The following is a 144,179-nucleotide window of genomic DNA, read 5'->3' as shown; positions in this document are numbered from 1 at the left end:
GTTTTCCGGCCGAGAGTGCCGGGTTCATCTCTACAGACACCCTGCTTGATGTGATTTTACATTTTACCCAGCTACTTCAGCATCTCTCGAATTGTCTCAATGACATTTTCACTATATAATCGCTAGGGCCCTCAAACTCAATTCTGGACCTCTAAGCCAGTTCCACTGGATTTTATTTATTATTGTTTCCCTCTAATCAGGGACTGATTCAGACCTGAGACACCAGGTGGGTGCAACTACTGATCAGGTAGAACAGAAGAGCAGCAGGCTCCGGGAGTTGAATACCCCTGGCCGAGGGGATAGGGGCCAAGAGTTGATTTTGGGATTCGGCGCATCTCTTTCTCTATCTTGTACCAGGCTTTCACTCTCAACCCCCTTGTCACCATCTCTCTCTGGGTATTTGGAAACAATGATTGTCCCAGGAGTGTCAGGTAGTCTTAGACAGCGTGATTGTGAGGTCTTGTTGGCTTCAGTGTTGTGTGCGCACACACACAGAGAGAGAGAGAGAAAGACACAAACAAAGACACACAGACAGTGCTATGGCATTCATGGCAGAACAATGGGCTCATGCATGGACTGTTACATCAGATGTGTTCATACCCATAATGCATCATTGTTATCTGAGTGATGGATGTTGGACTAGACAAGGGCTCTATTCTGTCTTTCACACACTCACACACAATGTGAATTCACATATGCACAAATGAACACCCACATACAGTACAAACCTTATACACAGGTGTCTACCCAACCAGAAATATTTTCAGAGCTCACACACACTCACTACGTGCCCACAACCGGCATCCGTGCAAAATGACAAGTTGTTTTTAATAATTCATTTACATATAAAAGGCAGTGTCTGTGTGGTTGGCAGAGACAGACCCTAGATCAGAGTACTCCTGCTGGCAGAGCCAGAGACAGAGCCATACCCTAGATCAGAGTACTCCTGCTGGCAGAGCCTGAGAGAGAGGCAGACCCTAGATCAGAGTACTCCTGCTGGCAGAGCCTGAGACAGAGACAGACCCTAGATCAGAGTACTCCTGCTGGCAGAGCCTGAGAGAGACAGAGCGAGAGACAGAGCCAGAGACAGACATTGAGAGAGAGGCGCGAGACAGAGAGAGGCACGAGACAGAGAGAGGCACGAGACAGAGAGAGGCACGAGACAGAGAGAGGCACGAGACAGAGAGGCACGAGACAGAGAGAGGCGCGAGACAGAGAGAGGCGCGAGACAGAGAGAGGCGCGAGACAGAGAGAGGCACGAGACAGAGAGAGGCGCGAGACAGAGAGGCACGAGACAGAGAGAGGCTCGAGACAGAGAGAGCGAGACAGAGAGAGGCGCGAGACAGAGAGAGGCGCGAGACAGAGAGAGGCGCGAGACAGAGAGAGGCGCGAGACAGAGAGGCGCGAGACAGAGAGAGGCGCGAGACAGAGAGAGGCACGAGACAGAGAGAGGCGCGAGACAGAGAGAGGCACGAGACAGAGAGAGGCGCGAGACAGAGGCGCGAGACAGAGAGAGGCACGAGACGAGAGAGAGGCGCGAGACAGAGAGAGGCGCGAGACAGAGAGGCGCGAGACAGAGAGAGGCGCGAGACAGAGAGAGGCACGAGACAGAGAGAGGCACGAGACAGAGAGGCACGAGACAGAGAGAGGCGCGAGACAGAGAGAGGCGCGAGACAGAGAGAGGCGCGAGACAGAGAGAGGCGCGAGACAGAGAGAGGCGCGAGACAGAGAGAGGCGCGAGACAGAGAGAGGCGCGAGACAGAGAGAGGCGCGAGACAGAGAGAGGCGCGAGACAGAGAGAGGCGCGAGACAGAGAGAGGCGCGAGACAGAGAGAGGCGTGAGACAGAGAGAGGCGCGAGACAGAGAGAGGCGCGAGACAGAGAGAGGAGCGAGACAGAGAGAGGCGCGAGACAGAGAGAGAGATGTGAGAGTATGAGTTTGCATACATCATGTGTGTCAGCAAGGCTATCAGGCTCATGCTAGGTAGCAAGTGTGAGTGGACAGGGGGAGAGGGTTAGGCCTCAGGTGGAAAATGGGCTTTAGACACTCAGTGATCTAAGAGATGTGTGGATATGCGCACACACACACACACACACACACACACACACACACACACACACACACACACACAGCTGGGCATGCATTTAACCCATACATACTTTTCTTCTGAGACCAGTATAAAAGTGTTTTCGTCAACTAATTGACAAAAATGTCAAACACCTATTTTTCAGTGGCAACTGACGAGACGATCTGAGTAAATAGACCCAGAAAAACTATAACTACATGAAACTGACTTTTTACGTTTGGGTTGATGAAAACGAGACTAAATGACCTCTGTGACTAACATCAGACGGGTAAGTGGACAGGACAAGAGTTTTTGGAGGGATTGAGACCTTTTCAGTGTTATCTGCAATCTGGCGGCAACAAATCATAGACGCAAATAAGGCACACGCCTTGTGGTTAAAGCTCCCGGTGGAAAAGAGGCCGATGTTTGGAGCAACTTTACTTATCGAGTAGATTCAAACAAGACCAAATGCAACGTTTCCACAGAGGACAGCTTTTGCACCCACAAATTGACAGGATGGGGGGAGAAATACTATTATATTTACTGTTAGATTAATACATGACTACTAGTGGTGGTATTATATTTACTGTTAGATTAATACATGACTACTAGTGGTGGTATTATATTTACTGTTAGATTAATACATGACTACTAGCGGTGGGTGGTATTATATTTACTGTTAGATTAATACATGACTACTAGTGGTGGTATTATATTTACTGTTAGATTAATACATGACTACTAGTGGTGGGTGGTATTATATTTACTGTTAGATTAATACATGACTACTAGTGGTGGGTATTATATTTACTGTTAGATTAATACATGACTACTAGTGGTGGTATTATATTTACTGTTAGATTAATACATGACTACTAGCGGTGGGTGGTATTATATTTACTGTTAGATTAATACATGACTACTAGTGGTGGGTAGTATTATATTTACTGTTAGATTAATACATGACTACTAGTGGTGGGTGGTATTATATTTACTGTTAGATTAATACATGACTACTAGTGGTGGTATTATATTTACTGTTAGATTAATACATGACTACTAGTGGTGGTATTATATTTACTGTTAGATTAATACATGACTACTAGTGGTGGGTGGTATTATATTTACTGTTAGATTAATACATGACTACTAGTGGTGGGTGGTATTATATTTACTGTTAGATTAATACATGACTACTAGTGGTGGTATTATATTTACTGTTAGATTAATACATGACTACTAGTGGTGGTATTATATTTACTGTTAGATTAATACATGACTACTAGTGGTGGGTGGTATTATATTTACTGTTAGATTAATACATGACAACTAGTGGTGGTATTATATTTACTGTTAGATTAATACATGACTACTAGTGGTGTGTGGTATTATATTTACTGTTAGATTAATACATGACAACTAGTGGTGGTATTATATTTACTGTTAGATTAATACATGACTACTAGTGGTGGTTATTATATTTACTGTTAGATTAATACATGACTACTAGTGGTGGGTGGTATTATATTTACTGTTAGATTAATACATGACTACTAGTGGTGGTTATTATATTTACTGTTAGATTAATACATGACTACTAGTGGTGGGTGGTATTATATTTACTGTTAGATTAATACATGACTACTAGTGGTGGGTGGTATTATATTTACTGTTAGATTAATACATGACTACTAGTGGTGGTTATTATATTTACTGTTAGATTAATACATGACTACTAGTGGTGGGTGGTATTATATTTACTGTTAGATTAATACATGACTACTAGTGGTGGGTATTATATTTACTGTTAGATTAATACATGACTACTAGTGGTGGTATTATATTTACTGTTAGATTAATACATGACTACTAGTGGTGGGTGGTATTATATTTACTGTTAGATTAATACATGACTACTAGTGGTGGGTATTATATTTACTGTTAGATTAATACATGACTACTAGTGGTGGTATTATATTTACTGTTAGATTAATACATGACTACTAGTGGTGGGTGGTATTATATTTACTGTTAGATTAATACATGACTACTAGTGGTGGGTGGTATTATATTTACTGTTAGATTTACATGACTACTAGTGGTGGGTGGTATTATATTTACTGTTAGATTAATACATGACTACTAGTGGTGGGTGGTATTATATTTACTGTTAGATTAATACATGACTACTAGTGGTGGGTGGTATTATATTTACTGTTAGATTAATACATGACTACTAGTGGTGGGTGGTATTATATTTACTGTTAGATTAATACATGACTACTAGTGGTGGTATTATATTTACTGTTAGATTAATAAATGACGACTAGTGGTGGTATTATATTTACTGTTAGATTAATACATGACTACTAGTGGTGGGTGGTATTATATTGACTGTTAGATTAATACATGACTACTAGTGGTGGTATTATATTTACTCTTAGATTAATACATGACTACTAGTGGTGGTATTATATTTACTGTTAGATTAATACATGACTACTAGTGGTGGGTGGTATTATATTTACTGTTAGATTAATACATGACTACTAGTGGTGGTATTATATTTACTGTTAGATTAATACATGACTACTAGCGGTGGGTGGTATTATATTTACTGTTAGATTAATACATGACTACTAGTGGTGGTATTATATTTACTGTTAGATTAATACATGACTACTAGTGGTGGATGGTATTATATTTACTGTTAGATTAATACATGACTACTAGTGGTGGTATTATATTTACTGTTAGATTAATACATGACTACTAGTGGTGGTATTATATTTACTGTTAGATTAATACATGACTACTAGCGGCGGGTGGTATTATATTTACTGTTAGATTAATACATGACTACTAGTGGTGGTATTATATTTACTGTTAGATTAATACATGACTACTAGTGGTGGTATTATATTTACTGTTAGATTAATACATGGCTACTAGTGGTGGTATTATATTTACTGTTAGATTAATACATGGCTACTAGTGGTGGTATTATATTTACTGTTAGATTAATACATGACTACTAGTGGTGGGTGGTATTATATTTACTGTTAGATTAATACATGACTACTAGTGGTGGTATTATATTTACTGTTAGATTAATACATGACTACTAGTGGTGGGTGGTATTATATTTACTGTTAGATTAATACATGACTACTAGTGGTGGGTGGTATTATTTTACTGTTAGATTAATACATGACTACTAGTGGTGGGTGGTATTATATTTACTGTTAGATTAATACATGACTACTAGTGGTGGGTGGTATTATATTTACTGTTAGATTAATACATGACTACTAGTGGTGGGTGGTATTATATTTACTGTTAGATTAATACATGACTACTAGCGGTGGTATTATATTTACTGTTAGATTAATACATGACTACTAGTGGTGGTATTATATTTACTGTTAGATTAATACATGACTACTAGTGGTGGTATTATATTTACTGTTAGATTAATACATGACTACTAGTGGTGGGTGGTATTATATTTACTGTTAGATTAATACATGACTACTAGGGATGGTATTATATTTACTGTTAGATTAATACATGACTACTAGTGGTGGTATTATATTTACTGTTAGATTAATACATGACTAATAGTGGTGGGTGGTATTATATTTACTGTTAGATTAATACATGACTACTAGTGGTGGGTGGTATTATATTTACTGTTAGATTAATACATGACAACTAGTGGTGGTATTATATTTACTGTTAGATTAATACATGACTACTAGTGGTGTGTGGTATTATATTTACTGTTAGATTAATACATGACTACTAGTGGTGGGTGGTATTATATTTACTGTTAGATTAATACATGACAACTAGTGGTGGTATTATATTTACTGTTAGATTAATACATGACTACTAGTGGTGGGTGGTATTATATTTACTGTTTAGATTAATACATGACTACTAGTGGTGGTATTATATTTACTGTTAGATTAATACATGACTACTAGTGGTGGGTGGTATTATATTTACTGTTAGATTAATACATGACTACTAGTGGTGGTATTATATTTACTGTTAGATTAATACATGACTACTAGTGGTGGGTGGTATTATATTTACTGTTAGATTAATACATGACTACTAGTGGTGGGTGGTATTATATTTACTGTTAGATTAATACATGACTACTAGTGGTGGGTGGTATTATATTTACTGTTAGATTAATACATGACTACTAGTGGTGGGTGGTATTATATTTACTGTTAGATTAATACATGACTACTAGTGGTGGGTGGTATTATATTTACTGTTAGATTAATACATGACTACTAGTGGTGGGTGGTATTATATTTACTGTTAGATTAATACATGACTACTACGGTGGTATTATATTTACTGTTAGATTAATACATGACTACTAGTGGTGGTATTATATTTACTGTTAGATTAATACATGACTACTAGTGGTGGTATTATATTTACTGTTAGATTAATACATGACTACTAGTGGTGGGTGGTATTATATTTACTGTTAGATTAATACATGACTACTAGGGATGGTATTATATTTACTGTTAGATTAATACATGACTACTAGTGGTGGTATTATATTTACTGTTAGATTAATACATGACTACTAGTGGTGGGTGGTATTATATTTACTGTTAGATTAATACATGACAACTAGTGGTGGTATTATATTTACTGTTAGATTAATACATGACTACTAGTGGTGTGTGGTATTATATTTACTGTTAGATTAATACATGACTACTAGTGGTGGGTGGTATTATATTTACTGTTAGATTAATACATGACAACTAGTGGTGGTATTATATTTACTGTTAGATTAATACATGACTACTAGTGGTGGGTGGTATTATATTTACTGTTTAGATTAATACATGACAACTAGTGGTGGTATTATATTTACTGTTAGATTAATACATGACTACTAGCGGTGGGTGGTATTATATTTACTGTTAGATTAATACATGACTACTAGTGGTGGTATTATATTGACTGTTAGATTAATACATGACTACTAGTGGTGGGTGGTATTATATTTACTGTTGGATTAATACATGACTACTAGTGGTGGGTGGTATTATATTTACTGTTAGATTAATACATGACTACTAGTGGTGGGTGGTATTATATTTACTGTTAGATTAATACATGACTACTAGTGGTGTGTGGTATTATATTTACTGTTAGATTAATACATGACTACTAGTGGTGGGTGGTATTATATTTACTGTTAGATTAATACATGACTACTAGTGGTGGTATTATATTTACTGTTAGATTAATACATGACTACTAGTGGTGGGTATTATATTTACTGTTAGATTAATACATGACTACTAGTGGTGGGTGGTATTATATTTACTGTTAGATTAATACATGACTACTAGTGGTGGGTGTTATTATAGTTACTGTTAGATTAATACATGACTACTAGTGGTGGGTGGTATTATATTTACTGTTAGATTAATACATGACTACTAGTGGTGGTATTATATTTACTGTTAGATTAATACATGACTACTAGTGGTGGTATTATATTTACTGTTAGATTAATACATGACTACTAGTGGTGGTATTATATTTACTGTTAGATTAATACATGACTACTAGTGGTGGTTATTATATTTACTGTTAGATTAATACATGACTACTAGCGGTGGGTGGTATTATATTTACTGTTAGATTAATACATGACTACTAGCGGTGGGTGGTATTATATTTACTGTTAGATTAATACATGACTACTAGTGGTGGGTGGTATTATATTTACTGTTAGATTAATACATGACTACTAGTGGTGGGTGGTATTATATTTACTCTTAGATTAATACATGACTACTAGTGGTGGGTGGTATTATATTTACTGTTAGATTAATACATGACTACTAGTGGTGGGTATTATATTTACTGTTAGATTAATACATGACTACTAGTGGTGGTATTATATTTACTGTTAGATTAATACATGACTACTAGTGGTGGGTATTATATTTACTGTTAGATTAATACATGACTACTAGTGGTGGGTGGTATTATATTTACTGTTAGATTAATACATGACTACTAGTGGTGGTATTATATTTACTGTTAGATTAATACATGACTACTAGTGGTGGGTATTATATTTACTGTTAGATTAATACATGACTACTAGTGGTGGGTGTGTATTATATTTACTGTTAGATTAATACATGACTACTAGTGGTGGGTGTATTATATTTACTGTTAGATTAATACATGACTACTAGTGGTGGGTGGTATTATATTTACTGTTAGATTAATACATGACTACTAGTGGTGGTATTATATTTACTGTTAGATTAATACATGACTACTAGTGGTGGTATTATATTTACTGTTAGATTAATACATGACTACTAGTGGTGGTATTATATTTACTGTTAGATTAATACATGACTACTAGTGGTGGTTATTATATTTACTGTTAGATTAATACATGACTACTAGTGGTGGGTGGTATTATATTTACTGTTAGATTAATACATGACTACTAGTGGTGGGTGGTATTATATTTACTGTTAGATTAATACATGACTACTAGTGGTGGGTGGTATTATATTTACTGTTAGATTAATACATGACTACTAGTGGTGGGTGGTATTATATTTACTGTTAGATTAATACATGACTACTAGTGGTGGGTGGTATTATATTTACTGTTAGATTAATACATGACTACTAGTGGTGGGTATTATATTTACTGTTAGATTAATACATGACTACTAGTGGTGGTATTATATTTACTGTTAGATTAATACATGACTACTAGTGGTGGGTATTATATTTACTGTTAGATTAATACATGACTACTAGTGGTGGGTGGTATTATATTTACTGTTAGATTAATACATGACTACTAGTGGTGGGTGGTATTATATTTACTGTTAGATTAATACATGACTACTAGTGGTGGTATTATATTTACTGTTAGATTAATACATGACTACTAGTGGTGGTATTATATTTACTGTTAGATTAATACATGACTACTAGTGGTGGTATTATATTTACTGTTAGATTAATACATGACTACTAGTGGTGGTTATTATATTTACTGTTAGATTAATACATGACTACTAGTGGTGGGTGGTATTATATTTACTGTTAGATTAATACATGACTACTAGTGGTGGGTGGTATTATATTTACTGTTAGATTAATACATGACTACTAGTGGTGGTATTATATTTACTGTTAGATTAATACATGACTACTAGTGGTGGTATTATATTTACTGTTAGATTAATACATGACTACTAGTGGTGGTTATTATATTTACTGTTAGATTAATACATGACTACTAGCAGTGGGTGGTATTATATTTACTGTTAGATTAATACATGACTACTAGCGGTGGGTGGTATTATATTTACTGTTAGATTAATACATGACTACTAGTGGTGGGTGGTATTATATTTACTGTTAGATTAATACATGACTACTAGTGGTGGGTGGTATTATATTTACTGTTAGATTAATACATGACTACTAGTGGTGGTTATTATATTTACTGTTAGATTAATACATGACTACTAGTGGTGGGTGGTATTATATTTACTGTTAGATTAATACATGACTACTAGTGGTGGGTATTATATTTACTGTTAGATTAATACATGACTACTAGTGGTGGTATTATATTTACTGTTAGATTAATACATGACTACTAGTGGTGGGTATTATATTTACTGTTAGATTAATACATGACTACTAGTGGTGGGTGGTATTATATTTACTGTTAGATTAATACATGACTACTAGTGGTGGTATTATATTTACTGTTAGATTAATACATGACTACTAGTGGTGGGTATTATATTTACTGTTAGATTAATACATGACTACTAGTGGTGGGTGGTATTATATTTACTGTTAGATTAATACATGACTACTAGTGGTGGGTGTTATTATAGTTACTGTTAGATTAATACATGACTACTAGTGGTGGGTGGTATTATATTTACTGTTAGATTAATACATGACTACTAGTGGTGGTATTATATTTACTGTTAGATTAATACATGACTACTAGTGGTGGTATTATATTTACTGTTAGATTAATACATGACTACTAGTGGTGGTATTATATTTACTGTTAGATTAATACATGACTACTAGTGGTGGTTATTATATTTACTGTTAGATTAATACATGACTACTAGCGGTGGGTGGTATTATATTTACTGTTAGATAAATACATGACTACTAGTGGTGGTATTATATTTACTGTTAGATTAATACATGACTACTAGTGGTGGGTATTATATTTACTGTTAGATTAATACATGACTACTAGTGGTGGGTGGTATTATATTTACTGTTAGATTAATACATGACTACTAGTGGTGGGTGGTATTATATTTACTGTTAGATTAATACATGACTACTAGTGGTGGTGGTATTATATTTACTGTTAGATTAATACATGACTACTAGTGGTGGTATTATATTTACTGTTAGATTAATACATGACTACTAGTGGTGGTATTATATTTACTGTTAGATTAATACATGACTACTAGTGGTGGTTATTATATTTACTGTTAGATTAATACATGACTACTAGTGGTGGGTGGTATTATATTTACTGTTAGATTAATACATGACTACTAGTGGTGGGTGGTATTATATTTACTGTTAGATTAATACATGACTACTAGTGGTGGGTGGTATTATATTTACTGTTAGATTAATACATGACTACTAGTGGTGGGTGGTATTATATTTACTGTTAGATTAATACATGACTACTAGTGGTGGTATTATATTTACTGTTAGATTAATACATGACTACTAGTGGTGGTATTATATTTACTGTTAGATTAATACATGACTACTAGTGGTGGTATTATATTTACTGTTAGATTAATACATGACTACTAGTGGTGGTGGTATTATATTTACTGTTAGATTAATACATGACTACTAGTGGTGGGTGTTATTATAGTTACTGTTAGATTAATACATGACTACTAGTGGTGGGTGGTATTATATTTACTGTTAGATTAATACATGACTACTAGTGGTGGTATTATATTTACTGTTAGATTAATACATGACTACTAGTGGTGGGTGGTATTATATTTACTGTTAGATTAATACATGACTACTAGTGGTGGGTGGTATTATATTTACTCTTAGATTAATACATGACTACTAGTGGTGGGTGGTATTATATTTACTGTTAGATTAATACATGACTACTAGTGGTGGGTATTATATTTACTGTTAGATTAATACATGACTACTAGTGGTGGTATTATATTTACTGTTAGATTAATACATGACTACTAGTGGTGGGTGGTATTATATTTACTGTTAGATTAATACATGACTACTAGTGGTGGTTATTATATTTACTGTTAGATTAATACATGGTGGTGGTATTATATTTACTGTTAGATTAATACATGACTACTAGTGGTGGTATTATATTTACTGTTAGATTAATACATGACTACTAGTGGTGGGTGGTATTATATTTACTGTTAGATTAATACATGACTACTAGTGGTGGGTGGTATTATATTTACTGTTAGATTAATACATGACTACTAGTGGTGGGTGGTATTATATTTACTGTTAGATTAATACATGACTACTAGTGGTGGGTGGTATTATATTTACTGTTAGATTAATACATGACTACTAGTGGTGGGTATTATATTTACTGTTAGATTAATACATGACTACTAGTGGTGGTATTATATTTACTGTTAGATTAATACATGACTACTAGTGGTGGGTATTATATTTACTGTTAGATTAATACATGACTACTAGTGGTGGGTGGTATTATATTTACTGTTAGATTAATACATGACTACTAGTGGTGGTATTATATTTACTGTTAGATTAATACATGACTACTAGTGGTGGGTATTATATTTACTGTTAGATTAATACATGACTACTAGTGGTGGGTGGTATTATATTTACTGTTAGATTAATACATGACTACTAGTGGTGGGTGTTATTATAGTTACTGTTAGATTAATACATGACTACTAGTGGTGGGTGGTATTATATTTACTGTTAGATTAATACATGACTACTAGTGGTGGTATTATATTTACTGTTAGATTAATACATGACTACTAGTGGTGGTATTATATTTACTGTTAGATTAATACATGACTACTAGTGGTGGTATTATATTTACTGTTAGATTAATACATGACTACTAGTGGTGGTTATTATATTTACTGTTAGATTAATACATGACTACTAGCGGTGGGTGGTATTATATTTACTGTTAGATAAATACATGACTACTAGCGGTGGGTGGTATTATATTTACTGTTAGATTAATACATGACTACTAGTGGTGGGTATTATATTTACTGTTAGATTAATACATGACTACTAGTGGTGGGTGGTATTATATTTACTGTTAGATTAATACATGACTACTAGTGGTGGGTGGTATTATATTTACTGTTAGATTAATACATGACTACTAGTGGTGGGTGGTATTATATTTACTGTTAGATTAATACATGACTACTAGTGGTGGTATTATATTTACTGTTAGATTAATACATGACTACTAGTGGTGGTATTATATTTACTGTTAGATTAATACATGACTACTAGTGGTGGTATTATATTTACTGTTAGATTAATACATGACTACTAGTGGTGGGTGGTATTATATTTACTGTTAGATTAATACATGACTACTAGTGGTGGGTGGTATTATATTTACTGTTAGATTAATACATGACTACTAGTGGTGGGTGTTATTATAGTTACTGTTAGATTAATACATGACTACTAGTGGTGGGTGGTATTATATTTACTGTTAGATTAATACATGACTACTAGTGGTGGTATTATATTTACTGTTAGATTAATACATGACTACTAGTGGTGGTATTATATTTACTGTTATATTAATACATGACTACTAGTGGTGGTATTATATTTACTGTTAGATTAATACATGACTACTAGTGGTGGGTGGTATTATATTTACTGTTAGATTAATACATGACTACTAGTGGTGGGTGTTATTATATTTACTGTTAGATTAATACATGACTACTAGTGGGTGGTATTATATTTACTGTTAGATTAATACATGACTACTAGTGGTGGTATTATATTTACTGTTAGATTAATACATGACTACTAGTGGTGGGTGGTATTATATTTACTGTTAGATTAATACATGACTACTAGTGGTGGGTGGTATTATATTTACTCTTAGATTAATACATGACTACTAGTGGTGGGTGGTATTATATTTACTGTTAGATTAATACATGACTACTAGTGGTGGGTATTATATTTACTGTTAGATTAATACATGACTACTAGTGGTGGTATTATATTTACTGTTAGATTAATACATGACTACTAGTGGTGGGTGGTATTATATTTACTGTTAGATTAATACATGACTACTAGTGGTGGGTGGTATTATATTTACTGTTAGATTAATACATGACTACTAGTGGTGGTATTATATTTACTGTTAGATTAATACATGACTACTAGTGGTGGTATTATATTTACTGTTAGATTAATACATGACTACTAGTGGTGGTATTATATTTACTCTTAGATTAATACATGACTACTAGTGGTGGTTATTATATTTACTGTTAGATTAATACATGACTACTAGTGGTGGGTGGTATTATATTTACTGTTAGATTAATACATGACTACTAGTGGTGGGTGGTATTATATTTACTGTTAGATTAATACATGACTACTAGTGGTGGTATTATATTTACTGTTAGATTAATACATGACTACTAGTGGTGGTATTATATTTACTGTTAGATTAATACATGACTACTAGTGGTGGTTATTATATTTACTGTTAGATTAATACATGACTACTAGCAGTGGGTGGTATTATATTTACTGTTAGATTAATACATGACTACTAGCGGTGGGTGGTATTATATTTACTGTTAGATTAATACATGACTACTAGTGGTGGGTGGTATTATATTTACTGTTAGATTAATACATGACTACTAGTGGTGGGTGGTATTATATTTACTGTTAGATTAATACATGACTACTAGTGGTGGTTATTATATTTACTGTTAGATTAATACATGACTACTAGTGGTGGGTGGTATTATATTTACTGTTAGATTAATACATGACTACTAGTGGTGGGTGGTATTATATTTACTGTTAGATTAATACATGACTACTAGTGGTGGGTGGTATTATATTTACTGTTAGATTAATACATGACTACTAGTGGTGGTATTATATTTACTGTTAGATTAATACATGACTACTAGTGGTGGTATTATATTTACTGTTAGATTAATACATGACTACTAGTGGTGGTTATTATATTTACTGTTAGATTAATACATGACTACTAGTGGTGGGTGGTATTATATTTACTGTTAGATTAATACATGACTACTAGTGGTGGGTGGTATTATATTTACTGTTAGATTAATACATGACTACTAGTGGTGGGTGTTATTATAGTTACTGTTAGATTAATACATGACTACTAGTGGTGGGTGGTATTATATTTACTGTTAGATTAATACATGACTACTAGTGGTGGTATTATATTTACTGTTAGATTAATACATGACTACTAGTGGTGGTATTATATTTACTGTTATATTAATACATGACTACTAGTGGTGGTATTATATTTACTGTTAGATTAATACATGACTACTAGTGGTGGGTGGTATTATATTTACTGTTAGATTAATACATGACTACTAGTGGTGGGTGTTATTATAGTTACTGTTAGATTAATACATGACTACTAGTGGTGGGTGGTATTATATTTACTGTTAGATTAATACATGACTACTAGTGGTGGTATTATATTTACTGTTAGATTAATACATGACTACTAGTGGTGGGTATTATATTTACTGTTAGATTAATACATGACTACTAGTGGTGGGTGGTATTATATTTACTGTTAGATTAATACATGACTACTAGTGGTGGGTGGTATTATATTTACTGTTAGATTAATACATGACTACTAGTGGTGGGTATTATATTTACTGTTAGATTAATACATGACTACTAGTGGTGGTATTATATTTACTGTTAGATTAATACATGACTACTAGTGGTGGGTGGTATTATATTTACTGTTAGATTAATACATGACTACTAGTGGTGGGTGGTATTATATTTACTGTTAGATTAATACATGACTACTAGTGGTGGTATTATATTTACTGTTAGATTAATACATGACTACTAGTGGTGGTATTATATTTACTGTTAGATTAATACATGACTACTAGTGGTGGTATTATATTTACTGTTAGATTAATACATGACTACTAGTGGTGGTTATTATATTTACTGTTAGATTAATACATGACTACTAGTGGTGGGTGGTATTATATTTACTGTTAGATTAATACATGACTACTAGTGGTGGGTGGTATTATATTTACTGTTAGATTAATACATGACTACTAGTGGTGGTATTATATTTACTGTTAGATTAATACATGACTACTAGTGGTGGTATTATATTTACTGTTAGATTAATACATGACTACTAGTGGTGGTTATTATATTTACTGTTAGATTAATACATGACTACTAGCGGTGGTATTATATTTACTGTTAGATTAATACATGACTACTAGCGGTGGGTGGTATTATATTTACTGTTAGATTAATACATGACTACTAGTGGTGGGTGGTATTATATTTACTGTTAGATTAATACATGACTACTAGTGGTGGTGGTATTATATTTACTGTTAGATTAATACATGACTACTAGTGGTGGTTATTATATTTACTGTTAGATTAATACATGACTACTAGTGGTGGGTGGTATTATATTTACTGTTAGATTAATACATGACTACTAGTGGTGGGTATTATATTTACTGTTAGATTAATACATGACTACTAGTGGTGGTATTATATTTACTGTTAGATTAATACATGACTACTAGTGGTGGTATTATATTTACTGTTAGATTAATACATGACTACTAGTGGTGGGTGGTATTATATTTACTGTTAGATTAATACATGACTACTAGTGGTGGTATTATATTTACTGTTAGATTAATACATGACTACTAGTGGTGGGTATTATATTTACTGTTAGATTAATACATGACTACTAGTGGTGGGTGGTATTATATTTACTGTTAGATTAATACATGACTACTAGTGGTGGGGTATTATATTTACTGTTAGATTAATACATGACTACTAGTGGTGGGTGGTATTATATTTACTGTTAGATTAATACATGACTACTAGTGGTGGTATTATATTTACTGTTAGATTAATACATGACTACTAGTGGTGGTATTATATTTACTGTTAGATTAATACATGACTACTAGTGGTGGTATTATATTTACTGTTAGATTAATACATGACTACTAGTGGTGGTATTATATTTACTGTTAGATTAATACATGACTACTAGCGGTGGGTGGTATTATATTTACTGTTAGATTAATACATGACTACTAGCGGTGGGTGGTATTATATTTACTGTTAGATTAATACATGACTACTAGTGGTGGGTGGTATTATATTTACTGTTAGATTAATACATGACTACTAGTGGTGGGTGGTATTATATTTACTGTTAGATTAATACATGACTACTAGTGGTGGGTGGGTATTATATTTACTGTTAGATTAATACATGACTACTAGTGGTGGTATTATATTTACTGTTAGATTAATACATGACTACTAGCAGTGGGTGGTATTATATTTACTGTTAGATTAATACATGACTACTAGTGGTGGTATTATATTTACTGTTAGATTAATACATGACTACTAGTGGTGGGTGGTATTATATTTACTGTTAGATTAATACATGACTACTAGTGGTGGGTGGTATTATATTTACTGTTAGATTAATACATGACTACTAGTGGTGGGTGGTATTATATTTACTGTTAGATTAATACATGACTACTAGTGGTGGTATTATATTTACTGTTAGATTAATACATGACTACTAGTGGTGGTATTATATTTACTGTTAGATTAATACATGACTACTAGTGGTGGTATTATATTTACTGTTAGATTAATACATGACTACTAGTGGTGGTATTATATTTACTGTTAGATTAATACATGACTACTAGTGGTGGTTATTATATTTACTGTTAGATTAATACATGACTACTAGTGGTGGGTGGTATTATATTTACTGTTAGATTAATACATGACTACTAGTGGTGGGTGGTATTATATTTACTGTTAGATTAATACATGACTACTAGTGGGTGGTATTATATTTACTGTTAGATTAATACATGACTACTAGTGGTGGGTGGTATTATATTTACTGTTAGATTAATACATGACTACTAGTGGTGGGTGGTATTATATTTACTGTTAGATTAATACATGACTACTAGTGGTGGTATTATATTTACTGTTAGATTAATACATGACTACTAGTGGTGGTATTATATTTACTGTTAGATTAATACATGACTACTAGTGGTGGGTATTATATTTACTGTTAGATTAATACATGACTACTAGTGGTGGGTGGTATTATATTTACTGTTAGATTAATACATGACTACTAGTGGTGGGTGGTATTATATTTACTGTTAGATTAATACATGACTACTAGTGGTGGTATTATATTTACTGTTAGATTAATACATGACTACTAGTGGTGGTATTATATTTACTGTTAGATTAATACATGACTACTAGTGGTGGTATTATATTTACTGTTAGATTAATACATGACTACTAGTGGTGGTTATTATATTTACTGTTAGATTAATACATGACTACTAGTGGTGGGTGGTATTATATTTACTGTTAGATTAATACATGACTACTAGTGGTGGGTGGTATTATATTTACTGTTAGATTAATACATGACTACTAGTGGTGGTATTATATTTACTGTTAGATTAATACATGACTACTAGTGGTGGTATTATATTTACTGTTAGATTAATACATGACTACTAGTGGTGGTTATTATATTTACTGTTAGATTAATACATGACTACTAGCGGTGGTATTATATTTACTGTTAGATTAATACATGACTACTAGTGGGTGGTATTATATTTACTGTTAGATTAATACATGACTACTAGTGGTGGGTGGTATTATATTTACTGTTAGATTAATACATGACTACTAGTGGTGGGTGGTATTATATTTACTGTTAGATTAATACATGACTACTAGTGGTGGTTATTATATTTACTGTTAGATTAATACATGACTACTAGTGGTGGGTGGTATTATATTTACTGTTAGATTAATACATGACTACTAGTGGTGGGTGGTATTATATTTACTGTTAGATTAATACATGACTACTAGTGGTGGGTGGTATTATATTTACTGTTAGATTAATACATGACTACTAGTGGTGGTATTATATTTACTGTTAGATTAATACATGACTACTAGTGGTGGGTATTATATTTACTGTTAGATTAATACATGACTACTAGTGGTGGGTGGTATTATATTTACTGTTAGATTAATACATGACTACTAGTGGTGGGTATTATATTTACTGTTAGATTAATACATGACTACTAGTGGTGGTATTATATTTACTGTTAGATTAATACATGACTACTAGTGGTGGTATTATATTTACTGTTAGATTAATACATGACTACTAGTGGTGGTATTATATTTACTGTTAGATTAATACATGACTACTAGTGGTGGTATTATATTTACTGTTAGATTAATACATGACTACTAGTGGTATTATATTTACTGTTAGATTAATACATGACTACTAGTGGTGGGTGGTATTATATTTACTGTTAGATTAATACATGACTACTAGTGGTGGTATTATATTTACTGTTAGATTAATAAATGACTACTAGTGGTGGTATTATATTTACTGTTAGATTAATACATGACTACTAGTGGTGGTATTATATTTACTGTTAGATTAATACATGACTACTAGTGGTGGTATTATATTTACTGTTAGATTAATACATGACTACTAGTGGTGGTATTATATTTACTGTTAGATTAATACATGACTACTAGTGGTGGTATTATATTTACTGTTAGATTAATACATGACTACTAGTGGTGGGTATTATATTTACTGTTAGATTAATACATGACTACTAGTGGTGGGTGGTATTATATTTACTGTTAGATTAATACATGACTACTAGTGGTGGGTGGTATTATATTTACTGTTAGATTAATACATGACTACTAGTGGTGGACTACTATTATATTTACTGTTAGATTAATACATGACTACTAGTGGTGGTATTATATTTACTGTTAGATTAATACATGACTACTAGTGGTGGTATTATATTTACTGTTAGATTAATACATGACTACTAGTGGTGGTTATTATATTTACTGTTAGATTAATACATGACTACTAGTGGTGGGTGGTATTATATTTACTGTTAGATTAATACATGACTACTAGTGGTGGGTGGTATTATATTTACTGTTAGATTAATACATGACTACTAGTGGTGGTATTATATTTACTGTTAGATTAATACATGACTACTAGTGGTGGTATTATATTTACTGTTAGATTAATACATGACTACTAGTGGTGGTATTATATTTACTGTTAGATTAATACATGACTACTAGTGGTGGGTTATTATATTTACTGTTAGATTAATACATGACTACTAGTGGTGGGTGGTATTATATTTACTGTTAGATTAATACATGACTACTAGTGGGTGGTATTATATTTACTGTTAGATTAATACATGACTACTAGTGGTGGTATTATATTTACTGTTAGATTAATACATGACTACTAGTGGTGGTATTATATTTACTGTTAGATTAATACATGACTACTAGTGGTGGTTATTATATTTACTGTTAGATTAATACATGACTACTAGCAGTGGGTGGTATTATATTTACTGTTAGATTAATACATGACTACTAGTGGTGGGTGGTATTATATTTACTGTTAGATTAATACATGACTACTAGTGGTGGGTGGTATTATATTTACTGTTAGATTAATACATGACTACTAGTGGTGGGTGGTATTATATTTACTGTTAGATTAATACATGACTACTAGTGGTGGTATTATATTTACTGTTAGATTAATACATGACTACTAGTGGTGGGTGGTATTATATTTACTGTTAGATTAATACATGACTACTAGTGGTGGTATTATATTTACTGTTAGATTAATACATGACTACTAGTGGTGGTATTATATTTACTGTTAGATTAATACATGACTACTAGTGGTGGGGTATTATATTTACTGTTAGATTAATACATGACTACTAGTGGTGGGTGGTATTATATTTACTGTTAGATTAATACATGACTACTAGTGGTGGTATTATATTTACTGTTAGATTAATACATGACTACTAGTGGTGGTATTATATTTACTGTTAGATTAATACATGACTACTAGTGGTGGGTGGTATTATATTTACTGTTAGATTAATACATGACTACTAGTGGTGGGGTTATTATATTTACTGTTAGATTAATACATGACTACTAGTGGTGGGTGGTATTATATTTACTGTTAGATTAATACATGACTACTAGTGGTGGTATTATATTTACTGTTAGATTAATACATGACTACTAGTGGTGGTATTATATTTACTGTTAGATTAATACATGACTACTAGTGGTGGTATTATATTTACTGTTAGATTAATACATGACTACTAGTGGTGGTTATTATATTTACTGTTAGATTAATACATGACTACTAGCGGTGGGTGGTATTATATTTACTGTTAGATTAATACATGACTACTAGCGGTGGGTGGTATTATATTTACTGTTAGATTAATACATGACTACTAGTGGTGGGTGGTATTATATTTACTGTTAGATTAATACATGACTACTAGTGGTGGGTGGTATTATATTTACTGTTAGATTAATACATGACTACTAGTGGTGGGTGGTATTATATTTACTGTTAGATTAATACATGACTACTAGTGGTGGGTATTATATTTACTGTTAGATTAATACATGACTACTAGTGGTGGTATTATATTTACTGTTAGATTAATACATGACTACTAGTGGTGGGTATTATATTTACTGTTAGATTAATACATGACTACTAGTGGTGGGTGGTATTATATTTACTGTTAGATTAATACATGACTACTAGTGGTGGGTGGTATTATATTTACTGTTAGATTAATACATGACTACTAGTGGTGGTATTATATTTACTGTTAGATTAATACATGACTACTAGTGGTGGTATTATATTTACTGTTAGATTAATACATGACTACTAGTGGTGGTATTATATTTACTGTTAGATTAATACATGACTACTAGTGGTGGTTATTATATTTACTGTTAGATTAATACATGACTACTAGTGGTGGGTGGTATTATATTTACTGTTAGATTAATACATGACTACTAGTGGTGGGTGGTATTATATTTACTGTTAGATTAATACATGACTACTAGTGGTGGTATTATATTTACTGTTAGATTAATACATGACTACTAGTGGTGGTATTATATTTACTGTTAGATTAATACATGACTACTAGTGGTGGTATTATATTTACTGTTAGATTAATACATGACTACTAGTGGGTGGTATTATATTTACTGTTAGATTAATACATGACTACTAGCGGTGGTGGTATTATATTTACTGTTAGATTAATACATGACTACTAGTGGTGGTGGTATTATATTTACTGTTAGATTAATACATGACTACTAGTGGTGGTGGTATTATATTTACTGTTAGATTAATACATGACTACTAGTGGTGGGTGTATTATATTTACTGTTAGATTAATACATGACTACTAGTGGTGGGTGGTATTATATTTACTGTTAGATTAATACATGACTACTAGTGGTGGTATTATATTTACTGTTAGATTAATACATGACTACTAGTGGTGGTATTATATTTACTGTTAGATTAATACATGACTACTAGTGGTGGTATTATATTTACTGTTAGATTAATACATGACTACTAGTGGTGGTTATTATATTTACTGTTAGATTAATACATGACTACTAGTGGTGGTGGTATTATATTTACTGTTAGATTAATACATGACTACTAGCGGTGGGTGGTATTATATTTACTGTTAGATTAATACATGACTACTAGTGGTGGGTGGTATTATATTTACTGTTAGATTAATACATGACTACTAGTGGTGGTGGTATTATATTTACTGTTAGATTAATACATGACTACTAGTGGTGGTGGTATTATATTTACTGTTAGATTAATACATGACTACTAGTGGGTGGTATTATATTTACTGTTAGATTAATACATGACTACTAGTGGTGGTATTATATTTACTGTTAGATTAATACATGACTACTAGTGGTGGTTATTATATTTACTGTTAGATTAATACATGACTACTAGTGGTGGGTGGTATTATATTTACTGTTAGATTAATACATGACTACTAGTGGTGGGTGGTATTATATTTACTGTTAGATTAATACATGACTACTAGTGGTGGTATTATATTTACTGTTAGATTAATACATGACTACTAGTGGGTGGTATTATATTTACTGTTAGATTAATACATGACTACTAGTGGTGGTGGTATTATATTTACTGTTAGATTAATACATGACTACTAGTGGTGGTATTATATTTACTGTTATTATATTTACTGTTAGATTAATACATGACTACTAGTGGTGGTATTATATTTACTGTTAGATTAATACATGACTACTAGTGGTGGTTATTATATTTACTGTTAGATTAATACATGACTACTAGTGGGTGGTATTATATTTACTGTTAGATTAATACATGACTACTAGTGGTGGGTGGTATTATATTTACTGTTAGATTAATACATGACTACTAGTGGTGGGTGGTATTATATTTACTGTTAGATTAATACATGACTACTAGTGGTGGTATTATATTTACTGTTAGATTAATACATGACTACTAGTGGTGGGTGGTATTATATTTACTGTTAGATTAATACATGACTACTAGTGGTGGTATTATATTTACTGTTAGATTAATACATGACTACTAGTGGTGGGTATTATATTTACTGTTAGATTAATACATGACTGTTGAATTAATACATGACGTACTAGTGGTGGTATTATATTTACTGTTAGATTAATACATGACTACTAGTGGGGTGGTATTATATTTACTGTTAGATTAATACATGACTACTAGTGGTGGTATTATATTTACTGTTAGATTAATACATGACTACTAGTGGTGGTATTATATTTACTGTTAGATTAATACATGACTACTGGTGGTATTATATTTACTGTTAGTATTTATTTACTGTTAGATTAATACATGACTACTAGTGGTGGTATTATATTTACTGTTAGATTAATACATGACTACTAGTGGTGGTATTATATTTACTGTTAGATTAATACATGACTACTAGTGGTGGTATTATATTTACTGTTAGATTAATACATGACTACTAGTGGTGGTATTATATTTACTGTTAGATTAATACATGACTACTAGTGGGTGGTATTATATTTACTGTTAGATTAATACATGACTACTAGTGGTGGGTGGTATTATATTTACTGTTAGATTAATACATGACTACTAGTGGTGGGTATTATATTTACTGTTAGATTAATACATGTATTATATTTACTGTTAGATTAATACATGACTACTAGTGGTGGTATTATATTTACTGTTAGATTAATACATGACTACTAGTGGTGGTTATTATATTTACTGTTAGATTAATACATGACTACTAGTGGTGGGTTATATTTACTATTATATTTACTGTTAGATTAATACATGACTACTAGTGGTGGGTGGTATTATATTTACTGTTAGATTAATACATGACTACTAGTGGTGGGTGGTATTATATTTACTGTTAGATTAATACATGACTACTAGTGGTGGGTGGTATTATATTTACTGTTAGATTAATACATGACTACTAGTGGTGGGTGTATTATATTTACTGTTAGATTAATACATGACTACTAGTGGTGGGTGGTATTATATTTACTGTTAGATTAATACATGACTACTAGTGGTGGTATTATATTTACTGTTAGATTAATACATGACTACTAGTGGTGGTATTATATTTACTGTTAGATTAATACATGACTACTAGTGGTGGTATTATATTTACTGTTAGATTAATACATGACTACTAGTGGTGGTTATTATATTTACTGTTAGATTAATACATGACTACTAGCGGTGGGTGGTATTATATTTACTGTTAGATTAATACATGACTACTAGCGGTGGGTGGTATTATATTTACTGTTAGATTAATACATGACTACTAGTGGTGGGTGGTATTATATTTACTGTTAGATTAATACATGACTACTAGTGGTGGGTGGTATTATATTTACTGTTAGATTAATACATGACTACTAGTGGTGGGTGGTATTATATTTACTGTTAGATTAATACATGACTACTAGTGGTGGTATTATATTTACTGTTAGATTAATACATGACTACTAGTGGTGGTATTATATTTACTGTTAGATTAATACATGACTACTAGTGGTGGTATTATATTTACTGTTAGATTAATACATGACTACTAGTGGTGGGTGGTATTATATTTACTGTTAGATTAATACATGACTACTAGTGGTGGTGGTATTATATTTACTGTTAGATTAATACATGACTACTAGTGGTGGTATTATATTTACTGTTAGATTAATACATGACTACTAGTGGTGGTATTATATTTACTGTTAGATTAATACATGACTACTAGTGGTGGTATTATATTTACTGTTAGATTAATACATGACTACTAGTGGTGGTATTATATTTACTGTTAGATTAATACATGACTACTAGTGGTGGTATTATATTTACTGTTAGATTAATACATGACTACTAGTGGTGGGTGGTATTATATTTACTGTTAGATTAATACATGACTACTAGTGGTGGTATTATATTTACTGTTAGATTAATACATGACTACTAGTGGTGGTATTATATTTACTGTTAGATTAATACATGACTACTAGTGGTGGTATTATATTTACTGTTAGATTAATACATGACTACTAGCAGTGGGTGGTATTATATTTACTGTTAGATTAATACATGACTACTAGTGGTGGGTGGTATTATATTTACTGTTAGATTAATACATGACTACTAGTGGTGGTGGTATTATATTTACTGTTAGATTAATACATGACTACTAGTGGTGGGTGGTATTATATTTACTGTTAGATTAATACATGACTACTAGTGGTGGTTATTATATTTACTGTTAGATTAATACATGACTACTAGTGGTGGGTGGTATTATATTTACTGTTAGATTAATACATGACTACTAGTGGTGGGTGGTATTATATTTACTGTTAGATTAATACATGACTACTGGTGGGTGGTATTATATTTACTGTTAGATTAATACATGACTACTAGTGGTGGTGGTATTATATTTACTGTTAGATTAATACATGACTACTAGTGGTGGTATTATATTTACTGTTAGATTAATACATGACTACTAGTGGTGGGTATTATATTTACTGTTAGATTAATACATGACTACTAGTGGTGGTATTATATTTACTGTTAGATTAATACATGACTACTAGTGGTGGGGTATTATATTTACTGTTAGATTAATACATGACTACTAGTGGTGGTATTATATTTACTGTTAGATTAATACATGACTACTAGTGGTGGTATTATATTTACTGTTAGATTAATACATGACTACTAGTGGTGGGTGGTATTATATTTACTGTTAGATTAATACATGACTACTAGTGGTGGTGGTATTATATTTACTGTTAGATTAATACATGACTACTAGTGGTGGGTAGTATTATATTTACTGTTAGATTAATACATGACTACTAGTGGTGGTATTATATTTACTGTTAGATTAATACATGACTACTAGTGGTGGTATTATATTTACTGTTAGATTAATACATGACTACCAGTGGTGGTATTATATTTACTGTTAGATTAATACATGACTACTAGTGGTGGTATTATATTTACTGTTAGATTAATACATGACTACTAGTGGTGGTATTATATTTACTGTTAGATTAATACATGACTACTAGTGGTGGTATTATATTTACTGTTAGATTAATACATGACTACTAGTGGTGGGTATTATATTTACTGTTAGATTAATACATGACTACTAGTGGTGGGTGGTATTATATTTACTGTTAGATTAATACATGACTACTAGTGGTGGGTGGTATTATATTTACTGTTAGATTAATACATGACTACTAGTGGTGGTATTATATTTACTGTTAGATTAATACATGACTACTAGTGGTGGTATTATATTTACTGTTAGATTAATACATGACTACTAGTGGTGGTATTATATTTACTGTTAGATTAATACATGACTACTAGTGGTGGTTATTATATTTACTGTTAGATTAATACATGACTACTAGTGGGTGGTATTATATTTACTGTTAGATTAATACATGACTACTAGTGGTGGGTGGTATTATATTTACTGTTAGATTAATACATGACTACTAGTGGTGGTATTATATTTACTGTTAGATTAATACATGACTACTAGTGGTGGGGTATTATATTTACTGTTAGATTAATACATGACTACTAGTGGTGGTATTATATTTACTCTTAGATTAATACATGACTACTAGTGGTGGTTATTATATTTACTGTTAGATTAATACATGACTACTAGTGGTGGGTGGTATTATATTTACTGTTAGATTAATACATGACTACTAGTGGTGGGTGGTATTATATTTACTGTTAGATTAATACATGACTACTAGTGGTGGTATTATATTTACTGTTAGATTAATACATGACTACTAGTGGTGGTATTATATTTACTGTTAGATTAATACATGACTACTAGTGGTGGTATTATATTTACTCTTAGATTAATACATGACTACTAGTGGTGGTTATTATATTTACTGTTAGATTAATACATGACTACTAGTGGTGGTTATTATATTTACTGTTAGATTAATACATGACTACTAGCGGTGGGTGGTATTATATTTACTGTTAGATTAATACATGACTACTAGCGGTGGGTGGTATTATATTTACTGTTAGATTAATACATGACTACTAGTGGTGGTATTATATTTACTGTTAGATTAATACATGACTACTAGTGGTGGTATTATATTTACTGTTAGATTAATACATGACTACTAGTGGTGGTATTATATTTACTGTTAGATTAATACATGACTACTAGTGGTGGTTATTATATTTACTGTTAGATTAATACATGACTACTAGTGGTGGGTGGTATTATATTTACTGTTAGATTAATACATGACTACTAGTGGTGGGTGGTATTATATTTACTGTTAGATTAATACATGACTACTAGTGGTGGGTATTATATTTACTGTTAGATTAATACATGACTACTAGTGGTGGGTATTATATTTACTGTTAGATTAATACATGACTACTAGTGGTGGTATTATATTTACTGTTAGATTAATACATGACTACTAGTGGTGGTATTATATTTACTGTTAGATTAATACATGACTACTAGTGGTGGTATTATATTGACTGTTAGATTAATACATGACTACTAGTGGTGGTATTATATTTACTGTTAGATTAATACATGACTACTAGTGGTGGGTGGTATTATATTTACTGTTAGATTAATACATGACTACTAGTGGTGTGTGGTATTATATTTACTGTTAGATTAATACATGACTACTAGTGGTGGGTAGTATTATATTTACTGTTAGATTAATACATGACTACTAGTGGTGGTATTATATTTACTGTTAGATTAATAAATGACGACTAGTGGTGGTATTATATTTACTGTTAGATTAATACATGACTACCAGTGGTGGTATTATATTTACTGTTAGATTAATACATGACTACTAGTGGTGGTATTATATTGACTGTTAGATTAATACATGACTACTAGTGGTGGTATTATATTTACTGTTAGATTAATACATGACTACTAGTGGTGGTATTATATTTACTGTTAGATTAATACATGACTACTAGTGGTGGGTATTATATTTACTGTTAGATTAATACATGACTACTAGTGGTGGGTGGTATTATATTTACTGTTAGATTAATACATGACTACTAGTGGTGGGTGGTATTATATTTACTGTTAGATTAATACATGACTACTAGTGGTGGTATTATATTTACTGTTAGATTAATACATGACTACTAGTGGTGGTATTATATTTACTGTTAGATTAATACATGACTACTAGTGGTGGTATTATATTTACTCTTAGATTAATACATGACTACTAGTGGTGGTTATTATATTTACTGTTAGATTAATACATGACTACTAGTGGTGGGTGGTATTATATTTACTGTTAGATTAATACATGACTACTAGTGGTGGGTGGTATTATATTTACTGTTAGATTAATACATGACTACTAGTGGTGGTATTATATTTACTGTTAGATTAATACATGACTACTAGTGGTGGTATTATATTTACTGTTAGATTAATACATGACTACTAGTGGTGGTATTATATTTACTGTTAGATTAATACATGACTACTAGTGGTGGTATTATATTTACTGTTAGATTAATACATGACTACTAGTGGTGGTTATTATATTTACTGTTAGATTAATACATGACTACTAGCGGTGGGTGGTATTATATTTACTGTTAGATTAATACATGACTACTAGCGGTGGGTGGTATTATATTTACTGTTAGATTAATACATGACTACTAGTGGTGGTGGTATTATATTTACTGTTAGATTAATACATGACTACTAGTGGTGGTATTATATTTACTGTTAGATTAATACATGACTACTAGTGGTGGTATTATATTTACTGTTAGATTAATACATGACTACTAGTGTGGTTATTATATTTACTGTTAGATTAATACATGACTACTAGTGGTGGGTGGTATTATATTTACTGTTAGATTAATACATGACTACTAGTGGTGGGGTATTATATTTACTGTTAGATTAATACATGACTACTAGTGGTGGTATTATATTTACTGTTAGATTAATAAATGACTACTAGTGGTGGTATTATATTTACTGTTAGATTAATACATGACTACAGTGGTGGTATTATATTTACTGTTAGATTAATACATGACTACTAGTGGTGGTATTATATTTACTGTTAGATTAATACATGACTACTAGTGGTGGTATTATATTTACTGTTAGATTAATACATGACTACTAGTGGTGGGTATTATATTTACTGTTAGATTAATACATGACTACTAGTGGTGGGTGGTATTATATTTACTGTTAGATTAATACATGACTACTAGTGGTGGTGGTATTATATTTACTGTTAGATTAATACATGACTACTAGTGGTGGGTGGTATTATATTTACTGTTAGATTAATACATGACTACTAGTGGTGGTATTATATTTACTGTTAGATTAATACATGACTACTAGTGGTGGTTATTATATTTACTGTTAGATTAATACATGACTACTAGTGGTGGGTGGTATTATATTTACTGTTAGATTAATACATGACTACTAGTGGTGGGTGGTATTATATTTACTGTTAGATTAATACATGACTACTAGTGGGTGGTATTATATTTACTGTTAGATTAATACATGACTACTAGTGGGTGGTATTATATTTACTGTTAGATTAATACATGACTACTAGTGGTGGGTGGTATTATATTTACTGTTAGATTAATACATGACTACTAGTGGTGGGTATTATATTTACTGTTAGATTAATACATGACTACTAGTGGTGGTTATTATATTTACTGTTAGATTAATACATGACTACTAGTGGTGGGTGGTATTATATTTACTGTTAGATTAATACATGACTACTAGTGGTGGGTGGTATTATATTTACTGTTAGATTAATACATGACTACTAGTGGTGGGTATTATATTTACTGTTAGATTAATACATGACTACTAGTGGTGGTATTATATTTACTGTTAGATTAATACATGACTACTAGTGGTGGTTATTATATTTACTGTTAGATTAATACATGACTACTAGTGGTGGGTGGTATTATATTTACTGTTAGATTAATACATGACTACTAGTGGTGGGTAGTATTATATTTACTGTTAGATTAATACATGACTACTAGTGGTGGTATTATATTTACTGTTAGATTAATAAATGACGACTAGTGGTGGTATTATATTTACTGTTAGATTAATACATGACTACCAGTGGTGGTATTATATTGACTGTTAGATTAATACATGACTACTAGTGGTGGTATTATATTTACTGTTAGATTAATACATGACTACTAGTGGTGGTATTATATTTACTGTTAGATTAATACATGACTACTAGTGGTGGGTATTATATTTACTGTTAGATTAATACATGACTACTAGTGGTGGGTGGTATTATATTTACTGTTAGATTAATACATGACTACTAGTGGTGGGTGGTATTATATTTACTGTTAGATTAATACATGACTACTAGTGGTGGTATTATATTTACTGTTAGATTAATACATGACTACTAGTGGTGGTATTATATTTACTGTTAGATTAATACATGACTACTAGTGGTGGTATTATATTGACTGTTAGATTAATACATGACTACTAGTGGTGGTATTATATTTACTGTTAGATTAATACATGACTACTAGTGGTGGGTGGTATTATATTTACTGTTAGATTAATACATGACTACTAGTGGTGGGTGGTATTATATTTACTGTTAGATTAATACATGACTACTAGTGGTGGTATTATATTTACTGTTAGATTAATAAATGACGACTAGTGGTGGTATTATATTTACTGTTAGATTAATACATGACTACCAGTGGTGGTATTATATTTACTGTTAGATTAATACATGACTACTAGCGGTTGGTGGTATTATATTTACTGTTAGATTAATACATGACTACTAGTGGTGGTATTATATTTACTGTTAGATTAATACATGACTACTAGCGGTGGGTGGTATTATATTTACTGTTAGATTAATAAATGACGACTAGTGGTGGGTGGTATTATATTTACTGTTAGATTAATACATGACTACTAGTGGTGGTATTATATTTACTGTTAGATTAATACATGACTACTAGTGGTGGTATTATATTTACTGTTAGATTAATACATGACTACTAGTGGTGGGTGGTATTATATTTACTATTAGATTAATACATGACTACTAGTGGTGGTATTATATTTACTGTTAGATTAATACATGACTACTAGTGGTGGTATTATATTTACTGTTAGATTAATACATGACTACTAGTGGTGGGTGGTATTATATTTACTGTTAGATTAATACATGACTACTAGTGGTGGGTGGTATTATATTTACTGTTAGATTAATACATGACTACTAGTGGTGGGTATTATATTTACTGTTAGATTAATACATGACTACTAGTGGACAAAAGACAAATCACTGGATTAGGTTGCACATCAAATTATCTTGAACCATGCATTCCTACATGGATTAGATGAAACAACTTATTTTTGTATTATTTTTTAAATAGCCTACAATCTCAATAGTCTATTACACACAGTCTAAAGCACTGCAGATGACAAATGTTTTCCATTGCGTGATGCCGCTTCGTTTTCTACTGGTGCGACAAAATCATGGGCTGGAGCCACGGAAACCGTTGGAGCCCTGTCAAGAGGTCAGATTTATGTCTTCTTCTGCCAATTTGGCTGTTGGGGAGAAAATCATGCGATAGGAAGTCATGCAGAAAAAGATGTTGGTAGGACAAGGCTGTGTATGTTTGTGCAAAGACTATAGATTCATGGGGCAATACAAATGTGACGTGACTAATATGTTACTAGTTGACTAAAATGGCCCGTTTGTCATTTTGACAATAACTACACTAAATCAAAACAACAAAAATGTGACTTAATTCTATTTTAGACAAAATGACAAAGGTATGTTTTTAAAGGGTGCCAAAATGAACACTGCTGTATATTCAGCCAGCCACACAAACATGCCTCTCACAAAGAACTCCCATTCACATACAAACCCCACACAAATAATGTTATGTACACAGACACACACCAATTATTTGTGCCAATTGCTGTGTAACAGATCAGTGTGTGTGTGTGTGTGTGTGTGTGTGTGTGTGTGTGTGTGTGTACACACTTACTGAAGCTGTTTTGAGGCCATTCTGGTCGTAGTATTTCTTCCTTTCGTACTTATCCCGGATGAAGAACTCTACTGCTCTGAGGTCAGGGGTTAAGGAATGACACTGTAGTACACACACACACACACAATCCCAGTCACACACTGCTATGTCTTACTATACAGTGGCTTCAGAAAGTATTCACACCCCTTGACCTTTTCTACATTTTGTTGTGTTACAGACTGATTAAATTGAGATTGTGTGTCACTGGCCTCCACACATTACCCCATAATATCGAAGTGGAACTATGTCTAAAGACAGTCAATAAGTATTCCTGTGTTACAGCACGCCTAAATAAGTTCAGGAGTAAAAATGTGCTGAACAAGTCACACAATAAGTTGCATGGACTCACTCTGTGTGCAATAGTGTTTAACGTGAGTTTTGAATGACTACCTCATCTGTGTACCCCACCACATACAATTATCCGTAAGTTCCCTCAGTCAAGCAGTGAATTTCAAACACAGATTGAACCACAAAGTCCGGAGACGTTTCCAGTGCCTAGCAAAGAAGGACGTTATTGGTAGATGGGTAAAGAAAAAGACAAAGAATATCCCTTTGAGCATGGTGAAGTTATTAATGACACTTTGGATGGTGTATCAATACACCCAGTTACTATGAAAGTTACAGGCGTAGTCAGTTGCCGGAGAGGACGATAACCGCTCAGGGATTTCATCACGAGGGCAATTGTGATCAACAGTAGTTCGTCCACAATACTAACCAAAAAGAAAGGAAACCTGTACCGAATTTTTCTTTTTTTTCCAAAACATGCATCCTTTTTGCAATAAAGTGACAAAGAAATTTACTGTGTGTCCTGAATAAAGTGTTATGTTTGGTACAAATCCAACACATCACTCTTCATATTTTCAAGCATGGTGGTGGCTGCATCATGTTATGGGTATGCTTGTAATCAGCAAGGACTAGGAAGTTTTCCAGGATTAACAGAACTGGAATACAGCTAAGCACAGGCAAAATCCTAGACAAAAACCTGGTTCAGTCTGCTTTCCAACAGACACTGGGAGACAAATTCACTTTTCAGCAGGATAAGAACCTAAAACAAGGCCAAATATACACTGGAGTTGCTTACCAAGATGGCATTGAATGTTTCTGAATGGCCTAATTACAGAGGCAGGGGAGGAAAGAAAGGGAAAGACTGAAATTCAATGCAGAAAAACAAGTGAAGGAAGGGAGGTCGCTGTCGAAGCCCAAATACCCTCAAGAAAAAGTGGTGTGTGAATATATTCGGATGCTGCTCCTGTAGGCACATCTTTATTCATGCTGGAATTTACATGGAGACGAGTCACAGGTCAGAGCTGAAGGGGGAGGGGGAAAGAAAGACAGACAGAATGCAATGTCAGTAATATTTGCCAATATGTTTTGGCTTTCATACCATGCCATGAGGCCTTTCAGTCATATTGAAAGTTCCCTACTACTAATGATTTAGTTTATTATTATTATTCACATTGTTGTTGCTGTTAGTGGTAATACTATTTCCACAACTACGATTATTACTGATGTCTTATTGCTGTTAGTGGTAATACTATTTCCACAACTACAATTATTACTGATGTCTTATTGCTGTTAGTGGTAATACTATTTCCACAACTATGATTATTACTGATGTCTTATTGCTGTTAGTGGTAATACTATTTCCACAACTACGATTATTACTGATGCCTTATTGCTGTTAGTGGTAATACTATTTCCACAACTACGATGATTACTGATGTCTTGTTGCTGTTAGTGGTAATACTATTTCCACAACTACGATTATTACTGATGTCTTATTGCTGTTAGTGGTAATACTATTTCCACAACTACGATTATTACTGATATCTTATTGATGTTAGTGGTAATACTATTTCCACAACTATGATTATTACTGATGTCTTATTGCTGTTAGTGGTAATACTATTTCCACAACTACGATTATTACTGATGTCTTATTGCTGTTAGTGGTAATACTATTTCCACAACTACGATTATTACTGATGTCTTATTGCTGTTAGTGGTAATACTATTTCCACAACTACGATTATTACTGATGCCTTATTGCTGTTAGTGGTAATACTATTTCCACAACTACGATTATTACTGATGCCTTATTGCTGTTAGTGGTAATACTATTTCCACAACTACGATTATTACTGATGCCTTATTGCTGTTAGTGGTAATACTATTTCCACAACTACGATTATTACTGATGTCTTATTGCTGTTAGTAGTAATACTATTTCCACAACTATGATTATTACTGATGTCTTATTGCTGTTAGTGTCACGCCTTGGTCTTAGTATTTTGTGTTTTCTTTAATTATTTGTTCAGGCCAGGGTGTGACATGGGCCAGGGTGTGACATGGGTTTATTGTATTGTCGTATTGGGGTTTTTGTAGGCATTGGGGATTGTGGCTGAGTAGGGGTGTATGGCATAGGCTTGGCTGCCTGAGGCGGTTCTCAATCAGAGTCAGGTGATTCTCGTTGTCTCTGATTGGGAACCATATTTAGGTAGCCTGGGTTTCACTGTGTGTTTGTGGGTGATTGTTCCTGTCTTTGTGTTAGTTAGCACCAGACAGGCTGTATAGGTTTTTGCGTTTCGTTTGTTGTTTTGTAATTTAGTTATTTCATGTATCGTACATATTTTCATTAAAGATCATGAGTAACCACCACGCTGCATTTTGGTCCGACTCTCTTTCAACAGACGAACGCCGTTACAGTTAGTGGTAATACTATTTCCACAACTACGATTATTACTGATGCCTTATTGCTGTTAGTGGTAATACTATTTCCACAACTACGATTATTACTGATGTCTTATTGCTGTTAGTGGTAATACTATTTCCACAACTACGATTATTACTGATGCCTTATTGCTGTTAGTGGTAATACTATTTCCACAACTACGATTATTACTGATGCCTTATTGCTGTTAGTGGTAATACTATTTCCACAACTACGATTATTACTGATGCCTTATTGCTGTTAGTGGTAATACTATTTCCACAACTACGATTATTACTGATGCCTTATTGCTGTTAGTGGTAATACTATTTCCACAACTACGATTATTACTGATGTCTTATTGCTGTTAGTGGTAATACTATTTCCACAACTATTGCGATTTCCACAACTACGATTATTACTGATGCCTTATTGCTGTTAGTGGTAATACTATTTCCACAACTACGATTATTACTGATGCCTTATTGCTGTTAGTGGTAATACTATTTCCACAACTACGATTATTACTGATGTCTTATTGCTGTTAGTGGTAATACTATTTCCACAACTACGATTATTACTGATGTCTTATTGCCGTTTGTCCCACCATTGTTGTGTGTGTACTTTGACAACGTACAGTACCAGTCAAAAGTTGACAACTACTCATTCAATGGTTTTTCTTTATTTTTACTATTTTGTAGAATAGTGAAGACATCAAATCTATGAACACATATGGAAACAGTAAAAAAGAAAAAAAAGAAATAGTATTAAAACAAATCTAAATACATTTTAGACTTTAGATTATTCAAAGTAGCCACCCGTTGCCTTGATGACAGCGTTGCTCACTCTTGGCATTCTCTCAACCAGCTTCATGAGGAATGCTTTTCCAACAGTCTTGAAGGAGTTCCTACATATTCAGAGCACTTGTTGGCTGCTTTTCCTTCACTCTGCAGTCCAAATCATTCAAACCATCTCAAATGGGTTGAGGTCAGGTGATTGTGGAGGCCAGGTCATCTGATGCAGCACTCCATCACTCTCCTTCTTGGTCAAATAACCCTTACACAGCCTGGAGGTGTGTTGGGTATTTGTCCTGTTGAAAAACAAATGATAGTCCCACTATGCGCAAACCAGATGGGATGGCGTATTACTGCAGAATGCTGTGGTAGTCATGCTGGTTAAGTGTGCCTTGAACTCGAAATAAATGACTGACAGTGTCCCCAGCAAAGCAGCCCCACACCTCCTCCTACATGATTCACGGTGGGAACCACACATGCGGAGATCATCCGTTCACCTACTCTGCGTCTCACAAAGACACGGCGGTTGGAACCAAAAATCTCAAATTTAGACACCAAAGACCAAAGGACGCACTTCCACCGGTCTAATGTCCATTACTTGTGTTTCTTGGCCGAAGCAAGTCTCTTCTTATTGGTGTCCTTTAGTAGTGTTTTCTTTGCAGCAATTCCACCATGAAGGTCTGATTCACGCAGTCTCCTCTGTACAGTTGATGTTGAGATGTGTCTGTTACTTGAACTCTGTGAAGCATTTATTTGGGCTTCAATTTCTGAGGCTGGTAACTCGAATGAACTTATCCTCTGCAGCAGAGGTAACTCTGGGTCTTCAATTCCTGTTGCGGTCCTCATGAGAGCCAGTTTCATCATAGCGCTTGATGGTTTTTGCGACTGCACTTGAAGAAACTTTTAAAAAGGTCTTGAAATTTTCCAGATTACTTTAAGACATGAAGGTCAGTCAATGATAGACTGTCATTTCTCTTTGCTTATTTGAACTGTTCATGCCATAATGTGGACTTGGTCTTTTACCAAATAGGGCTATCTTCTGTATACCATCCCTACCTTGTCACAACACAACTGATTGGCTCAGACGCATTAAGGAAAGAAAGAATTTCGACAAATGAACTTAAGGCACACCTGTTAATTGAAAGGCATTCCAGGTGACTACCTCATGAAGCTGGTTGAGAGACTGCCAAGAGTGTGCAAAGCTGTCATCAAGGCAAAGGGTGGCTTCTTTGAAGAATCTCAAATATATTTTGATTGGTTTACTATATGATTACATGTGTTATTTCATATTTTCGATGTCACTATTATTCTACAATGTAGAAATTAAAGAAAAACCATAGAATGAGTAGGTTTTTGACTAGTACTGTAAGTCATTTAACTTGCCATGTCAATAAAGTCGACTGAATTGAATTTTAAAAGAGAGACAGAGAGACGAGCAAACCTGACAACGGAGAAGAAACAGAAAAGGAGATGGGCAAGATGGGAAGAAAAGAGACAGACAAAGGAACCATGAAAAAGGAAAGGCACTTTAACAAAAAAGGTGAGGGGGAGAAGGACAACATGAAAGCAAAGAAGCACACCGGCTTTGAACTACTGTCAGTACTAGCAGGAGCCATCAAAAAGGCAAAACTGATGCCCATCCCCCGAAAAGGCTAGATACCAGATGATTTATTAAGACTTGAACCAGGCAGACCGTGTGAATTCAGTCCGGGTTTGAACAGGAACAGCTGTTATTAAGAACACACAGCTGTCCTGTCAGAACAGCAGGCAGCCTAGCTCCCATGCTGCCTTGCTCTCTCCAATACAACCCAGGCACGCAACGGTGCCGTGTACAAATGTGTGTCTCATCACAACTGGGTCCAAAGTGACATGGGAAGAGGAACTGTGTTGTGATGGGTGCTGGTCAAATGCAGATGCACACACACACACACACACACACACACAAGGAGAAGAGAGGATACTGGTCGGTCTGTGGACGTCTGAAGGTGTCTGGGAGGTGGGCTTCATACAGCTGTTTGGCCTTGTTGTTCCCCATGTCTACCATACTCTACACACACACACACAAGGAGAAGAGAGGATACTGGTCGGTCTGTGGACGTCTGAAGGTGTCTGGGAGGTGGGCTTCGTACAGCTGTTTGGCCTTGTTGTTCCCCATGTCTACCATACTCTACACACACAGGGGAGAGAGATAGCAGCCTTCAATATATCATTAGACATCTCTAGCTTCATAATGCATCACATATTCAAGCAGAGGGCAAGGTCTTCAAAACAAATGGAATTTAAAGGAAGTGAGAAAGTGTCACCACAACTGCTTTGAAATGTTATATTTACATTCTAGTCAGTTTGTATTTGGTAATGACACACATACACAAACAGGCAGGCAGGCAGCCCCCCCCACTGAAGGTAAATGCCACAGGAAGATGAGAAAGATGGATTTGATAGGAGGAATGAATGATCTAAAGTTGGAATAATTACCCATTGGGAATTAATTAGCCATTAAAACAGCAATTAACATTCAGAGAGAGACGCAAGCTCCATCTACCCTGACAGACAACCCCTCAACAAACCACAGACAGGCCTACACTTTGGGTTTAATTTAACCCCCCCCTCCCCCAATCACACCATTTTTTCTTCATCTGTCTAATTCTCTCACACACACACACTCAGCCGCAACCAAAACACAACACCCCAAAAACAACCCACAGACCTCATTGCCCGTCACACACCCCCATGGTACCTGGATTTGTTCTTGGGTCCATTGGTCCAGGTTGACAGATTTGACTCTGGAGATGTGGACGCCCAGGTTCCTGTGGATGCCAGCACAGCGGATACACATGAAGACCCCCAGGTTCCACGACGCCCATCTCGGTCCTACACAGAGGCAGACACACACACCGTTATTATTCTGCTACTGTACCAACTCCAGGAGTGTACTAGTTGTTACAGCCCAGCACTAAAACACTGATTCATTCAATTAGGCTAAGCGTGGTCCAGACTAAAGAGCATTGATTAGCTGATTAGTCAGAACCCCCTGCCAAAGATCAGCCACTGACTGACTATAGACCTGCTCTGCCAACCTAAAACACCCCCCACACACACACACCCCCTGGAGCCTCGGTGAGTGACAGTGTAGCTTTCAAACTAGTGGAGACAAGCAGCCAAGCTTGAAATTAAGGCCACTGCCGTCAAACTGAGGACAGGGCTTGGTGTGTGTGTGTGTGTGTGTGTGTGTGTGTGTGTGTGTGTGTGTGTGTGTGTGTGTAGAACAGGGAAGCTGGTGGCTGTAGAAGACAGTTCTCCAGAAGACACTGACAGGTCATCTCAGCAACTTCCTACTCCTGGACTTGTCTGTGTCACCATTGTTCAAAGCTGTTGAAAATTGAATCCACCCAATCAATGACAAAAGTGCTTGAGGAACAAGTTGCACTCAACCACTGATTTTTTAAAATTGTACCTTTATTTAACTAGGCAAGTCAGTTAACCTCTTACTCCTACCCTCTACTTTTTTGAACATTTTGTTAAAAATCGCGCAACATTTCAGCGCCCTGCTACTCATGCCAGGAATATAGTACGTTCATATGGTTAGAATGTGTGTATAGGAAACCCTCGGACGTTTTTAAAACTGGTTAAATCACGACTGTGGCTATTACATAACGTGCGTTACATCGGAAAGCGCAGGAAAACCTGATCACAGAAAATGGAAATAAATATCCTTGCGCCACTTCCAGCAATTGTTAACAGTGAGCCGAATTAGATAAGACCGAGCATTCAACTCCCACAGCATCCCCATGTAGTCGAGTATCTTGTGAATTTAATCCTCTTTGATTCTTGGTTGAACCGAAAGAGGGGCACGACGTACCTCCGGTCTCCGCCCAGATCATTCCGGAAGAGCTCTCTCCTGAAATGTTTTCCAAAACGACAGCTAATGATATGTACATCGCCTACGGATGAATTTTATCGCTTATTAACGTTTACTAATACCTAAAGTAGCATTACAAACGTATTTCGAAGTGTTTTGTGAAAGTTTATCGTCTACTTTCTGAATTTTAAAAAATGACGTTACGTTGTGAAATCGCTGTTTTTTTCGTTTATCACACAGTCTACATATAACGATATCTTGGCTTTATATGGCCCGATTTAATCGAAATAAAGACCCAATAGTGTTTATGGGACATCTAGGAGTGCCAACAAAGAAGATGGTGAAAGGTAATGACTGTTTTCTATTTTATTGTGCGGTTTGTGTAACGCCGAAATGCTAATTATTTTGTTTACGTCCCCTGCTGTGCTTTTCTGTTGTAGTGTATTGGTGCATGCTATCAGATAATAGCTTCTCATGCTGTCGCCGAAAAGCATTTTAAAAATCTGACTTGTTGCCTGGATTCACAACGAGTGTAGCTTTAATTTGATACCCTGCATGTGTATTTTAATGAACTTTTGAGTTTTAACTAATACTATTAGCATTTAGCGTAGCACATTTGCATTTCCAGAGCTCTAGTTGGGACGCAAGCGTCCCAGGTAGAGGTAAGAGGTTAAGAACAAATTCCTATTTTCAATGGCGGCCTAGGAACAGTGGGTTAACTGCCTGTTCAGGGGCAGAACGACAGATTTGTACCTTGTCAGCTCGGGGATTTGAACTTGCAACCTTCCGGTTACTAGTCCAACGCTCTAACCACTAGGCTACCCTGCCGCCCCAACAGGGTTAGGCTAGATATTTGTCACCCCCCTGACCTGATCTAAGATCAGATAGGCCTGCTAATACTAACCTTTAGGCCCTATCTGATCTTAGATTTGTGGGTAGGGGGACAACTTCTACCTCTAGCACTGGAGAACAGCGCTCTGCTGCTCCCTGGTGGTGGCTGGATGCAGTGCAGTCCAGGTTGGATTGCAAGGCTGTGGCACTAGTCCCCAGAGAAGGCCAGCCGTGTTCAGAGAAGGACTGCAACTACTCACACAGCATACACATATTCTACAAGCATGAATGGAACATGGGTAAACACTAGGGGTGAGCATCCTCCATTTCAAGGGTTATTCCATACGCATCTAGATAGATGGTCTCTGATATGATACAGGAACGATACGTTTTAGTTCGAAAGGGGAATGAAAAAAATGCATTTCGGTTCGACATGATGCGGTTCGATGGATCAACATTTGTTGCATAAAGACATTCACTTAATCCATTGCTGACAGGCCTCAGAGCTGGATCTGTCGGAGCCGACTGAGCTGTGTGTGTCAATGAGGTCTATGTTGAACGCAGGCACCTGGTCCTGTATCCACAAAGCATCTCAGAGTACCAGAGCTGATCTAGGATCTGTCTATATTAGTCTTATTCATTATGATCTAAAAGGCAAGACTCATCCTAGATCATCACTGCTACTCAGATGCTTTGTAGATACTGGCTCTGAGCCATAGGGCCGACTGGGCATCTACCACCTCGTTATCAGATAACATTCAAATTACTAGGTTACTTCTGTCCTCTGAAGAAAATGAAGAAGTAACACAAAGTATTGGGTTGAGAGATCATAAAATGAGGCTTTACTCTCCCATCGATTCCCTGACATTCACCCACTGAGTTATTGGGATTCTGGCACCACCTATTGGTGATAAGAGGAACAGTCGACAGGCCTCATGAGGACTTTTATTTATTTATTTTATTTTTATTTAACCAGGCAAGTCAGTTAAGAACAAATTCTTATTTTCAATGACGGACTAGGAACAGTGGGGCAGAACGACAGATTTGTACCTTGTCAGCTCGGGGGGTTTGAACTCGCAACCTTCCGGTTACTAGTCCAACGCTCTAGCCACTAGGCTACGCTGCCGCCCCACAGCGAAGATGGGAGAAGTTTATATATTTATGGAGCACTTTCTCACAAATATTGAGAGATGTTGCTAATCCCTTTTGCAGAAACACTGGATTTCCTGAATAGTGGCTCACAAAAAGGTGCTTCACAAAAACATGCAGGATATCAAATCAAATGTATTTATATAGCGCTTCTTACGTCAGCTGATATCTCAAAGGGTTGTACAGAAACCCAGCCTAAAACCCCAAACAGCAAGCAATGCAGGTGTAGAAGCAGACTAGGCGTCATCGTGTGAGGCTAACATACAATATATGGGCTTTGGCTCCCACAGGCATGCAGAGAGGCAGAGAGGGGTATCCGGGGGGGGCAGAACAACCCTCTGTGCCCATCTGGCCTTCTTGCCAAGCTTGCCGTGCCAACACAGAGAACATCATGCCAGCGCAGAGAGTGCCTCTGCCATGCCAGATGATAGCCTACCAATAAACACATGCTACGGTCCCAGCACAAGTAGGCAAGTCTAATGATCGAAAAGGAAAGCACTCTGTTCTAGCCGTGGTTTATGTGCCTTGAGACACAGCAACGGTAGAGGTATACACTAACATTTGTTCACACACACCCTGAGAATTTAGGGCAGTGTGCACACAGTGTTTACAGGCACAGGCGGGCAGGGTGGAATTACAGCTGAGCAGCTCAGGTGAGTCACTCGTCACACGGCAGTAGTCAAAGCTACGGGCCAACACCCCACCTATTCACCATTATTGCAGGTCTGTCACACATAGTCCTGGCTGTCTAGGAACACACACAACCTAGCCCCCCTCTCCCCGTTTCACTGCAGAGGTGGAAATGAAACAAGAGGTATTCTTCCTGTGTGGTCTGGGTTTAGTAGGCTAGGCACAACAAAGCCAACTGATAGTGTGTGATCAGATGGAGCTTGATGATGTAACCTATGAGCCACACCCACCCGGCCTGGGCCAGCCTATCAGAGGGCTGCTCTACCAGTCATGGGTTAACATGCCTCTGGGGTGTGTGTTGAGAGATGCCATCTCACTCTTGCTAATACTAACTTCAGCACTAGCACAAAGGGCAGATACGTGGTATTGAGAGACATATTGACAGAAAGAGAGACAGCGCAACACGCCTGTGCCAGCTTGCGTATTTGACTAAATAGTGAGTGAAGCGAGAGTGCCTCAGGCCCTTGTTACTCAGTGACGTCTGAAGTCAAATGACTATCAACCCTTACTGCAGCATGACAACACGGAGGAAGAAAGCAGCTGGAAATATCTTCCTCTGATTGCAGAGAAGAGTTGACCCCTAAGCCTGATGAAGGTCTTACCACTAATTCCCAAGTGTATAGTCCAGACTCCAAACAACCCCAGCTCTGATCTCAAAGGCATGGATATTGGTAAAGCAACATGGTGGAGACTGTCCTGAAACCTGAGTTGTAGGTGGGAAGCCATTAAAACAGAAACACACTTCTTTGCCCCATCTTGTAGGCCATGGAAGGAGAAGCAGTGAAGGGTGCTGGGTAATTTTCCTTTCCCATTGTGTGGACACTGGAGAGATAGAAACCAGAGCTTAGGCAATGAGAAGGTAGAGAGAGAGACAGAGGCAGTATGGGGAGAGGAGATAAGCAACACCCGAGTATGGAACGAGCCCTCTCTCCCTCTCCCGCTTTCCTTCCATTTTCTCTAACACAGTGCTAACAAATATGAGCTGACAGCAACCTCTCACAATCATAACCCATAGGCTATGCACACGCACAATTTACAGGAACAAATGCCTCATGACACACACGCACACACACACTCAAAGTGGGCGGACGTAGAGATGGATGCAGCGTGACCATTCACATATAAAGCACCCAAGGATGCAGCTTGAGTGGAGCTTTCACTTAATAAACAAACACTGACACTTCCTTTTACCTGACTGAGCTATAATGCAGTGTTACATAAAGCAGGATTACATAGGCTAAGAATAGAAAACAAATAGAACCATTCCACAGATTAGAACCTGTCCAGGATATTTAGCAATGGGTGGGTGTATAGTGCACAAATTGGACAACACACTCCTGGGATAATACCCATGTAGGCTATACAATATATTGTATTCAGATGGAGGTGAATCTGGAATTTGAAAGAGCAATGTGTAGTGTGTGCCAGGTCAACGTTTGTGTCTGACAAAGGACAGTGCAAAGTTGTTGTCACCTGTCCTCTTCCTGGATGTATCCCTCATTTTACAGCATCATCCATAAACTCTGCTGTTCATTGGCCCTATCTGTCAATCAAACAACCAGCATCCCCCAACCACGTGAGAACCAGTCTGGACTCTCTCGGAGCTATGGCAACTACAGTCACATCTCAAAAGCCTAACTGAGACCAACCAGAGAAACTCTAGAGGGCAAAGCAGATAAGGACCCAGTGGTATGAAATATGGACACGTCATGCTGTTGACTGATCAATGCTCGCATGGTCATGGTCAACACACTTGTAGCTGATAGTGAAATGGAAATAGGGACTGTCCATAAACGAAAGGTAAATGTTAGCAAAACACGTCATCATGACGCAAGAGGCATTCATTAATCACAGATGGGTGGTTCGCTGAACTGAATCAAAACCTGCTTGACTGCTACATCAGGATTGTATGATCCGCCCTTATTGACTTGTGTGCTGGCAATACTGGAGGCTGATTACCCTCCGTTATCGTAGACTGGTCTCCGACATTGTTTTTCCGCTCATAAATAAATTGGAGAGAAGGACATCGGAGCCAATACCTGCTTTTTGTGTTGCTTCCATCGTGCTAGGCTAGCAAGCTATCAACCCTGTCAAATGGAATGACCGGTGTACCTTGGCTAGCTAGCCAATGTCTGTTAGCTTGCTCATTCACACTCAGGCAGAAGTCAAATTCCATGTGTGGCTGGGTGGGATGGCGTATATGAAACCACAACCACTTGGTGGGTTAACCTAGCTTCACTGTCTGTATTTCAGCAGCTGAGATTACCTTTAGCCTCGCAGTCAGCGCAGTGCTTGTTGTCGTCCTCTCGGAGCATTTTGGACAGAATGGCCTGATGCTGCTCATTCAGTTTCTGGGCTTTCTCTCTCTCCGACCGCGTCGACATCTCTCAACAAGTTATGGTGCACTGTTCCTAAATAAAAACACCTACTGTACCCTTACCATCTGTGTCTAATTTACATGCATTAAAGGAAGACCATCCCTGGGTATGTGCAGCTTACTACAACCGTACTGCTCACAGCCAAGCTCAATATGGGGGCTTGTGTTCCGCTAGCAATACCACTGAGTCGTCACTAGTTACCCCAGCCATAAATGTATAAACCACGCCCATTTCTACCATTTATATTCTTAAACACTGATTTGAAACAAACATAACATTAACCCTAGCCTTCAACACATTGCTAACATTGTACCGAACCTTAAATGAAGACCGAAAGGCAAATGGTTTGTATTCATGAATGTTTACGATACAGACAATTTGACTTTGTGGCTGTGTTAACTGATGGCAACCGTACAGACATGGGAACATCCGGCTTTTGAATCAACTCCGTTGACTTTTATTTGCAATAAAGTGTAACTGCAGACATTGGCTGTGTTCGAGAGCATTAAAACCGTGATATATCATGGGTACATTGTGATTGACTGACTCATCTACAAATAATATTGAATAGTTATTTATGATGCAAGGTGATTTGTAGCTCAGTCAGTCTCACCTTTCGAACGCGCCCATCATCTCTCAGGCTCCTCACTATACTGCCACCTACTGGTGGGATAAGTTTAGACCTCATCTCTCAGGCCCCTATCTACACTGCAAGCTACTGGTGGGTAAGTTTTAGACCATCTCTCAGGCCTATTTCTCAGGCCTCTCCAACGCCAAGACGAGGGGTCTTGATATTATATGACTATACTGCCACCTATTGGAGGAATTAGTTTTCGGTTTTGAATAAAATGGTCTGAATGAAACTTATTATAGGGTAAATCCATTTGAATTAGATCCCTTTTTGAAGAAACCCTTTTGATTTAAACAAAACGTTCCATACATGTCTGCCCATGAAAGAAGTGGTCAGAAAGTGACTTTTTGAACCTGAATGACAAAACATTCAGGAGATAAAGGGGCTCAGTTGACCCATTTTGAATACTCCACCATACCCATAAGTCATCCATTTCTTCATCACCTGAAAAGATAAACGGTTGAGTTTGATATCATTTAAAAGCTTACAAACAGTGTTGTCTCGTGATTGATAGGGTTAATTGTGCAATGTTTTATCTTAAAATTGATGTGTAATCTGTTGACGTTGGAGCTGTGGGAAAACAGTGCTCTGCAATAAAACAGTGGCGGGGGCGAAGGACACTGTGTACCGATGTCCTAGCCGAGCTAGCTAGCTCCTTCCCTCGTTGTAACATTAACAGACCTGATGGAAAACAGTGCTCAGCAGGCGGGGGCGAAGGACACTGTGTACCGATGTCCTAGCCGAGCTAGCTAACTCCTTCCCTCGTTGTAACATTAACAGACCTGACGGAAAACAGTGCTCAGCAGGTGGGGGCGAAGGACACTGTGTACCGATGTCCTAGCCGAGCTAGCTATCTCCTTCCCTCGTTGTAACATTAACAGACCTGACGGAAAACAGTGCTCGGCAGGCGGGGGCGAAGGACACTGTGTACCGATGTCCTAGCCAAGCTAGCTAGCTCCTTCCCTCGTTGTAACATTAACAGACCTGACGGAAAACAGTGCTCAGCAGGCGGGGGCGAAGGACACTGTTCACCGGTCATGGGTTCATTGTGTATTAGTTTAGATCTTGTGTGTTGTCAGTCGTTTGGACACAATCCTCTCTGAGGTAAACAGAAAAAAAGTATCCGCTTCATGTGTCTAGCCCAGAAGTGACGATCCTGGCTTTGGAGAGGGGCCTCAGAGATGATGGGCCATAGAGTGGTCTGCATACATAGAAATATTCAGACCACTTGACTTTTTCCAGATTTTGTTACGTCACAGCCTTACTCCTTACTCTGAATTGTTTCCCCCCCTCGTAAATCTACACAGAATACCCTATAATGACAAAGCAAAAACAGGTTTTTAGACATTTTTGCAAATTTATATTTAAAAAAAAACTGAAATATCACATTTACATAAGTATTCAGACCCTTTTCTCAGTACTTTGTTGAAGCACCTTTGGCAGCGATTAAAGCATGGATTCTTCTTGGGTGTGACGCTACAAGCTTGGCACACCTGTATTTGGGGAGTTTCTCCCATTCTTCTCTGCAGATCCTCTCAAGCTCTGTCAGGTCGGATGGGGAGCGTTGCTGCACAGCTAATTTCCAGGTTTCTCCAGAGATGTTCGATCGGGTCCAGGCTCTGTCAAGGACATTGAGACTTTTCCCAAAGCCACTCCTGCATTCTCTTGGCCAAATGCTTAGGGGCGTTGTCCTGTTGGAAGGTGAACCTTTGCCCCAGTCTGAGGTCCTGAGCACTCTGGAGCAGGATTCCATCAAGGATCTCTCTGTACTTTGCTCCGTTAATCTTTGCCTCGATCCTGACTAGTCTCCCAGTTCCTGCCGCTGAACAACATCTCAACAGCATGATGTTGCCACCACCATGCTTCACCGTAGGGATAGTGCAAGGTTTCCTCCAGGCGTGATGCTTGGCATTCAGGCCAAAGAGTTTAATCTTGGTTTCATCAGACCAGGAAATCTGGTTTCTCATGGTCTGAGAGTCTTTAGGTGCCTTTTGGCAAACTCCAAGCTGGCTGTCATGTACCTTTTACTGAGGAGTGGTTTCCATCTGGCCACTCTACCATAAAGGCCTGATTGGTGGAGTTCTGCAGAGAGGGTTGTCCTTCTGGAAGGTTCTCCCATCTCCACAGAGGAACTCTAGAGCTCAGTCAGAGTGACCATTGGGTTCTTGGTCACCTCCCTGAGCAAGGCCATTCTCCCCCGATTGCTCAGTTTGGGCGGGCGACCAGGTCTAGGAAGAGTTTTGGTGGTTCCAAACATCTTCCATTTAAGAATGATGGAGGGCACTGTGCTCTTGGCGACCTACAATATTGCAGAAATGTTTTGGTACCCTTCCTCAGATCTGTGCCTCGACACAATCCTGTCTCGGAGCTCTACGGACAATTCCTTCTTCCTTGTGGCTTGTTTTTTTCTCTGACATGCACTTTCAACTGTGGGACCTTATATAGACAGTTATGTGCCTTTCCAAATCATGTCCAATCAATTGAAATTACCACAGGTGGACTCCAATCAAGTTGTAGAAACATCTCAAGGATGATCAATGGAAACAGGATGCACCTAAGCTGAATTTCGAGTCTCATTGCAAAGGGGCTGAATACTTATATAAATAAGGTATTTCTGTTTTTAATTTGTAATACATTTGCAAAAATTCTAAAAAACAGTTTTTGCTTTGTCATTATGGGGTGTTGTGTGTAGATTGCTGAGGATTTTCATTTATTTAATCCATTTTAGAATAAGGCTGCAATGTAACAACATTTGGAAAAAGTCAAGGGGTCTGAATACTTTCCGAAGGCACCGTATGCAGCTGGACCCCTCTTTTTCTTGAGGTAGCCAGTGCTCCCAAATGCTGCTTGCAAAACACAGCAGCAAAGGACTGTTTCCAACTATAGGACCCAATCACAGTAATGGTTCCGAGACAGCTGACAAGAGCCCTGTTCAATAACATAAAAATCTTTCCTCTCCAGGAATTCAGATAATTGATAAGATGACAGCAAAGGAACCATCCTCCAGGTTTCTCCAATTCAAACTTTGAGATATTCATATTTATTCTTTTGAATAAATGAATGTGCCATTTTATTTCAGAATCTAGACATAGTCCATATTTAAAGCACACTATAAAGAGTATAATGACACCAAGATATTGTCTGTGTCACAGATCATATCAGAATAAAATGTTTATTTTATTCTATTGAGCCATTTACTTCATCTTCGTATTCTCATCTTTTATTATTTCCTGTTGTTGTTTTCATTGTCGAGAAAACTTTAAACGTAACTATAAGTCTACAAAGGGCCTAAAATGAGCAAGATCTACTCAGGGTTTTCTAAAGCTAGGCAGCTTCAGTTCGCATTCCAGCTCAGGCTTCATCCGTACGACGACGGTGGACATGACTCGCTTTAGCAGGCTTGTAACTGCGCATGAATGTCGCACATGGCTCGTCGAATGCGGAACTTTTTATTGAGACAGTGATGAAACGTGAATCCGTGGGCAAGTCAGTGACACATTTGTGCCTAAATTAAAGTTATCTTGAAAATGTAGCAGGCTATCGTGTGAAGTAGACTTTTAGAAGTGCCATCTTCATTTTATTACTTTGGTGTGCTTTAACGTGGTATCAATGCACAAGCACCCTTTTTCCCACTCCTATGTATCCATAAAATTGTACAGAAGTTTTACTGTGCGTGAAGTTTCAAATGCATTTGTAATCACTAAATGATTCATGTGATAGATATTTGATCATGACTACTATTTAACACACAAAACACATTTGATTAATACAATATTTAATCATTTGTCTTACTCAAATGAAGTAGAGGATGACAATCTGATTTCAGGCATGGAATCTGATTTCATTGGTCCTCAACTGGTGGCACAGACACTTCATAGAGCCCCACGGTGGCGGTGTCATAATGTTCATGAAACCTAGTGGTCAAACAGGGACATTTTTCCAATTGTTTTTCCACCTTTCATTTTTCCCATAGGGGATTCTGGAAACACCTAAAATAAGGGCTCTGTTTCATATAGGCTTACCCTGGCGTGGTATGTAAATCTCTCTCGGACAATGTGACTTTTATCATATATTCGGCTCTATTTACTTGAAAACAAATCCCTGCAAGCTCCTGCATGTCATCTCTAGCTGACACCTTTGCTAACAGGTACCGTGTCAATATAAAACTTCCACAAGACCATGGAGGTCTGGATTTGGAGTCACACTCAAAATTAAAGTGGAAAACCACACTACAGGCTGATCCAACTTTGATGATAATGTCCTTAAAACAAGTCAAAATGAGGCTCAGTATTAGTGCATAAATGTAGTAATGCTGCCTCAAAACACGTGCCTGTATGATCTCAGGCCCCTAGACAACGCCTGGGCATGCTCATCTGATGAGGTGGCGGAAGGTCTGTAGGGTATAAATATTACCAGGGCAAGCCTGTGCCACATACACACAGGGTAATCCGTTTCAAAAAAATAAAACCAAAATAAACATCCTAGATCCTGAGGATAGAAAACCACACTACAGGCTGATCCAACTTTGATGTAAGTCCTTAAAACACGCCTGGGCATCAAAATGAGGCTCTCCTCCCAGACCTGGACTAAAGCATCCGTCAACTCTGGACAGTCTGTGGTGCAACGTACAGGCTGTTGGTGGATGGAGCGAGACATGATGTCCCAGATGTGCTCAATTGGATTCAGGTCTGGGGAACGGGCGGGCCAGTCCATAGCATCAATGCCTTCCTCTTGCAGGAACTGCTGACACACTCTAGCCACAAGAGGTCTAGCATTGTCTTGCATTAGGAGGAACCCAGGGCCAACCGCACCAGCATATGGTCTCACAAGGGGTCTGAGGTTCTCATCTCGGTACCTAATGGCAGTCAGGTTACCTCTGGCGAGCACATGGAGGGCTGTGCGGCCCCCCACCGCCAAACTGGTCATGCTGGAGGATGTTGCAGGCATTACATTTACATTTACGTCATTTAGCAGACGCTCTTATCCAGAGCGACTTACAAATTGGTGCTTTCACAGGCAGCAGAACATTCTCCACGGCGTCTCCAGACTCTGTCACGTCTGTCACGTGCTCAGTGTGAACCTGCTTTCATCTGTGAAGAGCACAGGGCGCCAGTGGCGAAATTGCCAATCTTGGTGTTCTCTGGCAAATGCCAAACGTCCTGCACGGTGTTGGGCTGTAAGCACAACCCCAACCTGTGGACATCGGGCCCTCATACCACCCTCAGTCTGTTTCTGACCGTTTGAGCAGACATTTGTGGCCTGCTGGAGGTCATTTTGCAGGGCTCTGGCAGTGCACCTCCTTGCACAAAGGCGGAGGTAGCGGTCCTGCTGCTGGGTTGTTGCCCTCCTACGGCCTCCTCCACATCTCCTGATGTACTGGCCTGTCTCCTGGTAGCGCCTCCATGCTCTGGACACTACGCTGACAGACACAGCAAACCTTCTTGCCACAGCTCGCATTGATGTGCCATCCTGGATGAGCTGCACTACCTGAGCCACTTGTGTGGGTTGTAGACTCCGTCTCATGCTACCACTAGAGTGAAAGCACCGCCAGCATTCAAAAGTGACCAAAACATCAGCCAGGAAGCATAGGAACTGAGAAGTGGTCTGTGGTCCCCACCTGCAGAACCACTCCTTTATTGGGGGTGTCTTGCTAATTGCCTATAATTTCCACCTGTTGTCTATTCCATTTGCACAACAGCATGTGAAATGTATTGTCAATCAGTGTTGCTTCCTAAGTGGACAGTTTGATATCACAGAAGTGTGATTGACTTGGAGTTACATTGTGTTGTTTAAGTGTTCCCTTTGTATATACCCTCTCTGTTCGATAGGCAGTGGCAAGGCAGTGGTGAGGTACAATAAAGAAAATAATAATGACCAAACTGGTTCCTCTTTATTTCATGACAATGAATGCAATTTTTTTCTTAACATTACAGCTGAAAGTGTCAGGTAAACTCTTGTCAAGTCGGGATCAACTTCAGCACATTATTAACACTAAATGGGACCACAAACTCTTCCCTGTCAATCAATTCTTGACAATTAAAACAGCTGAGGAATGGGGCTGGAGAAACATTACCACTTTCAAATTCATCGGCATAGCTATGGATGCAAGGACTGACCAGCCATAGGATGAAAAGCCTATACAGAGTTCGTAAACAAACATTGGTATAAAAAAAAGGTTTCTGATGGGTCACGACAGTTGAACTAAGCTCATTAGGCATTTATAAGTTATATTTAAGCAATAAGGCACAAGATGGTGTGGTATATGGCCAATCCGTTCTCGTTGTCTGTGCCGTTCTCCAGGGGTAATCCTAAAACTCAGGTCCTAAACCAAACCGGTTTAGTAGACAGTGGGGGTAAGCAGACAGTCCAGGTCACAACAGGAAATCACACAGATATTTCTCTCACTCGTCACGACTCACTCTCTGCCCCTTTGTGCAGGCCGCTTCCTCTTTTATCCCCAAGTACTCCCTGGCTTAAAGACCCACAGGCTCGCCTCGTTGGGGGTAGGAAGTCCATATAAGGCTCGGGGGTGGAGCCAGCGGGCTGAAAGACATCTCCCTTCAATAACCACTCACCTCTCCCTGCCATCTGCCACAATATATTTAATATTTTAGATTCTTCAAAGTAGCCACCCTTTGCCTTGATGACAGATTTGCACAGATTTGTTGAGGTCGGGTGATTGTGGAGGCCAGGTGATCTGATTCAGCACTCCATCACTCTCCTTCTTGGTCAAATAGCCCTTACACAGCCTGGAGGTTTGTTAGGTCATTGTCCTGTTGACAAACAAATTATAGTCCCACTAAGTGCAAACCAGATGGGATGGCGCATCGCTGCAGAATGCTGTGGTAGCCATGCTGGTTAAGTTCTCCTTGAATTCTAAATAAATCATTGACAGTGTCCCCAACAAAGCACCATCACACCTCCTCCTCCATGCTTTACGGTGGGAACCACACATGCGGAGATCATCCGTTCACCTACTCTGTGTCTCACAAAGACACGGCGGTTGGAACCAAATTCTCATATTTGGACTCATTAGACCAAAGTACAGACTTACACTGGTCTAATGTCCATTGCTTGTGTTTCTTGGCCCAATCAAGTCTTCTTATTGCTGTCAAATAGTAGTGGTTTCTTTGCAGCAATTCGACCATGAAGACCTGATGCAACCGGTCTCAACTGAACAGTTGATGTTGAGATGAGTCTGTTACTTGAACTCTGAAAATAATTTGTTTTAGCTGCAATTTCTGAGGCTGGTAACTCTAATGAACTTATCCTCTGCAGCAGAGGTAACTCTGGGTCTTCCTTTCCTGTGGAGGTCCTCATGAGAGCCAGTTTCAGATGTTTTTTGCGATTGCACTTGAAGAAATTTTCAAAGTTCTTGAAATTTTCCGAATTGACTGACCTTCATGTCTTAAAGTAACAATGGAATGTTGTTTCTCTTTGCTTCCTTGAGCTGTTCTTGTCATAATATGGACTTGGCCTTATACCAAATAGGGCTATCTTCTGAAGACAACTCCTGCCTTGTCCACAACACAACTGATTAGCTCAAATGCATTAAGAAGGAAAGAAATTCCACAAATGAATTTTTAACAAGGCACACCTGTTAATTGAAATGCATTACAGGTGACTACCTCATGAAGCTGCCAAGAATGTGCAAAGCTGTCATCAAGGCTAAAATCGAATCAAATGTAATTTGCCACATGCGCCGAATACAACCTTACAGTGAAATGCTTACTTACAAGCCCTTAACCAAAAATGCGGTTTTAAGAAAATACAAAAATATATGTATTTAAAAAAAATAAGAGATAAGAATAACAAAGAATTAAAGAGCAGCAGTAAATTACAATAGCAGAGCTATATACAGGGGGTACCAGTAACAAGTCAATGTGTGGGGGTACCGGTGTCGAGGTAATTGAGGTAATATGTACATGTAGGTAGAGTTATTAAAGTGACTATGCATAGATAATAACAGAGAGTAGCAGCAGCGTAGAAGGGGGGCAATGCAATTAGTCTGGGTAGCCATTTGATTAGCTGTTCAGGAGTTTTATGGCTTTGGGGTAGAAGCTGTTTAGAAGCCTCTTGGACCTAGACTTGGCGCTCCGGTACCGCTTGCCATTCGGTAGCAGTGAGAACAGTCTATGACTCGGGTTGCTGGAGTCTTTGACAATTTTTAGGGCCTTCCTCTGACATAGCCTGGTATAGTGGTCCTGGATGGCAGGTAGCTTGGCCCCGGTGATGTACTGGGGCATACGCACTACCCTCTGTAGTGCCTTGTGATAGGAGGCAGAGCAGTCGCCATACCAGACAGTGATGCAACCCGTCAGGATGCTCTCGATGCTGCAGCTGTAAAACATGTTCAGGATCTGAGGACCCATGCCAAATATTTTCAGTCTCCTGAGGGGGAATAGGTTTTGCCGTGCCCTCTTCACGACTGTCTTGGTGTGCTTGGACCATGTTAGTTCGTTGGTGATGTGGACACCAAGTAACTTGAAGCTCTCAACCTGCTCCAATACAGCCCGGTCGATGAGAATGGGGGCATGCTCGGTCCCCCTTTTCCTGTAGTCCACAATCATCTCCAATGTCTTGATCACGTTGAGGGAGAGGTTGTTGTCCTTGCACCACACGGTCAGGTCTCTGACCTCCTCCCTATAGACTGTCTCATCGTTGTCGGTGATCAGGCCTACCACTGTTGTGTCATCAGCAAACTAAATGATGGTGTTGGAGCCGTGCCTGGCCATGCATTAATGAGTGAACAGAGTACAGGAGGGGACTGAGCACGCACCACTGAGTGGCCCCCGTGTTGAGGATCGGCGTGGCAGATGTGTTGTTACCTACCCTTACCACCTGGGGGCGGCCCGTCAGGAAGTCCAGAATCCAGTTGCAGAGGGAGGTGTTTAGTCCCAGGGTCCTTAGCTTAGTGATGAGCTTTGAGGGCACTATAGTGTTGAACGCTGAGCTGTAGTCAATGAATAGCATTCTCACGTAGGTGTTCATTTTGTCCAGGTGTGAAAGGGCAGTGTGGAGTGCAATAGAGACTGCATCATCTGTGGATCTGTTTGGGCGGTATGCAAATTGGAGTGGGTCTAGGGTTTCTGGGATAATGGTGTTGATATGAGCCATGACCAGCCTTTCAAAGAATATCATTGCTACAGACGTGAGTGCTACGGGTTGGGCAGGTTACCTTAGTGTTCTTGGGCACAGGGACTATGATTGTCTGCTTGAAACATGTTGGTATTATAGACTCAGACAGCGAGAGGTTGAAAATGTCAGTGAAGACACTTGCCAGTTGGTCAGCGCATGCATGGAACTGCTGATGCTCTCATGCATGTTTCAGTGTTTCTTGCCTTGAAGCGAGCATAGAAGTAATTTAGCTTGTCTGGTACGCTCGTGTCACTGAGCAGCTCTCGGCTGTGCTTCACTTAGTAGTCTGTAATAATTTGTGAGACCTGCCACATCCGATGAGCATCAGAGCTGGTGTAGTACGATTCGATCTTGGACCTGTATTGATCGTTCGTTGGAGGGCATAGCGGGATTTCTTATAAGCTTCCGAGTTAGAGCCTTGAAAGCGGCAGCTCTACCCTTTAGCTCAGTGCGAATGTTGCCTGTAATCCATGGCTTTTGGTTGGGGTATGCACGTACAGTCACTTTTGGGGGGACGTCCTCGATGCACTTATTGATAAAGCCAGTGACTGATGTGGTGTACTCCTCAATGCCATCAGAAGAATCCCAGAACATATTCCAGTCTGTGATAGTAAAACAGTCCTGTAGTGTAGCATCAGCTTCATCTGACCACTTTTTTATAGACTGAGTTACTGGTGCTTCCTGCTTTAATTTGTGCTTGTAAGCACGAATCAGGAGGATAGGATTATAGTCAGATTTGCCAAATGGAGGGCGAGGGAGAGCTTTGTATGTGTCTCTGTGTGTGGTGTGAAGCTGGTCTAGAATGATTTTCTCTCTGGTTGCACATTTAACATGCTTATAGAAATTAGGTAAAACTGATTTAAGTTTCCCTGCACTAAAGTCCCCGGACACTAGGAACGCCGCCACTTTGAACAATCTCAAATATAAAATATATTTGGATTTGTTTAACACTTTTTTGGTTACTACATGATTCCATATGTGTTATTTCATTATTCTACAATGTAATTTTTTTGTAAAAATAAAGAAAAAACATTGAATAAGTAGGTGTGTCCAAACTTTTGACCAGTACTGTAATTAATATTTTGTCATTCCTGTGGTATACGGTCTGATATACCACGGCTCTCAGCCAATCAGCATTCAGGGATCGAACCACCCAGTTTATAATCTTTAAGAAACAATGGGTATATATCATTAATTTAATAATATATACTGCTATCTCTGGCTGTAAATGATAGACAACAGTTTGAGGTCTGAAAAAGCTCTATGTTGAAAATTGGTCAAAGATGAGGTTAGAGATACCTCTCTGATAATCATGCCATGCTTATGCTATGCAGGATGTTTAACTTGTGTGGATATATCCAACTCTCCATAGATGGGTTGACAACATCACAGACACGATGTACTTACTTCCATGGGGCAGAAGTCAGTGTGTTGTTGTGATTCTGGATGGCCAGATTGCTAGCAATGACTAGAATGACAAGAAACTGCCATGTGGGCATCGTAAATGGCTAGTTTTATCTTGTTATTGATAGCATGTCTTGTTTTGAGGTGTTTTGACTGATTTCCCGTCAATGCTAATATGGCTAAGTTTCGCTAGCTTACCAACAACTTTTAATGATGTATTTTCAAAGTTTAATTCATGTATGTTTTCAATAAACATACAAGACGGAATACAGCTTTCATGTTGTCAACAATCTAAGCCAACCCCATCTGTTTTGCCCCGTGTTAGCATGCTACTCGTTTTGGTTGCTAAACAACCAACCCGTCTAATATACAAGTCATTTTCTTCTCACCACTAGGCGTCTCTCTTTATGATGACACTAGCTATTCCTATTCCGCTCCTTTCAACCGTTTCTATCTGATGTGTCAATGTAAAAAATATGTTTCCATTCATTTATACTGCAAATTCAAACAAATGCAGTAGCATCCTTTTGTAATTAGGCATACTCCATTAAAAACATTCCATTGCACAATCTGAAATATTTCTTGACATTCACTGTCCATCAGTGATACATGTATAATGGATTATTGAAGAATTATTATCATTAATTTATTTTTTACCTTCATTTAACCAGGCAAGTCAGTTAAGAACACATTCTTATTTTCAATGACAGCCTGGGAACAGTGGGTTAACTGCCTGTTCAGCTCGGGGGTCTGAACTCACAACCTTCCAGTTACTAGTCCAACGCTCTAACCACTAGGCTACCCTGACCATAGTACAACAATATAGAGCGTGCCAACTTGAAGTCTTAAAAGCCGGAAATGACCTCTGTTTCGTTCAGCCATTTCTATGGGGAAAATTAATGGGAAAATAATAGGGTTTTGAGATAAACACTGAAAATAAGGTATGAGGTTAATACAAGCTTAGGAGATCTTATACGTTTTGTTCTATGAGATAATATCAGTCAGTTAACATGACCTTATGTTATAAAGCCTTTATGTGCTTTTTAAAATTACATAAATGCTTCAAAATGTTTACAAAAAGTGATGTTAGCTGATGAAGATGATCTCATAGAACAAAACGTATAAGATTTCATAAGCCTGTGTTTACCACAGACCTTGTTTTCGGTGATTATCCCAAAATCCTCCAAAACCCCCATTAATTCCTACATAGGCTTTGTCCAACGAACCATGGCGGAGTTAGCGACTGGAACGAGCTGCAACAAACACTCAAACTCGACAGTTTTATCTCAATTTCTCAATCATGGACACTCTTACTGACAGTTGTGGCTGCTTTGCGTGACGTATTGTTGCCTCTACCTTCTTGCCCTTCGTTCTGTTGTCTGTGCCCAATAATGTTTGTACAATGTTTTGTGCTGCTTCCATGTTGTACTGCTGCCATGTTATGTTGCTACCATGTTGTTGTCATGTTGTGTTGCTATCATGCTGTGTTGTCATGTGTTGCTGTCATGCTATGTTGTCTTAGGTCTCGCTTTATGTAGTGTTGTGTTGTCTCTCTTGTTGTTATGTGCGTTTTGTCCTATATTTATTTATTTATTTTTTATTTTTTAAATTGCAGGCCCTGTCCCCACAGGAGGCTTTTTGCCTTTTAGTAGGCCGTCATTGTAAATACGGATTTGTTCTTAACTGACTTGCCTGGTTAAATAAAATAACATTAAAAAAAGTTAGTGCCTACAAAAAGATGCCATTATTTAATTTAACTAGGCAAGTCAGAACAAATTTTTATTTACAATGACGGCCTAGGAACAACGGGTTAACTGCCTTGTTCAGGGGCAGAATGACAGATTTTTACCTTACTGGCCCAACACTCTAACCACTAGGCTACCTGCCCCCCCAGGTAGCACGTACTATTTGTCTATTACCACAACACAATCCAAAATAACATTTTAGAAATATTTACATAGGCCTATTTTGAAGCTACTGATTTGTTTTAATGACAAAAACATACATTATGAGGTTGTATAGTTTATGTTTTTGTCGTTTAAAAACATCAGTAGCTTCAAAATAGGCCTACGCAATATCATTTAAATCTCTCTCTGGCTGTCTGTGAAACAGGTGGACAAAGGAAGGTTCTGTTCGGCAGGAATGATCAAGCGGGGAGGTCAAGGTGGTCCAACCATAGAGGTCCAACTCAGCTGACTCCTGGGCTGAGAAGATGTCATGTAATGTTGACTGGCCATGGAAAGGTGAGATTCATTACACTCTCAACCCAGTAGGTGGGGATAGATTCACAGTCCGAAACCAGGCGGAGCTTACATTCCAATGGGATGAGTTACATCCCCCTACGTCACTCCTGGGAAAACTGCGATCACTCAATCGAACTACGCTGTTAGCGGTGTTTCAGGGCTGATAGGCATCTACAGCTTCAGGAAACTATCGCAAAAAAAAAAAAAAATCAAATACATCGTACATTATCGTGTTATTTGATCGGTTTGGGTAATGGCAATAATTTAATAGAGTTTTGAACGCAACGCGTTTCCGAATGCGACTACCAACTTCCAAGCGATGCAATCGCTACTGAAAACTTTCATTTCAAGGAGGCCTTGTATTTTTTTACAACAGGTCCACGGCATATGCGGAGGGAGACTGATTAGGCTATACAGCCTACGAAATATATGTAGTTAGCTTTGGTTTATTTTACAGCCAAAGTTACTTAAGTTACTTTCAATAACAAGAAGAGACAACTCATCGACTGGTTTATCGGACAGGCTACCGGACAGGATCAGGATTAAAAAGCAATCGAACGCCTTCAGTTTTCCTCGAAACTACGAGCCAAGGACTTCCAAATCTGGTTAAATGCGGTACGAGGCTAAAATGATGCCGGTGAGACTTTCTACTTTTAATTGCTTGAAGAAAAAAAGAGTCACTGTATTACAGGGCTATTTGCTTGTCATACGTTGAGTTTCTACAGCAACATAGGCTAGTTGATAGACTACGCAACATTGTAGCGCACTCCAGTTGCAGGCATTACATTGATGTACTTGCTGGTTACTTTTTTGCGATATCCATTTTCAATAAATGTGTTTTCAGCCATAAAGGAATACTCAAGTTACACTACACATTACAATATACACTTGGGGTTTGGCTACCAAAGACTCACGAAGGAAATTATAGAATTTCAACAGATTATCAAATATCGTTTCATCTCTAAGAAACTGAGAATTTTTTTGTTGTTGTATAGCCTCTTATAAACTAAAATATTTTATGCAGGAAACCTTTTTAAATGTTGTATTCACTAGGTAGTAGTTGTTGTTGTTCGCATTGAATAACCCATCCTACACAGCTCTGAGGATTTGCATAGTAGTCTAATTTGATGCCCAATCACCCCAGTGTCTACATGTATATGTCCATGTGCAAAATCTTTATTATATCCTAAAATCAGATAGTTTTGACACAGAATTTGAATATTGTGGTTACTGTTTTTCCTTAAACAAGGCACCCAGCAGCTTTGAACCTGGACCCCTGCCAACATAATGAGAGGTCTAGACCTTTTGCTGCAGTGCTGAGCTCCATCTCTCAGTACTTCTTTTAAATCTAGAGAAAAAAAGAGGAGCAGAGCTAGGGGCAGGAGGCATTATAAAAAACATCTTGACATTATGTCGGGGACTGTTGTATATTTAAATGCCAGGCTAAGTTCCGAACTGACACTGACTGTATAGGTACCGAGGTTCTGGTGCCAAGTCCACGCGTGTCTGTGACCACTCTGGATGGCACCAGCAGGTACAAATTCAGGATGAAAGGAAAGTTCTTCAGGTTGTGCTTGATTGTCCTCCAGGAGTTGTCAGGACCTGTAGTCTTAGGAATGCTTCTTTTCTGATGGGTTTTCCCTGAAATCCACTGCAAAACTACGTACGTGGATGTCAATGCCAGAAGTAAAATGTTACTGTAATGAAGATGTTTCACCGAATCACTTTGTCATCATTTGTGTGTAATCATGTGAGTGTGGATCTGTGTGTGTGTGTACCTAACACACGTACAAACACTACTGTGTTTATCTTAGTATGACTGTACACATTGGGATCCTACAGTGTGTGCTTCTCTCCCCCTCATTTTCCAGTAACTTATCTGCATGACTGGATGAGTCATGTTCTCAGGCGGCAGTGACCGAGTGCTCTCAGAATGACTCCTGTCTGCGAGATATGACCTAGCTCCACTATTCACACCCAGCCATTTGTTATCGCCAACATCCATTCACATGGACATCAATATAAATCCTTATCCTTACCATGCCATGTTTCCATGGCGGAGACCTTTGCCCTGTTGCTGTGTGTGCGCAAGCGTGTGGTGTGTTATCTAGTCCTTTAACGTGTCTACTCTGTGCTATTACCTCTTCCACCTGCACATCGACTCGGCACCGGTACCCTGTGTACAGTCACAGTCAAAAGTTTGGACACACCTACTCTTTCAAGTTTTTTTTTTTTTTTGTTGTGTATTTTCTACATTGTAGAATAATAACATAGACGTAACAACTGTGAAGTTACACATGGGATCATGTAGTAACCAAAAAGTGTTTTAGAATCTTGAAAGTAGCCACCCTTTGCCTTTGATAGATTTGCACAATCTTAGCATTCCCTGGAATGAGCGGGTGTGTCCAAACTTTTGACTGGTACTGTATATAGCCAAGTAATCGTTACACATTGTGTGTTTATTCCTCGTGTTATTATCATGTTTCTATTCTTTTTTTATATTTTTCTCTCTGCATTGTTGAGAAGGGCCTGTAAGTAAGCATTTCACAGTTAGTCGAGCATTTGTCAAATAACATCTGATTTTATCAGTACGCTTAGCACAATCCCCATCACAATAGAACCACATTGGAACATGAAGTATTGTCTGTGCTTGCACAATGAATGTCCCCTGGACCTGTATGTACTGTTCAGTGCTCTGTTGTAGATATAATGTAGCGGCGTCATGGGTGGCTGGGGATGGGGGAGGGCGGTAAAGAATGCTCCCTGTTTTCGGAGGACAATGGGCCCAGGGACTCTTTATGACACCGTGTAGAAGAGGACATTGTGTCCTGTCTCTCTATGATAAGAGATGCTCTCCGTTTCTTTTCTTGTACCATTGTGGATGCAGGCTAGTTGTAGACGACGGTTTTACTATGATGTTTCCTTATCTCCTGTCCAGCCAAGCTCTGTGTACAGCTAGCAGTGATTTACACATTTGGTCTTGAGCCGATGTTTACAAAGTGTTGTGATCAAAGCTAATGTTTTTTTGTTGTTGTTGTAGGGTTTCTGTTAGGGAGGTTGGTGTGATGTGAATTGATTACAACCAACCTATGACAGTTTTGGAGGCCATTGAGGTGAAACTCTGGTTAGGCTATAGGCCTATCCTTTAATGGCCAAATGTCTTATTTTCTTTAAAAGGGACAAGTATTTTGTCACAATGACTTAATGTGTTCAATGTTGGCCTAAACATATTGTCTTAATCAATAGCAACCACACAAGACTAATAGGGTGACATTGTGGGCAGCCCTGCTTGACTTTGCTGTGTGTCAACAGAGACCTGAAGAGATTTTCTCTCTGTGTGACCACTGACTGGCTTTGTGTTGACTCTCTGGGAGGGCCCCTTCTTACGCAACACCTGACATTCACACCAGTCAGGTAGAGGTTGGCTCAGTTATATGAGGGAGATCCAAGGACAAGCAGTATGTCCATGTGTACACAAGGACCTCGCTTGGAATGATCGCTGGACCGTAACGAATCAACTCCTTAAGGCTAGTGGTAAATGCCTTTTAAATTAAAAAAATGGGCCTAGTGCTGGATGGATGTGGTTTGTAGAGGAGTGAGTTTATTAGGCCTTATATGCGGATATTAAAATCTAAAGTCTCCAGCTGTACAGTACATGACACACTGAGATATGGCGTCAGTGATACATGTTCTGAGCGGGTGTCCTCTTTGTAGTGGCTTATTGAGAGTGGATATGGGTGTAACTTCTGAAGCAGACCCGTCAGAGGAAGAGCGAAGGCACACGCACCATAGAATCACCTGACCTGGCGTCCTCTTACCTGCGCTAGAATCCAGAGTTGGTTGACTTGATGTCCTTGGTGGATCCAGGTGAAAAGGGGTAAGGATGTTTAGAGTGGCTGTACTGTAGAGCGATTGAGAGACAGTGAGGATATTGTGTAATTTAAAAAATTTATTTCACCTTTATTTAACCAGGTAAGCAAGTTGAGAACAAGTTCTCATTTACAATTGCGACCTGGCCAAGATAAAGCAAAGCAGTTCGACACATACAACGACACAGAGTTACACATGGAGTAAAACAAACATACAGTCAATAATACAGTAAAAAAAACAAGTCTATATACAATGTGAGCAAATTAGGTGAGAAGGGAGGTAAAGGCAAAAAAGGCCATGGTGGCAAAGTAAATACAATATAGCAAGTAAAACACTGGAATGGTAGTTTTGCAATGGAAGAATGTGCAAAGTAGAAATAAAAATAATGGGGTGCAAAGGAGCAAAATAAATAAATAAATAAAATACAGTTGGGAAAGAGGTAGTTGTTTGGGCTATGTACAGGTGCAGTAATCTGTAAGATGCTCTGACAGTTGGTGCTTAAAGCTAGTGAGGGAGATAAGTGTTTCCAATTTAAGAGATTTTTGTAGTTCGTTCCAGTCATTGGCAGCAGAGAACTGGAAGGAGAGGCGGCCAAAGAAAGAATTGGTTTTGGGGGTGACTAGAGAGATATACCTGCTGGAGCGTGTGCTACAGGTGGGAGATGCTATGGTGACCAGCGAGCTGAGATAAGGGGGGACTTTACCTAGCAGGGTCTTGTAGATGACATGGAGCCAGTGGGTTTGGCGACGAGTATGAAGCGAGGGCCAGCCAACGAGAGCGTACAGGTCGCAATGGTGGGTAGTATATGGGGCTTTGGTGACAAAACGGATTGCACTGTGATAGACTGCATCCAATTTGTTGAGTAGGGTATTGGAGGCTATTTTGTAAATGACATCGCCAAAGTCGAGGATTGGTAGGATGGTCAATTTTACAAGGGTATGTTTGGCAGCATGAGTGAAGGATGCTTTGTTGCGAAATAGGAAGCCAATTCTAGATTTAACTTTGGATTGGAGATGTTTGATATGGGTCTGGAAGGAGAGTTTACAGTCTAACCAGACACCTAAGTATTTGTAGTTGTCCACGTATTCTAAGTCAGAGCCGTCCAGAGTAGTGATGTTGGACAGGCGGGTAGGTGCAGGTAGCGATCGGTTGAAGAGCATGCATTTAGTTTTACTTGTATTTAAGAGCAATTGGAGGCCACGGAAGGAGAGTTGTATGGCATTGAAGCTTGCCTGGAGGGTTGTTAACACAGTGTCCAAAGAAGGGCCGGAAGTATACAGAATGGTGTCGTCTGCGTAGAGGTGGATCAGAGACTCACCAGCAGCAAGAGCGACCTCATTGATGTATACAGAGAAGAGAGTCGGTCCAAGAATTGAACCCTGTGGCACCCCCATAGAGACTGCCAGAGGTCCGGACAGCAGACCCTCCGATTTGACACACTGAACTCTATCAGAGAAGTAGTTGGTGAACCAGGCGAGGCAATCATTTGAGAAACCAAGGGCCAGTAATCCTAGGCCACCCATAGGGATGAGAGAGGTCAGAGTAGAGCACTGTAGCAGCCAGGGGTGGTCGGAGGATTTACCTGAAACTAGGCCTACGCTTCTGGGAAACGCATTGTGTCCCTCGCTCACTCACCTACGCCAGTGATCTCTTTAAACTTGCCCCTGCTCATTCCAAATTGGCCCTAATAAATACATTATAACGTGTCCCTTCTAAAACATGGGATTGTGTTTGTTGCTCAGCTTAATACCAGTTTGTCAAGGATAGGAAAGGGAAGATTATGGATAGAAGTTGGCTCATTCTGCTTAATGTGGCCCCCATTTCTCTCATCTCTCACAGGAAGCTCATAGTTGGATCTCTCATCACAATACGATATGCAGGATGGAGAGACCAGGAAAGGATGAGTTTAGAGGGAAACATGGTGCAGTGCAGACCTGGATGGGAGGTTATGCTGAATTTAAGTAGGGAGTGATGTAGCCTACTGCAGACTACAGCGCAAGCTGTTGCAGCGGAGTTGTGTACCACAGGCGACCGCTCTCACCAATTACATTTTCTTCTCCGCCTTCCTCTGTAGTGGAGGTAGATTAAAAGGAATAATGTATACAGGATTCTGCCTTGTGTTTTTGAAGTACTGCCCGGCTGGAGCGGAGTCAAGTCTTCAGGCCCAGAGTTCTGCAGAGAGGACGGAAGGTAAGACGGACAGACAGACAAAGGCACGGAGATGCAGCCTGTCTTGATGCAGTCTCTTGACTTCCTTAGAGGGGGCTCACTCAACAAGACCTAGTTGGCTCACTTGCTTACCCCAGCAATATCTGTAATGGACAGAGAAGGGTGTGTGTGTGTGTGTCTGTGCGCTTGCATGTGTGTGAGGCCTGGCAGCACTCCGTAGGTATCTCTGACTACACTACATGACCAAAAGTATGTGGACGCCTGCTCGTCTAACATCTCAATCCAGAATCTTGGGGAGTAATATGGAGTTTGTCCTCCCTTTGCTGTTATAACAGCCCCCACTCTTCTGGGAAGACTTTCCGCTAGATGTCGAACATTGCTGCGGGGACTTGCTTCCATTCAGCCATGAGCCATGAGTGAGGTCGAGCACTGTTGTTGGGCAATTAGGCCTGTCTTGCAGTTGATGTTTCAATTCATCCCAAAGGTGTAAGATGAAGTTGAGGTCAGGGCTCTGTGCAGGCCAGTCAAGTTCTTCCACACCGGTCTCAACAAATACTTTCTGTATGGACCTCGCTTTGTACATGGGGGTATTGTCATGTTGGAACAGGAAAGGTCCTTCCCCAAACTGTTGCCACAAAGTTGGAAGCACAGAATTCGTCTAGAATGTCATTGTATGCTGTAGAGTTTAGATTTCCCTTCACTGGAACTAAGGGGTCTAGCCCGAACCATGAAAAACAGCCCCAGACCATTTTTCCTCCTCGACCAAACTTTACAGTTGACACTCTGCATTTGGGCAGGTAGTGTTCTCCTGGCATCCGCCAAACCCAGATTAGTCCGCCGGACTGACAGATGGTGAAGCGTGATTCATCACTCCAGAGAACGCATTTCCACTACTACAGAGTCCAATGGCGGTGCGCTTGGCATTGCGCATTTTGATCTTAGGCTTGTGTGCGGCTGCTCGGCCATGGAAACCCATTTCATGGAGCTCCTGATTGAACATTTCTTGTGCTGACGTTGCTTCCAGATGCAGTTTGGAACTTGGTAGTGAGTTATGCGATATTTGTAACACTAGGGCACTCGGCGGTCCCGTTCTGTGAGCTTGTGTGGCCTTCCCCTTGGCGGGTGAGCCATTGTTGCTCGTAGATGTTTCCACTTCACAATAACAGCACTTAACAGTTGACCGAGGCAGCTCAAGCAGGGCAGAAATTTGACAAACAGACTTGTTGGAAAGGTGGCATCCTTTGACGGTGCCAGGTTGAAAGTCACTGAGGTCTTCAGTAAGGCCTTTCTACTGCCAATGTTTGTCTATGGAGATTACATGGCTGTGTGCTCGATTCTTAACACCTGTCAGCAACGGTGTGAAAGTATTCAGATCCCTTGACTTTTTCCACATTTTGTTACGTTACAGCCTTAATCAATTTTAGAATATATAAAGTTTTTCCCCTCATCAATCTTGCAAATGTATTAAAAATAATCTGAAATATCACGTTTACATAAGTATTCAGACCCTTCACTCAGTACTTTGTTGAAGCACTTTTGCAGTGATTACAGCCTCGAGTATTATTGGGTATGATGCCACAAGCTTGGTACCCCTGTATTTGGGGGGTTCTTCCATTATTTTCTTCAGATCCTCTCAAGCTCTGTCAGGTTGGATGGGGAGTGTCGCTGCACTGCTATTTTCAGGGCTCTCCAGAGATGTTTGATCGGGTTCTGGCTGGTCCACTCAAGGACATTCAGAGACTTGTCCCAAAGCCACTCCTGCGTTGTCTTGGCTGAATGATTAGGGTCGTTGTCATGTTGGAAGGTGAACTGTCGTCCCAGTCTGAGGACCTGAGCACTCTGGAGCAGGTTTTCATCATAGACCTCTCTGTACTTTGCTCCGTTCATTTTTTCCCCTTGATCCTGACTAGTCTCCCAGTCCCTGCTGCTGAAAAACATCCCCACATCATGATGATGATGCAGCCACCACTATGCTTCACCGTAGGGATGGTGCCAGGTTTCCTCCAGGCGTGATGCTTGGCATTCAGGCCAAAGAGTTCAGTCTTGGTTTCATCAGACTAGAGAAACTTGTTTCTCAATCTTGTTTCTCATGCCTTTTGGCCAACTCGAAGTGGGCTGTCATGTGCATTTTTCCTGAGGAGTGGCTTCCGTCTGGCCACTCTACCACAAAGGCCTGTTTGGTGGAGTGCTGCAGAGATGGTTGTCCTTCCGGAAGGTTCTCACATCTCCACAGATGAACTGTAGAGCTCTGTCAGAGTGACCATCGGGTTGTTGGTCACCTCCCTGACCAAGGCCCTTCTCCCCCATTTGGCTGGGTGGCCAGCTCTAGGAAGAGTCTTTGTGGTTCCAAACTTCTTACATTTTAGAATGATGGAGGCCACTGTTTTCATGGGGGCCTTCAATCATGTACAATTGTTTTGGTACCCTTCCCCAGATCTGTGCCTCAACACAATCCTGTCTCGGAGCTCTACGGACAATTCTTTCGACCTCATGGCTTCGTTTTTTTTTCTCTGACATGCACTGTCAACTATGGGATCTCCTATAGGCAGGTGTGTGCCTTTCCAAATCATGTCCAATCATTTGAATTTAGCACAAGTGAACTCCAATCAAGTTGTAGAAACAAACATCTCAAGGATGATCAATGGAAACAGGATGCACCTGAGATCAATTTCAAGTTTCATTGCAAAGGGTCTGAATACTTATGTAAATCAGATATTTATTTTTTTGTTTGTTTTTTTGCAAAGATCTCTGAAACCCTGTTTTTGCTTTGTCATGGGGTGTTGTGTGTAGATTGAGGGAACAAAAATTGTTAATCCATTTTAGAATAAGGCTGTAACGTAACAATGTGGGATAGGGGAAGAGGTTTGAATGCTTTCCGAATGCACTGTATAGTGTATTTATGCACACACAGTGGTATTGACGTTTGATCTTTATGCAAGCCTTTCATTTTGCTAGTTACTTTGACATTGAAGTCTAACTCTATTACTGTGCCTCATGTTTAGCCCTGAGGATCTTATAATGAAAACTGCCAAGGGGACAGTTTTGATACCCCCATCTCGCCCTCTCTCTCTCATGCTAACTCAATAAAAGAGACATTTAATTTCGTACTAGAGGAGAATGACATGCACTGGTATTGGCCCCTACAGGTAGATGGTAGTGTGTGTGAGGAAAGGTTAAAAATGGACTGTTATAATGATATCACATTTTCTTGTGAATGCGGTTAGGCTACCCTCACCTTTTTACAAATCATGTTGTAGATTACAAATTGAGTTTGTTTCTATGTGTGTCTCTCTCTCTCTCCCTGTCTGTCTGTCTCCCACGCTTCTATGTAGTAGAGCACGTGTGCGTTATCTGTTTGAGTGGCATGCACACACACTAACCTCCTACTTCCTGTAATTGTCTGTGTTGTGTGTATGTTTAAACAGCATGCCTAAACAACTGGAGAGGCCTGATAAGCCCGTTCCCACCCAGGAACCTGCCCAAAACCACTGGTGCAGGGTCAACTCATTTCCCATCCCTTAATGGTTAATGTTAGGTTTGGGGGTGAGTCAATCTGATGTTAGAGCAGGGCACTCCGTACCTCAAGCCCCTTGGTCTAGGCAACATGACAAGCTCAATGTAGTTGAAAGTTTGCACCCCCCCCCCAGGGTCATGTTTGAAGGGTTACATTAGTGTCATCAGCTGTGGTTGCTCTCAGAAGTGCTGAATCCCAGACGGACAGGGTTTGATGTTGTTTTGCTACCATTGGCTTTCATCAGGCAGACCAATGCCTGTCTAATCACAACAGGATGTTGGGTGCACCTGCTATCTATTTGACTGGCAGCTGGCACTCTTAGAAACGACCCTTTTTCCTCAAGCGGGGAATGCAGCACAGCATGTGGTCTGGGTAATGCTGACGCTGCTACGCTCTCTATCTTGGGTGAAGGTGTCAAGGTTTAGACTAGTATATAGCAAGGATTTTGTGGCGTGCTTTTATTTGGCTTGGGTTAATTGTTTTCTTACTGAATAGGCATATCAGTTGACTTTGGCCGACTTGTCTTAGATCTTTTTCCTGTGCTTTGTTATACAGCTGGAGTTATTGTTGCTTAATAGTCTAATCAGGTTTTTATTGACCTGTGTTTGTTTCTCTGGCTGTGGTGTTTATGACTTACAATTTTGAGTCCATACATTTTCATACTGGTCCCCCTTGGCAATCAAACCCACAACCGCCATGCTCTACCAACTGAGCTACACAGGACAATGAATATTTAATACACTCTAGGGTAGTCTCAACACCACTCTCCGTACTTTAGTTTAACATTCTCCTCTAGCGTTTGTATGAACTTGAAGATGATTATAGGCAATGTTGTATAAAAGAGAAATGAGCATAATAGAAAATAGTTTTATGATATTAAGGTACATAAATTGAATATGTGCTAGCTGTTGGTAACGGCTTTCCCATTACAACAAATGGGCAATTTACTAGACATTTTATGCCAGTACAGTCTATTTCTATGACCCACCCCTCCTCTCTATAATCTCTCACACCTCTCCTTTACGGCTGTGGCGGACATGACGTTTTCTCAGCTGGTTATTGTCATGGAAAAGACTGCTGGTCTCACGGTAGTATCTCCAGGCTTACACACACAAAAGCTGCATACAAGCCTCTGATGCGCGCATTTGGGACTTCTACATTTAAAAGGTATAATTTAATATACACCGTCACAATAAATCCGTTATTGATTTTAGTCCGGTCTAAAGAAACATTATGATAGGAAGAAAATGTATCTCAAAAGAACAGAGTATGAGTTGGCCTACTGCAGGGGTCGGCAACCTAACGCAAAAAAACATCTATAGAGTAGCAGTCAAAAGTTTGGACACCTACTCATTCCAGGGTATTTCTTTATTTGTACTATTTGCTACATTGTAGAATAATAGTGAAGACTTCAAAACTATGAAATAACACATGAAATCATTTAGTAACCAAAAAAGCAAGAACAGCTCAAATAAGCAAAAAGAAACGACAGTCCATCATTACTTTAAGACATGAAGGTCAATCAATCCGGAAAAGGTCAAGAACTATGAACGTTTCTTCAAGTGCAGTCGCAAAAACCAAGTGCAATGATGAAACTGGCTCCCTTGAGGACCGCCATAGGAAAGGAAGACCCAGAGTTACCTCTGCTTTAGAGGATAAGTTCATTAGAGTTACTAGCCTCAGAAATTGCCGCCCAAATAAATGCTTCACAGAGTTCAAGTAACACACATTTCAATATCAACTGTTCAGAGGAGACTGTAAAACAGGCCTCCATGGTCGAATTGCAGCAAAGAAACCACTACTAAAGGACACCGATAAGAAGAGACTTGCTTTGGTCAAGAAACACGAGCAATGGACATTAGACCGGTGTAAATCTGTCCTTTGGTTTAATGAGTCCAAATTTGAGATTTTTGGTTCCAACCGCCATGTCTTTGTGAGACGCAGAGTAGGTGAACGGATGATCTCCGCATGCGTGGTCTCACCATAAATCATGGATTAGGAGGTGGGATGGTGTTGAGATGCTTTGCTGGTGACAATGTCTGTGATTTAAAAAAACTTGTTTTTTTTTAATTCAAGGCACACTTAACCAGCATGGCTTCCACAGCATACTGCAGCAATATGCCATCCCATCTGGTTTGCGCTTAGTCCCATTATCATTTGTTTTTCAACAGTACAATGTCCCAACACATCTCCAGGCTGTGTGAGGGTTATTTGACCAAGAAGGAGAGTAATGGAGTGCTGCATCAGATGACCTGGCCTCCACAATCACCCGACCTCAACCCAAATGAGAGGGTTTGGGATGAGTTGGACTGCAGAGTGAAGGAAAATTAGCCAACAAGTGCTCAGCTCATGTGGGAACTCCAAGACTGATGGAAATACATTACTCATGAAGCTGGTTGAGAGAATGCCAAGAGTGTGCAAATCTGTCAAGGCAAAGGGTGGCTACTTTGAAGAATCTAAAATATGAAATATATTTTGATTTGTTTAATACTTTTTTGCTTACTACATGATTCCATATGTGTCATTTCATAGATTTGATGTCTTCACTATTATTCTAAAATGTAGAAAATAGTCCAAATAAAGGAAAACCCTTGAATGTGTAGGCTTGTCCAAACTTTTGACTGGTACTGTATGTTCCTAACCAGTTTATATTTGCAATACGACACCTCGGGGGTTTGTGGTATATGGCCAATATACTATAGTTAAGGGCTGTATCCAGGCACTCCGCGTTGGCCATATACCACACCCCCTCGGGCCTTATTGCTCAAATAAACCATGAGACTGTTGGGAAAAAATTCCAGGTGAAGCTGGTTGAGAGAATGCCAAGCGTGCGCAAAGCTGTCATCAAAGCAAAGGGTGGCTACTTTGAAGAATCTTAAATATAAATAATTGTTTAAACACTTGTTTTACTACCTGATTCCATATGTGTTATTTCATAGTTTTGATGTCCTTACTATTATTCTACAGTTTGATTTTATAAACTGGAGAAAATAATTGAAATTGCATGAATTAGTTTCGAAATTGCATTGGTATTCACTGTAATGTTGTAGTTCCCAACGTATGTCAACCCTGATTAGCCAATAGGCTTTCATGATTTTGCAGGAGTTTCATATTATTAATTCAAAACCAAGGCAGCACCGAAGATGAGAGATTTGTTTTCAGGTAGCTAGCAAGCCTTTTTTTGTTAATTAAAAAAGTTCAGGGTGCAAAATGTCATCAGCAAGGAAATAAGGTAAGACACTCATTTATTGCCACTTAGACAAAGGACTATGGATTAGTTTTACCGAAGGACCGGTCTGTTTGCTCTCTCTGTTATAAAACTGTTGATTTGTTGGATATGAAGTGTACGGCATTATTTTGAAACGAGACATGAGGGAAAAGTTAAAGGATGAGGCTGACAAGGTTGAAGGAATCAAGAGGGCCGTGTCCAGGTATGAAAAGCAAAGCTTTGTGTTCACAAATCTATATGCAGTCAAAAAGCAAGCTACAGAGAGATCTACAAAGTGCATTGCATTGAATGAATCATCACCTTAGAAAGCGCTGTTCATTTTGTCACATTTAGGCTTTGAAACAACATCCACAACTACCATGTTTTACTCTGTTTCAACCTGCTGTTGAACTTATTGTTTTAAAATTGATCATCACAATGAGGTGAGTTAAAAGCATGATACTGTTTTGGTGATAAGTGTTTGATATGATTTTCATTTGCATTGTAGAGGGACAATAGAGCCCCATTTTAGGACCTGATGGTCGACTTCAATGCTGAGCCCCAGAGGGTTTTACCATATGTCACAACCTCTATCTTGATCATCTCTCTCGCTCTCTTTCTCATTCTCTCATCTCCTCTCGTTCTTTCTCTATTGTCTCCTTTCTCTCTCTCCTAAAATTAACAGGGTCCCCTGGATGTCCTACTTTCCTTTAAAGAGCGTGATGTCAGCTGCTGCGCCTATTTCTGAGTGACTTTTCTTGTCCTGCTGGGATTTAAAGCATATTTGCCCTCCTGGAAAAAAAGAGGCGAATCTAATGCATTAAAGCTCCATATTGAAGCGTCTGAGAACTATATGCTTGTCTTACATGATTTGTTGCCCCACTACAACCAAGCAGCCGCCGTCCATAAAAAGCTTAAGTATCTGGGTCACTGTTATTTGAAACCTTGCTGACCAGATCTGACCAACCTCTCCTGCAAAGATAAAGCTTATACTCTGCTAGATCAGTTGAATGAGCCACACACACTGTAGGCCAGTGGTATATAAAGGAGGGGAGTTCTGGCTCGGGGGTTGAACTTTCTCTATTAGGCACAGTTCTGGGTTTAGCTTTAGGCACAGATCTGGGACCAGGACAAATAAAAACAACAACAAAAATATCACTGCCAGCAGCAATGGCAGGTTTCAAGCTTTGGCCCCATAGCGCAACCAATAAACATCTTCTCCAGAACCGCTCGACCAATCAGCACCAACTTTGGCATGTTGCATCTATAGATGCACGTCTTTGAACGCAATACACTCATTTTGTATGACAGTTTTATTCATGTCCAACAGCACCGCTATGCAGCCAAACTGACGAACTCTACATGTTAACTAGAGCATGTGTGCATCTGTCAAATTCATTCACTCTGAGTCAAACAGATCAACAGATATTAACATGTATCCATTGTAGTGCCACTGTGTGGTCAATCTGAATGTGCTTGGAAATGTTGTTTTATTTTACAATGTGAATATTTAATTTAACCAGGAAGGGCTCATTTGAGATTTGAAATCATTTTCATTACACAGTCATTACACAATTACAGACAGACAACATGAAAAGCTATAATTAATCTACTAAAAACCATAGAATTCACAAGAGTATAACAAAATCATAAAACGGCAAATTAAAAACATTAACAGGTCAGGGAATCAGCCTCAAAATCCTTCATCAATGATTTAAAAACACCAATCAGGACAAGTTCTTCCAGTTTAAAAGTATTTTGTAAGGCGTTCCAAGACGATGGCGCAGAGTACATAAAAGCCCTTTTACCAAATTCAGTTGGGACATTTGGAACAGTTAGTAGGATAAAGTCCTGTGAACGAAGAGAATACCCACCACATTTCTGAACAACACATATGTCCTAATAAAATGGAAGTAAACCCAAAATGACTTTGTAAGTAAAAGTATACTAGTGACTGAGCCTGTGAGTGACTAGAAAAGGCCAGCCAACCCTGGTTTACAGTGTGCAGTGGTGCGTAAGGGTTTTGCAGTTTAAAATAAATCTCAATGCGCCATGGTAAAGGGTGTCAATTGATCTCAAACACTGAGCAGAAGCATTCATATATCCAATATCCCCATAGTCTAGTAAAGGCGTAAATGTAGCTGATACTAGCCGACTCCTGGCTTCAAAATAAAAACTGGCCTTATTCCTAAAATAAAATCCCAACTTCAGCTTCAATTTTTTGTAATTTGTTGAATATGCAATTTAAAAGAGGTCGTCATTCACTAAAATGCCAAGATATTTGAGGTTACAGTCAATCTCATTGCCCTGACAGGTAGTAATAGGTGAAACATTCAGAGGTCTATTTCTTGCTTTAGAAACACCATTAGTTTAGTCAGTATTGAGGATACGCTTCAATTGACACAAGGTATGTTGAACAGTATAAAAAGAAGTTTGCAAGTTCTGGTAAGCTTTTGTAAGAGACAATGCACAACAATAAACAGTATCATCAGCATAAAAGTGAAGTTGTGCATTTTGGACATTTTGTCTAAATTATTTATATAAATAGTGAATAAGAGGGGACAAGTACAGAGCCCTGGGGCACACCATTACAGACAGATAATTTTAACAGACATGAGCCCATCAAATTGAGTGCACTATCAGACAGAGTTAGCAAACCATGCAACTGCATGCTCCAAAAGACCTCCACTTGACAATCTCTGCCTCAGTGTAGCATGATCAACTGTATGAAACACCTTAGAGAGATCTGTAAAAAGTGAGACACAGTGCTGTTTTGTCAAAGGCTTCAGTGATATCATTTAAAACCTTCATGGCTGCTGTAATTGCGCTATGCTTCTTCCTGAAGCCCGATTGGTACATTGATAAAATAGATTTTGTTTTTATATACTATTTTAGCTGTTCACTCACAAGGGTTTAGAGTATTTTCACCAGGGGTGACAGCTTTGAGATTGGCCTATAATTATTTGAAAGAGTTGGATCTCCCCCTTTTAAAAGTGGTAGGACAAATGCTGATTTCCAGATCTTTGGAATTTCATTACATTCCAGGGTTAGATGGAACAGAGGGGTTCTGCTATGAAATCAGCTACCAGATTTAAAATGCAGGGATCAAGAGGACCTGCAGGCTTTCTTTGATCTAAGGATTTCAGGGCTACCAGATGATACAAAGTGCTCATTTCAGTTTTGTCAGATACAGCAACAAAGTCCTTCAGTACACATGACGGTAATTCCTTAACATTACTGTTTCCAGACGTAGACTTAACAGCCTTTCTGTTTATGCAACACCACATCCACATGAATGTTTATTGGTCAGTAGCATACATGTTTGAGACGCTACCCTGGAAAATAGTGTCCATAGATGCTAAATATCAAGTTTTGTGCAGCGTTGTCTATCTGTGCCAGAGGAGTAGCGGTGTGTTTTTTTCCCACAAAATCCTAAATGGCGGAAAATTCTACATGACGGTCGTTATGGAAATTGAGACATTTGTTCCTTGTGAGGAGAGGGACATACAGTCGGGAGAACAAGTATTTGATACACTGCTGATTTTGCAGGTTTTCCTACTTACAAATCATGTAGAGGTCTATAATTTTTATCATAGGTACACTTCGACTGTGAGAGACAGAATCTAAAGAATCCAAAAATCCAGAAAATCACATTGTATGATTTTAAAGTAATTAATTTGCATTTTATTGCATGACATAAGTATCTGAAAAGCAGAACTTAATATTTGGCACAGAAACCTTTGTTTGCAATTACAGAGATCATATCTTTCCTGTAGTTCTTGACCAGGTTTGCACACACTGCAGCAGGGATTTTGGCCCACTCCTCCATACAGACCTCTAGATCCTTCAGGTTTCGGGGTGGTCGCTGGGCAATACGGACTTTCAGCTCCCTCCAATATTTTCTATTGGGTTCAGGTCTGGAGACTGGCTAGGCCACTCCAGGACCTTGAGATGCTTCTTACGGAGCCACTCTTTAGTTGCCCTGGCTGTGTGTTTCGGGTCGTTGTCATGCTGGAAGACCCAGCCACGACCCATGTTCAATGCTCTTAATGAGGGAAGGAGGTTGTTGGCCAAGATCTCGCGATACGTGGCCCCATCCATCCTCCACTCAATTCGGTGCAGTCATCCTGTCCCCTTTGCAGAAAAGCATCCCCAAAGAATGATGTTTCCACCTCCATGCTTCACGGTTGGGATGGTGTTCTTGGGGTTGTACTCATCCTTCTTCTTCCTCCAAACACGGCGAGTGGAGTTTAGACCAAAATGCTCTATTTTTGTCTCATCAGACCACATGACCTTCTCCCATTCCTCCTCTGGATCATCCAGATGGTCATTGACAAACTTCAGACGGGCCAGGACATGCGCTGGCCTGAGCAAGGGGACCTTGCGACCTTGTCCTGTAGCCCATCCCAGCCTTGTGCAGGTCTACAATTTTATCCCTGATGTCCTTACACAGCTCTCTGGTCTTGACCATTGTGGAGAGGTTGGAGTCTGTTTGATTGAGTGTGTGGATAGGTGTCTTTTATACAGGTAACGAGTTCAAACAGGTGCAGTTAATACAGGTAATGAGTGGAGAACAGGAGGACTTCTTAAAGAAAAACTAACATCTGTGAGAGACGGAATTCTTACTGGTTGGTAGGTGATCAAATACTTATGCCATGCAATAAAATGCAAATTAATTACTTAAAAATCATACAATGTGATTTTCTGGATTTTTGTTTTAGATTCCGTCTCTCACAGTTACAGACCTCTACATGCTTTGTAAGTAGGAAACACTGCCGATTTTGCAGGTTATCAAATACTTGTTCTCCCCACTGTATGTACCAAATTTCATGACTAGGTCAAATGGGGTGAGTTTTCATTTTCAATTGCTTGTTTTCAAATGCTTGTTATAACGCCACAATGTGCCCAATTGACATGGCATTGCATGAGAGGATGTGGCCCATGGGCTTTTACCATCACGTCAAGTTGCACCCTCCTGGGTCTTAACATCTCACAGGAATTTGCCATTTATTAAACCAAATCTGCGGATAACTGGAATAATAACGGCAACAAATATGAATTACACCCAGATTTTCTGTTTGAACCCATAACAATTCTGTATTTAGGACCTTCATTAGGTGGGATGTCCCTTTCTGAGGTGGAAGTTTGTGAATGATGGATCTGTCGTTCTTAAAACCCCTTCCCTTCATCTGGGGTGGTCCTTTTAGAGGGTGTGGCGTGAACCGCTGTGACCCTTTCATATACAACCCCCCCCATCATCATAGGACTCCCGAGTGGCGCAGCGGTCTAAGGCACTGCATCTCAGTGCTAGAGGCATCACTACAACCATGGTTCGATCCCGGGCTGTATCACAACCAGCCGTGATTGGGAGTCCCAGAGGGTGGTGCACAATTTGGCCCAGCGTCGTCCGGGTTAGGGGAGGGTTTGGCCGTGGTAGGCCTTCATTGTAAAATAATAATTTGTTCTTAACTGTCTTGCCTAGTTTAAGGTTAAATAAATCAAATCACAGGGCGAATCATGCTTGGCTTACTTACCAAGCATGATGTATGGCTAATTACTTAATCATTCAATAAAGTGGCCATTTGCGTCCGTATTTAACCAAACTACTGGTTAGGTCTGGACCACCTAGATTGCATTATCGGCGGTGATATTAACTGTGTGTATTGTGAGATCGCTTTTGATTTCTTAGACCTGAGCATTTAAAAAAAGGCCAGAAGAGAACAGTTTTATGGTTAGAACGGACTCTTAGAAGGATGGCTACTAGGGCTGTGACAATTGTTTTTTTCCATGGCAAACAAATTGTCCTTTAAAAACCTGCGGTATGTAAAATATTGTATAGTATAGCTTGGAAAATAAATACATGAGACTCTGGATGGCAACATAATTTGGTTCCCAACATTAGGGCTGTTTAACTGAAGAAGTTAAATCAGCTTTGTGTTTTGTTTCCTTGTCACAAAACTAACAAGTATAACTCAATTGAACCTTTATTTAACAATACGGGTATCATCCAGACCCTACTGGCTACCTAGTTAGGACAATGTCAGTGTTCTGAAAATACAGGTTAAGTGAATGCAGTGTAGTTGATGCCATTTTGGAATCAGCTCTAACCTTTCTGGTGCTCTCACATCCAAGCGACAAGGAGGGGAATCCACTTTAGACCATTGAGATGCAGTGATGTGGAGTCCACTGTGCTGAACATATACTATAGCCTGTCTTTGTTTTCACTGAGAGGGCTTTAGCTGCACTGCCCTCAGCCTTTGTGCCTGGGTGACCTGAATGACCCAATGTCCCTAATGTAGCCCTCCTAGGCATGGCTGGGCTGCGTATTCTTTACTGTGGTAAAGGGAATAGTATACTGCTTCTACATCACTCTTATAGTCTAACCAAGGGGCACGAGCTGGAGAACAAACTGGATCTATAAAGGATGTTATTCTATTTAAGTTAGCTGACATAACAGTACTAAAGTCGACGGGAATGATAGAATTATGTTCCTTGGGCCGGGTTGGGTCAACGAGGGGTGACGTACACACACACACTGAGTGTATTTAGTTCACCTTGTACCATAGGTTTATCCACAGGAGACCTCAGAATGCGTTGTTTATTTGATAACAGTTTCATTTCAATCTGTCACGCCAATATCTGTGCAGATTACTGCAGAGCGCATATTCCACGAGTGGCCCAAAGCTTCTGAAACGCGCATCTGTTTATGACAACAGGGGGTTTTCAGCGTGGAGGGTCAGCATCTGTAAAGGGCTTATTGAACCAAGTTCACTGAAACATTACAATGGGATTGAGGCTCGGTTCTATTCATTCAGTGGCGTGTGTTTTTAGATTAATCCAATGGGTTTTTAGTGGCATGCTTTCTAGTAAACTATCAAAAACTTGAGTCCCATCTCGCAGTCGTTCTCAGTGTTAGATCTCACCGTCTTGAGGCCAATGCAGGGGCAGCCTCGGCAACAACTTCAAATTTTCAAATTCAGTGAAATTTGGCAGATAAATAATTTTGGCTGAATAGACAGCCCTTCAGCCAGAGCTACAGTATTTCTACCCTTCAAAGTGCTCTGCTTGTTAGCAGTAGGGCTGTCATCGTGCCGACAGCCTTGGTTAACATAAGCAGGCCATCAGCAGGGAAAAATGCGAGATACTCTACTCAGGTTTCCATGTGGATACAGAGGAACGAGGGCACAGACAATATCTGTTTTATTTTTTGTCTGATTCCATATTGTCTTTTCCCCCAAAAATGTACAGTTTTGTTTTTCCAGGTTTCTGTTTTTTCTAGTTTTAAGTTTTCAATCTCAAAATCACAATTTATTATTTATAGAAAAACAACAAAAATGGATGTTCTAAGTCCACAACGATGCTTAAACCACATCAGGAGACCACTTTTGAGGTTTGTGAAAAATCAAAGAAATGTAGAGTCTTGGGTGTAGTTGCTCTTTAATTAAACTGTGCTCCAGCCAGAGACCATTATTTGGTTAGCTACGTTTCTGTAGCGCTCATGTGATTGCAGAGTTTGCAAACCAAATGGCTACTGGATTAATGCAAATAATCACGATACAATTCTGCCAGGTCGGCACGGGCTACCTTGTAGTTAACATTTAATTGAGAAGGTTTTTTGGCAAAGCCTTTCCATCTACCAGAAGACGTTATCATTACATTAGCATCGCTGACGACTACCCAAAGTGGTAGACAAAAACAGACGCACAGACATGCAGGCTTGTGCTGATGCCTCCAGAAAGTGAAGGGAAATGCAAATCATTGATGCAGTTTATTCATGTCATATGATCATCTTGGACAAATGAAAGCATTTTCTAATAATTTCAAAACATTTGAGTTCATTTCCTACTTAAGATCAATACATTTCAGTTCATTTCCTACTTAAGATCAATACATTTAGTTCATTTCCTACTTAAGATCAATACATTTAGTTCATTTCCTACTTAAGATCAATACATTTAGTTCATTTCCTACTTAAGATCAATACATTTAGTTCATTTCCTACTTAAGATCAATACATTTAGTTCATTTCCTCCTAAGTTCAATACATTTGAGAATATTGTTGAATTCCGTGTTAATGTATGGATTCCGTGATTCCGTCCGTGTTCTCCGCAGCATGTTGCTATCAGTGTCGTGCAGGCAGGTGCGTGGCTTTTAGATATCCATCACTGAGAGTTGCATATGCAGGTTTGATAGCCTTGAAGTTGTCACTCTCTTACAATATTGATTGTGTTTTTAGGATAACTATGTTTGCCATGTGTCTTATGCCTCAGTGGGCATCTCTAGCCTTCATCAACTCTGATCATAACATTTGTGAAGTTGTTTATGTGAACAGTAGACATTAGAATAGGGTGCGATTTTCAAACGTTGAAGGATGTCCTCATTCTAATACCCTTAATAATGTCTCTTCTCTGTCCCTTAGATGTTCCTGACAGTGTACCTCAGTAACAATGACCAGCATTTTACAGAGGTGCCCGTTACCCCAGAGACGCTGTGCCGGGACGTGGTGGAGCTATGTAAGGAGCCCGGAGAGACTGAATGCCACCTGGCTGAGATGTGGCGTGGATCTGGTGAGCCTTCTCCCCCTTCACGCGCGTATATGCCTGACAATTACCACCCCTATGCCTGTTATTTAGGCACCTGGACTAGTACCAATGTCTATGATCTACTGGTTACTTGGGAAAAACACATCTTGTCTTCTAAACAAACCCCAAGATTATATAGAACATAGGGAGAGTTTTGAGAGAACATACTATTTTGGAAGGGACACAGAATAAAGGCTGGCTGTGTGCCAACTGGCCAGATCTTTGTCTGTGTTATCTCTGACGCTGACAAACTGGGTGTATTATCTTTGTAGCCCACCACACAGATAACACATCTCTCACAAGTCTCTCTCAAGTGGAGAAATACGACTTCAGCCTTGCACAATCCCCACAGCTGCTCTCCAAGAATTCTTAGAACTCAAGTACCTGTGGTTAGAAGTGGACCGTTTCCATGGTTGTGTGTGGTTGCCATGAGAGACGAGACTGGGTGCCTGTGTTCAGGCTGGAGTACCTCTGTGTCCTTGAGGGGAAGATTTTATAAGTGCTCAAGTGAAATCAGATTAATTTTGCACCTCTTTTTACAAAGCTGTTTTATTCTTTAGGTTTAGATAAATCCAACAAGAAAAACCAGGCCGTGCGTTAATACTGTCCTGATTATTTCACAAACTTTTTTGTTATAAGAGAATCAAATCAAATGTATTTATATAGCCCTTCTTATATCAGCTGATATCTCAAAGTGCTGTACAGAAACCCCAAACAATCTAAAACCCCAAACAGCAAGCAATGCAGGTGTAGAAGCACGGTGGCTAGGAAAAACTCCCTAGAATGGCCAAAACCTAGGAAGAAACCTAGAGAGGAACCAGGCTATGTGGGGTGGCCAGTCCTCTTCTGGCTGTGCCGGGTGGAGATTATAACAGAACATGGACAAGATGTTCAAATTTTCATAAATGACCAGCATGGTCGAATAATAATAAGGCAGAACAGTTGAAACTGGAGCAGCAGCACGGCCAGGTGAACTGGGGACAGCAAGGAGTCATCATGTCAGGTAGTCCTGGGGCATGGTCCTAGGGCTCAGGTCCTCCGAGAGAGAGAAAGAAAGAGAGAAGGAGAGAATTAGAGAACGCAGACTTAGATTCACACGGACACCGAATAGGACAGGAGAAGTACTCCAGATATAACAAACTGACCCTAGCCCCCGACACATAAACTACTGCAGCATAAATACTGGAGGCTGAGACAGGAGGGGTCAGGAGACACTGTGGCCCCATCCGAGGACACCCCCGGACAGGGCCAAACAGGAAGGATATAACCCCACCCACTGTGCCAAAGCACAGCCCCCACACCACTAGAGGGATATCTTCAACCACCAAGGCATGAGCAACGTGGTTGGAACGTTTTAAATACATTGGTGCACTAATCAACCATGTGTTTTAGTACTTCTGTGTAATGAAGAGAAGACGCAAGATGTGTAGCGGTTGGAGTGGTTGTGTAACGGGTCAGCTGAAAACATCAACAACAGGTCATTGTCCTTCCCTGGGGCAGCACCTCTCAGAGAGATGAAGTGAAAACGGAAATCTTGATTTAAATGCCTCTCCTTAGACTGTAGCCTAGTCCAGTCAGTCAGTGTGGTCTGACCAGATTAACAAACCACACAACACGTCATACGACACACATCTTGAGTTTTCCTTCATTTTCGCTGCGCTTGTCACTTTAGTCCTTGTATGTAAAACGCATGAATACTGATAGGTGGGTCAAAACACATTTTACAGGGGGTGTCCATGTCAATATTTCTGAAGCCTGGGGGGTGCACTGCTTCTGTTCTATAACATCCTAAACCTGTGTGTTCTCTATTCTAACCCCCCCCCCCACCACCACATCAGAGCGACCTGTAGGAGTCGGGGAGAGGATGCTGGACGTGCTCCAGCATTGGGGGCAGCACAGGGCAGAGGTGCGCTTCTACCTGCGCCATGACCGAGCGCCCAGCAGAGAATCTGGTGAGTTCCCAATGACCTGACATTGGCAAAGTGCGTACAGAAGAACACAAGCACAACCACACAGATACATTTGGAATTTATTTCAATTGACTGATTTTCTCAAATAAACTGTACATACATCAGACAGTGTAAGGACAATCTCAGACACGTAACAAGTTGTTAGAAAGGAGGAACTCATCCCCATGAGGTTGTTACTACTTTGTTTTTCTTCAGGGACATAAAAACTAGAGTTTTTGTCCACGAGGCGGTGTGGATCCTCTGTCCCTCTTTGCATAATTCCTAAACCCTCTACCATTCACAGTTTGTGTCTGGGATTAGATGGTCGTTTTCCTTTCTGGCCATTTTAGCCTGCACTTGTTTTCCCGTACAGTTAGCTTGTTTGTTCTGAGGCCATGTCTTTGTAGTTAGTTGCCTTGTGAAGGACTAAAATTGATTAGCTTAGCATTGTGTTCTTTCCCACAGAGTTAGTTAGCCTTGTGGTACAATTAGCTAGCTAAGCAGTGTTTTCTCTCCCAATGATGGCTTAGCTTTTTTTCTGTCCTGTCTATCTCATTTCTTCTTTCTCATAAAGCTTGCTTTGCTAGCTAACTATATAGACTATATTAAGTTATGGTGATAGGAATTGCCAGGGACCTCACGATACGATATTATCACAAAACTTAGGTGCCGATACGATATTTACTGTGATTCTCACAATGCTATATGTATTGCGATTCGATATTGCAATTTGATGTTCCAAACATATTGCTCACTATGTGTCTGCTGCAAAAACACGCACGCACGCACGCACGCACGCACGCACACACACACACTCATTAATTCATACATACATACATACATACATACATACATACACACACACACACAATGGGTGTACAAAACATTAGAAATACCTTCCTAATTTTGAGCTGCACCCCCTTTTGCCCTCAGAACAGCCTCAATTCATCAGGGCATGGACACTACAAAGGGTCAAAAACGTTCCACAGGGATGCTGGCCCATGTTGACCCCAATGCTTCCCACAGTTGTGTCAAGTTGGCTGGATGTCCTTTGGTGGTGGACCATTTATTGATGCACACAGGAAACTGTTGAGCGTGGAAAACCCAGCAGTTTTGCAGTTCTTGACACACTCAACCAGTGCACCTGGCACCTACTACCATACCCCGTTCAAAGGCACTTAAATATTTTGTCTTGCCCGTTCACCCTCTGAATGGTACACAATTGTCTCAGGACTTAAAAATCCGTCTGTAACCTGTCTCCTCCTCTATATATATAGAGAGAAACTGTGTGATGTGCGCATTGACCTCACGGAAGAAAAACATACAAAACGGAATTCAAATAATTGTGTGTGTGTGTGTGTGTGTGTATATGTGTGTGTGTGTGTGTGTATATATATATATATACACACACACCTACTCATTCAAGGGTTTAGTTATGTGGTGTTTTTACAAATCAATGTATTAATATAATATTGTCCAAAAATATTGCGATATGTAACTATCAAAACAGTTCTCCCCATCACTATTAAGTTAGCTAAGTAGGCTTTTCAGTTCATTTGTCATAGCATTACCTTATAGGCTAATTATTCATTCAGAGTTAGCTTAGCATGTTATTGTGCCCCTGAGTAGTCCCCCAGGCCTAGCCAATATTTGTAGCAGATTCTGTCCAAAACTATTATGTAAGTTGCTTGGTCACGGGCCGGTGCTCGAGGGATGAAATCAGTTCCACTGGCTCCCTATGACACCCTCAACACACAGACACAAATACACACACAGTCAATGATCAGCCCCTCATAGACCCAGGGTACTGTAGTAAATCCTGGGATTATGACCGGTCTCTGGGCGACACTGATGTCTTTGTGCTGGCTGAGTGGCTTAGCTCGTCGCTAACGCTAGCCCGTCTGTGTTTGTGTAACCTGCTTGTGACTCCTCCCCTCCAGCCGAAGGAGCCTATTGCAGAATGTGTGTGTCTACTGTATGTGGTGTGTCAGTGTGTGGTGTATATAAAGGGCGAGAGCGAGAGACGTTTGCTTCACTCATATCAGCTTTAGTTCCAATGAACACTTTGCGTGAGTTTCTCATAGTTTCCTAACAGGCTTGGTGGCTTTTAATGTTAGTCAGGACAACTTTTTATGCTTTAACCTTCTCTCTGACTGTTTTTGCTGAGGTTTTGGATGTATGTTTCAGGTGGCTCACGAGGATCAGACTCCAAGAGGAACGGAGTGAAGAGCACCTGGGATAGACGGATGGAGAACGGGGTGAGTTCAGAAACCAGTGACTTTAGACAAACGTCCTCTTGTTCGCCTTTTGAAACCCAGTTTTTCATTCAGTCACTGTGTAGTATAGTTTCTACACTGCTGATTGCTGAACCCCCTCTACTTTTCCTGGCCTATGAGTCATTGGATTAGTCAATTAATCAAACATTAACTTTCCCTCTGAATTGTTGTGACTCATTGATCTAGCTCTTTTATAAAAACTTGTTTTACCATTTCCTCTGCTGCTCTTTGTATTAGTAAACTTTTAAACCCATCTAAAACTTCCGAAGAGAAGGAGAGGGAGAGAGGGGAAAAACGAGTTCAGTTACTCCTGTGTCACCAATGACGCAAAAAACGTCCCCATATTTGAACACGAGTGTGTGCTATTTACCCACATGCAGAGACTGTGCTTGTCCTACATAGCTTCAGGCCTGTCTTGACACCGACGCAAAACACACAACATTTGCCTTGGAGTGAGAGATGATGTGTTTGTATATGTACAATATGAATGTGTGTCTTACTTTGCCAACTCTTTTTCTGTGTGTGGCTGACCGTCTCTCCTTGTTGTACCCTGCTCAGGTGTCGGCCCCACGGATGGACATGACTCTGGCTGAGCTGCAGGAGATGGCTGCCAGACAGCAGCAGCAGATAGACGCACAGCAACATCTCCTCGCCTCCAAGGTAACAAGGGAGGGGGGGTAGAAAGATGGAGGTGGGGGCAGTGGAAAGGAGGAGATGAGACATGGAGGAAGAAAGAAAGTGAGGGAAAGAGGGGGTGAGGGGGTGGGATGAAAGCGAGAGGGAGTTGCTAAGAGTGAGAGGAAGATGAAAGAGTGCAGGTAAAGTGATGGAAATAAATGGAGAGGATGGAAAACAGAGACGAGGGGGGATGAGAGAGGGGAAGATTAAAGGCGAGGGCAAAGCGATGGCGAAAAGGGGAGGCAAGGAGCACAGAAGGTGAGTTATCGGGGAGAAAAAAATATTTTATGGAATAGAAAGAGAACCCTGTTGTTGTAGTGGTCTTGAGCGGGTGACTTAAGGGTGAAGGTAATACACAGGAGAGGAAACACACAGGTAGTGCTGAGCAATGAACCGAAATGTCGGTTATTTTTTGTTTTTTAAACAACTAATTGACTGGCGTTGGTTCAATTATTTGAATTCCGTTTTGTATGTTTTTCTTCCATGAGGTCAATGCGAACATCACACAGTTTCTCTAGAAATAAATCAGATCCAGCCTGAACTGTGCGATGTAGTAGGGAGTTGTAGTTTCCAACGGGCCAATATTCTATATAGTTTAGTGATTAACTATACTGAACAAAAATTTCTAAGATTTGACTGAGTTACAGTTTATATAAGGAAATCAGTTGATTTAAATAAATGTATTAGGCCCTAATCTGTGGATTTCACATGACTGGGAATACAGATGCATCTGTTAGTCACAGACACCGCAACACCGGTAGTGGCGTGGATCAGAAAACCATTCAGTATCTGGTGTGTGACCACCATTTGCCTCATGAAATGCGACACATCTCCTTTGCATGTTGTTGATTGTGGCCTGTGGAATGTTGTCCCACTCCTTTTCAATGGCTGTGCGAAGTTGCTGGATATTGGCGGGAACTGGACCACGCTGTCGTACACGCTGATACAGAGCATCCCAAACATGCTCAATGGGTGACATATCTGGTGATTTTGCAGGCCATGGAAGAAGTGGGACATTTTCAGCTTCCAGGAATTGTGCACATATCCTTGCGACATGGGGCCTTGCATTATCATGCTAAAACATGAGGTGATGGCGGAGGATGACTGGCACGACAATGGGCCTCACGATCTCGTTACAATATCTCTGTGGGCTCAAATTGCTATTGATAAAATGCAATTGTGTTCGTTGTCCTTAACTTATGCCTGCCCATACCATAACCCCACCGCCACAATAGGGCACTCTGTTCACATCGTTGACATCTGTAAACCAACGCCATACACGTGATCGATCTGGGGTTGTGAGGCCTGTTGGACGTTCTGCCAAATTCTCTAAAATGACGTTGAAGGCGGCTTATAGTAAAGAAATTAGCATTCAATTCTCTGGCAGCAGCTATGGTGGACATTCCTGAAGCCAGCATGCCAATTGCACGTTCCCTGAACTTGAGACATCTGGCACTGTGTTGTGTAACAAAACTGCACATTTTAGAGTGGCCTTTTATTGTCCCCCAGTACAAGGTGCACCTGTGTAATGATCATGTTTAATCAGCTTCTTGATATGCCACACCTGTCAGGTGGATGGATGATCTTGGCAAAACAGAAATGCTCACTAACAGGGATGTTAACAAATTTGTCCACAAGTTTAGAGAAATGCTCTTTTTGTGCAAATTGAACATTTTTGAGATCTTTTGTTTCAGCACATAAAACGGGGGACAAATACTTTACATTTTATGTTTATATTTTTGTTCAGTGTGCAATGACCAATGTGTATCTACTTGCCCGGTCTGTGTTTCTATTACAACTGCTACAGACGAGAGAAGAATGCATGATCGTGAGGTGATATACAGAGCTCGCTGTTGCTTCGCGAGGTATCGCAACCTGAAAATTGTGATTGTTAGTTAATATTCAGCAGTCATGAAAGTATGCCGTATTTACTTTGAAGAACTACACAAATAGTGACTTTGTCAGACAGCATAGGCAGCAGCTCTATAGAGATGACTTGGAATTAAATAATAGTCCTCAAATAAAGCAAATGTAATATGTGACCGACCGGCTCGATTCGGACTTATGTAGCAACATTTGAAATGGTGTTTTTTACATTAGATAACAGTAGAGGAACAATGGAGAAGTAATTCTGCTTTGAAAGTTGATTAACTTGTAACCTCACTTTTGAGAAAATGGCCCTTGAATGTTTTGGTATCTACAGGGGAGAGTTCTTTGTCTACACCCATTCAGCATTGTTGTAACCTTTTTATTTAACTAGGCAAGTCAGTTAAAAACAAATTCTTATTTGGAATGACGGCCTACTGATGAACAGTGGGTTTACTGCCTTGTTCAAAGGCAGAACGACAGATTTTTACCTTGTCAGTTCGGGGATTCGATCCAGCAACCTTTCGGTTACTGGCCCAACACTCACACTATCTTAAGCTTTAGCCCCACCCATTTCTTTTAAGGATATACTTGTAGCGCTATGTACGAAACAACCAAAGATTTCAAGACTAAAGGCTGGCTTATACTACGGGTGTGTTGGTAAATGTAACCTGGAGTGCCAGAGTGTGCTCTGGGCATTGGTAAACTCAGCGCATTGTCAGATTGTTTGTTCATAAATCGCTCTCGGAGCAATCAGAGTACATGCTGGATGCTCTGGCCGAGGAGTGGGGTTAATCCGAGTGTTCTGACCTAACAGCTGCAGTCAAGCACCCAGTCTAACTGACTGACTAATGTAGGGTAGCTTGCTAGCTACTTCCAGACACAAATGAGAGAACAGCTCACTCTAACCATTTTACTCGCCCTAGCAGAGCTATTGAATTACGCTTTTTTGCCAACGTTTACTGACACCAGACATATTTAACGGGTGTTGAGGGTTCGTAAATTATTGTGGAGTCTGGCACAGTCGAGTGCTCTGAAATCGGAGTAGATAGCCAGAGCGAATTTACCAGCTACGTCAATCGACAGTTGTCGCAGTGACATTCTATTGAAATAGTTACTTGCATAGTGGAGTCTTTTTTTGTTACTACCCTGCATGAATCTGCAGGTAACTAACCAACCAGTTTCAATGTTATCTTCTTTGGGGTAGGGGGCAATATTTTCACGTCCCGATGAAAAGCGTGCCCAGAGTAAACTGCCTGCTACTCAGGCCCAGATGCTAGGATATGCATAATATTAGTAGATTTGGACATAAAACACTCAGTTTCTAAAACGTTGAATGATGACTGTGCGTATAACATAACTCATATGGCAGGCAAAAACCTGAGAAAAAATCCAACCAGGAAGTGGGAAATCTGAGGTTTGTAGGTTTTCAAGTCTTAGCTTATCCATGAGAGCTGATTGAGTCATGGGTCTGCCAGAAGGCCATGTGCTCAGTCAGGTGTGCGCCCGTGAGAGTTAGCTCCGTTCCCTTTCATTTCTAAAGACAAAGGAATTCTCCGGTTGAAACATTATCGAAGATTTATGATAAAAACATCCTAAAGATTGATTATATACATCGTTTGACATGTTTCTACGAACTGTAATATAACTTTTTCGACTTTGTCTGGACCTAGTGCCTGCGCATTTGGATTACTGTACTAAATGCGCGAACAAAAAGGAGGTATTTGGACATATGATGGACTTTATCGAACCAAACTAACATTTATTGTGGAATCGGGATTCCTGGGAGTGCATTCTGATGAAGATCATCAAAGGTAAGTGAATATTTATAATGCTTTTTCCGACTTTTGTTGACTCCATAACATGGTGGGTATCTGTATTGCTTGTTTTGGTCTCTGAGCGCTGTACTCAGATTATTCCATGGTGTGCTTTTTCCATAAAGCTTTTTTGAAATCAGCGGTTGCATTAAGGAGAAGTACATCTTTAATTCCATGCATAGCAGTTGTATTTTCATCAACATTTATGATGAGTATTTCTGTAAATTGACGTAGCTCTATGCACTTTCACCGGATGTTTTGGAGGCAAAACATAACAACGCGCCAATGTAAACAGAGATTTTTGGATATAAATATGAACTTTATTGAACAAAACATACATGTATTGTATTGTGTAACATGAAGTCCTATGAGTGCCATCTGATGAAGATCATCAAAGGTTAGTGATACATTTTATTTATATTTCTGCTTTTTGTGACTCCTCTCTTTGGCTGGAAAAATTGCTGTGTTTTTTGTGTCTAAGTGCAGACCTAACATAATCGCATGGTATGCTTTTGTTGTAAAGCCTTTTTGAAATCGGACACTGTGGTGGGATTAAAAAGTTTGTCTTTAAAATGGTGTATATACATGTATGTTTGAGGAATTTTAATTATGATATTTCTGTTTGAATTTGGCGCCCTGCACTTTTACTGGATGTTGGTCAGGTGGGACGTTAAAGTCCCACGTACCCTAGAGAGGTTAACTAGCTATAACTAGCAATGCAAATGGCTCTGAGATACGAATAATATTACTACAGAGATTATACACGTAACGTTAGCTAGCTAACAGTACACTTTAAATGAAAATGACTTTCTGACAGAATTAGAAACGTGTGATATCTGAATATGTAGATAGCTAGACTCTCTTACCAGTATACATGGATGGACGCTTCTCCCTCGCTGTCACGGGTGCCATGGTTGCGCTTAGTTTGAAGATGTTATCCGGAGAGGTGTTTTATACAACAGCCTTCTGTGTGTTCTCTTTTCAACTCCGTCTGCATATTTGCAATAAAACACCAGAATTTTCTCCAAAACCAAAATTGAAAACCGTGATTATTTTTTAATAATCAAACCGAAAATGAACAGGCCTCAAAGAGCACTAATCGCTCGGCACTACACACATGAGGTGGAAAATAAGAGAGAGTTGTGTAGATGAATTGTGGCACATGTAAGAACTGTCGTGTCTTTGGCATCATTAAAAGTGAAGGCTGTTATTTTATCAAATCAATTATCTGTAATTATTATTACGTGATTAAACTATTCATGTAAATGTAATTAACTAGGAAGTCGGGGCACCAAGGAAAATCTTCAGATGACAAAGTTACAATTTTCCTAATATAACTCTTCAGATATTTTAATATCTTATCAATTAGTCTTCTTATTAATGAATTATTATTTACGTCATTCTCATTCCAAACGTCGTAAATTGTTGGTTATCTGCACAAACCCAGCCTTTACTATAAATCATCCATACACCAATTGGCTTAAACATTTATTTAGTAACTAACTAAATAATCACAGAAATGCATAAACAAACAAACAGATCTGTTACTAACAAATGATATGGAAGATTGCCTAGTGGGCTAAGCCGATATGACGGCTTGGTGGACAAAGGGAAATGGGTGTGGAATGAGCAAGAACGGGAAAGACCAGAGGGATCACTACACACTATACTACTATAATTATATTCATTTAAATGCTAATCCTTTGCACATGAACGCTCACTCATTCGGGAATAATTGCAAACAATATATATATATTTATGCCCATGTGTCGTGATGTTTTCTGTTGGAATCCGTCTGCTAGAGAGTACGTCTGTCTGTCCCTAATGATCAGTCTGAAGTCTTTCGTGGTTAGAATGGATACTTCAGAGTACCATCAGAAATGTTCTGATAGAATAGATGTTTCGGCGGTTGTCGGTCTTCGCATCCCAGGTTTCCAGAATTTCTAGCTGCAGACTAGTAATTCATATCTAAGATTTGCTCTTATTCTGTTGGGATCGATAGTCTTGAGTTGAACCATTTCCAGGCGTGTAGCCAATGTTCCACGTGGTATGGTTAGGAAGTCTAAACCATTCGCAATCACAGAACACGCTGTGGGTTTGCTCAGTCTTGGTACTCAAACCTGTGCCACCGCAGTTTACACCGAGGTATGCGTGGTCTGAAGAGGATTCGTAACAATAGAAAAGGCGGGTCTCTGATGCCAGATCATGTCTGTGCTCACGGGGGCGGGCTAATGACTTAGTTAAACTTTAAAGGAAATACAATTCTTTCACATTAAAGGTTTAACATCATATTACATAATTTCACAAATAGTTTAATCTTTACTCATTCATTTTATACAATAATTAGATGCAAACCTCATAACGGAGGCACCTATATAAACATAGTTAGGGTAATGTGACTGTGTTGTCTTTCATGAGGTCACAAACATGAAACAAAACGGACCGGGTCGTAGCTGGCTTCTCCACCGACCATTTACACTTTCTCCAAAATATGGATATTATTGCAGTCTCAAATTCTGTAATATAGTAGAATTTGGCGGGAGTTCCTTTGTTCTACTGTTGAACTCTCTCTCTCCATACAACATGAAAAGGGGGAGATAGTCTCTGCCAGGAATTTACGACATGAGATAACAGAACCTGGGTGTTGGAGAGAGTGAGAAGCCATGATCTTTACCCAGAAAGGGCCATGTCATCACAGGACATTATTGTAGGATGTAGTGCAGTAAGCCTTTGAGTTGTGTTTTCCCCCATCTCATTAACATGAGATTCTGGTCATCAATCACTATAACCATGGTTCAAACAAAGGACTTTTTTCAGATACAGAAGCTGTAATGGCTGGATGAGGGCAATAAGCTGACACATTACAGTTTGGTTGATTTGATGGGTTTCTTTTCCTCAAGGGGTCTGTAGCTGCTGAGGCATCATGAACCATAGTCTGTTTCCGCTGGTATATTTTTTCGCTTACACTTATTTATCAAGGCTCAAGTTTCATGGAGATCAATGCTCTTGTTTCAAGAGAGACCTGTCTGCTCTCTCTCTCTCTTCCTTACAGTCTCTGGCTGAGAAGTTTTTTTTTTACTGTCCTGCCTTTGCTTGGATCAACACAGTCGGTTCCGCGCTGCGTGCCCACCTGTGCTGCCTGCCCACCTGTGCTGCCTGCCTGTCTCTACTCATCGTAACTGTGTGTTTGTCAGGGGAAGCCAGAGGATAGCACAACAGGCTTCGGAGTGTAGCCCTGAGAGAGTAGCCTTATAAGCATGCCGTCCCATCACCACAGTTCACCTGTAAGGGAGCTTAATAAGGGCACTATTTTAGGAGATTCCTGTCATGTTTATGGCGCAACGAGTAGTTCGACTTTCTTACCACAGTGATATTCGGTTTGTCACATGTTCAGTTCTAACTAATGATATGGACTGAATGCTTCACAGGATAGCATGCCAAAAGCACATTCAAGTAGAAAAGCTTCATAGACATTGCAGACAAATCACAATTGACGTACAGTAGTTGTACCCTATTGGCCTATTAAACTGAGCAGTTAAAATGATCCATTATGCAGTCTATGCAATTATAGTTATTCACTCTGTGCAGTGGTGGTTTCTGAAGCAAGCAGGGCTCCGTAACCATCCCATCTTCTTTCTCCCCTACCCCTCTCCTCTCTCCATCGTTAGGAGCAGCGCCTGCACTACCTGAAGCAGCAGGAGGAGAGGCAGCAGCAGCAGGAGGAGAGGCAGCAGCAGCAGCAGGCATCGGACCATGAGAAGCTGCGGCGTCTCAGGGAGAACGTGGAGAACCAGGAGACCAGGCTCAAGAAGGTCCGGGCCCTCAAGGGCCACGTGGAGCAGAAACGCCTCAGCAACGGCAAGCTGGGTGAGCGCAGTGTTGCAATGAAAGGGAAAGGAATTGGTTGTTCGGTCGATTGATTGAGTGGTGAATTGATTGGTGGATTTGTGTTGGACGACTGACTAATTGATTGGTGGATTTGTGTTGGACGACTGACTAATTGATTGGTGGATTTGTGTTGGACGACTGACTAATTGATTGGTGGATTTGTGTTGGATGACTGACTAATTGATTGGTTCTAACCTGTGTATCCTCTCTCTCTCTCTCTCTCTGTCTCTGTCTCTGTCTCTCTCTCTGTCTCTCTCTGTCTCTGTCTCTGTAGTGGAGGAGATAGAGCAGATGAATGGTCTATTCCAACAGAAGCAGAGGGAGCTGGTGGTGGCTGTGTCCAAGGTTGAAGAGCTCAACAGACAGCTGGAGATGCTCAAGAATGGCAAGATGGACGGCTTCAAAGACAACCAGAGCTCTGTGGCTGAGCTGGACCACCTCTACAAGGAGCTGCAGGTGTGTTTTCTTCGAGTTTGCACTTTTGGGACTATTGACAATTCCATTGTACCTGGAAAACTCAATTGTTTGAAAGTATTTTACATATGCGTACAATTTGACCCATGTCTGTATTTTCAAATCACATACGTTTAGCATGTGGCTCGTGTGGGACTCAAACCCTTAAATATTCCTACCACCGTGACCTAACTAATCAACTGAGCCGTCAGAACAACTAGTTCAAAGCCTCATATGTCCTCTACCCTGTCCTCCATCCTAGCTCAGCTGTCTGGCATGTCATCTCTTGTCCCCTCTAGCTGCGTAACAAGCTGAACCAGGAGCAGAACGCCAAACTGCAGCATCAGAGAGACAGTCTGAACAAGCGCAACCTGGAGGTGGCCTCTATGGACAAACGCGTCAGTGAGCTCCGAGACCGCCTCTGGAAGAAGAAGGCCGCTCTGCAGCAGAAAGAGAACCTGCCGGTGAGTGTACACACACACACACACACACACACACACACACACACACACACACACACACACAGAACACTTACTTTGACATCTCAAGACTTGGTCAAAGAAATGTAAATATTTACATAGTGACGCATACCCAATCAAAAGTGATAACATGAGCGCCCCCTATGGGCTGGAGAGTATAAACACACTGTATCTCTGTTTACCTCTGAAAGCCACAGATGCCCTGGCCCTCAGAGCCGGCCCCTATCAAAAAAGTAAGACTCCTCAACCCTGTCTCTCACTGCCTTTCTGCACTGACAAACAAATCACTGTCTCACAGGACTGAAATACCCTCTGATCTCTCCTTCCACAGTTCACTTGCTCTGTCTATTTAGCGTTCTTCAATCCTGGTCCCTGGGACGTGGGGAGAGTGGGGAGATTTCCCCCCCAGCCCACTACTATAACACTTGATTCAGTTATTTTAGTACCTGTCTGGAGCAACAGCCTGCACACCTGGTGGCTCCCAAAGATCAGGGTTGAAGGAGTTGATGTCACAGAGTTGATTTGCTATCTCAGTTTACACTCAACACTCCCTCTCTTCAGCCCAGCTTGGCAAAACAACTCCAGGAGAGGAGTGGAGACTAGAGCACAGGCAGGCAAACAGGAATTCCAGAGGAGATGGTTTCAGGCCTGAGCTCTGACATCACTGCCTGATATCCCTCTACCCCTCTTCCTCTGAGTTGTTTTTGACTTCTGTGGTTTCCATGGCACTATGTAAAAAAATACTCGGGTTCTGTCTTTGAAAGATTTTGTGAGGAAATTGTCAGGACATGTGAGATGTGCTGTAGCTATAAGTGGACAAGAACCACATTTATGGGTGAGGAGTGTTTAAATTGGAAACTCGAGTGGGTGAGGTTGTGGAGGATTTGCTCTGGCACTGAAACTGTTACTGAATGATTTATGATTTATTATCATTTCACGTGGTCGGCAAAATATTTTCTCGGTCAGAGGTATTTTAATAGATAAACCAAACCTCTGTCAAACGAATAGACAATCCCTGGTGATTTGGTGGTCTTATTGATTCTGACACCCGTTTCTTTCATTTTGAAACTAACTTAATGTGGGGAGTTGAGATGCATCTCTCCATTTGTGCTTACTAATCCAAGTTGTATCATTTTAATGGGACATATCCAACATTCTTCTACTTCATATTCATCTCCAGCACCACCCCAACATCAACATATTATGTGAAAATGGCAGGTTTCTATTTTTTTTTTTATCAAAAAGATGCTCACCAGATGATGTTTTAAAAAAAAAAAAAATGTATAATTGTTTCCGGATGATGTCATCACAAAACACTTTTGACATCTGGAGTGTAATCATGTGATTTTTAACTAACTACTTAAAAAGTAACCTTTTATTTAACTAGGCAAGTCAGTTAAGAACAAATTCTCATTTACGATGACGGCCTAGGAACAGTGGGTTAACTGCCTTATTCAGGGGCAGAACAACAGGTTTTTACCTCGTCGGCTCAGGGATTTGATCCAGCAACCTTTCGGTTACCGGCCCAACGCTCTAACCACTAGACTACCTGCTACTAAGCTTTGACTACTCATAGTTGGTTAAAGTCACATGATGCCCACCAGATTGTCGTAAGTGTCGCCGTATGGTGTCATCTGAAACACTTATCTACCTGTTTCCTTTTGACTTCAAACATAGACACCAGCCACTTTCACTTATGTTGATGTTGGGGGTGTTGCTGGAGATGATTAATAGGAATTTGAAAATGTTGTACATTTCCTTTTAATGTGTGTATGCCACTGTGATCACAATGTTCCCTGGTTAATATATTTGCAGAGAGAATGCCATAACGTGCAATGCTGTGTATTAGCTGTTTATGAGCAAATGAAAGTGTCTACTAAGCAAAAGGCATTCTATACCACGAGATCCCGCTACGATCTGCAGCACTAAAACTCACTGAATTAATAATAAAGTTGTGGAATGAATCCTTCCTTTAATATCCAACTTAATCCTTTTATATAAATGAAAACCACACGTCACAAATGGAATAAGGATTTCGTCCAATATTGAAGAAGTCTACCTCTCTCGTTTGACGAAGGGAAGAGCTAAGATGAAGAAAGGAGATGGCTGAAGAGGTGAAGGTGTAACATGTGGAAGCAGAGGAGCTGAAGGCTGAGTAGAGCAGGACTCGCTGAGGAGGTGGTTTAGTGACAGTCTCCCTGGAATCACGATGATGTCACCCGGCAGGCATGTTTCAACCACACTGGTCTGGAAAGGCTAGCCTGAGAGATACCAGCCTAGAATCACCTCGTCTTGCTCTGTCTAAACATATGGGAGGAACTGATCAATAGTGACTTATGTACTTGTATGGGGATTGGCTACCAGTGTGTTCAAACTGCTGTTGCCTTTTGTGTTTTTGTTTCTCAAGAATGGCATCCCTGGTAAGGAGAGGGCTACTAAAGACACTCATCCGCAGGTACAGTAACTGATGACAGAGCCGAACCTGACATAGACACACACTGATCTCTTCTGCATGACTTGGCAGAGCAGCAACAGGCATAGGATTTACTGCACCCCCCCCACACACATTTTGTTTCCAGTAACGGAGTTGATTTGATCTGTTTTTAAAGGGCACGGCTTGACTTATTTAATCTGCTCTGTTGCGTAAAGACCTTGTTTCACACAGCTGCTAAAGTTATTTTTTCCGAAACAGAAGAACTTTCAGATAAAGGCTCTGGCCGTGTTAGAAAGTAAATCGAGCTCGTTTGGTCCAAATGTTTTAGCGTTAGACTTGATCAGGCTTTATGTGGGGTAGTTGTGGAGTATTTTTCAACATTGTTTAACTCCCTTAAAGATTTCCTCCAGCGATTTAAAAAAAAATATATATTTTTTTTAATCGCTGGGTTAAATCCCCATACAAGTACATATAAATATATATATATATATATATATATATATATATATTTATTTATTTAAAAATAAAGTTTTACTGTTGAAAAGCGATATCCCAAGTATAAATTCAGTAAAGTACACATATTAAATTAAGAGATCTTTGGTTAAGTAAATCGGGTGAAGAATAAAGTGAAAAGGAGTGAGTGAACTTTAAATGAGCTTTTATCATATTTTCATCCATAACGTCAACCACTGTATTTTGGACTAGTGGCAAATGGAAGTTATAGTAACTGTCTAATCTACTACTAAGCTGAGGGAGATGCATAAGAAATATATTATTTTGGTCTTTGCGCTGTACTTTTCACTGTTAATGTAAATCTGTGAGTGACCCTGTTATTATTTTCCTCTGATGCTCCCCCACTCATAACCAGCTTGATCTGTGTGTTTGTCTCACTCTGTACTGTCTGTCTAACTCTCTCCCATTCATCCTCTCCCTCCGCCTCTCTTGCCTCCTCTAGCTGCCCTCTGATGGTCCGGTGGGTCAGCAGCAGGGTCCGTCTCGTGTGGCGGCTGTCGGCCCTTACATCCAGTCGTCCACCATGCCTCGTGGCCCAGTGAGACACGAGCTGCTGGTCAAACCTGCTGCCTACCCCGATGGCACCGCCACCCTGCCTACACACCCAGAACCCCAGGACAAAGCTAACACAGGTGAGATGGTGACCTCGACCTTTCACCTTTCCCATCTCTCTTCTTCCCTCTTAGCCCGGGCAAAGTGAGCCCGCCAACTACTCTGCTGAAGTCTCCACTTCACCTCTTTTGCTCAGTCTCTTTTAACTATGGTGGGTACTCTATACCTCAGTTGAGTGATTAACAAAGTCACGATGACGAGCTTGTGAGAGGTTTGACATGTGACTGAGTTCCCCACCCTCGGCAGGAGCCAAGGTTTCTGGGATACCCCTGTTAGTACAGACGGGCTCTGGTTGTGACGTGACTCTAAGCTCAGAAGGTAGCCTACTGCCTGTGTCCTCTGGTGGGACTGTTTCTTCTACCAATGCCCCTAACCAGAGATCTAGGATCAGTTTACCCTACTGCTAATTTTAACCTAAAACATTAAAGGAGTTGAAAAAATACCTGACCTTGAATAAGTGGTTAAAGGCTAATGAGGTCTCTTGACAGCCGTGACACATATATTGTGCTGCGATTGAATCAGCCATGAGGCTGTTGCTGTGTTTTTCCTCCACTCAATGGAGACTTAACTTTGCCAGGGTGGAATTCCAGCCCTCATGTTGCTGTGTCATTGTGCAGTCAGAGGTTGAACCAGGGAAAGCTCAGTGGTATCCTCTTCAGTTTGGTAACATAGCTACTATCAATTTACCTAATCTACTGTACATTAGTGTTCATTTCATTCTGTAATAACATATTTTTTCCACCAGAGGGGGTATCATGCAGTTTGCCTTGAGGTAGAATGATAATTTTGCCCTTTATCACATGCTTCGTAAACAACAGGTGTAGACTAACAGTGAAATGCGTACTTACGCATATTTCCCAGAGATTGATTTTTTAAAAATATGAGAAAAATAAAAACACAAGGAATAAATACACAATGAGAAACGATAACTTGGCTTTAAACAGTACCAGTCAAAAGTTTGCACACACCTACTCATTCCAGGGTTTTTCTTTATTTTGCAATTTTCTACATTGTAGAATAATAATGAAGACATCAAAACTATGAAATAACACATATTGAATCATGTAGTAAGCAAAAAAGTGTTAAATAAATCTAAATATACTCTATTTGAGATTCTTCGAAGTAGCCACCCTTTGCCTTGATGACAACTTTTCAGTTCTTGGCCTTCTCTCAACTAGCTTCAACTGGAATGCTTTCCCAACAGTCTTGAAGGAGTTCCCACATATGCTGAGCACTTGTTGGCTGCTTTTCCTTCACTCTGAGCACTTGCTGGGCACTTGTTGGCTGCTTTTCCTTCACTCTGCGGTGCAACTCATCCCAAACCATCTCAATTGGGTTGAGGTCAGGTGATTGTGGAGGCCAGGTCATCTGATGCAGCACTCCAACACTTTCCCTATTTGTCAAATAGCCCTCACACAGCCTGGAGATGTGTTGGGACATTGTCCTGTTGAAAAACAAATGATAGTCCCAATAAGTGCAAACCAGATGGGATGCGTATTGCTGCAGAATGCTGTGGTAGCCATGCTGGTTAAGTGTATCTTGAATTCGAAGTAAATCATGTGTCGCCAGCAAAGCACCATCACACCTCCTCCTCCATGCTTCACGGTGGGAACCACACACGCGAGATCATTCCTTCACCTGCTCTGCGTCTCACAAAAAGACAGAGATTGGAACACAAAATCTCACATTTGGACTCATCAGACCAAAGGACAGATTTCCACCAGTCTAATGTCTGTTGCTCGTGTTTCTTGGCCCAAGCAAGTCTCTTCTTATTATTGGTGTCCTTTAGTAGTGGTTTCTTTTGCAGCAATTTGACCATGAAGGCCTGATTCACACAGTCTCCTCTGAACAGTGTATGTTGAGATGTCTGTTACTTGAACTCTGTGAAGCATTTATTTGGGCAGAAATTTACGAGGCTGGTAACTAAAAGCTTTTCCTCTGAGGCAGCGGTAACTCTTGGTCTTCCTTTCCTATGACAGTCCTCATGAGAGCCAGTTTCATCATAGCGCTTTATGGTTTTTGCAACTCTACTTGAATAAAAGTTCTTAATTTTCTGTATTGACTGACCTTCATGTCTTAAAGTAATGATGGACTGTCGTTTATCTTTGCTTATTTGAGCTGTTCTTGACATAATATTGACCTGGTATTTTACCAAATAGGGCTATCTTCTGTTTACCAACCCTACCTTGTCACAACACAACTGACTGATCAAACGCATTAAGATGGAAAGAAATTCCACAAATGAGCTTTTAACAAGGCACACCTGTTAATTGAAATGCATTCCAGGTGAATACCTCATGAAGCTGGTTGAGAGAATGCCAAGAGTGTATAAAGCTGTCATCAAGGCAAAGGGTGGCTACTTTGAAGAATGTCAAATATAAAATGTATTTTGACTTGTTTAACACTTTTCTTTGGGGGGGTGATTCCGAGGGGGAAATCTACATGATTCCAGGTGTTATTTCATAGTTTTGATGTCGTCACTATTATACTACAATGTAGAAAATAGTCCAAATAAATAAAAACCCTTGAATGAGTAGGTGTACATTTTTGACTAGTACTGTATATACTGTACGTATAGGAACTCAGCTGGGGTCTCAATTTAATGTTGAGCGTTAGATTAAATAATACACAAGGTGCAATATTAAAATTTGGTTGTTCATATGCAGTCACTCAATTAGCCCATGCCAGCTATTTATTTATTGGTAAGTTAGTCTAGCTGGCCAGCTATCTAAACTTATAGTTACCGGTGTGGGGCCCATTGATCATCAGTTATCATATAAAAAATGGCAGAAATGTGTCTCTCCGCCTCAAGGCAACATGAGTAGAATTGCAGGAAATGAACTTTAAAACTAAATGTTCTCTTCACTGTCACGAGGGAACGCCGCTAAAACGCTTATACTACGGGCTTTGATTCAGTCAGATTGCATAAATACAACACACACACACACACACACACACACAACCAGTGAAAGGCCATGCACAGACGCTGGCCTGTTATTATTCTCTACTCACGCACTTGTTCACTCACTCGTTCAGTCTGCCTAAAATAACTCCCCCAGTAGGAGTGTGTGAAAGAGGGAGAGGGGGTGACATTAAAAATCAATGATATGACACCAAAGCTGGTGATTTCAACTGCTAAACACAGCACCACAAGGGACCTCCTTCCCTTTTGATCTATCCTCCTTTTTTCCTCTTCGGTCCATCTTTTCCTTTACACGTAGTCTCCATTGGAAGCCAGGGAAACGTAGGAGTTAAAGTACCAGATTTTCCCTAGTCTGCTGTGATGTTGCCTGCGATCACTTCTGCGTGATGAGCCAATATGCAGTGGGAAAGAAGAGGGGGACCGATTGGAAAGGGAAGAGGGGAATCTGCAGCCTGTCCAAACCCCTCCAGAGCTCTTCTCCATCGAGTTGTAGACTGACGGGGAGGGTCCCTGCCTGGTCCCAGATCCAGCCAGGCCATCTGCACCCCTCACCATGCCCACACTGGGCCCCCTGCTTGGGCCTGTAACGGACCGGACCTCTGGATATCTAAGGCTCCTACCTTTTCTGTCTTGTTTGCGTTTTTGTTTATTTTAGAAGCCATGTTCCTGCTTAAGCCTCTGAAAGACTTGCGGGCTAAGAGAAAAGGTACACACTCCCTCTGGTGTTGTGCTGTGCTCTGTGTGTATGTGCTCTCTCTGTGTGTGTGTGTGTGTGTGTGTGTGTGTCAGCTTGATGTGTGTTACCCTTTCAGTGGATGCAATATGGGCTTAGTTGTGTGTGCATGTTAGAGAGAGGGAGAGAGTGTGTGTGTGCGCATGGGTATGTTTGTTGTGGGAGAACACAAAAATACATTCTTATTTAATGTTTTCATTGTCATCTCTTTTTCTGCCAGATCTCTGTTTGTGTTGCTGTGAGGCGATACTGCCTGTTTGTTGAATTAAACTGTGCCCGTTCCCATTTTCTTTCCACGCTGGATTCCTCTGCGTCTCTAACTGGGTCAGTTGGAACAAACACATTACCTCCAGCAGAACTGACGGTCTGACAGCCATGTGGTTTCAGACTGGCCCAGTCAGCTCTAAATCAGTTATTGAGGAGATGTGGAAGATAGGAAGAACTAGATCTACCACATTTTGCACTCCTGTACTGCAGTGCACGTTTTGCCCTCCTGTACTGCAGTGCACGTTTTGCCCTCCTGTACTGCAGTGCACGTTTTGGTTTTTGCCCTCCTGCACTGCAGTGCACGTTTTGGTTTTTGCCCTCCTGTACTGCAGTGCACGTTTTGGTTTTTGCCCTCCTGTACTGCAGTGCACGTTTTGCCCTCCTGTACTGCAGTGCACGTTTTGGTTTTTGCCCTCCTGTACTGCAGTGCACGTTTTGTTTTTTTCCCCGGCACGACACGGTGGATTCAAATAATGAAAGCTTGCCGACGACTTTGCTATTTGAATCAGCTGTGTAATGCAACGGCAACAAACCAAAACGTGCACCCAAGGGGAGACACAGGATCGAGTTTAGGAAACCCTACTGTACGGTCTTCATTTTCCGGAGGAAAGGGAAGTCCCAGTCACAGGGGTTTTCCTGTATATTATAGCCCAGCTTCGGCCAGAACTTGTCTAAACATATTTGACTTACCATTGGTTTGAATTGAAAGTATTGTTAGAAAACACCCCTTAAACCACAACTCCCTTACCACACCCACCCCCACCCCCTCTCTCAGGTAAGCTGGCAGAGTGGGGCACTTCTGGACCAGAGTCCAACAGTAGTAGTCATGGGTCATCCTCCATACTGCCCAGAATGACCTCTGACTCCAGCGCTAACACAGAGCAAGGTAACCACCACCTCAGCCCAACCACACATAAATGTTACTCCAAGACTCGACCACACAATGACTAGGTATGTAGTGGCCAAATCATATCCGCCTGTCCACACAAACATGGCTATCTTTGAATTAGATACACAGTCCAGATAGGGTTGTGCCATTGTTTTCCCTGTTTGTGTCTAGTTGTTATGTTATGGTAACACCTGCGGTGGTGTTGTGTGTAGGTGAGACGGAGAGCATGAAGAGGGACCGGCGGGTGCGTCCGTTCTCCATGTTTGAGCCCACTGAGGTGCCCGCCTCCTCCCTCCGCAAGAACCAGAGCAGTGACGACCTGGTCAGAGACGCCCAGGTAAGAACAGTGCAACTGAACCAAAATGGTCGCTTTGCTGCTTTTACTGCGGACCCAAAATAACTGGTGTCCAGGAAGTTGAAAACGTGAACTTCAATTGAACTGAATCCAATACCTGCCGACCTTCCTACCAGCAGCTTAGAGTAGTTTCTCCAATGCACACGCATACAGTGCATTTGGAAAGTATTCAGACCCCTTGTCTTGTTTCATATTTTGTTACGTTACAGCCTTATTCTAAAATGGATTAAATAGAAATAAAATAATCCTCAGCAATCTACACACAACACCCCTTAATGACAAAGCGATAATTTTTTGCAAATGTAAAATGTATTAACATTAAAAAACAGACCTTATTTACATTAGTATTCAGACCCTTTGCTATGAGACTCGAAATTGAGCTCAAGTGCATCCTGTTTCCATTGATCATCCTTGAGATGTTTCTACAACTTGATTGGAGTCCACCTGTGGTAAATTCAATTGATTGGACATGTTTTGGAAAGGCCCACACCTGTCTATATAAGGTCCCACAGTCGACAGTGCATGTTGGAGCAAAAGCCAAGCCATGATGTTGAAGGAATTGTCCTTGGAGCGCTGAGACAGGATTGTGCCGAGGCAGAGATCTGGGGAATGGTACCAAACAATGTCTGCAGCATTGAAGATCCCCAAGAACACAGTGGCCTCCATCATTCTTAAATGGAAGAAGTTTGGAACCACCAAGTCTCTTCCTAGTGCTGGCTGCCTGGCCAAACTGAGCAATCGGGGAGAAAGGCCTTGGTCAGGGGGGTGACCAAGAACCCCATGTTCACTCTGACATAGCTCTAGAGTTCCTCTGCGGAGATGGGAGAACCTTTCAGAAGGCCAACCATTTCTGCAGCACTCCACCAATCAGGCCTTCACGGTATAGTGGCCAGACGGAAGTCAACCCTCAGTAAAAAGGCACATGACCGCCCGCTTGGAGTTTGCCAAAAGGCATGAGAAACAAGATTGAGAAACAAGATTCTCTAGTCTGATGAAACCAAGATTGAACTCTTTGGCCTGAATCTCAAGCATCTCGCCTGGAGGAAACCTGGCACCATCCCTACGGTGAAGCATAGTGGTGGCTGCATCATCATCATGATGTGGGGATGTTTTTCAGCGGCAGGGACTGGGAGACTAAGATGAACAGTGCAAAGTACAGAGATCCTTGATGAAAACCTGCTCCAGAGTGCTCAGGTCCTCAGACTCGGGCGACGGTTCACCTTCCAACAGGACAACGACCCTATGCACACAGCCAAGACAACGCAGGAGTGACTTTGGGACAAGTCTCTGAATGTCCTTGAATAAGAGCCCGGACTTGATCCTGATCGAACATCTCTGTAGAGACCTGAAAATAGCTGTGCAGCAACGCTTCCCATCCAACCCGACAGAGCTTGAGAGGATCTGCAGAGAAGAATGGGAGAAACTCGCCAAATACAGGTGTGGCAAGCATGTAGCGTCATACCCAAGAAGACTCCATGCTGTAATAACTTCCAAAGGTGCTTCAACAAAGTACTGAGTAAAGGGTCGGAAAACGTATGTAAATGTGATATTTATTTTCTATATATATATATATATATAAATTAGCAAACATTTCAAACTGTTTTTGCCTTGGCATTATCTGGTATTATGTGTAGATTGAGGGGGGAAAACAATTCAATCAATTTTAGAATCAGGCTAACGTAACAATGTGGAAAAATTAAAGGGGTCTGAATACTTTACGAAGGCACTGTATGTACCTACCATACAAACACATGTACACAGTACACCTTCAACAGGACATTTGATCCCCAATGGGGTCTTCCATGCAGAACTTTGAGTGGAAGCCTGTGAGTAATGGGGTTAAATGATACGTTCTATTGTAATGGGTTAACTGTAATGTAATTATCATGAACATTAGCTCTTGACATCGTGTGTGTGTGTGTGTGTGTGTGTGTGTGTGTGTGTGTGTGTGTGTGTGTGTGTGTACCTATCTGTCATCTAACCAGCTCCTCTGTCTACTCCTTTCTCCAGTCTGCTCCTAAAGCTGCAGTCAAGGTGCCCCCACCCGTCGCCAGCAAACCGAAAGCCCCCAGTTGCGCCCCCTATGGCAAGCCAGGCCTCAACACCGGTACCTTCCCCAAGGCCAAGCCCCCCAGCCAGCAACAGCACCCACAGGAGGCGGCCAAGGCCCGCGTCCCACTGCCCCCATCCCAGAGCCAGACCCTGCCCCTGCCCTCCAAGCAGGACCCCCCTCTGGCAGCCACCATAAGACCCTTCACACCAGAGCTGCCTAAGGACCTGAGCAAGCCCCAGACCCTGGCAGCCAGCTCCATCTACTCCATGTACACTCAGCAGCCCACCCCAGGCAAGCCCTACCCACCGGCCATACAGGGGTCTCTCAACAGGAGCCAGAGCCGAGGCAACGGATTTGTCAGTGGTAAGACTACCTTCTGGTTCCTCTTCATTTCCTGTTGACTGTATCTGGACTACCGTCTGTCTGGAGACATTTGTCTATTTCTCTAAAGAATGAATGAAGAGGATTGATTTCGCAATGTGACTTTGCCAATCAAGGCCGGTATGTGAACCATGGCTCCAAAGCATTTCACTGAACACCAGTGTACTAGAAACAGTGTTGTCTGCTCTTGTTATTTTCTTTGTTCTACACTGACTGGTAGATTAACTCCTAACAGAGACTTTAAAGCAGGCTGACGTCAGTCCTATGCTATGTACCTAGGAGAGTACAGTGATTCATTTAGCCAGCGGAGAGGGTCCTGACTCAGAACAAGCTGCAGTTAGTGAATCTAATTAAAGATAATAATCCCTGAGGCATGGCAACCGATAAATGAATCATTAAAGCAATCCTCCTCGTCACCCTGTTAGTGTTAACGGGTTGCACATACGCAGATATGTCTGACTAAAGTGAAGCAGAGGACATGAACTCTCTGGAGTCTCCAGTGGCCAGGAAAAATGTGTGGTCCTAGTTCTGATAAGATGATATACGTATAGGATATAACAAGAACCTAGAGTATTTCCTGGTCAGGTCACATGATCAGAAGAAGCTCTTGGGTCTTTCTGACAGTGGCTGTGTCCTAATTTGTAAAAGTGAGGTATTTAGTGTACTTGGAGACTTCACTAAGAAGTCCATAAGGCCAGGGTGCACGTGTCATCCCTGCCCTGTGGATCTCCCTCAAGTCAAATCCACCAACCTGACCTGGCTGACGAATGGTGACACACCAGTGCTTAGCCATGCAGTCAGGAGAACCACCTTCTGTTACAGCTCTGATCCTCAAACACACATCCTCACGTAGGCTACTCCCACTATAAACATTCTAAGCTGTGTGTTGCCTGCCTCAACAACAATAGATTGAAACGTTATATTTTCGCCAATCCTTGTCCTGGAGTGTTGTTGTGTACCAGCAGGAAAATAGGTTGTCTAGTTGATGGTATCTTCAAAGACCACTTTAAAGTCTGACCTATTCTCTGTGTGTAGTGTACGGTAAGCCTGTGATCTCCGGTGGTGGCCCCCAGCAACCAGAGAACCCATACAGCGAGCAGCGGCACTCCCCAGACCAGCCCTCAGAGGTGGACCACGGGGCACAACAGGGCCCCCCACCGAGGGCCAGCAGGGGGAGACAGAGCGCACCCCCCGTCCCCTCAGCCCCACCAAGCTGCTGCCCTTCATCTCCAACCCCTACCGCCATCAGAGTGACGGGGACCTGGAGGCCCTCAGGAAGAAGCTGTACAACGCTCCACGGCCCCTGAAGAAACGCAGCTCCATCACAGAGCCCGAGGGCCCCGCAGGGCCCAACATCCAGAAGCTGCTTTATCAGAAGACCACGCTGGCTGCCATGGAGACCATCCTCACCACGCCCACCACACCCGAGGCTGTAAAGGATGCGGGAGGGGCGTTGCCTTGTGTTCCAGGTGCCCAGATTGTTGGGGAGAGCAGCCAACCGGGAAGTGTGAAACTGGAGGTGCGTGACGTCCCTCCTCCCACCCCTAACCACCACCTCCCACCCCCAGCAGAACAGACTACCCCACCAGCCATCCCAGAGGGAGACAGAGAGGAGTTCACGCCCCCTCCCCATCCACCCCACCCTGCCCCTCGACCTGACCAGCCGCGGTTCCCCCCACCGCCCCCTGCTGCTGCAGGCATGGAGGAGCCCAGCCCACCCAGCCTGCAACCTCCTCCAGAGAGTTTCATGGAAGAATTCCCCCCCTACCCTCCACCACCTTACCCCAGCGGGGCTGAGCAGGAGATCCTGGGGGAGGACACCTTCAGCATGCAGGCACCGGAGGTCACAGGACAGGTCACATTGCCACCGGTAAGGAACCTCATTTTAAGTACCTTCCATGACACCCATAAACACCAGCCCACAATCAGACACAACCATTCTACTTGCTGCAAATACCTTTAACATCACAGTCCTAAGCCATATTAACAATAGCCAACTGTACTTTACTCTACAGTACTCTATGTGCCTCACTTGTTGTTTCTCATGGTTGTCCTGACTGTTCAGGTTGTACAGTACATGTTCACCTCCGTTGACCTCATCTCACCCTGGCGAGCTACCCTCCACCCTCTCACAGGTTATATAAGCACAGTAATCCTGATCAAGTTTTGTAGAAAGTGGAACCTGTTCATTATGTCCTAATCTGACCTAAAATGGCTGCATTTCAGTAAGCATTCACATTCCCTCGTCCAAAGCTGACATTGAAATGAGCTTTGGTTATTTTCTGCCCTGTAAGTAAACAACAAGCTGCATTCCATTGTTGATCCCACACAGGCAGGTTTGTCAGTGGGGTCCTACCCTTTGGAGTGTTGATGAGTGGTCTGACCCAGTCCTTGCACTCTGCCGCTAAACCCAATGGACAGCTGTTAAGACCCCAAAAAGGGCCCTTTCTTTCATGTGGCCAGTAATAGCTTATCATCTGGTTGTGTAATAATCTGGATGTTTAGGAAAACTTCCGTTTGTTTCATGACTGGTTTGGCTCTGTTAGTCAGGTCAGTATTGGTCTAGTTGCAGAGGGAACAGGTCCCTTCAGTCTTGAGTAGATACTGTTATTCATTCCAAAGATACTCTGGATGTTCATTCCAATCGTTTATGCATTGCATCCAGTTTCTTAATATTTAGTGGATTGGAACCCATTTATATGAACAGCGAGTAGATTGTTTTATGCGACACACACAGACGTGCACAAATCAAATCCATCCAGACAGAGCACTAGCGAACACCCTCAGACACTTCCTCGTGAGAGCGTGTCATCTTGGCTGTGTGATATCACCTAGGTGTGACGTTGTGTAAAAAGTGTACTCATCTCCGTGTGTCTGTACTAGGGGAAGAGGACCAACCTGCGTAAGACCGGCTCCGAGAGGATCGACCACAGCATGAGGGTGAAGTTTAACCCCCTGGCTCTGCTCCTGGACTCCTCTCTGGAGGGAGAGTTTGATCTGGTCCAGAGGATCATCTACGAGGTAACATTTCTGGATGTATAGACACTGTAGTGAATACCGTATCATATCTCATGAAGTGGACCTCTAAGTTATTTTTATTTGTTTTTTAAAGGTTTTCACAGAGGAACAGTGTTTACAAGTGCTTGTGTGTAGTGAAGGGTGTAATGGCAGGTTAGCATGGTAGCTGGTAAACCATCGTACTGAAAAGGTTTAGTCTTAACGTTTTGTAGTCTTAGCTGTTAGCTGATGATAATTTGTACCGAGTGTGTATTGTGTAAAATAATGTGTGTTTGTGAAGTGAGTTGTAAAGATCCACCTCTCTCTCCTGTCTCAGGTGGAGGACCCTAGTCTGCCTAATGATGAGGGGATCACAGCCCTCCACAACGCAGTCTGTGCCGGACACACAGAGATCGTCAAGTTCCTGGTCCAGTTTGGTGTCAACGTCAACGCAGCCGACAGCGATGGCTGGTGAGTGGATGCTACCAACAGCTCTGATTCTGACTCTTAACACAAGCCAGCGAGGGAGTCTGACACGTACATTTTTTGAATGCAATGCTTTGTTTTTTCTTCCTTTCTCTTTCTACCTCTCTCTCTCAGGACGCCGCTGCACTGCGCGGCCTCCTGTAACAACGTGCAGGTGTGTAAGTTCCTGGTGGAGTCGGGAGCAGCGGTGTTTGCTATGACCTACAGTGACATGCAGACGGCAGCGGATAAGTGTGAGGAGATGGAGGAGGGATACACCCAGTGCTCCCAGTTCCTCTACGGTCAGTAGTTCAACAGCTACTGGTACAAATAGCCTCGAGTGCTATGTCAGGGGAAAGTCTCTGTTTCTCTTTGCATTGAAGAGACAGTGGGCAGTGTGGTTGTTGATGATGCTGTACTAGTGATGGTGTATTTGGATGCACACCTGTAGGTGTCATCTGCATTTGTGTGTATATTTCTGTGCGTGTTCTTGCTCCGCTAACACCCGGTCTCCTCTTTCCTCCAGGTGTGCAGGAGAAGATGGGCATCATGAACAGGGGCGTGGTGTACGGCCTGTGGGACTACAGCAATGACAATTCTGATGAGCTGGCGTTCCATGAGGGAGACTGCATGACCATCGTCCGCCGAGAGGACGAGGACGAGACCGAGTGGTGGTGGGCGGGCACGGGCGACACGGAGGGGTACATCCCTCGGAACCTTCTGGGGGTGAGTCGCACTGTGTCAGAACTGCGTTTCGTCAAGTTAAACATTTTACTGAATAACTTTCCATTAAGATGTTGACTGGTTGCTAGTGTTCCAATGTATCTAATAAGGTGTTTGTGTGTCTGCTTTCTCAACAGCTTTACCCAAGAATTAAGCCCAGACAGAGAAGCCTGGCTTAGACCCCCTGTCAATCCTGAACTGTAAATATATCAGGAGGCATGGACACTGGCTGCATCTCATTGGTCCAATACCGCTCCTCATCTTCTCTCCTTCATCTGCTCTGATCTGTGAAGTAATATGGGGGAAGATTGAGATGGAGCAACAATTGAGATGCGGGTCCACACATGCTTTATTTAATAGGACCGTACAAGGAGAGGCCAACAATCACGTGAAGAAACGTTGAGACCAAACCACATGAAGGATTTTAAACTGACCCAAGAACACTACAGACGGGCCTATGACCACTGACTTTGGCCCAACTGAGGCACTTTTACATACCAGGAGAAGAGGTTTTCCACACTTATTTTCCCAGACCACTGTGTGTGTATAAGACACTAAAGGCATTATGTTTCTCTACATGTTTTGTCGTATTGTTTTCCGATCAAGTATCTGCATTTATGGATATTGATCAGAATGTCTGGGGATAAATGTAAAATGGAACAAACAGTATTTTTATGTTGAAAGGTGATTTTTACACTTTTACATCGTTTTTAAAACTGTTATTCTTTCATGTATACCCTCGTCAGAAAGAGCTGGAGCTGAACAATGTGTTGAGTGAATGAATGAGTGTAATACATGATGAATGTGATGAATTTTGTATGAACAGGTATTCTGTTACCTTATGTCATTTCCTGTTTTTAGTGACTGTGTCCCACTCAGTATAACTACAATAGAAGCCCATGTTTCAGGATTGACCCTACTGTACTGGCAAGGGTTAATGTCTGAGTGTGTACCACTATTACCACTCTTCAACTTATCAAACTGGGAATGAAATGATGAAACGTATGTTTGGTTGGTGAAACGTAGCCTATACCACTGTTGAATGAGCTATTGCTTTTGACTCTTGTTCTTCGATGATGCTAAGATAGCCTGTGGTACAGTATATTTTCTAAGTGGGCAGATATAAGCAGCACTCGTTATATTTCTCTACACTGGCTTAATGGTGGAGATATGACAAACGGATAAGTACTACAGTTGTGCTATTGTCACAATAGACATTCCTCGGAAACTATGACATCACTAGTGGAATCCACGTGTCATCTGTTTCTAAAATGGTGTCCCTGCATTTAAATGGACCATTTAGCCATGTAGGAAGGATGAGAGGGTTAACTTCAAGGAACCTTATTCACACGCTATGTAGCTTGGCTTGAAGAATAACAGATGGTAGAGATGAATGCTTATAATGTCAGACAAGGTGTCTTTCCTTAAAATCTCTAAAGCAAGTTTAATGAAAACTCAATCGGCTCATTCATAGTAAGGAATTCGGCATCAACTCGTCAGATTCAACAGATGGATTTATTTTTGTTACGTTTTATTATCGTTCTTTTTTTGTTTTGTCCAACTATAACCTCACATGTAGAATTGTAAACATTTGCAATAAAATACGGACCTTCCGGATCCGGTGGCATGCATTGAATCTTGTGGTCTTTTCGTGGCTTTCTTTTGCAAATTATAATGACTAACGGACTTTTTTCCTAAAACTTGTCAATACTAAACATCCTATTAGGTGTGGGACAGTCATTGTGTGACTAGAAATAAGTAGCAGGTCTATGACGCTCCAGCAGCTGGAAATTGTTCCTCCCCAATTCAACTCTGGGAACACGGCGGCTCTCAACACCAGACCATGGTGCATGGTTTACCAACTGATACAGAAAACATCAATGTAATTTCAATGTATGCTACAAAATCCTTGCAACCAATAGAATGGGAGGGGTAGAGTGCAGTTGAAGTGTGTCAATGAAAATAAAATAACTAATGTAAAATATACTGTGTCCATAAAATGTGTATGCAGTTGAAGTCGGAAGTTTACATACACTTAGGTTGGAGTCATTAAAACTTGTTTTTCAACCAAGTAATCTTTCCAACAATTGTTTACAGATGGATTATTTTACTTATAATTCACTGGATCACAATTCCAGTTGGTCAGAAGTTTACATATACTAAGTTGACTGAGCCTTTTAACAGCTTGGAAAATGCCAGAAAATTATGTCATGGCTTTAGAAGCTTCTGATAGGCTAATTGACATCATTTGAGTCAATTGGAGGTGTACCTGTGGATGTTTGTCAAGGCCTACCTTCAGTCTCAGTGCCTCTTTGCTTGACATCATGTCAAAATAAATCAGCCAAAACAATTGTAGAACTCCACAAGTCTGATTCATCCTTGGGAGAAATGTCCAAACGCCAGAAGGTAACACGCTCATCTGTACAAACAATAGTACGCAAGTATAAACACCATGGGACCACACAGCCGTCATAACGCTCAGGAAGGAGACACGCTCATCTGTACAAACAATAGTACGCAAGTATAAACACCATGGGACCACACAGCCGTCATACCGCTCAGGAAGGAGACACGCTCATCTGTACAAACAATAGTACGCAAGTATAAACACCATGGGACCACGCACCCGTCATAACGCTCAGGAAGAGACACGTTCATCTGTACAAACAATAGTACGCAAGTATAAACACTATGGGACCACGCAGCCGTCATAACGCTCAGGAAGGAGACACGTTCATCTGTACAAACAATAGTACGCAAGTAGAAACACCATGGGACCACGCAGCCGTCATAACGCTCAGGAAGAGACACGTTCATCTGTACAAACAATAGTACGCAAGTAGAAACACCATGGGACCACGCAGCCGTCATAACGCTCAGGAAGAGACACGCTCATCTGTACAAACAATAGTACGCAAGTATAAACACTATGGGACCACGCAGCCGTCATAACGCTCAGGAAGGAGACACGTTCATCTGTACAAACAATAGTACGCAAGTAGAAACACCATGGGACCACGCAGCCGTCATAACGCTCAGGAAGGAGACACGTTCATCTGTCCCGCTAAACACCATGGGAAGGCTCAGAGGAGACACGTTCATCTGTACAAACAATAGTACGCAAGTAGAAACACCATGGGACCACGCAGCCGTCATAACGCTCAGGAAGGAGACACGTTCTGTCTCCTAGAGATGAACGTACTTTGGTGCGAAAAGTGCAAGAGTTGAGTTTAAATTTATTTGGCTCAGGTGTATGTAAACTTCTGACTTCAACTGCAGGTTGAGAACTTTTGCAAAACAGCACAGTTGGAAAATATATGGCAAATATAAATCAAAATTGGATGGTCTTCAGAGATAGATGGGAGGGGTTGAGGGTAGCTGAAGGCTGGGACTGGATGGTCTTCAGAGATAGATGGGAGGGGTTGAGGGTAGCTGAAGCCTGGGACTGGATGGTCTTCAGAGATAGATGGGAGGGGTTGAGGGTAGCTGAAGGCTGGGACTGGATGGTCTTCAGAGATAGATGGGAGGGGTTGAGGGTAGCTGAAGGCTGGGACTGGATGGTCTTCAGAGATAGATGGGAGGGGTTGAGGGTAGCTGAAGGCTGTGACTGGATGGTCTTCAGAGATAGATGGGAGGGGTTGAGGGTAGCTGAAGGCTGGGACTGGATGGTCTTCAGAGATAGATGGGAGGGGTTGAGGGTAGCTGAAGGCTGGGACTAAAAACAAACAAAAGGTAACTATTGTCAAATATAATATTTCCGTAAAATGTATAAGCTTGAAGTAGAAGCCTAAAGTAGAAGTATTGTTGTCCATTAGTTTACTCCAATTAGGGGAGGGGTGGTGGGGTTAGGGGAAAATAAAGGAAAATGTATTTAAAAAATATATATATACACCACCGTTCAAAGGTTTGGGGTCAATTAGAAATGTCCTTGTCCATTAAAATAACATAAATTTGATCAGAAATACAATGTAGACATTGTTAAGGTTGTACATTTCTATTGTAGCTGGAAACAGCTGATTTCTAATGGGATATCTACGTAGGCGTACAGAGGCCCATTATCAGCAACCATCACTCCTGTGATCCAGTGGCACGTTGTGTTAGCTAATCCAGGTTTATCATTTTAAAAGTCTAATTGATCATTATAAAACCCTTTTGCAATTATGTTAGCACATATGAAAACTGTTTTTCTGAATAAAAGAGCAATAAAACTGTCCTTCTTTAGACAAGTTGAGTATTCTGGAGCATCATAATTTCTTTGTTCGATTACAGCCTCAAAATGGCCAAAAACAAAGACTTTTCTTCTGAAACTCGTCAGTCTATTCTTGTTCTGAGAAATGAAGGCTATTCCATGCGAGAAATTGCCAAGAAACTGAAGATCTCGTACAACGCTGTGACCTACTCCCTTCACAGAACTGCGCAAACTGGCTCTAACCAGAATAGAAAGTGGGAGGCCCCGGTGCACAACTGAGTAAGAGGACAAGTACATTATAGTGTCTAGTTTGAGAAACAGACACCTTATATGTCCTCAACTGGCAGCTTCATTAAATAGTACTCGCAAAACACCAGTCTCAATGTCAACAGTGGAGAGGCGACTCCGGGACGCTGGCCTTCTAGGCAGAGTTGCAAAGAAAAAGACATATCTCAGACTGGCCAACAAAAATAAAAGATTAAGATTGGCAAAAGAACACAGACACTGGGCAGAGGAACTCTGCCTAGAAAGCCAGCATTGTGGATTTCCCTCTTCACTGTTGACGCTGAGATTGGTGTTTATTGGGTACTATTTAATGAAGTTGCCAGTTAGACCCCAAACTTTTGAACGATAGTGTATATTCACAAGAAAATATGTTGGTTATTGGAAATAATGCAGACAATTACTTTGATGGAAGCCACAATCTACCTGCAGTATTAAAGCTGATCTACCCCCCCATTTTTTAAAATATATATTTTAAAAAGCTGCTACTATACGAGATATTGTTTGTGAGGAGATTACCTCTGCCCCCGATTTACAATTAAAACCGGTAAATTAATAATTGACAGTGCTCATTGCTTAAGTGGATACCTATTCAACCAAAGTGGAAAAACTGGAAAAGACCACCAATCGAAAATCATTCCCATAGATTCAATGTGTGGTTCACAGGCTCATTATTCACAATCATGCAGCCGAGCTTGTAGCTATGATGCTGCCCTCAGCATAAGAGAATGATGAGATTACAAACTCATGTTTGTGTACAAGGAACAATATTACTGTTTTTGCTGAGCATTGAACTTATAATTATATTGACTATGATCCAGGACATTTACATAGTGACGACACAATGCCAATTAATGAACAATGGGCAATATATGGATCCTGCAGCTCCTATTTTTGACTGTTTAGGCATTTAGGCGTACATATGTCATATCTTTTTCGTTTAACTTTTTTCTTCACTACCCACCCGTACTCTTCAAGTCTGCTAACTTACTTGTTAAGGTCTGAATTGGTTACTTATTTTGTTTTACTGTCGTTATTATTCAATTTTTGTATACCTTAAGACCAAAAATATGCTGCTTAAGAGATTTCTTATGTACGGCTGTCACTCACTGTTATGCTACACCCCAGTATTTATAGTGCCTGGCAGGGGGAACCAGGGAGAGACGGCTGGGGGCTAGGAAGGGGGGGGGGGGGGGGGATTTATAGAGATGGTCTTCTGGGTGTGGAGCAACCAATGGGTAGATTTCCCTGTGGGTCCTGCTTTTTATTTAACATCCATGGGCTTATCAACTCTAAAGATAACAATTGAATTTTAGAAAAACTATGGCAACACCAGCTATTCTCTCATGGAGTTTGAAAGGCCTTAATATTCCTATCAAGCGTTCCAGCTGTCTTGATATTCTAGAAAGAACCATATTGATATAGCAGTGTTCCAATAATCACACCTACTCCAAAAGGACACACATAGAAAAGAGAATCATTTGTACAAACTGGCTGCTTTTTCATCAGCCCCAAACAAAACTAAGGGTGTAATCATAATGAAACATAAGAAACTCAAAATCCCCGTCCTTGGTATAGGCCGAAGACCAAAAAGGCAGAATCACTTTCCTTAAAGGGTAGGTAGCATAAACCTAATGACATGTAACATATGGATTTGCATTAGAATGTCCCAATGCAAAAATACACCTCACTTTTCTATTTTTTGAGTTATTACATAAAACTGGTCAGAATGCCGGAGTCATAGCAGAAAAAACATTGTCGTGTGGGACGTAATAGGGAAGACCCAGAAAGCCAGCCTATTCCCTATAATGTAAACTCCACCAGAAAAAGCTTTTAATGTATAACTTTTGCACTCATGACTACTGATTTCAATTTTCAGCCAATTTACAAGCAAATAATTTATGAATTTATTGTTACAAATCAGCTTGCAAGGTTGCTAGCAAACTAGCCTGCCAGCGTTATCTCTACGAGCCTGCTAACGTTATCTCTACGAGCCTGCTAACGTTATCTCTACGAGCCTGCTAACGTTACGTTAGCACTGCGTGAGTCAGCCAGTTGCTTTCAACACCTAGTTTACCACTACGTTAAAAATAAACTAACATTTTGGAAATACATAATGCTATCAAATTATCAAATAATGTCACCGGCACATGCAGTTATCATAGCCAGCCAGCCAGCTAAAGTTAGTTATGTTTGCCTGCTAGCTAGGCTAGCAACCTAACTAGCCTAGCTAGTCAACCACCACGGTTGACGTAGCTAAGTAGTAAGCCAGAGAACAACTAGTCTAGTATTAATGAGGTTGTATTCAGAGAGTATATGTTGGAGGCCCTTGGTTGAGTATAGAGAGAAATAGGGTGTCTTTTATGGGAAGAGATGGTCTTCACTGACGTACAGTGCATTAGGAATGTATTCAGACCCCTTGACTTTTTCCTCATGTTGTTACGTTACAACCTTATTCTAAACTGCATTAAATCGTTTTTTTCCTCATAAATCTACACACAATACCCCATAATGACAAAGCAAAAACAGGTTGTTAGAAATGTTTGCAAATGTATTAAAAATGGAAACATCACATTTACATAAGTATTCAGATCCTTTACTCAGTGCTTTGTTGAAGCACCTTTGGCAGTGATTACAGCCTCGAGTCTTCTTGGGTATGACACTACAAGCTTGGCACACCTCTATTTGGGGAGTTTCTTACATTCTTCTCTGTAGATCCTGTCAAGCTCTGTCAGGTTGGATGGGGAGCGTTGCTGCACAGCTATTTTCAGGTATCTCCAAAGATGTTCGATTGGGTTCATGTCCAGGCCCTGGCTGGGCCCCTCAAGGACATTCAAAGACTTGTCCCGAAACCACTCCTGCGTTGTCTTGGTTGAATGCTTAGGGTCGTGATCCTGTTGGAAGTTTAACCTTCCTCCCAGTCTCAGGTCCTGAGCACTCTGGAGCAGGTTTTCATCAAGGATCTCTATGTACTTTGCTCTGTTCATCTTTGCCTCGATCGTGGCTAGTCTCCAAATCCCTACCGCTGAAAAACATCCCCCACAGCATAATGCTGCCACCACCATGCTTCACCGTAGGGATGGTGCCAGGTTTCCTCCAGACGTAACGCTTGGCATTCAGGCCAAAGAATTCAATCTTGATTTCATCAGACCAGAGAATATTGTTCAACAAACTAGAATGGTCCAAACACACGAAGACAGTCGTGAAGAGGGCACGACAAAGCCTATTCCCCCTCTGGAAACTAAAAAAGATTTGGCATGGGTCCTGATATCCTCAAAAGGTTCTACAGCTGCAACATCGAGAGCATCCTGACCGGTTGCATCACTGCCTGGTACGGCAATTGCTCGGCCTCCGACCGCAAGGCACTATAGAGGGTAGTGCGTACGGCCCAGTACATCACTGACGCTAAGCTGCCTGCCATCCAGGACCTCTACACCAGACGATGTCAGAGGAAGGCCCTAAAAATGGTCAAAGACCCCAGCCACCCCAGTCATAGACTGTTCTCTCTACTACCGCATGGCAAGCGGTACCGGAGTGCCAAGTCTAGGACAAAAAGGCTCCTCAACAGTTTTTACCCCCAAGCCATAAGACTCCTGAACAGGTAATCAAATGGTTACCCAGACTATTTGCATTGTGTGCCCCCCAACCCCTCTTTTACACGGCTGCTACTCTCTGTTTATCATATATGCATAGTCACTTTAACTATACATTCATGTACATACTACCTCAATTGGGCCAACCAACTAGTGATCCCGCACAGTGGCTAACCGGGCTATCTGCATTGTGTCCCACCACCCACCAACCCCTCTTTCACGCCACTGCTACTCTCTGTATAGTCACTTTAACCATATCTACATGTACATACTACCTCAATCAGCCTGACTAACCGGTATCTGTATGTAGCCTCGCTACTGTTATAGCCTCGCTACTGTATACAGCCTGTCTTTTTACTGTTGTTTTATTTCTTTACTTACCTATTGTTCACCTAACACCTTTTTTGCACTATTGGTTAGAGCCTGTATGTAAGCATTTCACTGTAAACTTTGATTTGAAATCCTTTTTTCTACTGTATATTTACAACTTAGGTCAACTATGCTGGTCTATGGAGTCCCTTGGGAAACCCAACTACCGAACCATCCAATGATGGGATATATAAATAAATAATCTTAGCTTCAGAAATGACTGATCTCTATTATATATAAACAACTTTTGGAAAACGAATATTCTGAGCTAGCAATTAAAAGAGTATTGTCCACAGATCTAATTTAATCTGAAAACCCTTTAACTGGAACAGAATATGAAAAAATATGACCTTAGCATCCTGTAATCCGAGCATCAATTTATACATTTTAAGTCAGTTGACAGACTGCATTTAACACCAAGGAAACATTTTTACGATGAAGTTATCCCCAACTCCCAGCTGTTCATTGTGTCCCCTAAATCAGGTAGGCACATTCCTCCATATGATGTGGGAGTGCCCTACAGTTAAATACTTTTGGGGCAAAGTTACAAAATTCCTTTTGAAGTGCATGAATCTAAATATTCAATGCTTTGCATCTATTATGTTACTTAACGATGATAGCTCCTCGAATCTCTCAATCAAGCAACGATTACTGCTGGCAGGCATTATTTCTGAAAAAAGATGTTGGCTCTTAGATGGCACTCACCTCATTCTCTGCCAATTCACCAGTGGATACAGTTACTGTTAGAAGTTATAACATTAGAATTATCAACAGCGAGACTGAATGGTGCTAGTCAAGGAACAATTGAGGCCTGGACAAATATACTCAGAAGATAATAATCTCAGCTAAAGCCCAACACATACAAGTAAACAATACATACATGGTTGGGGCTGTAAAGGCCCACTTCTTTTTTGTCTTCTGTTCCTCATTACATTGAATTTATTATCATTTAAACTCTATATGTATTTCTTACTGTTTTTTGAGTGGCAGCTTACATGTACGTTTGAAATGGATAATGTACCTGTACCCCCCCCAACAAAAACCAACAAAACAAATAAAAATGTGGTCCTCCAAAAAGTAATATATCACATAGTAACGGCTGTGACTGTGTCTTGTAGACCTGGGCCATATGTATCAAGAGCCTCAGAGTAGGATTGCTGATATGGGATAAGTTTAGCCTTGTAGATGACAATAAATAAGATCACAGGGCCAGGGGGGACCTGATCCTAGATCAGCACTGCTACTCTGAGATACTCGATACGGTCCCAGATAATTATGTGTGTTGGCATTAGAATTTAGCCTACCCTCTTGGTGTGAAATGAAATTGTACTCTGAAATTGTACTCTGGGAAAATACTGTATGTAAGTATTTTAATCCCCTGTTAATGATGTTGTACATGCATTCATTTCAGGTAAGTTTCTCGTTAAAGTAGTTTATTTCAGATATGAAGCATTGAAATACACATGATCAGTGTGTACATTAAACAACAGAAAATCTAAAATTACACTCGATTAATCTGCCTTTGTCTGGAATACACAATCACTGGCATAATTAAGCCAGCAGAGCCTGCTAAATGGAAAAGAACAAGACTGTGACAGACAGGCATTAGTCTTATTCAGTCCTTCCAGATCAGTAACCCCCAAAGAGGTGAGAGCTAGGGAGCAAAATAGAACAAGGCCTATTTGTAATTTGGAGGGACTTCACTCAGTCTCTGTTGTTCTGTTGCCTCCTGCTGGAGAGAAAGTGAACCTTCAGTTATCGGTGAACATACCAGTCGTATAGGTTACTAATGGACAACGATCCGTTAGTCAGAAGGTGCAGATAAAATGTCAAGTGCACCAACGGAAAGGAAATAGCAAACATGAAGATTGGCAGTGATCACACTGACCTATCTTTGGTGTGCGGCCATTGTGCTGTAGACCACATCACCTGGTTCTGCTGCCTGTAAGAGAGGAGGAACACACACAGATTGATAGCTATAATGGTGATTTACAGAGCCTATATACATATAAGCTTCTGCCAGTACAAACACATACAGGCATGAATAAGTTAAGCAAGTCATCAACACAGTAGAGCAGCTTTTTATGCAGGCTTTGGTCTTGGTGACCACGGTGTTGTATGTCACTGCATCATCAGGTAATGGGTCCTGATGGTAGACGGTTCGATAGAGTTATTCAGATAACATTTACATCCATTTTGTATTTATTGTACATTCTACAGTACATCAGGGCTGTCAATTCACGGTCTGCTTCTCAAGACAGAAAAATACTATATAAGACCAGCAGTGTGTATGTGTTTATTTAGTTTAAAGTTTACCCTTTGTGCTGTCCTGTGCTGCATAGGAATCACAGTGCTGTATAAGTCACCGTGGCTCTCAGGGTTTAGGCCCTGTGTGATGGAGGAGAGAGAGCAACATGGTCTCATCCACTCAGAGAGGGGGTTAGTTGGGTTGCAGAGGGGTTATGTTGGGTTGGGTTGGGTTTGATGGGGATTTAGTTGGGTTGCAGAGGGTTTAGGCTGGGTTGGAGGGGGGGTTGGGTCAAAAATATTAGGTTTTTACCTGTTGTGCTGTTCCTCTGGTGTGACTCACAGTGCTGTAGGTTATGTTCTGCTCAGAGTCAGCAGACTGCTGAAAGAATGAAACACAAACCTTGTTAACATCAAACTTTTTTTTTTTACGACATAAGGATGTTGTACACGTGTATATTGACACATGCATTTGCAGTTTCAATGTATTCTAATGAATGTACAAAATGTGTTATCATTCAAGTGTCAGGAGTTGTGGTGAGGGATTTGAGGAAGTCAAATATGCATACTCAGTGCATGACTACATTGAGAAACCCAGTTCTCTTTAAACTGTTTAACTTAATATTCTTGAGTCCAGTAAATCTAAGATATCCGGTTGACAATTGATGCCTTTTATGACTATCAACCAAAGCGAGCCCTAGAATATCAAGGAGAGAAAGGAACAGATGAGTGAGAAGATAACATGATCATAGCTTACTACTGTGGTGTTTGCTGGTTGGTCCTTTGCCTTCTTGTCCTCTGAAATAAACAAAAGAGGATGTTGGTACTAGTGATCTTTGATGTCAAACTTTTCATTTATAGTACCAACTGTCCTGTATTTATTATATTCTGCAAATTACATTATTCATTATTATTACAGACACTTTTTAATCAATTTTTATTAAAACCAAATACTTACTTTGTTTTCTCAACTTCTTCAATGTGACCAAGGTACCAGCTATCACCACCACCAACAGGCTCAGAGGAATGAGCAGGACAACCAGCAAACTGGAATTTAAAATGCAATTAAATAGAATATATAGATAATCACAGTCATTGATCTACGTGTCATAGGCATAATTTTTGTTGCACTGTTGCGACAGAGTAGAAATACTTTGTAGCCTATCATGGTCCGAACACATTAGCTTTAGGAAGTAAGGAATAAGGAACTTCACCAAAAGAGGGAGGAGAAGAGAATGCCACAAATGCTTAAGTATGTCACAATACACACACAAGAATGTCTAACCATGGGGAAGTGGTAAAGGAAGGTGTTTTTCATTTTGTATCCACTTTCATCCATTGCCCCCACACCCTTACAGTATCACCAACCATTTGGATGACTATTACATGTTTGTCATTGAGCAGACGCTCTTATCCAGAGCGACAATTAGGGTTAAGTGCCTTGCTCAAGGGCACATCAACAGATTTTTCTGACAAGGGGATTTGAACCACCGTCCTTACGTTTGTACTGGCCCAAAGCTCTTAACCATTAGGCTACCTGCCGCCAATGTTCCATATAAACTGTGCACAGCTCCCCCGCAGAAGAAATATCAGCCTCCACAGAGAAGCACGAGATTGAACTTCACTCAACTTTCACAAGTTTTCTTTGTTAGTTAACACTATAAAAGTTTCCCTTCACTGTGGGAATTAAATCGAATCAATGCAATATTAGCCAATTTCATTGCAACAAATGAACAAAACGAACTATGCAATACTTAGTATGCAAAACTAACTATGCAAGAGATTTTCATGTAGGCAGAAGTCAGGCCCATACTCTACAGACCGGTGCACCATAACCAATAAGATCTGCAGTAGATCTGCAGTAGGCCTATATGCAAATAGATCATTGCCATATATAGATTTGTGCCATTCACTTTGAACTGGACTGTTTTACAGCATGAGCTATTATTATGTGTTTTGAGATCAAACCAAGAGCTGCATGTAGCCATGTGTTCACATTTGTTGAAATTATTTTCTAGTAAGTGAGTTACTAGCCTAGCTATAGATAATTTGTATTCGGCAATGTGGGAGTGACTGCTTCCTACAATAGCACAAAACGTGTACATTTCTAGCCATCTTTGAAAAACAAGTCAGTTAAAGAGCTTTTTTATGTCTTAAAGGAGCAGTATTGTATTTTGAGAGAGACTTGAATAAGCTAAGTTGCCAACATGCAGAGGGTAGCATCAGTTGTCTGATTCTCTGTAATAATGGTATGGGAATAATAATGAATTGTATTTTGTAAAGTGGTTTCTTGCATCAAACAACACAACAAAATGATCAGTCACCTCCTTGTCTGAAGGACAGATGGATAATTCATGTCAAGCCCTGCATGTTTTTTTTTTCAAAAGTCTCATGGAATGTAGGCCTACATTGAACACCACACATTGGATGCTACTGTAGGCTGAAGGAAGTAACTGCTATTTCCATGTTAAAATGTTATCTGAGCCATAGTTTTTGATGGTAGGCCACTCTGGTAGGCCTACAGTATGATCAAATAGCCACAGTAACCTACGTGGCCCCTGTTTAAACAGTAAATTAAAGCAGGTACAGCCTCAGTGTTCACAGTAAACGTACGCCGGAAGTAGCACAGAATTTTCACAAAGTTCAAGTTTGCACTCAGCAGACTAGACATTTTCTCAGTGCTTAAACATTTTTAGAGGGAACATTGCCTGCTGCCCCTGTTAAAGTGAGGAGACTGAATACTGACCTCTGGATCCTTTCCTGTCGCTTCTCGTCAGTTCCCCCATTGTTCTGGTCTGTAACAGAAGGGGTGAATGTTGCCTGAGAAGTGTTACTCAGCACCTGTTAGGGAAGTTTAGTAAGGGTGTTGGAGCTTTTGTCGCTGTGAGAAGCTACAATAAGTAGCTCCAATAAACTGACTGGTGTACAATGTAGATTTATACGATTAAAACCAGGTAACTGGAATGTTGATTAGCTAATCTATATAATGCTTTCTTAGCTTGTGTTTCACACATGCGTTAAAATTAAATTCCTTGAATTTTCAGTATTAATTTCAAATCTAGGTGGTAGATATGATGAACCGTTTTATAAAGATTGTTCAATTTCTTAATGAACTTTAACATGACTGACAGGATAATCTCAAGAGAATATTTGGTCAAAAGATTTCCGTTTTGGGGGCCTCCTGAGTGGCGCAGCGGTCTAAGGCACTGCTAGAGGCGATGATACAGACCTGGGTTTATTCCCTGGCTGTGCCACAACCAACCGTGCCCGGAAGTCCCATAGGACGGTGCACAATTGACCTAGCATCGTCCGGGTTAGGGAAGGGTTTGGCCAGGGGGGCTTTACTTGGCTCATCGCACCTTAGCAACTCCTTGTGGCGGGCCGGGTGCCTGCAGGTTGACCCCGGTCGCCAGATGAGCGGTGTTTCCTCCAACACATTGGTGCGGCTGGCTTCCGGGTTAAGCTGGCAGGTGTTAAGAAGCACGGTTAGGCGGGTCATGTTTCGGAGGACGCATGACTCCACATTCACCTCTACATTCGAGCCCTTTGGGGAGTTGCAGCGATGAGACAAGATCGAAATTGTGAAGAAAAATGTCAAAATACAAAATATATTTATTTCCACTTTGCTTCAGAAATGTTCCTTAATCTCTAACACTGGATGAATAAACGGGACTCATACATGGTCATATGGGATTGCTCTGTACTTATACTCTGTACTTGTGGTGTTTGTGTTACTCTGTGTTGTGGTTGGTTGGTTAACAGTGATATGAACAGGCATCTGTAGATCTCCAACTGCACACCAGTACCAGCCAGTGTTCTTCATTTTTAGTTGACTCATCGTTACGATCATTACTTTTTTTCCATTGGCAAGAATCCGCTTTAATTCTACTGATGCTCCATCTAAATTCCCAACAGTCCTCTCCACGCAAGAGCCACCCAGCCTGCACCAGCAGAAATCTCCAGAGTTACTATAGTTACAATTGACAGTGACACTCTGTCCTTCAACTCCAGTCACATGTTGTTGGTCCACATAGAGTCCTGCAGTACCTGCACATGAATGGATTTGAAAGGTCAACATTGGTGTGAATGTCAAATAATCCCCACACAGAGTACATGTTCGGTCATTTTAAAAAGGTACATCTAGATCAGAAAACACAAATGGTTTAAACAGAATTATGAGGCCAGATGCTCATCTAAACTATTCAATTTTACATGGTATTACTAAACTCCGTAGATGGTATTTTAATGATCAGAAAGGTAAGGATCTCACCTGTGGCAACTGACAGATATAGATGTGTGGTGTCACCTTTCTCCACAGCACACCAGAAATATCCAGAGACCCTTAGTTGCAGATTCTTCATGGTCACAGTGAAGACTCTTGTAGTAACATTATCAGCGATGGACAACCAATTAGATGCACTCTGAGAGTCAGTACGTATTAGAGTAGAGCAAAAATGGAAAAATATCCACTACACCAGTATTTCACATGTTTTTCAGAGCCATGATGATAGAGACATGGGATGGTGATGGAGCCTCCTTCACTTACAGACACATGACTCACTGTGGACACACCGTGAATACCTGTAGGCACAACAGAAAATACACATATAGATACTTTAATTTCACCCAGCTGCTCAAGAGTCCCACCAGATGATCAGCCAAACCACTTGACAAAATGTATACATTTGTGACCTCTAGAGAAAAATTAGTGATAGACATTGTCACACTATGTGTTTGTGACACCAGAGAAGACTGAGACATGTTAGTGCTGATGTTGTCACACCCAAATCCAACCATGAGAACATAACGTAACACATAACATATTTAGCTTTGACACCCCTAAACTATGGAGACAATCTCTAGTTTCAATCAGATACAATTTGAAGTTAATGAAATAGTTATGAAATACTATAACTTTGACTGGATGGTTGTTCTGATATCTACTGTAGTACAATGTTGACAAAAAATGTTTGTGCAAAATATGTTACTGACACTTTTGTTATTAGGTCAAAAGTTGCACTCCATCCCTCAGCTGGGGCTCAGTCAACTGGGGCCCAGAGAGGGGAGAGGTCAGGCTTGTCATTTACATGTCCCTGGTGCTATGCAGAATATCAGAAAGGGAAGAGGACAGGAGGGAACATTGTCTTCATATGTGAATGTGTGATTAATGGGGAACAAAAATAGAACTGTTTGGCCATAATGACCATTCTTATGTTTGGAGGAGAAAGGGGGAGGCTTGCAAGCCAAAGAACACCATCCCAACCGTGAAACACGGGGTGGCAGCATCATGTTTGTGGGGGTGCTTCGCTGCAGGAGGGACTGGTGCACTTCACAAAATAGATGGCATCATTTGGGAGGAAAATTATGTGGATATATTGAATCAACTTCTCAAGACATTAGTCAGGAAGTTAAAGCTAGGTCGCAAATGAGTCTTCCAAATGGACAATGACCCCAAGCATACATCCCAAAGTTGTGGCAAAATGGCTTACGGACAACAAAGTCAAGGTTTTGAGTGGCCATCACAAAGCCCTGACCTCAATCCCATAGAAAATGTGTGGGCAGAACTGGAAAAGTGTTCGAGCAATCAGGCCTACAAACCTGACTCGGTTACTCTGTCAGGACGAATGGGCCAAAATTCACCCAACTTATTGTGGGAAGCTTGTGGAAGGCTACCCGAATCATTTGACCCAAGTTAAACAATTTAAATGCAATGCTACCAAATACTAATTGAGTGTATGTAAGCTTCTGACCCACTGAGAATGTGATGAAAGAAATAAAATCTGAAATAAATAATTCTCTCTACTATTATTCTGACATTTCACATTCTTAAAATAAAGTGGTGATCCGAACTAACCAAAAAAATGAATTTTTACTAGGATTAGATGCCAGGAATTGTGAAACTGAGTTTAAATGAATTTGGCTAAGTATGTAGTGTACTTTTCTAGGATATCTTAAGTATACAAAATATATACTATCATAACACTTCACACTTAAAGTACACATTAAATGCATTGTTTTTTCAGTCTTTGTAGTATACAACAGGTGGGTAGCAGGTAGCCTAGTGGTTAGGAGTGTTGGGCCAGTAACTGAAAGGTTGCTGGTTCAAATCCCTGAGCTGACAAAGTGAAACATCTGTTGATGTGCCTTTGAGCAAGGCACTGTCATGTCTTTACTATCATTAAATTGAAAACTTAGTTTTTTTATCAAAGATTCTCTGTAATTAGTATTACGCGATCAAACTGATAAATCATGTAACCGTAATTAACTATGAATTCGGGGCACCAAGGAAAATATTCAGATTACAAAGTTATAATTTCCCAATATAACCTTTCAGATATTTTCATATCTGATCAACAGTCTTCTGATTAAGGAATTATTTATTTTGACCTCACGTTAGTCTCATTCCAAACGTCGTAAATTGTTGGTTATCTGCACGAACCCAGTCTTCACTATGAGTCATCCATACATCAATTGTCTTAAATCATTTATTTATTACTAACTAAATAATTCACAGAAATGCATAAACAAAACAACAAAGTAAATATGGTTACAAGAAATGATAGGAGAAGGTGCCCTAGTTGGCTAAACCGGCATGGCGGCTTGTTAGACAAAAGGGAAGCGGGGGTCAACTAAGAAGTCACTACAAAGTTAATAATTATAACAATTGAAATGCTAATCCTTTACACATGAACACTCACTCTTTCGGGAACAATTGCAATCAATATATATATTTATGCTCAGTGTGTTGTCTTGATCTTTGTTGAAAAGTTCATTTCTGTTGGAGAGTTTTTGTCCTCTCTCGCTCTCTCTCTCTCTCTCTGCTAGAGTGAATTGTTCAGAGCGACATTCATTCATGTTGTTGTAGATTGGATGTTTCGGCGGTTGTCGTTCTTCGCGTTCAATGATACCGAATTCCTAACTGCAGACAGTAGTAATTAATATCAAAGACTTGTTCTTATTCTGTCGGTATCGATAGTCTCAGAGTTTAACCACGTGGTATGGTTAAAATATTCAGCAATGGTCTGCAACCTTTGTCCTCCCGTGATTGAGAGAAACATGGTCTACAAAGAATTTCTCAAAGTTGGGTTTTATTCGGAATTGGAAAAAGGGGCTGTCCCAGGATACCTGACCCTAACTGGGCTCATGGGCGGTCCTCTGATTTAGTTCAACTCAAAAGGGAATTTGAGTTTCCTTCATTAAACAGTCCAAAATCACATTACACAATTTTACAAACAGCATCATCCTCACTCATTCATCTTATACAGCAATTAGATGTAAACCTCATATCTGAGGCTATTATATAAACAGCATTATGGTAATGCGGCCACACCGTCTCCCATGAGCTTCCCCAAGTTGTATCAAACAAACCAGTTCGTAGCTGGATTCTTCACCGATCTTTTATACCTTCTCCGGAACCTAAACGTTGTTCGGACCTCAAGTTCTGTGAGGTGGAAGAAATTCCTTTGTTCTCTATGAATCTTCACTTTATTTCTATACTGTGTGGCCATGAGGCAAGGTCTTCCCAATAAATTTACGACCTCACTCTGACCACAGCAGTCTGGTGGTAGAAGCAGAGAGCGGGGGATGGTGTTCGCTCTACCCAAAGAGGGCAACGTCATGACAGCACATAACCCTAATTTCCCCAGGGTCGCTGACATTGATCCCTGGCACTGAACCCACTCTCAGGGGGAGTGGGATATGCACAAACTAATTTACGATTCACTCTTGTACATGTGTGAAATAGGACAAATTTAAGCGGCCACCTAATTATCTTATAAATATACTATCAACCTGCAATACACTTTTTAAAAGTGTAATTTAAATGCATTGTATTTCATTTTTTAATTATACTATATGTTCACTATCATTACACTTAAACATACTCATTTAAAGTTGACTTCAATGTCATATGCTTTAACTGTAATTGAGTATATAAATTCAAAATACACTTGGAGTTGTTTTTAAGTTGAAGCATCGATTTTATTTTATGGAACTCTGCTTATGAGTTATAAAGTATTATAAGAGCACGAGGCGAGACCCAGATGTAGACATGGGAGGCAGATGGTTTGAGTCTTTGATATTTATTGATTATCCAAAAGGGGTAGGCAAGAGAATAATCGTGGACAGGCAAAAAGGTCAAAACCAGTTTAGAGTCCAGGAGGTACAGTGTGGCAGACAGGCTTGAGGTCAGGGCAGGTGGGTACAGAGTCCAGAAAACAAGCAAGGGTCAAAACCGGGAGGACTAGCAAAAGAGAAAAGGCAGGAGCATGGGAAAAACACACTGGTTGACTTGGAACATTAAAGACAAATAGACACAGACAGAAAACACCGGTTTAAATACCCAGGGGATAATGGGGAAGATGGGAAACACCTGGAGGGGTCTTGACAAGCACAAGGACAGGTGAAACAGATCAGGATGTGACAGGGGGCACCACCTGGCGTCTTACATGGAGCGCATACCTGGTTGACCGGGGTGCCAGCGGTGGAAGTCAGCGATGAGGGCTGGGTCCAGGATGTCTGTAGCGGGAACCTAGCACCTCTCCTCCGGGCCTCCCAGTCAACCAGGTACTGGAAATCCCTGCCCCGCGGTCGAACACTCAGGAGGTGTCTCACTGTGTATACCAGATGGCCATCGATGACACGGGGTGGAGGGGTGGGACTGGAAACAGAGGACAAAGGGCTGTGAGACACGTTCTTAATCCTAGACACACGGAACATAGGGTGAATATGGAGAGTACGGGGTAACAAAAGATGAACAGCAGTGGAACTAAGGACTCTAGAGAGGGGGAAACGGCCAATGAAACAGGGGGAAGTTTGTGGGACTTCACCCGAAGGGGCAGGTCCCATGTGGATAGCCATACCCTCTGCCCAATGCAATATCGAGGAGCCCGGCAGTGACCCGCTTGTTGATACCTGGAGTTGGTCTTGAGAAACGCTGCCCGGGCTCTTCTCCAGGTACGCCGACATCGGCGAATGTGCATCTGGGCCGAGGGTATGTTGACTTCCTGTTCTTGTTCTGGGAAGAGCGGAGGCTGATACCCCATGGAGCACTCGAAAGGGGAGAGTCGCGTGGCCGAACAGGGAAGAGTGTTCCGGGCATACTCCAGCCAAACCAGTTGTCGGCTCCAGGTAGTGGGGTTGGTCAAGACAGGGCATCTTAAGGTTGTTTTCAGGTCTTGGTTTGCCCGCTCTGACTGGCCGTTGGATTGGGGATGGAATCTGGAGGACAGGCTAGCTGATGACCCAATAAGGGTGCAGAACGCCTTCCAGACCATGTCCACTTGGAGTCAGTGGATCCTGAAGACGTGCTGCACCATGAGCTGGTCCGTCTCTTTGGCAGAGGGTAGTTGGGGAGAGAGATGAAATGGGCAGCCTTGGAAAACCGGGTTCCCTCCATCAGACGGAGGGAGCCCAGTGACAAAGTCCAGGGAGATATGGGACCAGGGACAGGCAGTGGCTGAAGGAGGCCGGAAGGGGCTTGCCGCGGAGACTTATTCTAAGCACAAACAGTGCATGCGACGACAAAGGCATATGCGTCAGGAACCATTGTGGGCCACCAGAAACATTGTCGGAGGAAGGCCAGGGTTCGACGGTAACCCGGATGACAGGTAAGCCAGATGACATGAGCCCATTCCAGGACTGGACTGAATAAGGGATGAACAAATGGTTAGCCGTTCCCCCTCCAGGGGCAGGATGGGAACGTTGTGCCTTGCGGACCAGGGTCTCAATACCCCAGCCCACAGCAGCCGCAAGGAATGTGGTAGAGAGGATGGTCTCGGAGTCAGAGGATGTGGTAGCGTGACTGTACAGGTGAGAGAGGGTGTCAGGTTTAACATTCTTGGACTCAGGTGATAGGAAATGGTGAAGTTGAACCTGTTGAATAACAGAGCCCACCGGGCCTGCCTGGAGTTAAGGCGCTTGGCTGTGCGGAGATATTCCAAATTCTTGTGGCCGGTCCAAACCAAAAACTTATGTTCTGCTCCTCCCAGACAGTTTCTCCACTCCTCCAGTGCCATCTTGACCACCAGGAGTTCTCGGTTACCCACGTTGTAGTTTCTTTCTGAGACGATGGGACAGAAAGGTGCAGGTCCTGGAGCTTTTGGTCCTGGACGGAATGCTGGGACAGGATAGTCCCCATTCCAATGTCAGAAGCATCGACCTCAACCACAAACTGACGGGACGGGTCCAGATGGATGAGGATGGGAGCCATAGTGAACCGGCGCTTCAGGTCCACAAAGGCTCTTTCAACCTCTGGGGACCATGTGAACGGTACCTTGGGAGAAGTGAGTGCCGAGAGGGGGGCCGCCAGGGTGCTGTAGCCTCGAATGAAATGCTGGTAGAAATTGGCAAATCCCAGGAAACGTTGTAGCTGCACCCTGGACGTAGGTTGGGGCCAATCCACTATTACTTTCACCTTTTCCGGGTCCATCTGGACAATTACTTCAGAGATGACATATCCCAGAAAGGAGAGGGTAGAACTCGCATTTCTCCGCTTTCACAAATAACTGCTTCTCCAGGAGGTGCTGAAGGACTTGTCGAACATGGAGGATGTGTTCTTGGGCAGAATGGGAAAAAAACAGGATGTTGTCAAGGTAGACGAACACAAAACGTTTTAACATGTCCCGGAGCACATTGTTTACCAGGGCCTGGAAGACCACGGGAGCGTTGGTGAGTCCAAACGGCATGACCAGGTACTCATAATGTCCACTGGCAGTGTTGAAGGCTGTCTTCCACTCATCCCCTTCGCATATCCGAACCAGGTGGTAGGCATTCCGAAGGTCCAGCATGAAGAAGATAGTAGCCCCCTGGAGAGGTTCGAAAGCCGAGGAGAGGAGTGGTTAGGTGTAACGATTCTTGATCGTTATGTCATTAAGGCCCCGGTAGTCAATGCACGGACACAGGGTCTTGTCTTTCTTTTCCACAAAGAAAAAGCCCGCGCTGGCAGAGGATGCAGATGGACGGAGGCCTCCAGCAGCCAGAGAGTCCTCAATATACTCCTACATGGCCTTGGTCGCCGGGCCAGATAGGGAATATAGCCGACCACGAGGCGGTGTGGTGCCTGGGAGAAAGTCAGTGGCACAATCGTAGGGACGATGTGGGGGAAGAGAAGTAGCCCGTGCCTTGCTGAAGACATCCAGGAGGACATGGTACTCTGCGGGGATGGCAGATAAATCCGAGGCTTGATTTAAGCCCTGAGGAGACCATCTCGGGGAAGGCTGCGCTGCTTTGAGGCAATGAGAATGGCAGAACGGACTCCAACCCAGGATTGAACTCATGGTCCAGTCAATAATGGGTTGTGTTTTTGGAGCCAAGAAAATCCCTACACAACAGGAACATGGGGGGACTCAATGAAGAGAAGCTGTGAACCTCACTGTGATTTCCTGAAACCCACAGACTAACAGGAACAGTGCTGTGGGTAACTCTACCAATGGATCGGAGTTGAGTGGGGATACCTAATTCAGAAACTAGGGGAGCGTCCATAAAACTCTCATCCGCCCCAGAGTCAATGAGCACCCGGAGAGACTTAGACTGGTCTCCCCACAGCAGTTTCACAAAAAAGGAGTGTGGTTGATGGGAATTGGAGGATTCTCAGTCTGGCTCACCAGAGTGCTTGTACCTACTAACGAAATATTTCTCTTAACCGGGCAGGTGGCTATATAATGTCCCGCAGCCCCACAGTACAGACAACTGTTAGAACTTAGTCTAGGTGAACGTTTCCTAAGCAACAATCAAGCTCTGCCCAGTTGCATAGGTTCCGGTGTATCTGACTCACCTGTCACCGATGATAATGCTGTACTTTTATTTACACATTACATAATAAACATTACAGAAAAAACATATTGCGATACTAAAGTGTGAAATGCAACTGGTGCACACTTATAAAAAACAATGACTTGTCACTAAGAGACTAGTCAGGATCGAGGGAAAGATGAACGGAGCAAAGTACAAAGAGATGAAAACCTGCTCCAGAGTGCTCAGGACCTCAGACTGAGGCGAAGTTTCACCTACCAACAGGACAACGACCCTAAGCACACAGCCAAGACAATGCAGGATTGGCTTCGGGACAAGTCTCTGAATGTCCTTGAGTGGCCCAGCCAGAGACGAGACTTAAACTCGATTGAACATCTCTAGAGAAACCTGAAAATAGCTGTGCAGCAACACTCCCCATCCAACCTTACAGGGCTTGGGAGAAACTCCCCAAGTACAGGTGTGCCAAGCTTGTAGCGTCATACCCAAAAAGACTTGAGGCTGTAATCGCTGCCGAAGGTGCTTCAGCAAAATACTGAGTAAAGTGTCTGAATACTTATGTAAAAGTAATATTTCAGAATTGTATTTTTTATACTTTTGCAAAAATTCTAAAAAAACATTTTTGCTTTGTCATTATGGGATATTGAATATAGATTGATGAAGGGGAGGGAAAGCAATTTAATCAATTTTAGAATAAGAATGTAACATAACAAAATGTGGAAAAAGTCAAGGTGCCTGAATAATTTCCGAATGCACTGTACACCTGTCTGTCTACCCCTATTCTTTGTCTCCCTGATAAAGGCTCTTGTAGCGGCAACACGCCAGTAATCTTTTAAATTGTTGCTATAAAGCTGCAAACAATAAAGGACTTTACATTTTATTTCTGGAAGTTGGTTTGCAAAAAGGCTTTTTTGGCATTGTTTAATATCCAGCATCAACTTATTTTTGTTCTGTATTATTTCATGCCATGATCAAAGAGCACCTCATGGTATACAACTGTAACCAAATAAGTGCTTTATTCCTGTCTCTCTTCTTAATATGTTAGATCTTGATTACTGGAAGTTGTATTTAAATGTGTTATTTAAAAACTAGCTAGCTGCTGAAAAATACAACTGTTCCACAAATTAAAACAGCACTCATCAATACATCTGAGCACAACATAAAGAACATATTTAATGTGACTATAATGTCTATGGACAAAGTAGAACGAACATTATAGTGTTATACATTTCAGTATGTACTCAGTCTCAGTGGCTGACATAGAGGAACTGAGCCTAATAATATCAAATAACAAAATGACTTCCCTCACTTACCTGACAGTCCAGTGAGGAAGAAAAGAATGTGCAGGACAAGGAGGAGATATGGAGCCATGATTGGATGAGAGAGAAATTCTCTGGTAGCTTTTATGTTTGAATGGGCGCACTGGTGTGTGTCAGGGACCAGGGCACCCAGGCAACTAACTCTACTTCCTGATCTTCATGGATATCACTTATTTAACTCTTCCTGTTTTAATGACATTGCAACCATGTGCCCTGTGCAAGACCTTGTGTAGTCAATGTTGAGCTGTTGAACCTGACCAAGGTGGGTTTGTAAATACATAAGTTGATTTATATGATAATTGCTTGTGGTTCGTTCCCCATCCTCAATACCCTGATAAAGTAATACATTTATAAACTCCTGTCCTGTGTTGGTCTGATATTCCTTTCTGATATTAATGAGGTCCCATACTGATTACAGTTACATGAAAAGTAAAGTAATTAGTTACGTAATCCTTTGGATTACTCAAAATGAGTAACGGAATCTAATTACATTTGTCAAAAACAATTTAAACGTTCACCTCATATAGCATTTCTTTCATTTAGTAACATGAGTAAGCCTAATTCCAAATTGTGGACAAATGTGAGAGCATAGCCTAAGATCTTAGAATTCATACTTCATATACTTTTATTACATTGTTTGATAGCTCAGCTGGTTAGCTACTGTAGATGGCTCTCAGTCTCATTGACCACCAAATGTTGCTGACGCTAGCTAGCCTGCTAACGCTAGCTAGCTTACTAGCAATGTTATGAATACAACTCCCATCTACTATCGACATCAGGATACGATTTGAGAGAACTATTTAGCTCCAAAAGTGGTTATAGCGAAGACAGTGCAATATTATGATAGGCAGAAACTGCTTCTCTAATATAATCACTAATCACAATTATAGGCAATGTCATAGCGATGTTAGCTAGCTAAGCTCATGTGCAGAAACGCATCACCACGTCTAACGGTCATCTTGCGCCAAACTGTGCATGTGCAGGCCGTCAAATCAAAGGCACTCCTTCGATATAAAGTTATTTTTGACGAAAATTAAAACACGTCAGTTTGTCAGTTTTACGAGGTTGGAGTAATGTTCAACTCCTTAAAGACACTGGCTCGAATCTAGATTGTGCCTTTAGATTTTGAGAAAATGAACAACTCAGGAAGAATTTTTCACTTCTCTCATTGACTTCTCCAACCCCAAACCTCGGCCTGGTCTGCTTGGTCTACTTCGCAAGCGTTCCTGCAAGTCTTGCGATGTTGCGCCTATGGAATTAGAAACTCTATGGAGATCGCTTTGACTGCATGCTGGCTGTGAATTCAGAGCCATTTATTCAGTGGCTAGCCACTCTACAAACATAATTTTACCAGGTTCATATGAAGCAATTGTAATTACAGTCCATCACACCATACCCAAGAGTTTCCTGACTAGCAAGGGCAGTCTGTGTTTAATTTAATTGTTTATTAGAAACACAGATCATTGTGAGGGTATTTCACCAATGGTTGAATGGGGAATTGACCCCTCGCTAAGCCCTGCCCCAGAATGTTGGGCAACCAATCAAATCAAATCAAATCAAACCTAACTTTATGTTTCACATGCCCCGAATACAAGAAGTTTAGACTTTACAGTGAAATGTTTACTTAACCAACAGTGCAGTTCAAGAAGAGTTAAGATATTTGCCATGTAAACTAAAAGAAAAAGTAATTTAAAAAACGTACACAATAAGAATAACAATAATGAGGGGGTACGGTTACCAAGACAGTGTGTGGGGGTACATGTTTAGATGAGGTCATTTGTACATGTAGGTGGGGGTGAAGTGACTATACATAGATAATAAATAGCGAGTAGCAGCATTGTACAAAGGGGGGGGGGGTCAATGTAGATTGTCCGGTGGAGATTTCAGTAATTGTTCAGCGGTCTTATGGCTTGGGGGTAGAAGCTGTTGCTCCGGTACCGCTTTCTGTGAGGTAGCAGATTTAACAGTCTATAACTTCGGTGACTGGAGTCTCTGACAAATACAGTGCCTTGCGAAAGTATTCGGCCCCCTTGAACTTTGCGACCTTTTGCCACATTTCAGGCTTCAAACATAAATATATAAAACTGTATTTTTTTGTGAAGAATCAACAACAAGTGGGACACAATCATGAAGTGGAACGACATTTATTGGATATTTCAAACTTTTTTAACAATTCAAAAACTGAAAAATTGGGCTTTGTCGTGCCCTCTTCGCAACTGTCTTGGTACGTTTGGACCGTGATAGTTCATTGGTGATGTGGACACCAATGAACTTGAAACTCTCAACTCGCTCCACTACAGCCCCGTCAATGTTAATGGGGGCCTGTTCGGCCTGCCTTTTCCTGTAGTCCACGATCAGCTTCTTAGTCTTGCTCACATTGAGGGAGAGGTTGTTGTCTTGGCACCACACTGCCAGTTCTCTGACCTCCTCCATATAGGTTGTCTCATCGTTGTCGGTGATCAGGCCTACCACTGTTATGTCGTCAGCAAACTTGATGATGGTGTTGGAGTCATGTACAGGAGGGGACTAAGTCCACACCCCTGAGGGGCCTCAGCGTGGCAGACGTGTTGTTGCCTACTCTTACCACCTGGGGGTGGCCCGTCAGGAAGTCCAGGATCCAGTTGCAGAGGGAGGTGTTTAGTCCCAGATTCCTTAGTTTAATGATGAGCTTCATGTGCACTATGGTGTTCAACGCTGAGCTGTAGTCAATGAACAGCATTCTCACATAGGTGTTCCATTAGTCCAGGTGAGAAAGGGCAGTGTGGATTGCGATTGATATTGCATCATCTGTGGATTTATTTGGGGGGGTATGCAAATTGGGGTGGGTCTAGGGTGTCCGGGAGGATGCTGTTGATGTGAGCCATGACCTGCCTTACAAAGCACTAAATGGCTACCAATGTGAGTGCCACGGGGCGGTAATAATTTAGGCAGGTTACCTTCGCTTCCTTGGACACAGGGACTATGATGGTTTGCTTGAAACATGTTGGTATTAGATTCAGTCAGGGAGAGGTTGAAAATGTCAGTGAAGACACTTGCCAGTTGGTCACACACCCTTTGAGTACACTTCCTGGTAATCCGTCTGGCCCAGCGGCTTTGTGAATGTTGACCTGTTTGAAGGTTTTGTTCACATCGGCTACCAATAGCGTTATCACACAGTCATCCAGAACAGCTGGTGCTCTCGTGCATGCTTCAGTGTTGCTTGGCTCGACTCGAGCATAAAAGGAATTTTGCTCATCTGGGCAGCTCGTGTCTGGGTTTCCCTTTGTAGTCCGTAATAGTTTTCAAGACCTGCCACATCCGACAAGTGTCAGAGCCGGTGTAGTAGGATTCAATCTGTATCCTGCATTGACTCTTTGCTTGTTTGATGGTTTGTCTGAGGGAATAGCGGGATTTCTTATAAGCATCTGGATTTGTCTCCTGCTCCTTGAAAGTGACAGCTCTAGCCTTTAGCTCGATGCGGATGTTGCCTGTAATCCGTGGCTTCTGGTTGGGATATGTACGTACAGTCACTGTGGGGATGACGTCGTCGGTGCACTTATTGATGAAGCCGATGACTGAGGTGGTGTACTCCTCAATGCCTTTGGATGAATAGCGGAACATATTCCAGTCTGTGTTAGCAAAAGAGTCCTGTGGTGTAGCATCCGCGTCATCTGACCACTTCTGTATTGAGTGAGTCACTGGTACTTCCTGTTTTAGTTTTTGCTTGTAAGCAGGAATCAGGAAGATAGAATTATGGTCAGATTTGACAAATGGAGGGCGGGGGAGAGCTTTGTATGCATCTCTGTGTGTGGAGCAATGGCGGTCTAGGATTTTTCTCTGGTTGCACATGTGACATGCTGGTAAAAATTAGGTAAAACTTATTTAAGTTTGCCTGCATTAACCTCTCTTGGGTAGGGGGCAGTATTTTCACGTCCAGATGAAAAGCGTGCCCAAAGTAAACTTCCTGTTACTCAGGCCCAGAAGCTAGGATATGCATATAATTAGTAGATTTGGATAGAAAGCACTCTAAAGTTTCTAAAACGGTTAAATGATGTCTGTGAGTATAACATAACTGATATGGCAGATGAAACCCCGAGGACAAACCAAACCCCCCCCCCAAAAAAATTCAGCCTACCACTGTTTTCAATGGCTGTCACTTTTATTATAAGGCAAAATCCTCCCAGATTGCAGTTCCTAGGGCTTCCACTAGATGTCAAGTCTTTAGAAAGAGTTCCATGCTGGTTTTAGGAAAAATGAGCCTGAACTTGTAGTTTTTCTAGGTGGCTCCCATTTTGGCTGTAGTGTTTCCAAGTGCGTGAAAGAGAGCGCATTCTTTGGTATTTTTCTCCGGTAAAGACAATAACGATTCTCCGTCTTAAATGTTATCGTTTATTTACGTATTAGGGTACCTAAGGTTTGATTATAAACAGAGTTTGACTTGTTTGGAAAAGTTTATTACTAACGTCTAACGTTTGGGATTAATTTTGTATGCATTTTGATGGAGGGAAATCGATGGATAATTGACTGAAGCGCACCAGCTAAACTGCGTTTTTATGGATATAAAGAAGGACATTATCGAACAAAAGGACCATTTGTGATGTATCTGAGACCTTTTGGAGTGCCAACAGAAGAAGATCATCAAAGGTAAGGCATTTATTATTTCGCTATTTCTGACTTTCGTGGCGCACCTGCCTGGTTGAAATATGTTTTTCATGCTGTTGTATGCGGGGCGCTGTCCTCAGAGAATTGCATGGTGTCCTTTCGCCGTAAAGCCTTTTTGAAATCTGACACTGCAGCTGGATTAACAATAAGTTAAGCTTCATTGTGTATTACACTTGTTTACGTGCCATCAGAGACTCTGGGTTCGCGCCCAGGCTCTGTCGTAACCGGCCGCGCCCGGGAGGTCCATGGGGCGATGCACAATTGGCCTAGCATCGTCCGGGTTAGGGAGGGCTAGGTCGGTAGGGATGTCCTTGCTGGTTATTAAACGCAGATGTAACATTAAAACATCTATTGGATCAGTGTTCTGAAATCGTTCAAAATGCGATAATGTGAATAGAATGATGCTGTAAACAACAGCCAACTTTCCGGGACATTGAAATGTCTTATGTGGGCAGAAAGCTTAAATTATTGTTAATCTAACTGCAGTGTCCAATTTACAGTAGCTATTACACCGAAAAAATACCATGCTATTGTTTGAGGATACAACAACAAAACACTATTATCAAGGCAACTGGTTTGATACATTCACCTCTGAAGGTAAATAATGTACATACATTCAGTAATCTTGCTCTGATTTGTCATCCTGACAGTCCCAGAGATACAATGTAGTGTAGTTTTGTTTGATAAAATACATTTTTATATCCTAACATGATCAATGTTGTATACAGCATTTTGCATGAATTCCAACTCTTTCAACTTGCAACAAAACAATCTATGAAATATGACCGCTTAACCTTGTTTCACCCAGTCAATTTCAGTTTCTGTGCAATCCTCAGACACTCTGGAAGGCAACCAAACTTTGTTTCATCATTCCACATTACGAATTGGCTACACAACACCGCTTTTAGCCCACGAAGGACAGACATCATTACGCACCAATGAGATGGGCTGTGTTCACTTGATTGACAGTATCTTATTCTAATGACCACCTATCGTTTTGAAACAAAGCTAGCTAGATAGCCAACTTTGCTGTAGAATGTGAATGCCCTTTGTCTGACAAGCAGCCATTATGTTTGAGCTGTGTGTAACAAAAATGATTGATGCAGGTCTCATCCATAAAATGATTGATGCAGGGCTCATCCATCCACTTAGCCAAAAGCCAGGGAAAATGCAGAGCGGCAAAGTCAAATAAAATTATATAAAAATCAAACTTTCATTAAATCACACATGTAAGATACTAAATTAAAGCTACACTCGTTGTGAGTCCAGCCAACATGTCCGATTTTAAAAAGGCTTTTCCGCGAAAGCATAAGATGCTACTATCTGATGATAGCACAACAGTAAACAAAGAGAGTAGCATATTTCAACCCTGCAGGCGCTACACAAAACGCAGAAATAAAATATAAATCATGCCTTACCTTTGACAAGCTTCTTTTGTTGGCGCTCCAATATGTCCCATAAACATCACAAATGGTCCTTTTGTTTGAATAATTCCGTCCAGGGTAGCCTAGTGGTTACAGCGTTGGACTAGTAGCCGGAAGGTTGCAAGTTCAAATCCCTGAGCTGACAAGGTACAAATCTGTCGTTCTGCCCCTGAACAGGCAGTTAACCCACTGTTTCAAGGCCGTCATTGAAAATAAGAACTTGTACTTAACTGACTTGCCTAGTAAAATAAAAATAAATATATCCAAAATGTCAATTTATTTGGCGTGTTTGATCCAGAAAAAACAGCTTCCAATTTGCGCAAAGTCACTACAAAATATCTCAAAAGTTACCTGTAAACTTTGCCAAAACATTTCAAAATACTTTTGTAATACAACTTTAGGTATTTTTAAACGTTAATAATCGATCAAATTGAAGACGGGTCTATCTATCTGTTTTCAATAGAGGACGAGAGGAAACTAACGCTACTTTTCTAGTCTTGCCCAACTCTCAACAGTGTTACCCTATTCCAATATGACCGTACTTCTTCATTGCACAAAGGAATAACCTCAACCAAATTCCAAAGACTGGTGACATCCAGTGGAAGCGGTAAGAACTGCAAACAAGTGCCTAATTAATATCGTTTCCCCATGAGAAGTCATTGAACAGACAGGGACCTCAAAAATAAATAATTCTGAATGGGGTTTTGCCTGCTACATAAGTTGTGTTACAATCACAGACATGATTCAAACAGTTTTAGAAACTTCAGAGTGTTTTCTATCCAAATCTACTAATAATATGCATATCTTATATTCTTGGCATGAGTAGCAGGAAGTTGAAATTGGGCACGCTATTTATCCAAAAGTGAAAATGCTGCCCCCTATCCCAAAGAGGTTTTAAAGTTATGTGATATGCAGCAGACTGAATACTGACCTCTGGTTCTTCTCTTGTTGCATCTCGTCAGTTCCCCCATTGTTCTGGTCTGTAGGAACAGAAGGGGTGACTGTGGGCTGAGAAGTGTCAAATCTGGTTAGTGAGGTTTGGTGAGTGGTTTTGAGCTTGTGTTACTGTGAGAGGCAGTAATGATAAAGTAGCTTGAATAAACTGACTGGTATATCATTAAGAAAGAAGACAACAAGGAACTGAGGAGAAAAGCGTCTTCTCGAGAAGAAAAAGTGAAATCCCTTGAAAGTCAACTACTGGAAAAGATGACCACGAGTCCACCACCAAATTCTACACCCGTCTGTGTTTTGTTAACACCCCTTGGCCTCTTGCCAACATTATCTTTCTGTCTCAATTCTTGCTTGTTTACTGATTCTATTCGTGGCGTATCCACACACAAATGCAGGTGTCTGTCCAATGATACTCAGGCCGTCATTGAAAATAAGAATGTGTTCTTAACTGACTTGCCTGGTTAAATAAAGGTAAAAAAAAAATTACAAAAAAATAGGACTATACAATGGCTCTCCCCAAGCCTGTAATGGCACAGACATACATATACAATACAATCACATGCCTTAAAGCTAGTAACAGGACCAGGCAATGACTTCCCTCAGGCCTACAACAGCACAGTCATACATACATAATGCAATTGCATGTCTCAATGCTAGTCACAGGACCAGGCAATGACTTCCCTCAGGCATATAACAACAGCACAGGCATACATACATAATGCAATTGCATGTCTCAATGCTAGTCACAGGACCAGGTAATGACTTCCCTCAGGCCTATAACAACAGCACAGTCATACATACATAATGCAATTGCATGTCTCAATGCTAGTCACAGGACCAGGCAATGACTTCCCTCAGGCCTACAACAGCACAGTCATACATACATAACGCAATTGCATGTCTCAATGCTAGTCACAGGACCAGGTAATGACTTCCCTCAGGCCTACAACTGCACAGGCATACATACATAACGCAATTGCATGTCTCAATGCTAGTCACAGGACCAGGTAATGACTTCCCTCAGGCCTACAACAGCACAGTCATACATACATAACGCAATTGCATGTCTCAATGCTAGTCACAGGACCAGGTAATGACTTCCCTCAGGCCTATAACAACTGCACAGGCATACATACATAACGCAATTGCATGTCTCAATGCTAGTCACAGGACCAGGTAATGACTTCCCTCAGGCCTACAACAGCACAGTCATACATACATAACGCAATTGCATGTCTCAATGCTAGTCACAGGACCAGGCAATGACTTCCCTCAGGCCTACAACAGCACAGTCATACATACATAACGCAATTGCATGTCTCAATGCTAGTCACAGGACCAGGTAATGACTTCCCTCAGGCCTATAACAACAGCACGGGCATACATACATAATGCAATTGCATGTCTCAATGCTAGTCACAGGACCAGGCAATGACTTCCCTCAGGCCTATAACAACTGCACAGGCATACATTTTCTGCTTACGTTCTGTTTTTGGATGTCTAGTGATTAACTCCATGTTGACCCAGTCTGTACATTCACCTGAGCTCAGCCCTTAGTCTGCTTACACATGTCTATTAATTAACACTATGTTTTCTGTGTCAATTCTTCTGGGAGAACAGTTTAGATACTGGAAAATCAACCATGGTCATGAATTTTCACCTACAATACACATTTAAAAAATCTTGTTTATCTTATTTTCTATAACTAGCTATTAATATTTGTAGTAATGTAGGCAATGTATGCAAAGGATTTTTACCTCTCACCAGTCTCGCCGTTACCAAAATAACATTATGGCAAGCAATTATTATATTAGCAAACAATTATTGTGAATCATCCTATATTGTCCCTAACTTCTTTTACTCCATCACAACAGTTGTGGGATACACACACACCCACACACTCATACATACACACTCATACACACTCAACCCCTTTCCCCAACAACAACCATAGACTCATATTCAGTTGCACCATCCCAGAGCCCAACTCAAGAAAGGTCTTGATTTACGAATGCATATACAGCTGCAGCTGTATGAGAAGGCCTGCAAAACGGTGTCAAAACAATGGGCAGAAATGGGGACATTTGATTAACCATAGTCACATCCTAGATGATGGAGGTCAGATATTTCCCCTTTCCCTGAAACACCCACAACATGGCCCTCCGTATTGACCATTTTCTTGTATAGTATGCTCTCCCTTCAGGGGGCTTTGGCTTTGCAGGACCAACCCTGCCAAGCAGGCTCAGAATCTTGAAGGGGCGGTGCTGCTCTAGGTCTCTGATCCGTGTTCTTAGGAATATGTCCTTTCCATCTATCACCAAGCATGTCCCTGAGAAAAAGACTTACCGAAAAGCCATGATGCGTGCGCGGGTGTGCGTGTGCCGGGCCAGGAGGAGTGTGTGTTTCAAAAACAAAAACGGTATGTGGGGTGTGTGTTCAAAAATACCCAGGCATCTGCATTCAAGGCCCTTTCTCTCTGTAGGGGATTGTTTGAAACCAAGATTTGCACTATCATGCATACAGTATGTCCAGATATCTGCCTACCCCCCATCAAAAAGTGTGACGGCGTTCTTAAAATATGCACTTTCGATTCATTAACACACAGGTCTTTCAAATCCGGGGGCTAAAAAGTGGGGGCTAAAAAGTCAAACAGTCCCCAAAAAGAATACAATATGTCTAGACCAAACAAGAAGAAAAAAAACACTCCCAGATGCTTCCCTTAGGTGAGACGTCATTCTGTAACGATGTGCAGTGAGAGCCAGGAAGCAAATTCAGGGACTGAGTGATTTAATCAATAAATGAAACATAAAACAAAACAAGAAATACGAACGATGCACAGACATGAAACGGAAACAATGACGCCTGTGGAAGGAATCCAAGGGAGTGACATATACAGTGGGGAGAACAAGTATTTGATACACTGACGATTTTGAAGGTTTTCCTACTTACAAAGCATGTAGAGGTCTATACTTTTTTATCATAGGTACACTTCAACTGTGAGAGACGGAATCTTAAACAAAAATCCAGAAAATCACATTGTATGCTTTTTAAGTAATTAATTAGCATTTTATTGCATGACATAAGTATTTGATCACCTACCAACCAGTAAGAATTCCGACTCTCACAGACCTGTTAGTTTTTCATTAAGAAGCCCTCCTGTTCTCCACTCATTACCTATATTAACTGCACCTGTTTGAACTCGTTACCTGTATAAAAGACACCTGTCCACACACTCAATCAAACAGACTCCAACCTCTCCACAATGGCCAAGACCAGAGAGCTGTGTAAGGACATCAGGGGTAAAATTGTAGACCTGCATAAGGCTGGGATGGGCTACAGGACAATAGGCAAGCAGCTTGGTGAGTTGGCAACAACTGTTGGCGCAATTATTAGAAAATGCATGAAGTGCAAGATCTCACCTTGTGGGGCATCAATGATCATGAGGAAGGTGAGGGATCAGCCCAGAACTACACGGCAGGACCAGGTCAATGACCTGAAGAGAGCTGGAACAACAGTCTCAAAGAAAACCATTAGTAACACACTACGCCGTCATGGATTAAAATCCTGCAGAGCACGCAAGGTCCCCCTGCTCAAGCCAGCGCATGTCCAGGCCCGTCTGAAGTTTGCCATTGACCACCTGGATGATCCAGAGGAGGAATGGGGGAAGGTCATGTGGTCTGATGAGACAAAAATAGAGCTTTTTGGTCTAAACTCCCCTTGCTGTGTTTGGAGGAAGAAGAAGAATGAGTACAACCCCAAGAACACAATCTCAACCATGAAGCATGGAAGTATGGAGGTGGAAACTCATTCTTTGGGGATGCTTTTCTGCAAAGGGGACAGGACGACTGCCTGTATTGAGGAGAGGATGGATGGGGCCATGTATCGCGAGATTTTGGCCAACAACCTCCTTCCCTCAGTAAGAGCATTGAAGATGGGTCGTGGCTGGGTCTTCCAGCATGACAATGACCCGAAACACACAGCCAGGGCAACTAAGGAGTGGCTCAGTAAGAAGCACCTCAAGGTCCTGGAGTGGCCTCTCCAGACCTGAACCCAATAGAAAATCTTTGGAGGGAGCTGAAAGTCTGTATTGCCCAGCGACAGCCCCGAAACCTGAAGGATCTGGAGAAGGTCTGAATGGAGGGGTGGGCCAAAATCCCTGCTGCAGTGTGTGCAAACCTGGTCAAGAACTACAGGAAAGGTATGATCTCTGTAATTGAAAAAAAAAAAAAAAAAAAAGGTTTCTGTACCAAATATTAAGTTCTGCTTTTCTGATGTATCAAATACTTATGTCATGCAATAAAATGCAAATTAATTACTTAACCTCTCTAGGGTATGTGGGACGCTAGCGTTCCGTCTGACCAACATCCAGTGAGATTGCAGAGCGCCAAATTCAAATACAGAAATACTCATTATAAAAATTCAGAAAACAAAACATATTTTACATAGTTTTAAAGATTAACTTCTTGTTAAACCAACCACAGTGACATATTTATAAAATGCTTTTCGGCGAAAGCATACCTAGCCCAGAACATACCTAGCCCAGAACATAGCCCAGTTGACAAATTATTACAAACAGTTACCAGCCAAGCAGAAGCGTTACAAAACTCAGAAATAGAGAAAATTAATCCCTTACATTTGATGATCTTCATATGGTGGCAATCGGAAGACATTCATTTACTCAATAAATGTTCCTTTTGTTCGATGAAGTCTCTTTATATCCAAAAACCTCAATTTTGTTGGCGCGTTTTCTTCAGTAATCCACAGGCTTAAACTCAGTCAAAACAATCAGACAAAAAAATCTAAATTGTATCCGTAAAGTTCAGTGTTTTTTAGCCTAAATGATCTATATAATTTCAACCGGACAATAACGTTGTCAATATAAAAGGTAAACAAGAAATGCACATGCGCCTGAAAAAACTCTGCGTCACATTTGGGTCCACTCGTTCAGACTGGTCTTACTCCCTCATTTATAAGAATACAAGCCTGAAACGATTTCTAAAGACTGTTGACATCTAGTGGAGTCCTAAGTCAATTGATACTGTAATGGCATTGAATAGAAAACTACAAAACCCCAAACAACTTCCTGAATGGATTTTTCTCAGGTTTTTGCCTGCGAAATCCGTTCTGTTATACTCAGACACTATTTTAACAGTTTTGGAAACTTTAGAGTGTTTTCTATCCATATCTACCA

The 144,179-nt window shown here is 40.5% G+C and overlaps 2 protein-coding genes and 1 pseudogene across 6 annotated transcripts in view; 1 reads left to right on the top strand and 2 right to left on the bottom strand.

Annotated features, from left to right (window-relative positions):
- The window catches only part of smap1 (small ArfGAP 1), a 94,416-nt gene extending 49,522 nt beyond the window's left edge, over positions 1 to 44,894 (bottom strand). For 3 of the 5 annotated variants that reach the window (XM_065023196.1, XM_065023197.1, XM_065023200.1), the window contains exons 1-4: positions 44,604 to 44,894; positions 38,546 to 38,679; positions 37,890 to 37,975; positions 32,266 to 32,341 (exon numbers count right to left, since the gene is read on the bottom strand). In XM_065023196.1, coding sequence (XP_064879268.1) covers positions 32,266 to 32,341; positions 37,890 to 37,975; positions 38,546 to 38,679; positions 44,604 to 44,721 — 414 coding nt within the window. In that variant the 5' untranslated portion in view covers positions 44,722 to 44,894. The other 2 variants (XM_065023199.1, XM_065023201.1) reach the window with 2 other exon arrangements.
- A 13,354-nt stretch (positions 44,895 to 58,248) lies between these two features.
- tp53bp2a (tumor protein p53 binding protein, 2a) lies at positions 58,249 to 109,861 on the top strand. Its single transcript, XM_029669423.2, is given in 21 exon segments — positions 58,249 to 58,768; positions 79,312 to 79,459; positions 81,313 to 81,426; positions 83,611 to 83,681; positions 84,258 to 84,359; positions 91,729 to 91,927; positions 92,223 to 92,404; positions 92,701 to 92,865; positions 93,072 to 93,113; positions 95,288 to 95,335; positions 96,270 to 96,459; positions 101,138 to 101,248; positions 101,464 to 101,588; positions 103,617 to 104,022; positions 105,076 to 105,192; positions 105,195 to 105,910; positions 106,924 to 107,061; positions 107,375 to 107,508; positions 107,638 to 107,804; positions 108,029 to 108,228; positions 108,363 to 109,861. Coding segments are annotated over 21 exon segments (3,444 nt in total). The 5' UTR covers positions 58,249 to 58,741; the 3' UTR covers positions 108,405 to 109,861.
- An 8,209-nt stretch (positions 109,862 to 118,070) lies between these two features.
- On the bottom strand, positions 118,071 to 132,127 carry LOC115135118 (polymeric immunoglobulin receptor-like; annotated as a pseudogene).
- Positions 132,128 to 144,179: the final 12,052 nt, after the last annotated feature.

The sequence above is a fragment of the Oncorhynchus nerka genome, linkage group LG10, assembly GCF_034236695.1.
Source record: "Oncorhynchus nerka isolate Pitt River linkage group LG10, Oner_Uvic_2.0, whole genome shotgun sequence".
In the NCBI taxonomy this organism is placed as follows: domain Eukaryota; kingdom Metazoa; phylum Chordata; class Actinopteri; order Salmoniformes; family Salmonidae; genus Oncorhynchus; species Oncorhynchus nerka.
Note: the sequence above shows the minus strand (reverse complement) of the source record. Positions and strands in the feature narration are given on the sequence as shown.